The 124,995-nt window shown below is 31.1% G+C and overlaps 4 protein-coding genes across 6 annotated transcripts; all 4 read right to left on the bottom strand.

Moving 5' to 3' along the window:
• Positions 1 to 20,131: 20,131 nt before the first annotated feature.
• On the bottom strand, positions 20,132 to 36,304 carry LOC132743633 (uncharacterized). Of its 2 annotated transcripts, none has more exons than XM_060732177.1 (14): positions 35,971 to 36,304; positions 35,584 to 35,616; positions 34,920 to 35,219; positions 33,952 to 34,176; positions 31,517 to 31,675; positions 30,902 to 30,943; positions 29,638 to 29,943; positions 28,246 to 28,401; positions 26,253 to 26,411; positions 25,655 to 25,696; positions 24,116 to 24,421; positions 23,700 to 23,876; positions 22,791 to 22,866; positions 20,132 to 22,522 (listed from the first exon to the last, which is right to left on the bottom strand). In XM_060732177.1, the coding sequence occupies exons 1-14, from the start codon at positions 36,017 to 36,019 to the stop codon at positions 22,012 to 22,014; spliced, it is 2,541 nt and encodes an 846-aa protein (XP_060588160.1). In that variant the 5' UTR covers positions 36,020 to 36,304; the 3' UTR covers positions 20,132 to 22,011. The 2 variants fall into 2 exon arrangements, with proteins under 2 accessions (XP_060588160.1, XP_060588159.1); XM_060732176.1 differs by having other exon boundaries at positions 26,253 to 26,432; positions 35,971 to 36,303.
• A 712-nt stretch (positions 36,305 to 37,016) lies between these two features.
• Positions 37,017 to 45,817, bottom strand: LOC132743634 (uncharacterized). 2 transcript variants are annotated; one of them, XM_060732178.1, is made up of 6 exons: positions 45,690 to 45,817; positions 45,237 to 45,287; positions 43,650 to 43,964; positions 42,661 to 42,732; positions 39,449 to 39,524; positions 37,017 to 38,920 (listed from the first exon to the last, which is right to left on the bottom strand). In XM_060732178.1, exons 1-6 carry the CDS (start codon positions 45,733 to 45,735, stop codon positions 38,410 to 38,412), a joined length of 1,071 nt encoding a protein of 356 aa, XP_060588161.1. In that variant the 5' UTR covers positions 45,736 to 45,817; the 3' UTR covers positions 37,017 to 38,409. The 2 variants fall into 2 exon arrangements, with proteins under 2 accessions (XP_060588161.1, XP_060588163.1); XM_060732180.1 differs by having other exon boundaries at positions 37,020 to 38,920; positions 45,246 to 45,287.
• A 7,553-nt stretch (positions 45,818 to 53,370) lies between these two features.
• On the bottom strand, positions 53,371 to 90,295 carry LOC132743632 (uncharacterized). Its single transcript, XM_060732175.1, has 7 exons — positions 90,108 to 90,295; positions 61,467 to 61,607; positions 61,088 to 61,129; positions 59,081 to 59,392; positions 57,971 to 58,051; positions 56,654 to 56,729; positions 53,371 to 55,303 (listed from the first exon to the last, which is right to left on the bottom strand). Exons 1-7 carry the CDS (start codon positions 90,154 to 90,156, stop codon positions 54,781 to 54,783), a joined length of 1,224 nt encoding a protein of 407 aa, XP_060588158.1. The 5' UTR covers positions 90,157 to 90,295; the 3' UTR covers positions 53,371 to 54,780.
• Positions 90,296 to 99,295: 9,000 nt separating this feature from the next.
• On the bottom strand, positions 99,296 to 111,736 carry LOC132743631 (uncharacterized). The gene is made up of 6 exons (XM_060732174.1): positions 111,572 to 111,736; positions 111,194 to 111,235; positions 109,502 to 109,810; positions 107,430 to 107,711; positions 105,996 to 106,071; positions 99,296 to 103,117 (listed from the first exon to the last, which is right to left on the bottom strand). The coding sequence occupies exons 3-6, from the start codon at positions 109,764 to 109,766 to the stop codon at positions 102,595 to 102,597; spliced, it is 1,146 nt and encodes a 381-aa protein (XP_060588157.1). The 5' UTR covers positions 109,767 to 109,810; positions 111,194 to 111,235; positions 111,572 to 111,736; the 3' UTR covers positions 99,296 to 102,594.
• Positions 111,737 to 124,995: the final 13,259 nt, after the last annotated feature.

Here is a 124,995-nt window from a genome sequence, read left to right as displayed (position 1 = left end):
TCATGTACATGTATGATAGACTTATTTCATGTACACGTATGATCGACTTATTTCATATACACGTATGATCGACTTATTTCATGTACATGTATGATAGACTTATTTCATGTACATGTATGATAGACTTGTTTCATGTACATGTTTATTTCTGCTTTCCAGTATTTTACTGTAATATATCAGATGATTATATTCTGATAAACCACTAGTGAAATCTATAAAATATAATGTTCACTGTAGCCGGACTATATCTGAATGCGGATGAATAGACAAATATAACTAAATGGACTAACGGGCAAAAATAAATAAACAAAATAAATAAATAACGGGCCGACATACGTAAAGTTTGCATCTTTAGTAAAAGAAAGCCGGTGTCATCATACATCATGTTAAAATGTAACAAAATTTAACATAACTATATTTCAATCATGATGATGTGAATTCATGATTTAATGACGTCATAAAGGAGAATGCACGATGTTACGCGGCAAAATCTATTAAAAAATACTTAGCATGAAATAAAAAAATTATTTCTTTTACATATAAGAATGAAATATAGTTCATTCGTGAACACCAGCTTTTCTATTTTCACTCGTGGCTACGCCTTTCGTGAAAATATTGCATCTGGTGTTCATACAGAGAAATATATTTCAATCTTTCTTGCAAAACAAACCTATATCCTCTATATAATTATGTACCCATATTTAGCTCGTCTGTTATAAAACGCTGCACTGTGTTCTGCGAGGGAGATATAATACCGGCTGTCATTATGTAATAATTCGTTATATAACGCTGTGTTTCCAACACTAACTTGAAATGTCCTCCTACCTTAACTTTTGTCAACAAACACTGTAATGGTACCATCCTTTTAACGGCTCGTCATAGAATGTATTTTATGCTTCGTTTTGTCTATAATCAGGAGTAGAGTGAACCTATTTGTAAAATTGGTAACTTATATCTTGATACGATTTAAACTTTTATTAGACTGTTGCGCAATATATCAACACTTGATACACTTTTACATTGGGCTAACTGTAACAAAAATTTTAATAAATATGTTATGCCAAAATGACCTGTAATTAAGGTTTATATAAAGTAGTTTAAGATATTTTATCAAATGAAAAATATGTACAATGTGTATAGTTATCAACTTTAATGCTGGATGGTATAGATATATTGAAATGTGTTATTACATTCTCGCAAATTCCGGCAAAAAAGTAACAAAGTGCCCCTTGGCTAAGTCAAACAAGTAATGTAATTATTGCCGAGTAGATTCAAACCCCTTGAAGTGCAGGCGTTTGTTACTTTGAGCAAAAAAATCTTAACACTAATTGATTAGTACCGATTGCTTCAATAGCGGATCAGTAAAGTGTTAAGCTTTAAGTTATGTTCACAATCGAATTAAATTAAATTTCATAAAAAATAAATAGAAAACGGAAGACCACAACAATTCCGAGGTAGGATGGCCAATATATGGTATAAAATTCTGTATAAACTTATATCAAGATTTATTGTTTAGAAATGCTTATCTATTCAATACTAAGGCATGTAGTTAGACATAATCTATATTACTATAGTTACGAGCTAAACGCAACAGAGAAAAAAACGCAGCAACAAATTTTACAATTTTTAATTAAAGAAAAACAGTTATTTACACTAACACAAAAATATGAAAATAAAGTTTAACTCACAATTATCCACGATTCAAATTTAACACATATCCTTTAAGTTTAACTCACAGTTTGAAATTCAATTATCCACAACTAAAATTTAATCAATGTCCAATGTCAACAGCAGAATACCACAATATATGTTCAAAATAATAGCCTCAATGAATTACAGAATCCAAATTTATATATTACTATGTTAGCAGTAAAATAGCACACAATCAATATATCAACATCACACAATATCACAAATGTGCACACACACCTCGATGTACAAACATTCATCATATATAAACTATCAATGAACAATCTAGAATACTAAACTACCTAGAGAAAGAATATTCCAGAATGAACATGAAAAATCATAAACATCAAACTAACAAAATTATTAAAATGATAGTGGCATGGGTGGGTATCGAACCCACAACATCGAGATTATCAGTCCTGCGCTCTACCTACAGAGCTAAGGCTTCAGGAAATAGATGCTAAACACATTTAAAATAAAGCCTATATACGTAACACTATTTTTCCATTATCGACTTTAGAAGGTAAATAGGTAACCTGTTCTAGATCTGTTATCTCCGAATAAGGAGTAAATCCCATCCCATCTGGAAGTGAAAATTGTTGTTTATGATTTATGACATGTTGTTATAGGATTCCTGAAATTTTACCTTAGTGGTAAACAAGCAATATCAATGCAAAGAGACACATATATTTTTATAATATAGAAGATTATAGAGGCTGATTTGGTAATTGCGCGTTGCGACAACGCAACCTAAATCTTTATCGCCTTTTCGTCTTGTCGCTAGTGACAACCCAACAAAGAGCCAAATGGCACATTGTCGCACTGTCATCTTGTCTCTTGCGAAGCAAGCCAAACTGCACGTTGTTGTCCAGCGCGTTGTCACGATGTCACCCTGTCGCTTTGCATATAATCCAATCCTTCGATTTGAACCGAGCGACATGTGATATCGCGACAACACGCCATACGACAAAGCGCCGTTTGGCGTACATCGTTCGTTAGCGACAGGGCGTCAAGACGAAAGTCCGACAACGCGCCGTTAGCGTTTCAAATCAGGCACCGTAGAGGAAAAATGATGAAATTAAAAAAGAAATCCACACCGTCATTATCACTGACTAGATAAAAAATATACATGTGAACTTCATCAATGTGGCAGAAAATTAGAACAACTACAATGGTTAAAGATGAAAAAAAAACTTTATTTTCCATTCTTATTATTTGTATGACTAAATATGCAAGACAAAACATATTTTGTCAAATCTTCATAACTTGGTATCAATACATAAAATGTATCAAACTTAACTTTTCTGCTCAAGATCTTTTTTTCTTAAACGTTTTTTTTTGTGCATTCTGAAAGCTTAAAAGTATGCTTAAAAGAAAAGTCCCTGATAATGTACCTTTGGATTAAGGGACATCGATAAAAACTAAACGAACTTTTGTCTATTGGAAATATGCGGATGTTTCTAAATTCAAAATTTCACCATTTTCGTGTTAAATGTTGAATTCTGCTTAAGCCGGTGCTAGGGGGCGTGGACGGTAACTTGCACTTTCCAGTACCGTCCATGAACAGGCTCAATCAAACCGTGCCTGCAACATTTTCAATTTTGTTGTGTTGTGCTTTCTTTAGGGATTCTGTTATTCTCTATTTTAATTATAGTTGTCTGAGGTGCTGTTGAAATTTCTTGTATTTATCTTTTAATTAGCACATAAATCTTTATCTCATTACTTTAAGGTAAATAAGAATTTTTAATAAACTTTATCATGTTATCTCCAGTGATGTCTTGAAAACCTGTTGTACTCACAATGATATCTCATTCTGCGCCGTATTGACTACAAAAAAATCATTTTACGGTTATTGAGAGGTGATTTGAATACATGATTGATATGAAATTTCAGATTACTGATATCATGCTTTTGCATACAAATGATATATGTTATGTTATTTATTCATATTTATTATTATATGCCGTTGCAACGTGTTGTTGTGATTGAAAATGATAATATTATATCTCCAATGATTTATTTACAATACAGCCTTATATGACGGCAGAGGGTAACAATAGAACGATGTGTTCATCCTTGATGGCCATCTCGGCTAACGTACTATCGTCACCTGACTATGAGATGTGATGTTTATATATTGTTTACTGTTTTTCAGTTATGAACAGAATGATCAATATTGACAAGAAAAGATTATTATCCATATTCCTAAAAATAAATAACCATGTTTAATGTCTAACTACGCCAGTATTTCAAGTCTGTCATATGTCAAATTCAGTCCAGTTAAACTAACAGAGCCTGCCTGCTGAGGAAAAGTTGACATTGTACTGTCATATAATGTGTCATCTTCTTCATTCATTCTTGAACATTTTGGTTTCTCTTCTTTATCAGTAAATTGGCCGTTTATTGTTTGAGCAACAATTCTTTACTTTGACTACTTTGGGACATGTTGAATAGTCGTTTGATGGTTAGATTTCAGAAGATTGGTTTCTGTCAGTTGATTCTTGAATACAATCATAAGGACCTGGGGATGCTCCGTCATAATGGTCAACATTGTTGTGTTCGTTTTCATAGATTGCTTCTCTTCTGACCCATATTATTCATTGCATTTTCATAATCACTCTCTACAGGTGCGTTTGTGGACCTTATTGTAGCAGCATTTCTTCCTTTCGAATTCATTCTCCTTCAAAAACCAGAATATGTGTTCACAAATCAATAAAATTAGCTTATTGTTGCATTATTATAAAGTACGAATACTTTCACGTTATTCATTAGTTATGTACACAAACCTGCATTCACGGCATTATGTTCTTTCATTTTTCTCAAAAAATGTAAGATTTAAATTTTAACGTTTCAACGTTAATCTTATCATAAAATATTTAAGAATTCAATACATTTTGGTTAGTGCACCAGTGTAGGTTAAAATTACCTTTTGTAGAAAATTACGCATACAACAGCAATAACAATTCCACATAGAAATCCACAAGCTACTGTCACTGAAGGAACTGAAAATTTAAACAGAAAAGGGTAATTTTAATCAAAGAACACGTGTTTTGCACAAAATTCAAATACTGTACGAACTGGAAATGTAAATGCTAATAGTTTAATCTATTTGAATTGTAAAACAGATTTTTATTTTGTCACAAAAATTAAATACTAAGTAAAGAATATCCATTTTATTTATATAAATGATTGTCTATGTTACACAGACTGTTAACTGTCGTCCGCCCTATGATATATAGAAACTGTTATCATATGAATAAGTTTTAATAATTGTACGTAAACATCCTTTTCTTTGTAGTTATGTGGCAAACAGTGCATTATGTTTCATAGATAATGTTCGGCGCTAGATACACTTAACAGTTCAATATTATATATCGCTTGTAAAGACTATATGCATACAATGTTATTATTTTTGATTTAGTACATTTAATGTGTTCATTAAAATATATTGTAATTATCTGAGTCATTGACCTACATTTATTTGTAAAAGAAATGATTGTATACCATGACATTCATGGGTTTGTAAACTTTGGTGAATAATTATACATTGCAGCAGTAGTGCATTATACAAATATTTTTATTTTAGTTCACACATCATACTGGTCATTTTGACAATAACTCAGTTATCTTATTTTTAAGTATGTGTACCATCATTGGTTAAGTTATTAACAACTAAAGGAAAAGATAGTTTTCTCTTATTTCATTATAGTGGATATACTGAAAATGTAAATACATTGTATTAGGAAAACGGTTACTTCTAGATCAACTTCAAAAGTAAATTTTTAATCAAACTTATAATAGGATTGTCTCCTTTCACGTTATCCTTTGAAGTTTGCATCGTAGAATGTGTAGGTTTTAAAGTTGTACTCTCGGTTGTTTGACTTCCACGTGATAAAGATGCTGAGCTTGATTGTCTTGTTGTTTCTTCCGTTGCTTTCGTACATAAAATGTTGAAATAAATTCTCAAAAGAGTGACTTTTAAAATATAGATTGGACAATGAATGATATTGACAAATGTTTTTTATAAAACAAAAAATGTTAATTATATCAAAGACTGACTCATTTATATGATGGCTTTCTCGAATGTGTTTTTTTGCAATTGTTTAGGTATGTACAGATGATCAAAATTGACAAGAAATTATACTATCATAACCTACTTTCCTCAGTTAGATTCATAATTTTAATGTTTGACTACACCAGCATTTCTAATTTGATCATCTGTCAGATTCAGTCCAGTTAAACCAACAGAACCCAAGAGACAATAATCATTACATCCGGTTGACTGCTAAAGAAGGGTTTGTTTTGCAGATTTTTGACTAGGAAAGAAATAACTCTTAAATTTACTTCGAATATTTTTTTTAAACAAACTTTTAATGCGGTTGTCTCCGTCCACATTATCCGTTAAAGCTTGCATTGTAGAATGAGTAGGTTTTAAAGTTGTACGCTCCGTTGTTTCAATTCCATGTGATATGGATGCTGGAGTGGATAGTCTTGTTTCTTTCGTTGCTTCCGTAAAGGAAATGTAGGTTCTGTCCCCTGCAAGAAATGTAATTTTACAATAATTAGTGTCCAGTTTCACGCTTAAAGATAGTGTCTCCATAATTATTTTTATTACATTTCTATTGTTTTATAATATAGTACTTTTTAAACTAAACAAAATTATATCAAGTCTGTTCATATGGAAAAGTGCAACATTTCTCACGACCCCTGGTACCGGTTTAAGCCGTATTCAATATTCTCCCCTTAATTTGATGAATCAAACCATCTTTATGAAGCACTTTCAAAATAATCAGTTTTTATTTTAAAATGCTATCAAATAATAAAATATTTTACTTTTTGAATATCAATGAATTGACAACTCACGAAATATGTTTATACAAATAGCGGATTAGTTATCTTGTAAAATAATCACAAACATATATAATTTTAGACCAAAAGAAATATCGATTTATTTGAAAAATACAAATAATAAAATGTGTTTCATCTGTTAATTGTACAATGATTTAAAGTATTCCAGTTGTATAAATTATGTAAAATTCTGCTGAATTAGTAAATATGTTTCAAAACTATGACTTTAATAATAGGGATTGAACAATGGTTGATATTAAAAAATGTTTAGGATAATATATAAAATGTACTTTAGCCTTTTTTTTATAATTAAACGCTACAGATATAATATTATTGTGAGCGATAATTATAGACAATTTCCGTGAGCATCGTTTATTCTTTATCATTTTTTGCCTATTAAAATATAAAATTAAACATTTAAAGTTGTTTTGAGATTTATTCGTGCACTCCCCATTTACACTTGACTTGGAGGGGCATAATGTCACTTAAAAGACTTACTTTATATGTTTGTCAAAACGAAAACATTTTAAAAACTTGATGGAAAAAAGGACGCTTTTAACCTTTCGAATGTCTTTTTGATTCGCTAAAATATCATTTAGATACTTTATTTAGAAGTTTATTACATATCCTTGGAGACAATATGTAAAATGTTAAAATAAAGACAATCACAAACAGTTTTTAACTTTTCTAATAAGACAATTATTTCAACTTACTCGGACTTGTGTTTTCATTTCCTCCGCTTTCTTTTCCTTGGTTTGAGTTAATAGCTGATCTATTACAAGCAATATTGAACTTTGTTTGATTCGCTAAAGAAACGAGAAAACAGCAATTGTATCATTATCAAAAGATAATTCCTGAAATATGGTATTTTTATGAATATGGTAATCTTCGAAAGCAAATATAAGAAGCATAACAATTTTAAAGCTGATTTCTATTGTATTTAACATTTCAAACCCTTAATTATCATCAAAGATATACAATTTACATGAACAAAGCCAACAAAACTGTAAAAGCATTATAATAAAGTAACACTGTTAACTTTTTGACTTATGTATAACGAATACTTACTTGAAAAAACACCGAGACACGCCCCGTCGCCATTTTGGTTTTCGAGCGTTGAAAATGAAATTTTTGTACCACTTTTAATCCTTGTATGTTTAATGTTGTTTATGACAGTTTCGTTAAATTCAAATTCCATGTTCAATACTTGCGTGAAATTTTCTAACATAAAAGTCATTCCAAGTTCTTGTTTATTTGTTAAAATAACACATTCACATGACGTTTGTTTGAAATTTGGAACACTTGCTGTATCAATAAGGATGTAGTCGTGTTGCTCTACTAATTGATCTGTGCAGATATCAACAACTGTAAGAAAATGAGCGAATGAATAGATTATTGTTTTATCTTACTTATTCAAGTTACAAACTCAAACAAAAACAGGGAAATTATTTTATTTTATTAGTTAAAAACATTTTAATGTTTTATTAAAGTGTGCCTTTAAGATAAGAAGCTCACGTATACAGTTTGTTTTATCAAATATAAATTTGTATTATCTGCATTATCAGGTTAATAAGAGATAATGCATATTTTTGGTATTTTTACATAGCTTATTTTTAGGTATAGATATTTTTTCAAAATAACCTAGAAGATAGACCGGAAAATCCGTTGAACATAGTATCTCCTTTTTGACGGTTGTACACGCTATAGTCAATCTGAGGCAATAGTTCCACTATAACGGCGCGAAATTTGATTAAAAGATATCGGTAAACGACAATAAGATGAAAATTAATGTAAATGCTGTAAACAATGGAATGAAACAAATATTAATTCATGAGGCTAATTATTGCGCATACATGGTTGGTTGCACGGGGCACATTGGAACGTCATCTGGCGTCGTCGATTAGATGGCGTTACGCTTATTGCAAATATTTGTCACTTTCTACTAGGATGATTTTGTAGCCCTTGCTTTCTGAGCTGATCGAGACGACTTGTGTTATGAAACCATAAACAATGACGACTTGCCTTTGCCTTAGAGGCCATTAAATTGATCACATTTCGTGATTGTTTGTGTTAGTACGTGTGTGTGTGTGTGTGTGTGTGTGTGTGTGTGTGTGTGTGTGTGTGTGTGCGTGCGTGCGTGAATGCGTGATAAGGTCCTCTACAACTATCTTGCCGACCTTCTCCTATAGTCTCATGAATTCCAGTTTTGTTCTTTTCAATAAAAGTTTTACTTGTCAACAGCAGAGAAACGTACTTGGGTATAACTATGTACATTTAAATAATATTACGAATCCGTGACTGAAACCAAGAATGTCAGCAACATTCTCTACTTGTCGTCGATCTCTTAAATCACGTCGTTTTATTGCAAACCAGTGTTCCACTTATGCCAGTTCACGATCATCTCTAACACCATCCGAAAACATTTTAAGTCATCGAAAACAAATCGTTCGTAGACACTTGATTGAAGTGTTTGCATGATTTAGAGTAACAACGTGTCTGAGTGTAGTGCTGCAAATCAGCCCATTTTACTAGCCTATTTAGAGGGGTAAGTGGTCTATGTCAGCCAACAGCAAGTTTCATATACCAAAATGTTCGTCTGGATCTGTAGTTTCTGGAATGGATATTCATTTGGCCCAACCCCGATGCGAAGCTAAGATATCCAAGATGGCGTCAAAGATGGCCGCCAAATCCCTAAATATTCTAGTATATTTACGTTGGCTTATTTCCTTTTTCAGTTTTGTAAATCAATTGAAATTTTGCATAAAATTTCTTATTTTCAACTTACTCATGCTATAAATTTTGACTTTATTGATTTTTTTCTAGTTTTCATCGCCTAATTTTAACGAAAGAAGAAAAAATATGTTGCAAACTGGGTGTCCTTTTCTGAATATGTGTAACTTATTAGTTTTATTCTTGTTTAAACTGAATAACATTCATGATTTCGTTTAATACAGCTTTAAAACTATATCTACACATATTTAGAATAAGTAAGAATAAGCGAACTATGTCATAAATGTGTTTTATTGATCTAAATTCATATACAAAGTGGGTGGGGTATTACGAACGGGGAGTCAACTTTAAATTAAATACTTTTTAGTTTTATATTTTAATAGTGATATTAAAAAGATTAACAATTTTATTTAATTGGTTAGTGATGAGACATCTTACCTTTCATAGAAAATGCCCTGCATGTGTGTCTAAATGTTGAAATATCTCTTTTATTTGTTTTATGCACACAATAAGGAACTAATTTACTGACCTGCAATTCGGTATTTGCGTTGACCTTGTGCTTGCCTTTTGTTTAGGATTTGTTTGCAAGTTTGTTCCTCCTTAGCCATAAACATTCATTGTAAGTCTTCAAATGTGATTTTGATTATACTTGTAGGTCACTGTTCAAGACCCATAAGCTAAGCATTTATTAGGAAATAATAATATCTATTTATTAACTTACAGAATTTTTCGGACAAGATTAATCTCCACAACCATCATTATTGTAGGTTACTTCCCTCGAACATGTTTTTATTTCAAAGAGTTATACTACTTTATGAATAAGAGAATTTCTTTTTAAATATTCGAGCGTGCTGTCTGACATGCAGCTCTTGTTTTAAGGCATTGGCTTAACATATGATAATCTACAATTAAACCATGTTTGGAGTTTTGTCATTATTGATGACGGATATAATATATACATTAAAATGTAAAATGCAATTTGCTAGAACATTTAAAAATGGGTAGGTTATTCAGTTTACAGTCTTTTTCTGCTAGACTGGATCTGAATTATGAATAAAATATTTTTCTTATAAATAGGCCCTTAACATACCTTCACTTACGGGGCCTATTTATAAGACCGAGTTGAGTGGCATTATTTCATGCAGTCAGTTTTTATATATGCCACTATGTAGGCATATAATGACATTTCCAAACAACAGAACTAAGGGGTACTATGTTATATATATCAACTATATATTTAATTTTACAATAGGTGAAAACATATTGACCAATAACATAAAACCCCATTAAAAATATATACATTTGTGGGACATATATCATTTACTACTAAAACCGGCCTACGTGCACTATGTTAGAAGGGTAGCCTACGCCCCCATACATCGTTTTCCAGAGTTGGTCATACCACAAGTATGGTCTCAAATAGGCCGATGCCCCGTAAATGGAGGAATGTGACTGTATATATATATATATATATATATATATATATATATATATATATATATATATAGGCCGGTTTTAGTAGTAAATGATATATGTCCCACAAATGTATATATTTTTAATGGGGTTTTATGTTATTGGTCAATATGTTTTCACCTATGGTAAAATTAAATATATAGTTGATAAATATAACTTAGTACCCCTTAGTTCTGTTGTTTGGAAATGTCATTATATGCTTACATAGTGGCATATATAAAAACTGACTGCATGAAAAAATGCCACTCAACTCGGTCTTAATGAATTGAAAATATATATTTTTTTTTTAGCTCAACTTTTCGACGATTAAGGACAACTATCCTAGTCGCTCGAGCGTCGGCGTTAAAGTTTGCGTACCATCTCAAAGTCCATTGACATATGACATTGAAACTTGCACACTTGTTTACCATCATGCCCTCCACTTGAACACTTGAGGAGGTCTATTAAGCATTTTGACAGAATTATGCCCCTTTTTTCAACTTTGAATTTACAGTACCTCCTCAGATAATTTCAAAGTTCCATCGACATATCGCTTTGAGACCTTGCACACTTGTTCACCATCATAATCTCAACCTGTGTACAGAGGAGGTCACTGTATCAAGCTTTTTTACAATACTATGTCCCATTTTTTTACTATTAAGCACTGAGAATAGTCGAGCACGCTGTCCTACTGACAGCTCCTGTGTATGATTTTGAGCTTTGTTTCAAGTCTGTTGTTAACTTCATGGGAGGAATTAAGAAGAGCTTTCACTTGGACGAAAATAGCAAATCTTTTCCCTGGCGGGTACTTGATAGTGAAGTGCTAGGGGGGCGTAGAGTAACATGCACCACCAGTACCGTCCATGAACAGGCTCAATCAAACCGAGTCTGCAACAGCAGGTTAACAGTGTTATATTAATAGGTCCTTCGGGATGGTGATGTTTGTGTCGGTAGTTTTCCATCCGGATCACGGCAGTAACCATATTGAATTTACCAGAGCACAGTTCAGCCACCGAATCGTTCCTGGACAGGCTGTCACGCAGTTTACCAGTTCTAGTTGCCCTCACTTTCGCAAGGAACGGAAACCTCTGTACATAGCAGAGCAGTGGTACAGTGCGAATAACCGTAGAAACTATTTCATGATCAATCACAACGAAAGTGACCTGCCCCGTCCTGAATCAAACACGGGTTTCCCGATTCACATCCAACGCTCTACCTATTGAGCTAACCGGACGACTTGGTCTTTCGGGATCATTGATTGCAAAACTTTTATAGTTGAGGATTGGATACTACTTAGTCGGTACTAAGAGACGTGAGATATGGTCTCTCATGAACAGACCCCATCACACTGAGTTTGAATTATCAACTTTGCCATGTTTAATTGCTCTCAAAGGATCTTCTCTTTTCCTGATTTTTACAATCATAATGCCAATGACATGTTAGTTTACTTTATATTTACTTTTATATTGTTACTAGAGGGATTTTATGTTAAGTCTCTCTACTATTTCACAACCGGAAGCTATACGTTGCATTAAATAGCACTTACCGCTACCTAGATGATATTCTTAACATGAATAATCAAATTTGATCAAGTGAAATCTTAAATATATCCAAGTGAACGTAAAATGAATAAAACAAACTCTTAATATTTTCAAATTTAAACATTTCTGTCATTAACAATTAGTAACTAAAATCTATGATAATTGTTTTTTTTTTAATTACGTTGTTAACTGTTCACATGTACTTCATGCAACATCATATTGGGTATATATATGTCTAAATTAATTAGATTTGCCTGGGCCTGCTGTCGTGTGGATGATTCTAATGAACGCAATTTATTTATTACTGGCAAACTTCTTTAAGGTATTAGGACCCTAATGGGCACTATCAGAAACTAAAAAATTGACATCATAGGTCAGATGTATACCTTAAAGTACACCTGTATGCAAAATTTAAACAAAGTTTACCGTACGGAAATCAAGTTATTGCCACTTTTCTGAACTGAAGCTAGGATGTTATGAGGGCCCTTTTTAAGAAATGCGGAACCTGTAAATAATCTGCAATAACATTCTAACGAAAAATGTTTTCCCATTAATTTTTGGTAAGAAACAAATAGTACCATTCAGCTAACAATCCACATAAGCAAAATTATGGTTTCTACTTAAAATTTATGAAATCTGTATAAAAATGTTACCCTACCCCACCCATTTTTACCACGTGTCTGACCATTTATCTACTGAGGGAGCCTAATTAAAAAAATTCTTAAAATTTACCCAAATGAGTGTCTGTTTTCAAAGTTTCCTTAAATTTTTAAAAAGGTATATTGATTGATCTTGTAAAATATGAAATACTTTTACCGTCTAGTTTTGATTATATTACACTTTGAAAATATCAGGTACCATATTTATTACTAGATTTAGCATAATTTAGCCAATGAATACCTATATAAATTAAAAAATCAAAATTTAACACTTTTTTCTTTCCAAATGGGACATGAGAGATACATAAATAATGTTAAAAGAAAAAAAGAAAGAGAAAAAAAAGTTGACCCTTCTGGGGATTGAACCCATGGCCCTCATTTTCAATGTAGTTAACAGTAGTTCTAGCCTATTTGAATACTCTTCAAAGCGGAGGTAATGCATTAGGGTGCTAATACATTAACAAGGCTATCGCTGCTATCATAAACTTCGTAAATATTTTACAAAGTCCAGTCGTCGTAATTCAGATATATTAAAAATTTAATTGTACTTTAAAAACCTTTTTACGTCTAGGTATAAGCAGGCCTGATTTATGTGGAGATGACAGCTTATCTGTGGCATGCAGGCTTCATAACCTCTGATCCCCTTTCAAAGTTCCATGTTATTTAGTTCCGCTCATTGTTTTCTTGTTTAGAGCACACATATTCTTGTTCTTGGGGACCATACGCCGCTTTTTATGGAATGACACTAACATGTTCCATGATAACCACATTATAAGTGCGTCTGCGGTTGTTTCTAAATCCAAAAGTTCACCATAACCATGATTAAATGTTGAATTCTGCTTAATTCGGTGCTAGGGTGCGTGTACTGTAGTTTGCACTTGACAGTGCAGTTCATGAACAGGCTCAATCAAACCGAGCTTGCAACATTTTCGTTTTTTTTTTTTGTGCGTTCTTAATTGTTTTAATTTCGTCTTCTGTCTTGGTAAGTGATGGTCTTGTTGCTCTACCTTCCTTTAAGGCATCGAGTACTTTGGTTATGGTAATTAGGCTGTACCTTAATTGTACATATTTACACGATCATGTATGTATTTTATTTATTTCGTCTAATGTAACCATAACAATTGTTATAATTTTACTTGGCGGGGATTTATTTTATTTACACTGTGTCGTCATATAGGAACATACCGGTAGTGGTAATTGCAAGTTACCAACCATCCTCACCCTCTAGCACCGGCTTAAGCAGAATTCTCAATTTTACGTAAACTGGTACACTTTTAAAGGAAGTGAAGACACGTCTTTAGATGTATTCATACAAAAGTGATCATGGTATCTTCAATGTAAAATGTTCGTGCAATTTCACTACATACAACATATTGTCCACAACAAAAAGAGAACAATGGGCGAAACTAAATAAAATGGATTTATATAACGGGATCAAAGGTCAAAATATAATCTTTAAAAGCAGGTAACATTCAAAGGCTTATTATTCAAAGGCTTATTATACACTATTTATCCAAAGGGTTACTATACACTATTTAAAAAGAAATACTAGAACCACACAACTCGAAAAAGGTCAAATAGAAGGAATTAAAATAGCACAAACACAATTATAATGCCAAGAACGATTTTCATATAAACATTATGTTTTATCCGACTACTATGCATGTTTCATGAAACCGAAGGTCAACAGAGTAATGATCTATGTAGATAAAATATCAAACTTTTTAAATGACTATTTTGTCAATTTAAGAAACTTTAAAAAATAAATTACATTTCATTTGACATAAAAAGGTGTGTAACATATAAATAAATGAGCAGAGGTTGTTTTGCATACATTGTACTTTTCAAATCCTTACATGTAGGTGAACTTACAACAAAATCATGCTTATTAAATTGGTAACACATTTTTGAACAGATTTTTAGATCTGACAGGATACCTGTAATAGTATCACACTTTGAAAATCACTTTATGTTTATTAACTTACCTAAATATTGTCATTCCATATAATCAGTATAATCGAGGGGTCAGAGTTTCTTTAGATTTTTATTCATAGTGGATGGGGTACGATTTGAACAATAATTCATTAAATAACCAGAAGCAAATTGTCATATTCCTGGTTTATTATGTTAACCAGTTACATGGACTGCACTAAAGAAGCTATAATTTGACAGAAACACAAAATTTGGGAAAATAACTGATAGAACAAATAAGTACCAGTTACAACCTTACTTAGAAAAACTATTTTAATGTACCGCCTCTCATTTTATATGTCTTACTGTATAATTACAAAGAATATTTCTTAAGATATGATATGAATGCATTAACAATAGTGGAATAACAAAATAACTGATAAATATTTCTCTGTTTAAGCTAAGACAAAAATTATTTCTTTGTTTAAGCTAAGACAAGAGTATCATAGCAAAAACCCATAAGTTTAGCATTATTTTGCTTAATTACGTATAAAAAAGCAACAAAAAAAGCAATCTGTTTTCTCAAATAAAATTAAATATCTTCGTAAAAAACGCTTTAAAAGATATCTTCCGTGCAAAAATTTCACTTGAAATACAAAAACGGAAACAAATATGAGCAAATATTAATTTTCTAGAATATTTAGGGATTTGGCGGTCATCTTTGACGCCATCTTAGATTTTTAAGCTACGCATCGGACTTGAAACAAATGAATATTCATTCCGGAAACTTCAGACCAAGACGAACAATTTGGTATATAAAACTTGCTGTTGGCTGACATAGACCACTTCGGTGTCATTTTACCCTATGAATTTGCACTTTTTAACAAAATCTATCAACTTAGCATTGTTCAAATTGCCCCGTGCGCGTTTTTAAGTTTAAAACGCTGTACCTTAAGAAATGTTTTATAAACCTTTAAATAAAGTTAAAAAGTTTGATTAAGAAAATGTGAAACTGAAATAGGCTATTTTTCAAAGTATCCCATATCTCAGGTTTTCGATGTTACAAATGTGAATATCTTTACAGATAGGTAACGCTCGGGTGAGCATAAATGCAGAAGACCATGTAAAGCATCATCGACCCTGTACAAGAATTTTTTGACTATGCCTACCAGCTTTTCTCATTTTTAAATATTCATTATGAATAGAAATATATGTTTTCATGATTCTTTTCAATCATATTAAAAAGATATAGCCATTCTTATTTTCTATTTTCAAACTTCTGTGTGTGCATAGTGCATAACTAAAATAGAAACCTGACTTCGTAACATTTATAATATAAACTCTCGGGAAGAACATTTTATTGAATCTTCAAATATTAAGACTTCCGAGATTTCCTTATCATAACGACAAAAGCATTTTATTAAAATAATGAACATAAATTTATTGATTTTAATCATCATAAATAAAGATTTAGCCTCACATATTGAAGACAGAATAGATAGATTAAAATCGATTTACTTATAACTGTGAAAAAATAAAGGGTCGTGAAATCAGTCACTTGGGCAGCTCCATATAACTTGAGAAGACCTTCACTAGACAAAAGACCAAAAGTCGTGCTAGATTAGGTCAACAATAATACAAATTTATTTTGAACAATTAAGATAAAAATCAATGACTAATTAAAGGAACATTTTAATTTCTTTTACATTGTATACTATTGAAATCCTAGACTAATTAAAGTAACATTTGATTTCCTTTTACAGGAAATGTAGTTTACTTCTTGCTGATTTTGTATTAAATAAAATGATAACGATTGTCTGCATTGTATGCTAGCTGAGATGGAAAATAGCTAGATTTTTAATTCTTACATTCATTTAACTATACATACTATACATACTAGGAGGTGTTCTGGGTCCACAAAATGACCTACACTGAGTGCCTGAAAAAAATTAATTGCCTTATTATATCAAACATATAGAACAGAATCAAGATTTTAGAGGACCTAATAGTGGAGTGTTTGAGAATCAACATAATCATCCTGCTATTAAACTGTATCATTACACACAGCGTCAAGCTATTGCCTTTTATGATTTTGATTGAAAATATGTATTACATATGTATATATTTGTGCATAATATCATACAATTAAAGATATACTATGCCAATATGTGAATAAATTGCTTATTACAGAAATTAATGAAATATAGAAAATTCATGGTCAAAGTCTAATTTGAACAAAAGAACGCAGGAATACAGCAGTCCTTTTAATAAGTCAAGCTAAGATGGTACTTACTGAAAAAAATATTTTGTAATGAACTACCGGTATCTATTCATATTGTGTTTACTTATAGTTTTTAGAGTTCTAAACGTGACATGTCTACTCTATGTGAATTTAACACATGTTGGTTTTACAATTACAGAATTAAAAAATATGTAGCAATTATCGATTTTGAAATATATCAAAATTGAGCAAAGTATATCTTTAAGATGACTTATTTAAAATTCAATTACGAAAGGTATATGCTTAAACTAATTTCTCTCTTAACTGGAACATTCCAAGCTATAAAACACAACCTTTTATATTTATTATGAAAATAATTTGAATTAAACATACATGGAATATAATGGGACAAACAGTCATGTTACAGATTTAAAGTATTCTGTTCAAGATACAATAGATGTGTAGATACCTCTAATAAACCAAAGAAGGCACATAAAACAGTAAATTCCCATTCCGATGTTTATCCAATTAAATGAAGTAAAATATAAAAATGATTCTTTATATATGTATAAATCCGATTGTTATAAACAGGAAGTATTGTCCTTAAACAGTTCACGATACCCTCAAATTGTTAATAATAGAAGGAAAAAACCATTAATTGTTTTAGCTGCATTGTTTCATTGTAAACTAAACCGGAGAATTTTTCGAGGATTGATTATAAAATATATATGATATTATTATTTAACCTATTTAAGGAATAATTTACTGTATACAAAGGTTAATAGAGTTAACAGAGAAGTTCGCAGAATTGCTTTATTAGTGAAGCATGTGTAGAAAAACATCAAACGATACTGACATTGAGCTCGAATATAATTTACATACATTGAATAATAATTTTACATTTAACTTTGAACAACAGTGCTTTGTAGTACTTAAAGTGCGCCGATATCAAGATTTGTTTAACGTCTAGTGTCCGATCAATTTTCTCAACATAATCACGACTTGTGATCAACTCATTTCATATACATGTATGATCGACTAATTTCATGTACTTGTATGATAGACTTATTTCATATACATGTATGATCGACTTATTTCATGTACACGTATGATCGACTTATTTCATGTACACGTATGATCGACTAATTTCATGTACATGTATGATAGACTTATTTCATGTACATGTATGATAGACTTATTTCATGTACATGTATGATCGACTAATTTCATATACATGTATGATAGACTTATTTCATGTACATGTTTATTTCTGCTTTCCAGTGTTTTACTGTAATATATCAGATGATTATATTCTGATAAACCACTAGTGAAATCTATAAAATATAATTTTCACTGTAGCCGGACTATATCTGAATGAGGATGAAAAGACAAATATAACTAAATGGACTAACGGGCAAAAATAAATAAACGAAATAAAAAATAACGGGCCGACATACGTAAAGTTTGCATCTTTAGGAAAAGAAAGCCGATGTCATCATACATCATGTTAAAAATGTAACAAAATTAGAGTTCGATTTGGGTTCGGTGTTTTAGTTTGTCTCTTTGTGGGAGTTGTTTATGTGTGTTATGATAAATTTATACCGCCTCCGTGGTCGAGGGGTTAGAGTCGATGACTTCTAATCCAGTTACCTCTCTGGCGTGGGTTCGATCCCCGGGAGATGCTTTGGTAGTTTAGCACGGAGGAAGGTAGTCTAGTACTGGTGTAACTCTCCAGGAACGATGGTAAGGAAACTACCCGCCTATATGACTGAAATACTGTTGGGAAAAGGCGTAAAATGACACAAACAAACAAACAAACAAACAGAGAAATTTAACAGAACTATATTTCAATCATGATGATGTGACGTCATGATTTAACGACGTCATAAAGGAGAATGCACGATGTAACGCGGCAAAATCAGTTAAAAAAATACTTAAAATCACTTAAAAAGCATGAAATAAAAAATATTTCTTTTACTTACAAGAATGAAATATAGTCCATTCGTGAACACCAGCTTTTCTATTTTCACTCGTGGCTACGCCTTTCGTGAAAATATTGCATCTGGTGTTCATTCAGTGAAATATATTTCAATCTTTCTTGAAAAACAAACAAATATCCTCTATATAATTATGTACCCATTTTTAGCTCGTCTGTTATAAAACGCTGCACTGTGTTATGCGAGTGAGATAGTTGTTTTATAATACCGTCTGTCATTATGTAATAATTCGTTATCTAACGCTGTGTTTCCAACACTAACTTGAAATGTCCTTCTACCTTAACTTTTGTCAACAAACACTGTAATGGTACCATCCTTTTAACGGCTCGTCATAGAATGTATATTATGCTTCGTTTTGTCTATAATCAGGAGTAGCATGAACCTATTTGTAAAATTGGTTACTTACATCTTGATACGATATAAATTTTTATTAGACTGTTGTGCAATATATCAACACTTGATACACTTTTACATTGGGCTAACTGTAACAAAAATTTGAATAAATATGATATGCCAAAATGACTTGTAATTAAGGTTTATATCAAGTAGTTTAAGATATTTTATCAAATGAAAAATATGTACAATGTGTATAGTTATCAACTTTAATGCTGGATGGTATAGATATATTGAAATGTGTTATTACATTCAAGCAAAGTCCGGCAAAAAAGTAACAAAGTGCCCCTTGGCTAAGTCAGACAAGTAATGTAATTATTGCCGAGTAGATTCAAACCCCTTGAAGTGCAGGCGGTTGTTAATTTGAGCAAAACAAATCTTAACACTAATTGATTAGTACCAACTGCTTCAATGACGGATCAGTAAGTTGATGAGCTTAACGTTTTGTTCAAACTTGAATTAAGTTAAATTAAATTTAATTTCATACAAAATAAACAGGAAACGGAAGAACACAACAATCCGAAGTAGGATGGAAATATATGTTATAAAATTCTGCATAAACTTATATCAACTTTTATCGTTCTTTTTTTTTCAAAATGCTTATCTATTCAATACTAGGACATGTAGCTAGACATAATCTATATTACTTTTGTTACGAGCTAAACGCAACAAAGATAATAATGCAGCAACAAATTTAAGAATTTTTAATTAAAGAAAAACAGTTATTTACAATAACACAAAAATGTGAAAATAAAGTTTAACTCCCAATTATCCACGATTCAGTTTTAACAAATGTCCTTAAGTTTAACTCACAGTTCGAAAAACAATTGTCCATAACTCAAATTTAATCAATGTCCAATGTCCACAGCAATATTTCACAATATATGTTCAAAATAATTACCACAAATTATTACAGAATCCAAACTTATATATTACTATGTTAGCAGTACAATAGCACACAATCAATATATCAACATCACACAATATCACAAATTTGCACACACATCTCGAAGTACAAACATTCATCATATATACACTAACAATGAACAATCTAGAATACTTAACTACTTAGAGAAAGAATATTCCAGAATGAACATGACAAAGAACTTTCTTGACAGAAGATGAATGAACATGAAAAATAATGAATATCAAATAAAGAAATTTATTAAAGATGATAGTGGCATGAGTAGGTATCGAAACCACAACATCGAGATTATCGGTCCTGCGCTCTACCTACTGAGCTATTCAGGAAAAAGATTCTAAACATATTTTAAATAAAGCCTATAAATATAACACTATTTTTCCATTATCCACTCTAAAAGGTAAATGGGTAACCTGTTCTAGATCTGTTATCTCCGAATAAGGAGTAAATATCATCCCATCTGGAAATGAAAATTGTTGTTTATGACTTATGACATCTTGTTATATGAATGTGGAAATTTTACCTCAGTGGTAAACAATCAATATCAATGCAAAAAGACACATATATTTGTATAATATAGAAGATTATGGTGGCTGAATTGGTAATTGCGCGTTGCGTTGTCGTTAGCAACAACACAACCTATATCGCTATCGCCTTTTCGTCTTGTCGGTAGCGACAATACGACAAAGCGCCAAACGACGCGTTGTCGCACTGTCATCTTGTCTCTAGCGAAGCAAGCCAAACCGTGCATTGTTGTCCGGCGCGATGTCGCCCTCTCTCTTGGCTTATAAGACAATCCTTCGATTTGAACCGAGCGACAATGTTACATCGCGACAACACGCCACACGACAAGGAGCCAATTGGCGTACATCGTTAGCGACAGGACGACAAGTAATTGGTATAATTGGTATCAATACATAAAATGAATCTAACTTAACTTTTCTGCTCAAGATCTTTTTTCCTTCAAGTTTTCTCAGGTGCATTTTTGAAAGCTTAAAAAGAAAGTCCCTGATAATGTATCTTTGGTTCAAGGGACATCGATTAAAACTAAACGAAACTTTGTCTATTGGAAATATAACTTAAATGATAGGTGTCTGAGGTGCTGTTGAAATTTCTTGTATTATCTTTTAATTAGCACATAGTTCTTTATCTCATTACTTTAAGGTAAATAAGAATTATACTTTATCATGTAATATTCAGTGATGTATTGAAAACCTATTGTCTTCATAATGATATCTAGTTTTGAGCCGTATTAACTACAATAAATCCATTTTACGGTTATTGAGAGGTGATTGATACGAAATTTCATATCGCTGACATCATGCTTTTACATACAAATGATACATGTTATGTTATTCATTCACTATATACACTATCATATGCCGTTGATACCTGTTGTTGTGACTGAATATGATAATATAATACCTTCAATGATTTATTTACAATATAACCTTATATGACGTCAGAGGGTAGCAATAAAACGATGTGTTCACCCTTGATGGCCATCTCGGCTAACATACTGGATGAGGTCACTTGACTATGATATATGATATTTATAGAATATTTATTGTTTTTTAGGTATGAACAGAATGAATGATAAATATTGACAAGAAAAGATGATTATCCATATTCCTAAAAAATACAATGTTTAATGTCTAACTACGCCAGTATTTCCAATTCTGTCATATGTCAAATTTAGTCCAGTCAAACCAACAGAGCCCAAATGATGATAATCATTATCTCCGACTGCTTGCTGAGTAAAGGTTGATATTGTACTGTCATATACTGTGTCATCTTTGCCATTCATTTTTGAGAATTGTGATTGCTCTTCTTTATCAATAATTGACCGTTTATTGTTTGAACCACCATCACTTCTTTTGCTTACTTTTACACATGTTGAATACTCGTTTGACACAGCATGGTTTGGTGAGTTTTCAGAAGACTGGTTTCTGTCAGTTGATTCTTGAATACAATCATAATGGCCTGGTGATTCTCCATCATTATGGTTAACATTGTTGTGTTCGTTTTCATTGATTGTTTCTCTCGTGCATATCTGGCCCATATTGTACATCGCATTTTCAGTCATATAATAGTCACCCTCTACAGGTGCGTTTGTGGAGCTTACTGTAGTGGCATTTCTTCTTTTTCCTTTCTTTCTCCTACAAAAAAAACAGAATATGTGTTCAAAAATCAACAAAATTAGCTTATTTTTAAAATAGTGTTACATTATTATAAAGTACGAATACTTTCACGTTATTCATAGTTATGTACACAAACATTCATTCACGCTTTTATGTCCTTTTATTTTTATAAAAAAGTTAGGATATAAATTTCAAAGTTTCAGCCATATTCCAATGTTAATCTTATTATAAAATATTTAAGAACTCAACACATTTTGATAAGTGCACCAGTGTAGGTTAAAATTACCTTTTGTAGAAAATAACGCAAACTACAGCAATAACAATTCCTAATATAAGTCCGCAAGCTGCTGTCACTGAAGGAACTGGAAGTTTCAACAGAAAAAAGTAACTTTATTCAAACTTAAATTAAGCGTTTTGCACAAAATTCAAATACTGTAGGAACTGGAAGTTTAAATGCTAATACATGTTATAATTTATTCTATTTGAATTGTAAAAAAGATTTTTGTTCTTCGGAAAATTTAAATACTAAGTAAAGAATATCAATTTTATTTATATAAATGATTGTCTATGTTACACAGACATAAACGGGTAACTGTCACCCGCCCTATGATATAGGAACTGTGTTTCTATAAATAGGTTTTCATAATGTACGTTAACATCCCTTTCCTTGTAGTTATGTGGCAAACAGTGCATACTGTTTCATAGATAATTTTCGGCGCTAGATACACTGAACAGTTCAATATTATATTGTATAAAGACTATATGCATGTGACGTAACTTTCTTTGACTTATTACATAAAATGTGTACATTAAAATAAAATACATTGTAATTATATGAGTCTGCTTTATGTCACCATTGACCTATATTTATTTGTAAAGTAATGATTGTATACCATGTCAGACACACATGGGTTTGTAACCTTTTGTGGATAAATTTATTATTAAATATCAAAGCAGTAGTGTATTTTTACAATTACGTGTATTTAAGTTAAATACGTACTTTAAGAACTTGTCATTTTTACAAAGGCACAAATATTTTATCGTTAATTATGTGTATCAGCATTGGTAAAGTTTATTAACAACTAAAGGTTAAGTATTTTTTCTGTTATTTCATCATACGAGATATACTAAAAATGTAAGTAGTAGGAAAATTGCTACTTCTTAATAAACTTCAAATGTAAATTTTTAAACAAACATATGATAGGGTTGTCTCCTTTCATGTTATCCTTTGTAGCTTGCATCGTAGAATGAATAGGTTTTAATGTTGTACTCTCTGTTGTTTGACTTCCATGTGATATAGATGATGGGCTAGATTGTCTCGTTGTTTCTCCCGTTGTTTTCGTACAAGTAATTTTGAAATCAGTTCTGTCCTCTGCAACCAATTTATAATTGATTCGTTATTAAGATTTACTACATATCTATTGTTTTACGATATAGTACTTTGCAAACAAAATTATTTCAAGTTATCAAAATACAAGATTTGTTTTATTGTTTTCTTTCTTCAATGGTAGGATCTGCTACATGCTCCCACTCGGACCATTTTTTTGGCAGAAAATCCGTCGACTCGAAGGTAAAATACAATTTTTTAAAATTGTATTAAAGTAAAAGTACCTGAATAAACAGCTAAGCAGACTCCGCCTCTGTTATGGTTTTCCTCTGTTGATAATAGAAGCTTAGTAGCATATGTAAGGTTCGTACGAGAAGTTGTGTCATATTTGCCCAAATGAATGTCATTTATTTTAAATTGTATTCTATATCTTCCTGAAGGATTGATTAAATTGAAATTGAATGGAACATTTTTTCTGGAAGGTGTTATAACACATTCACACGATGTCTGCAGAAAATCTGGAACGCTGATAGTATCAATGTAGGCAGCTATTGTATTCGGTGTTTCGTCGTCAGTGCATACTTTAACAGCTAAAGTATATATTATACAAATATGGACTTTTTAGCTGTTGAATATGATGTGATATGTACTGAAAAAATTAATATTGACCGAGGCGATAGCCGAGGTCAATATTAATTTTTCAGGACATATCACATCATATTCAACAGCTAAAAAGTACATATCTGTTTTATTATATAATTTATAAATAGCTTTTATATGGCTTATCACATCTGCCATTGCATACGACGGAAATCATTATTTTTTAGCTTGTCTACTGTTTCCATAATTTGGTCATTTCCATTGGCATGCTAATCCCTATTGTTCTTAAAAATGTAAAAAGGTAACTAAAATAGACTAATTTGACTCTTATGTACACCCCACTCAACGTTTTTTTTCCAGAATAATAACAACAAACTTGGCGTGACGTCATGTCAAAGTCTCGCGTTTTTAGGGATTTCCAGAAAATCTATTTATAGAAGAAAAACCGGTGAATATAATCTGAAAATCTATTTTTAGGAAAAAAACAGTGAATATACTCTGATATTGACCTGTTATTTTTTACAAAAAGTTGCTTGTTAGCCAATCAGGGAAAGGCATTTCAAAGCTATTTATAGATTATATAATAATATAAAATAGTATATGGCAATGTTATTTTTTGAACAATTTAAGTTGAATACAAATGCACAAATAAAGGCTTTCGATAAGGTAAGCAAACCAAATTGTTGACAATTTAAACAGAATAAAATACTCAGCGTGATGGCACCAAACTGCAATTATACATGATATGCATGCATTTGATTTTCTATAAAGACTGTGATTTGTATTTAGTTTCTGTACTTCCTAATATAGTGAACAACAAATACATCTAAGGACACGTGTACCTTGTATTTTTGCCTGCTATTTTGTAATAATCTTGTATTAAAGTTACACTTAAGGTGAATGTTTTTATAAAAATTTTCAAATTATGTCTAGCATGTATAACATATTGATATCATTTGAAATTTCATTCACATAACCTCTCTCAAGTACATAAGCAACGAAAAATACAATGTATCCTGACCAAAATAAATCAAATCAAATACAAAATTCGTAGCAATGATACAACATCATTTAGAAAACAATTTTTAAAGACTCCTGATTACGGGGAAATTAAAATAAGGAGAACGATTGCAAACTTTATTTCCGTTGTTTAAAACTGAACAAATAACATCATTTTGATTCGAACGCTGGTTTTCAATTTTGAAATATATTGTTATACATACTATGATGACTGGTGGACTTGCAAAACGGCTGACTCTGTGATTCTAGAACATTACGTGTATTCATTTGTGGGTAATTATCGCTCAATATCAACATTAACACATTTATTGTAATAACAAAATTATAAGGGAACGAATGGAATATTAGCTAGCAAAACTCATTGATAACAAGTTTCAAAAGATTATTTCAGAAAACATTCGGACAGTATGACTATGAGTGCACAGTACGCTGTAACAAATAAGCATATTATAAAATCAAACGGTCAAGGTCAAAAACAAAATAAAGCAAATATCATTTAGTTAAACATCATTTTAAGCAATAAGAAAACATTTATTTTGAATACTAAAACTTAATTACACAATATATCAACATGTCTCGAAATATCATGATATCACCTGTAAATAAATATTTAGGACAGATAAAAACTTATCAATAAAAGTATAATTACAAAAAAATATTTATATATGTATATAATAAACACATTGAAAGAAACTTTTTGATATGTTCTTAATATACTCGATAACAATGGAAACTGTGTGGTAAATAATCAATAACAATTAATATTTTCAATATCAATTTGATTAAATATTGATAGTATACCTTTGCCGTTCATTGTGTTTGGTGAAACGTAGAGTGTAGATGTGATTGGGCTTGAGGTTGTAAACGCTGTTAATTCACTCCCTTTAGGCAACAATGTTTGGTTTGAAAGAACTGTTGTCTGCAATTTTGTTCCCGTACTGTCGATGTTTGCGTCATCTCCTGCAATCATTTTCGATGACCCTTTAAAAAATAGGACTTGTGTGTAATTGCTCAGTGATAGAACATTATGGTGATAACTGTTACTAGTAAAACACAATTATCAAGATATCAAATACAACGTTATCACCTTAGCTAAGGTCGGAATTTGAGACAATGATGTACAATTATACTGCGTAAATACATCTTTAACATTCAAATCTTACATATAAAGGTAAATTGAAACTAACATGTTATATTTCACTATTTCTTTTATTTATTATTATCATTTTATTTATATATTTTTTGGCAATATATGCATAAAATCAGTCGGGAAACACTTTCTTGTTTCAAACTACTTTAAAATTAGTTAAAAAGTCAATAAGCCGAATTTGCAACAAATTAGACACATTTGTCGATTTTTTTAAACAATTGCATTTGGATTAGAATCTTAATCGTGCTGACAAAATGATAAACACGACCATCGTCACAACCAGCAGCAGCATGTTTTACTTTTTCGCCATCTTCTTTTTCATCATCATCGTCATCACCATCGTAGACTTCATCATCATAACAAACCTGATCATCATTCTATCAAGCATATGATCACAACTATTATTATAATCATCTTCACGATCATCATGATAACCATCATCACTACAACCTACACATAATTACTACAACCATCATCATCATAATCATCATCATCATTATTATTATTATTATCATCATCATCATCTTTACAACTATAGGCAACAAGAAATATCACAATTACCACCATCATAACAATTATTAAAACAATCATTATTATCACCCATTATCATCAATGAAATATCATAAATATCCCTCTTTTGCATCAAAATTAGCACATAATCACCACTATCACCGTTTCTGCGGAGCACAGAGCTTCATAATCATCAAAACAAACTACAACAAATAGGCTAAATAAAAGGGATGTGAGTTGATTTGGCGATGTTATGATTTGTTGCTATATTATTTTATATCAAATCATGACAGGAAGAAAAAGGTTTTGCACAAATTCAATTTCTTAATAATGACACTATATGAACTGGACGTGTAAACGCTAATTTTAAATATATTTTCATTGTAAAAAAGTTTTGTTTTTTTGTTTCACAACATTTAAATACAAAGTAAAGAATATCAATTTTATTAGATAAATGATTGCGTATGTTATCATTGCTAAAGTTTTAAAATAACCATAGGTTAAGTGTGTTTCTATTTTCTCATCATAATAGATATACTGAAAATGTAAGCATTAGGAAACTGGTCACTTCTAGATTAACTTCAAAAGTAATTTTTTTTAAACAAACATGTAATATTAGCGTCTTCTCCGTTCATGTTATCCTTTGAAGTTTGCATCATAGAATGAGTAGGTTTTAAAATTGTACTCTCGGTTGTTTGACTTCCATGTGATACAGATACTGGGCTGGAATGTGTTGGATAAAATAGAAAACCACCTAAGTTTTATTAAAGACTGCCACATATATGATGGCTATCTGGAGTGACGCATCGGTTGACGTCACTTGACTATGAGATATGATATTCATATAATGTCAACATGTTTGCAGTTGTTTAGGTATGCACAGAATGACCAATATTAACAAGAAAATATGTTATTATTACTTATTTTTGCGATTATAAAGTTTAACTACGCTTTTATTTCCAATTTTTTCATCTGTCAGATTCAATCCAGTTAAACCATCAGAACCCAAACGATGATAATCATTATATCCGATTGCCTGGTAAGGAAGGGTTTATTTTGCAGATTTATTGAAAACCTTAGTAATAAGAAAATAGAAACTCCTCAATTCACTTCGAAAGTATGTTTTAAACAAACTTTTAATATCGTCGTCTCCGTTTACGTAACCTTTTGAAGCTTGCACCGTAGAATGTTTGGTTGTTCGACTTCCATGTGATATAGATGCTGGGCTTGATTGTCCTGCAGTTCCTTCCGTTGCTTTCGTACAAGAAATCGTGAAATAAGTTCTATCCTCTGCAAAAAAAAATTATAATTGTATTCGTTATTAAGATTTACTGCATATCTATTGTTTTACGATATAGTACTTTTTAAACAAAATTATATTAAGTTATCAAAATAGAAATATGTTTATTATTATTTCCTTTCTTCGTGTTAATAAAATATTAAAATCTGGAAAAGGTGGTTATACAGTGGTGGCAACGACAAAAAAAAGGTTAATATAATAATTGCAGATTCGATTAGATTGAGTCTGTTCATTAGATATAATGAAAAAGTACAACATCTCTCACGCCACTTAGCGGTATATAACCTCGTGATGTTATCAAGCCGTCAAGTCTATGTTTATCACATTCAAATAATCAGTTTTTAATTTTAAATTGCTATTACATAATAAACATGTTACTTCTTAAATATCAATAAAATGACCACTTACGAAATATATTTATATGAAAAAAACAGATTAATTAAAACAAATTTTATCTAGCAAATTCACAAACATCTATCATTTTATGCCACAATATGTATTGATTGGAATTATCGAAATGTTAAAATGTATATCATTTGTATAAATAAGGTGTCATTATCCTCGTTTTCTAGTTTAGTTGAATTAGTTATATATTTAAAATTGGTGATTCAACAATGTCTGATAAATTAAACATCTTTAGGATAAAATATAAAAACTACTTAAATAAAAAAAGACTGCCTCATTCTTTTTAAAAAATGAACGCTAGCGATATTTTCCGAGCGATAATTATAGAAATTTTATTATATATAATGAACATTTGAAATATTTCAAATTATTTTGTCTGTATCTGTGCATTCCCAATTTAGACTTGACTGTGATGGGCATCATGTCCTTATAAAGACTTACTTTACATGTTTGTAAAACAAATCAAAAAGATTTTAAAAACTTAATATGGACGTTTTGTTTTTAGCTTCGCAAATGCGATAGCAAGTACTGTTCAATTTTTACAAAAGAAGCAAAATTCCAGAGATGACTGACTTCACATCAGAATATCATCAATGTGTATAAACAGTGATTCAGATATTACTAATCGTGACAAGCTTGTGCTAGTAATAGAGCATTAAGAAACATGAGAATCGTTACATTTGTTCTGCTATATGTGTAAATGCTGTAACAAAACAACATAAACATAAGTCTCAGATTTGTAATTTAAGGGTCACTGGTTCGATCCTCGGACGAGGCAACATTTCTCGGACAATTTATGCACTTGTAAAAGGTAAAAGTACCTGAAAAAACAGCCAAGCAGACACCGCCTCTTTTATGGTTTTCCTCTGTTGATAATAGAAGTTGTGCAGCATATGCAACGTTTGTACGACCAGTCTTGTTATATTTGTTTAAATGAATGTCATTTATTTGAAACTGCATCCTACGTTGTCCTGAATGATATTGTACATTGAAACGGAATGGAACATTTTTTCTAGAAGGTGTTATAACACATTCACACGATGTCTGCAGAAAATCTGGAACGCTGATAGTATCAATGTAGGCAGCTAGTATATTTCGTGCTTCGTCGTCAGTGCATACTTTAATAGCTGAAGTATTTTAATAAATAGTTCCTGAGAATGTTATTTTTTGAAAAATTACAGAAAAATACAAATGCACCTTACAAAGTGTTCGGTAAGGTAAGGAAACCAAAGTGTTTGCACTTTATACGAAATAAAATACAATGTATTGTGTATGATGGTACTAAACTGCATTTATGCGTGTATCATGCCATATATTTACTATTAAACTGTGACTTGTATTTAGTTTTTGTACTTCCTAATATACATGTATAGTGAACAACAAATACATTTACCCAAGTCTGTATAAAACACTCGTATTAAAGGTACGTTCAGGTTAATGTTGTTGTTTTTCACTGTTTAAGATTGAAGACGTCAAGTTATGTTTAATATGTATAATATGTTAAAATCTTTTTAAATTCCATTAACTCAACCTATTTTGAGTACACTTGCAACGACAAATACAATGTATCCTGAACAAAATAAATCAAATTAAATACAAAACTCACTGTAATTGAACAACGACATTTAAACGAATTTTGAAGTACTTTTACTTGTCTACCGGAAATAAACTTTTAAAAAATCACTTCTGTATTCAAAGAAAAGTTAACCAAGTTGATGTGACATTTTACGACATAAATCTCAATAATCTATTTTAAATAACAATAAGAACAACGATCCCAAACTTTAAAATAACAAATTGAAAAAATATATAAATCAAATCAAATACAAAAATTAACGTAATAGAACAACGACATTTAGACAAATTTGGAAGTACTTGCTTACCGGAAATAAACTTAAAAAACAGCAACACTTCTGTATTCAAAGATAAGTCACCAAACTGATGTGCCATTTTACGACATAAATCTCAATAATCTATTTTAAATAACATTTTAGAGAACGATTATCTCCTTTGTTTAAAACTGAAAAAAATATTTTGATTCGAAGTTGGTTTTAATTTTGAAATATAAATAATTGTTACACTTACTAGGGTATCCGCTGGGCTTGCAAAACGACTGGCCCTGTGACTCTGAAAAAAATACATTTAATCATTTGTGGGTAATTATCGCTCAATATCTACACATTAACACATTTATTGTATTTACAAAATAATAAGGGAACGAATTGAATATTAGCTAGCTAAGCACATTGATAAGAAAGTTTTTTTCAGAATACATCCGGGCAGTATGCCTATGTTGACATAGTACGTTTTAACAAGTAAGCATATTATACAGTCAAATGGTCATTGTCAAAAACTATATAAAACGTATATCATTAAATTAAATAGTATTCTTAAGTAATAAGAAAACATTAATTATGAATACTAGCACTTAATGACACAATATATAAACCCGTCTCGAAATATCATGGTGTTACTAGTTAATAGATACTTATGACATATACCATCCTATCAATAAGGGTATTCTAACATAAAACAAAACAAAATTATATGTATATAGACAAATTTCTGATAAATTATAAAGATTAGTAAGTTTAAGAGTATATCTTCTGAATATACACGATAACAATTGAAACTGTGATGTAAATAATCAGTGACAATGAATATTTTTAATATCAATTTGATTTAATATTAATAGCTTACCTATGTCGTTCATTGTGTTTGATGAAACGTAGAGTGTAGATTTGATTGTGCTTGAGGTTGTAAACGCTGTAAGTTCACTTCTTTCGGCGACAGTTGTTTGGTTTAAGAGAACTGTTGTCTGCAATTTTGTTCCCGTACTGTCCATTATTGCGTCATCTCCTGTAATTAATCATTTTCGATGACCCTTTAAACATAGGACTTGTGTGCAATTGTTGTTCAGTATTAGAACATTATTGAGATAATTGTTGCTTGTTAAACACAATTTACCCAGATATCAAAAACAACGTTATCCACCTTAGCTAGGGTTGGAATTTGAGGCAACTTAGTGTGGACAGTGGCGCACAATTATACTGCGTAAATACATCTCTAGGATATTGCTTTTTAAAATCACATCTTGCATATAAAGGTAAATTGAAACTAACATGCTATATTTCATTCATTTTTTTGCTATGTATTCATAAAATCATTCGGGAAACACTTTCTTGTTTCAAACTACTTTTAAATTAAAAAGTTAAAAAGTCAATATACCGAATTTTGGAACAATAAGTCACATTTATCGATTTATTTATCACCATCGTCATCATCATCATCGACATCATCATCATCAAACCTGATCATCATCTTAACCAGAATCTGATCATAACTATTATCATAATCAGCTTCACGATCATCATGATGACCATCATCATCACTACAACCTACACATGAATATCAAATCCATCATCATCATCATCGTCGTCGTCGTCGTCGTCGTCTTCATCATCATTATCATCATTACAACTATAAGCATCACTATCAAAAAGAAATATCACCATTACAACCATCATAACAATCATTTAAACAATTTTATTATCACCATTTTAGGCATTATAATCAATGAAATATCATTAGTACTCTCATCAGAATCACAATAAACATATATTCACCACTATCACTGTTTCTGTGAAGAGCTTTATAATCAACAAGTAACAACAAATAGGCTAAATAAAATCGATATGAGTTGAATTTCTGATGTTATGATTTGCTGCTGTTATATGATATATTTAGACTGTCAAATAGAGCAGACAAATATATCACATAAAGGTTAATGTAATGTTACTTAATTGATATCATTTTGCAAAACTTGTGCTTCAATTAAACCTTTCTGTAAAATGATTATGCTGTTCATATTAAATCAAACTTATGTCTCAAATATACAGTAAATTTTTAATATATGTTATATATGTTTGATGACCTTGATATTATGTTTCTGTATGTATGTATATTTGTTTGTATATATGGTATAATAACCACATGTATTTGGAAATAAACTATAAAACTCTGTTAAGGTCCAATATATCATACACATGTTACATATTTGATTAGTGACTATACTACTAAGCATATTTTCGCGTGATAAGCGTCTCCCAATCTCTAAATGAATGTGGATTTGTAAATTGTGGTATTTAAATATTGTTAAACACAAATTTGTCTATTCTTTAGAGAGAAAAAATCGTATTGATTTCTAAGGCTTAATGTGCCTTTAAAATAGTATAATCATTTACAACTGAAACTTATATTTAAAGATAATATTAATGAGATCAAGTAGGCTCTAGAGAATGAAAACATGAAGTAAAGACAGTTAAAGCGTGCTTAGATCAATTAGATACTTACACAATTAAATACTTGGAAGATTTTGATTTTAAGTACTTTATATGTATTTTCATAAAGATCGTTTGAAACAGGAACAATAATAAGCAATGAGGCTCTTCATTAAGTTAATATCAATAATGACGTTTTAACAGGATATAAAATAGTTTACATGTAGGCATAACTACATGTCATTAAGACAATTAATGTTACATATCCTTAACTACATGTCATTTAGACAATTAATGTTACATATCCTTAAAGCGAGTTTATATCAGCCTGCAGAATTAACATGTATACAGTATGGTTGCTATTTTATCAATATAAATTGTTGCAGAATATAGTTTAAAACATGATATTTTACAAGGACGCTTGATTGACATATGTCTCCAATTATAAGAAATTTAACAAAACATAAGACAGACAATATTCAACGAGGAAGTTAAAACGATTGCTTATTGTAAAGAACTTCTTCTTCTTCTTTCTCATGTAATAGTTCCATCTTACGAACGTTTATATAACTACCGCATTTTACAGAGTAAAATATTGAAAAGTAAATTCATGTATTTATTTCCATTTTAAATTTATTCAAGCATTTGGAATACATTATTGAAGTTATGAGCGTGTAATGCATATTTAGAATTTAAAAAATATATACATGTATGATAATTTTTAGATATTGTTTATTATCTTTTTTACAAAACGTTTTTATTTTCCTTAATTTTAGAGACACTTAAAGTGTAAAATGACTTTTGGCAAGATATACTCTTTGCTCTAATTGTAAAAATTCTATCTTTTAAGCATACCTTTTGCGTCATTGTTACCGTTCACATTGTCAGTTGTAATACTGTTCTCACTTGTTACCCTCCCTGTAGATACATTCGTTGTGATGTTCTGAATTGTTTTTGGACTAACTGTTCTCGTCCTTGAAATGTTTACTGCCTCGCTCGATTGAGGGATATTCAGAGTTCTTGTCTGACCTGTCTCTTTTGTTGATGCCGTACAAGAAATATTAAATTTATCACCATTATCTGAAATGAATAAGAACGGCGAGTGCATTGTTGTGAAATATATTACGCTTACGGCCTTCTTTGTGTTTTTATATAGTGTTAGAATATTATTTAATCTAGAGGTTTTATCATAATAAGTGATAATAAAGTGAATAACTGAAATACTGTCAGGAATGGAGCTGAATAAAGCTAATTCCATTAAAATTAATATGAGTTTTGACTCCACCCACTTTGATATACATGTATATATTTCTTATTTATTTTTTAACAAATATGAAATATATTTGACTGATACGTATAGCAACATATTTCATGCGTTAAATTAAATTATAAATTTATATCCCTTTATCTAGAAAAGATATTTCTTTTATCAAAAACATGTCAATTTAATAGTGTTACTGTAGTAAAAAGACATTTAACTTTAAACCTAAACTTAAACATAGTGATTGATATTGGCGATTTCGTTAGTCCAAGTGAGCTTATTTTAGTAAGAAAACATATATAACTATGAAAATAGTATCATATCATACGGAATTTATGTATACAAACGTCTTGCGCCGATTAAATACCGTATCCTTGTTGTATTTCGTTATTAAATCGGATCATAAAGGCCTACATTATTAGTTATACGATTGTGAGATAATTTCAATTTTGAACGAAGTAAAATCATTAGATATGTTATAAGTTGAATTTACAGAAAAGTTGTTATGATTTGAAACATATAAGTGAAAAGCATGAGCATTCTTAATTAGTAAAAAACTTACCTGAATAAACAGCTAAGCAGGCGCCACCACTTTTATAATTTTCATTTGTTGTTAATAAAAATTTCATTGCACCTGTTATGTTTGTTTTTTTGTACACATGATTTTTGTCTACGCTAATGTCATTTATTTCAAACTGTACACTTTCACTTAAAGAAACCAGATGAAAATGTAAAAGAATAGTATGTGTGATAGGGGTAATAAGACATTCACATGATGTCTGCTGGAAATATGGAGCTCTGACAGTATCAATATGGACTCCTGTTGTATTTGTTACATCCTGGTAAGTACAGATTTTGACTCCTGCAACAAAACAAAATTTCATGTACATAGCACTGGCTTCAATCGGCGGGTTCTGTCATTTGACGAAAAATTAATCAAAGAAAAATATTCTTTCAGATATGCAACACGGATGTTAAGAGACTAAACAAAATTCAAACTCGTGTATAAATATTGTACAGATATTCGCTGAGAGTAAGTATATCTTGCAACAATATCAATGTCAAAGAAGGACCAGTATGACATAATTAAGGTAATATAAATACGATTATTTAAAAGTGTTTGTATTTTGTAAATAGCTTTAGGATATTACATCCCACTTATGCGACTTAGAAATACAGTGCGCTCGTCTTGGAAATAAATATAATGTTACAAGCTTTATACGTACTAGTTCGATTTGGATCACAAAAAGTTCCGCCCCCTGAAACAATAGTTTAACGAAAAAATTACAGTATACAATAAAGTCATGGTTAGATTAAAAGATATACAAACCCCTGTTTCAAAAGGGATTTGAACAGTATTACAATTACAGAATAAGATATACTCATAATATGAATTTATTAATCAGTTTCGATCTATTCCTGTTTTATTGTACGCTAAAAATAAAGGAAAGGTAGAAACGTTTCACGCTATGTTGTTTATATCAAATTTATATTTAAAATCTCAATCAATATTTGTCAACAATATTTGTCAACTTAAATGTTGAATTGATCCTTTAAAGTTTAAACAAGTATTAAGTTATTTCATAACAAGTACAAAACATACTAAGACTTACCCAAAGGAAACCATACAAGGCAACAGAGTAATTTGTAGATAAAATCCATTTCTGTTATAGTCTACTGGTGACGCTTAAAATCAAATGCATCGACATTCATTCTTTTTTAAAACGCAATTTTTATTTTACAATATTCAAATAATGACAACAGGATATAGTTCTAACGGTACATTTCCGGTTTATAAGAATATGAAACTACTTGTGCTAATAATTTCTTCCTTAACTAGAAGGAAGTAAATATAAGTAATAAAATGATTAGAAATAAACGTTTTCCTCTTAAAGATGGAATGCAAAGATAAAGAATGTAACTTAATAACATGTTGGAGATAGAACGTTCACATATACTCTCTGTACTTTATAATTTTCCTCATTTGTAAACAAAAACGTTTCATTACAGCATAAACACCGGCGGCAAGTACATGTATAAAGCATATTAATTTAATATTTAAACTATCAATGTATTAATTTACTTTTCGCAACTCCTTTTAATCATTTAATATGTAAATTGTTATATAAAAATCTCTTCTACATGTCCAATATGTTTTAAACTGCTACATTTGAAGTAGCTGTAACTTAAGATAGATATCATTTTTAATTAGGGTGTTAGTTTTGAGAAATATTCAAAACCATAAAAACAATGACAAATATCATCACCATTGTGTAAAAGCACCTTATTCTTATTCCGGAAAAAATGTTTAACGATTAAAGTGTTTGGCTCTAAAATTGGCCAGTACTACATGGTGTGTTCGAATATGAATGCAACTAGGCCAATACTAGTATCTCGCTTTTAACCATGTTTTGCACGAACTATGTACATGTATCGCACAGATAGTTGTCCGAGCACTCAATTGGTACAATACATGTGTAAATCAGTTCAGTCTTGCTTTGACAATAGCTCGATTAATGCTATCTTCAAAAGTTAAAGTGGTTGGGAAAAGGTCTTCTTGACCTATAATCGGTACTATAACAAGAAACCGCTGTATTATTGGTATACACATACTGAAATATGTTGTGTTCAAGGGAAAATTAACTTTTTTTTTCATCTGCCACACGGAGGTGTATACGTAAGGAGTTGATTCAGTTCAAGTCGTCCGAAAACTGCAACTTCGCCAAAAAACGGTAGAAAAAGTAATGGATTTGATAGCTAGTAGGTATCAGCTAAATGCGTTTGTATCTCTGTATGAGCCGCTTATACAATTCTCAGACGTGTTTTAAAAATGAGAAGGATAAGTGCTAGTTGGTTACCCAATATCCGTACTTAAGAGCAAAACTTCAAGCAAGGAATTCCCAAACATTCCTTAATAAATCAATCGATCTTTCTTTAATATTATTACTGGCGATGAGATGTTGGTTCAAAGGAAATCAAAGTCAAAACATACAAAATATATACAGAAATATCGTGTCACTTGCAATTTCTAGTTGTTGTATATTCGGGTCTTTTACGGACACTGTAACGTATGTTTACCTTATCGTTAATTGGGAGGCGAGAATGCAAGATTTGATTTGTGATTGGTCCTATCAAAGCTCTGTTATTATCCTTTTTGTATCAGGTAAGGGCATGATGATATATTCTCCTAATTAACGTAATTCTGAAATATGAGTTATCATTCCTTTCCATTTTCGAATACATTATCAATTCAAGTCAATTTATGAAAATAGATTGACTCTGGTAAATAGATACGTATTGCAATCAACTGGCAGACAATTCAGCCACCCTGCTTAGGTTATCGTAAGGTATATTTAACACACAAATTTGTTAGGATCCCATGCTTTAAATATTAGTATACATGTATAATTTTTATACTTCCTTTTTCAGAAACTAAACATTGACATTGTTATTAATGAAAATAAAATGATTATGTAAATGGAACTAACAAGCAGCATTTATTAGTTTATATGTCATATTAATGCCAAACAAATTCCCAATTTGTAACATTGTCGGAATATGATCGTTAAAAGTAAATTAAGTCAAATTTTATATACTCCATGTAAAAACTTTTTATAAAACTAAACGTACATTGTATAATGAACATATATAAAGTTTTTTAATTTGTTTACATAATTATAAGTGGTTTTATCTTTACGTGTTGGCCTTCATCGTTACTATGCCATTCAATTTCCATTTGTTGTGTGTATGTGTGTGTGTTGGTGCGTGTGTGCGTGCGTGCGTGTGTGTTGGTGCGCGCGTGTGTGTGTTGTTGTCTTTTTGTCTTTTTTACATGTAGTAGTCGTAATATAGCTGAAATAAATGATTGACATGAATGATTTCTTTTATTAAAAACCATTATAAGAGCTTTTTACATCTTTAAGTAGGTTTGCACTTTTTCAAAAACATATCCACAATACGATATGTTTGAATATTTACATAGATATGCATTTGTTCAATATAGTCGTATTCAGAAAATTGAAACATTTGTAGGCCATAACTAACTTCTAATTTTAGTATTTTTCATTGTTTGTTAAAGCAACTTGTTCAACCTTATCATAAAGGCCGAAAACACACTGCTCTGTAGGAGAAATAGTACTTAAATGATTATAATCATTTTGCCCGATTGCCTGTTGAGGCGGTGTTGCGTTTGTACAGTCATACACCGTCTTGTCTTCCTCTTTCAAATTTGAAAAGTTACGCTCACTGTCAATAGTGCCATGTATTGCTTTATTGTTTGCAGCACTCGTGTTTACGCCAGTCAAAGACAGCTCTACATAGTCATAGGATACAGGATGATTAGGTAGGTGTTCTGAGCAGTGTTTACCGTCAGCGATTTCTTGAATACTTCCAATACTTTCATATTGGCCTGAAATTATTCCGGCATCGCTATGTATGACTGAACCAGCAATGGAACTTTGACCATTATTATACGTTGGATTCTCCGTCATGTAATTGTCACCTTCTGTTTCTGTGTTTACATAATGTCTTGTCTTATCTTTTGTAACCATTGCTGATTTTCTTCTGAAATAAATAAATGAATCTTAAAATATAACTAGTACATATATTAAGTCACAAACTATACATTTGATATTTCATATTATAAATGCTTTGTTTGTTATACCTGATATTTGGTAAACATTAAATCATACCTATAAATATGATGGGATGTGATTAACTTCTAATGTAACATACAACCAAACATAGTTGATATAGATAAGATATAGATAATTGTGTTTTTTAAAACATAGAGATACTAGTATATGGCAAATTTCTGGAATTTCTAATTGAAGTAAGTATTTGTCTGAGCTAAATAATGTCCAACCTCAAGTTAATACACATTATAACAAGAACGAGTATGAAAACTAGATTGCATTTCAAGGTTCAAATTTGCAGGATATAATTAAAGAATTACAAATATTTCTGAAGATTTGCTTTGAAATTGCTGAGTTTATTAGAAATAAAGTTTGAAATCGAAACTTTATAATTTTTATATTATATTACCGATAATGTAAAATATCTTTAGTCTGTGGCATTTATACCTTAACATACCTTTTGTAGCAAACAACACTGATGACAGCAAATGCTGAACAACATACGAATGCCAATGTTGCTAATAGTGCAGGAACTGAAAATATAAGGTTATTAATATATGCTTTTAGATATATATAATTTAAGCCCCCATCCCCCAACCCAATCATTAGTATGGATGTTTGTATTGCAGAACTATCCTATGTAAACGTGTATTCATGCGTAAAAACTGCTCAAGCAGGTAGACTTTAACAGAGACGATTGCAAGATTTTTCAATATGCGGGACACATAGGCGCCATGTAAAAAAACCCTTACTGCAACGACGGCCCGTTTGTTTCAATTCAAAACATAACCGTTTAATGGCATCGCACTTTAACGTTGAATCATGACAAAATTGTTCTTTAAACAAACAGAAAACAAAACGAAATTACCGAATTAGACGTATACTTATGCACAAGAATAGCGCTTATGCACATGTTTTCGTGCATAATCATCTGCTGAAGCCTCGGACTTTAAATACGTCCACGTGCAAAGGTATAACGATAACAGGTAAATTTACCTTCATTTTTAACTATAAATACAATAAAGATATTATTTTGAGTATAAGAGTATTTTTATCTGGAACTTTTGTTTGACTAGGATGGATTTTATTAGTCTGAGGATATGGTTTGCCGATGTGTATTCTTATAAGTTCCACGCGAGCCAAGAACCAGTTAAAGATCCGGATTCACATATATCAACCCCTCTTATCATTAGCTTTAACCTACATATTCAACAATAACATGTTGTTTGTCTATGATAATGTGAAAGTCACGTTTCATTTTACATATACACAAAAAAATCAAAAGTAAACTGTAAAGGTAAACAGGTAATCAAGAATGCAATATGTAAACAGTAAATATTGTAATGTAAGCACATATACCATTCCTGTTTCTTTATTATTTGAACATAAAAAAGTGTTTAAAATACCGTTCGGTCCTTTGTGACAGTTAACACTCTCTTCGTTGAAAAATACAAGGTACGTTGACTGAATGTCAATTTATACTTCCGGGTAGCGAAAACAAATGACAATGTCAGAAAGTCATTCAAAAACATAATCCCCAGACTTAACTGTTATTGTAGTTACTTATTAGCATATGCACTTATTATAAACTAACTTGTTTGTTCGCAAATCCCATATTTATTCAAGTTGCAGACTAATCCTATTTAGAAACAATGATTCGAACTGTGACGTCATGGTGTTCATAAAATTACAGTTTTGTGAGAAACATTCAGAGACGCTAATTACTGTATGGTTTGTAGATGAAATTATAAAATGACTAAAAGTAACGTATAAGCTTGACGTATAATTACATATGAGTAACTTTTCATGCCTAAATCAATTCCACGAGAGATGTTTAAGTTGTATGGCGGATGCACACTTTTCTTCGTGGAAAACCGGGAAGCTTTTTGATTGGACGAGAATGGCAGCGTTCAACAATTGAACATTCTGATTGGCTGGTACTACCGATTTACCACTATTCGGGCTTTAACCAAAAGTATTATGGCGCGGGGCATTTAAAATAGGAACGCGCGCATAGCATAACAGCTTTTCTTTTAAAAATTCGGCCAAGAACATATAAATTAGTCACATTAATAAATTTAACGGAAATGTTTAACGGAAACTTTTGGAACATTACATTGTAAATCTTGAATACCTGTATACCACGGGGCAGGAGCAGGTTAGAAGGAACTGACCAGCAGTAATGTAAATACATTTTTGTTTATGCCTGGAATCATTTGAACACAGCAGACAAGCAATAAGACTCTACTTCAATTTTCATAACATTAATTAAATAACGTATAAATTTGTTCATATAAATTAAAGAGTTAATTTATTTATACATCGTTTCTTAAAAGTAAAATATAATACAAATAAATATCGTTGTTTAAATTCTATATTGTCGTCTGATTCGAATTTGGTCCATTCCGTCAAATCCACTCACAAGTTTTGTTTAGGAACAAACAGTTCAGATATCTTCCTAAATATATCCTGATAGCGCATACCCGTTACAATATGCACATATAAATGTCTGAATGGTGAACTTTGTAGAGTCGTCGACAGTGACTGTTAGCAAACATTAGCATGTCTTTTTTTTCACTTTACATCAGAAGAAAATGTAATTGTCATGAACAAGTAGGGTTCAATTAATTGTCTAACTATAAGACTATATAAGATGTACCCGTAATAATCACAGACACTTGTAGTGTGGAGCTTAAAACGCCTTTAAAATCCAAATAAAATGTATATTTGTCAATCGCAGCACATGTACTGATCATATATATCAAAAAAACTTAATATAAGCCGTTTTGAAAAAAAATCATATTTCAACATCTATAATAATACACACGATAAAAATATCCGCGGAACAAATCTGCACACCTACCGTCAACATCACCATGTATTTTATTCCATTTCCAATATTTTCACAGAATCCTTTGGTCCATCGACATAGAAGATATAATTCTTCACGATGATGGTCAATTCTAAACTTCAACGGTAATATAAACCACGCAACAGCCGAAATAAACATCAAGACTATCGCCGTTTAACTCCATTTACAAAATCTTTCGATAAATTCAAACGTGGCCCCAGCTTTGCCGTGCGCAAAATGCGCTGCGCTTTGAAGGTGGGAAACAGTCGGCTATGTGGTCATATGTTGGTTCCCATACTTGAAAGCGAGGCGTATTTGTACACGGCAAAGCTGGGACCACATTGTGTTGTAAAGAATGGAAATAAATATAATGCAATAAAATGATTTTTTATAAAGTAAAATGAGAAATGAGATAATTTTTAAATGTATGCGTAAAATATATATAAGAAAAATAAAGCCGTTTATCAACCTAACCGACAACAAGGAAATAACAAATTCTTAGAACAAACTTGCGAAAAATGTACAGACATCTTAACCAGCAATTACACATATAACAACATCCTTATTAACTGCATTACGCCACAATATGTGCATGTCTTTATTTTTGTTAGATATATCACTTAACTGCTCCACTATTTCTTAATTTATGTAAACAGAGTAAATTTATCAACTAATTTATTTCTTTTTAAAGTGCTGAAAAATTATTTACCTATTTAATTAAGAAGCTTAGTTATTTGATATTTCTTTGTTTAATGCACAATCTTAGAAAACAACACGTGGAGAAATGACTGTCTTGGGATCTTATTGTTTAAACTTACTTGAAATGTCTGGATTTGGTGGATGTATTGTTGACCTCTTACAAGCTATGTTGAACTTGATACTGTTGTTTGCTACAAAACAGCGATAATAGACAATTATATAACATTATAATAAGTATTTTTGAAAAGTCTCGAAAAGAAAGTCGAAAAGAATGCCTTAAAATTGGAAATCTCTCGGTTAGAAAGAAAACATGTATGAAAGCGTGAAATCGAAAACTAAGCACCTGTTTATATATATTACACTACACCCAGAGTAAGAATAAGTAAAGTAAGTCTAACACTTAAAGTAACATAAAATCAATGGCTGTATTATGTTTGGTCTTTTTGTGCATTTTGTGAGAGTAAAATTTGTATCGTAACATTTCTTAAGTGGACGAAGGATTGACGCTGACGCTGGCGAAATCCTATTTACAGTTCGGATAAGAAATGTATATTGATCGTGTTTACAGAGATGAATATGAAAACCTTTAGGTTCTAAATTGTGAAAAAGAATTGATATGATAATATTTATATCGTTAACTAATGTGTTATCTGAGTGTGGTGGCACGTTATGAGAGAAATTTAATGATAACTCATGCAGAGCCGAGTTATACATTGTTGAATTTTAAGGGTTAAAACAGAGGGATGTGATATGTGTAATATTATACCGAACCATGTTAATACAATAAAATTTAGATAAAAGTAGCATGGCTTTTCTTGTTTTAGACTTAATCTTACAATCTTACAATTTTGATTATCTTAAACCGTTTTGTCTTTAAGCGTTTGTACGATACTTAAGTTCGCTTTTCCTAAAGTTAACTAATAAACTCGGTCACGGAAACTTTGGTATATGGTAATCTTATTTCAGACTTATGTCTGGGTAATTTTGTTATTGCAGAAATATTTGAAGGTAAACATAGAACATAACGCTTTGTTAAATGATACATTTACGGTACATTTGTAATTAAAAAAGGAAATAACATTAGCTTGTATAAATGATAGATACCTACTTGAATACACACAGAGACAAGCCCCATCTCTTTGATGATTTGCACGAGTAGAAAATGAAAGCTTTTTATTATTCCTTGTAAGTGTTGTTGGTAAAGTAGCGATTGTCTTTTTGTCAATGACAATTTCGTTTAATTCAAATTTCATGCTAAATCGTTGAGTGTAATTTACTAAGTAAAGAAGTAATTTAAAAGGGTCATGTCTGCCGGTTGAAATATCACATTCACATGATGTTTGTTGGAAATCTGGAACACGTGCTGTATCAATAAGAATGTAATTTGACGGTCCAACTTTATGATCTGTGCAAATATTTACAACTGTAAATATCCAAAGAAAAAGATGTTATTATGATTCATTTAATGATTTATATTAAATTTACAAAAACTAGTTTATCTAAGTGGAGATATCAGTAATTACAATGACCTGTTTCTAGATATTTTTACAAATATGTCTATGCTTCGAGAGTATAAACATCACTCTGCGCCACCGTTGTAATAGTACATCTGTGCTCCCAAACGATCTTTGATCAGTTTCCATGAAGCCACTAGTAGTTCCAGGTTTAAAATAAATAACATTCAATCTGGTTTGACATACTTAAATAAATGTATATTCATTTCACCTAAATCAATTAAAGGAGAAAAATATTTCGCTGTAGATCCTAAACTATAACGGTATAAAAATAACGGTTTACTTCCATTTACATCCTAGACTACTCTGAACCTGACCTAATTTATATAGCGTTTTACTTCCATTTACATCCTAGACTACACTTATCCTGAACTAATTTATATAGCGTTTTACTTCCATTTACATCCTAGACTACACTTATCCTTAACTTATTTATTGGGCGTTTACATCCTAGACTACTCTGAACCTGAACTAATTTATATAGCGTTTTACTTCCATTTACATCCTAGACTATTCTTATCCAAAACTAAGTTATATAGCATTTTTTCTTCCATTTACAGCTTAGACTATTCTAATCTTGACCAAACTATATAACGTTTTACTTCCATTTAAATCCTAGACTACTCTTAACCTGAGCTATTTTATATAGCGTTTTACTTCCATTTACATCCTAGACTATTCTAATCCAAAACTAAGTTATATAGCGTTTTTCTTCCATTTACATCTTAGACTTTTCTAATCTACACGAATCAATATAGCGTTTTATTCCATTTACATCTTAGTCTATTCTAATATTGTTTAAACTATAAAGCATTTTACTTCCATTTACATCTCAGACTATTCTTATCCCAGATTAATTTATATACCTTTTAACTACCATTTACAAGTTATTGAAATCTGTGGCTACATCCTTAATCATTGAAATCTTTAGTCTAATGCAATGAAAGTTTAATCAATTTTAAACCATGGACAATACTTTTTCAAATGTAAGCCAACTCAATTTAAATCAAAGTTTGATATCCTTTACATTGTCGACGTTATTCCTTATACTTATGAAAGGAGCGTTTAAGTTTCTTTCGCATGGACTTCAATTGGCTTCTTATTCAATTCAAAACGTTTGCATTTTATGTCCATAGAAGTGAAAGATATACATATTTTGAATTCTTGAATCGTTACTTAACTATACATACTGGGTTGACGTCTGTTTCCACAAAATGACCGACAGTAAATGCCTGAAAAAAGTAATAACACGATGTCTCAGAATCTTATCAGCATAATGTATTGAATCCGATTAGCACAATTACATTCTACCACATTCAAGTACGAGAAATATGTTTGAATACAATTCGTTAATCTCTTTTACTAGAAGTATTTATCAAACATGTTTGCATTACATAAACCTGCAATATAAATAACTCACTTGTGATTAAATTAAGCAAGGTCTGGGCTGAAATAGATCGCCCTTTACAGTTTACATTTTATGGTTGAAAACAGTTGTCAAATTTTAGCTTTGTAAATGACACATAAATATTTATATAATATGCTAGTACATTTAACAAAATGGAACAATATGCATTACATGTCCTTGAAGGATTCAGTTTAAAATATAATAGATAAACGGTGTGTAAACATACCTCCGTGAAACCAAAAAAGTGTGCATATGAGATAGTAAATTCCCATTCTGTCATTTATGCAGTAATAACATGAAATTTTGAGTTTTCATATACGTATTATAATAATTTAAGAGGAAGACCATTTCCCGTTGCACTCAAATTGTTAACAGGAAATACAACTTCATACTTTTAATTGTCAATTTAACCGAAAATTTATTCGGTCATTTGGTTACGTGAATGTGATATTATCACAAATCTAACGTATTTAAAGAAGATCTATTGTTGCAATTGAAAAGAACAAAATATCGACACAATTTTCACACAGTACGATTGTAACTTTGATATTAATTAGATAATCGTGACATTTATATTATCTATACACACAGTTGACTAGATAAAATAATTTTATAATAATAATTTGGTTTTCCTGATAAAAGGAACTGTACTGTTGAATAAATTCGTTATAGAATATTTTGACATGTTAAATGACATACATGTATTTAAAAGTTATTTAATAAAAAAAGAGATAAAAATGAAATAATAATATCATTACTAATTAATGTAGTTTATAAGGAATTTTAATCAAGGCATCCAAGATAATACAAAAATATGTTATTTTCAATAAGATCATAAAAACACGACAATAAGAAAAATATTTCAAGTGATTGAAGAGATCATAATATTCGGTGTATGTAACCCATTAATGAAGACAGACATGATATTCTTTTTTAACAAAAAATGATGAAAATACCTGAAATTACCAAAAAATCGCGTTTTCCATGTTAATATGTGGTCTTACACCTAATTTTGGTGAAAAATTCTTGTTTTGTAACATTTTTTTTTTCATTTTTTTAGTTAAAGTATATTGTCTATGGATAATCTTATATGCTTTTTCTAATTTATTATAAATTAGCAGTTAATACACCATAAGTCCTGGAACGTATTTTTTATCTAAATGGAGAAGACAGCCATCTTCGATTTTGAAACATTTACAGACAATAATAACAACAACAACTTTTATTTGTACATAGAGGCCTCCGGTCCAAAATACAGCGAAACTGATATAGTATTATACATTTGAAGTTGTGTCATGTTATTATACATTTCATGTTTCATATTGGCATGTACAATGAACAATCGATTTTATTTTATCATCATCAGAACAATTCATTTAATTACAAAAATCTAAATATCCATATCTACCGTTATACCAGCTTAGTAAATATTGGCGTCGTCCATGTCTGTTTTTATTACATTTAAAGTATACATGAAATTCACCTTCAGTACTTCGTATATTAAAGTTAACATAACAATACTGACAATAACGTTCTCTTTTTTTTCTTTTTTTTTTTTTGGAATACCAATATAGACTTGTTACTTGAACAACGAAATTTAGCAAATGCTTTTCTAACATATAAAACGGTAGATTAATAGACAAATATCTCAGATTTGAATTGTTTATACGTATAACATAGCGTGGAATCAGTAATCATTTGATATCACTTTTGTGTTTTACAATCTACAAGTCTTCGTTTAAAATAACACAAAATACATTAAAACGACCGGCAAATCGTCGCTCTACTTCAGGAGTGTGATGCACGGAAAAACGAGTGTACGGCACTACCGAAATAGAGCGAAAGGCCGATTTTAACGGCTAATTGTAAAAGACGAGAACAAAGATCAACAAGGCAAGGCAACGTTCATAGCCTAAAATATCTACCTGTAATAAGAACTTCGTTCAACATAAATCACTCTTGCTGGATTTCTTTAATTTGTATATCGATATTTTCTCGAAAGGGAAAGAGGTGGAGCGAAGGGTCAAATGTTGAGAGCAAAGATTCAGTTGGCGTATAAGGAGAAGCTTAGTCTATGAATCTCTATAAATAAAAGCTTTAAAAGTTGAAATAGGCGTACTAAATTGTGAAGCCGAAGAAATACAATACTTTATGTCTACAAAAACAAGATTTATTTACGAGCGTATTATACTAGTAGATACTTTTTGTCCGTACATCGCATGCCGTTCTTTTCTTACGTTTGTTTTATAGCAACGGACCAAGTCGTGAAAAAGTCTATACGCGCGACTACGATATGTAAAGATAGATTACCTATATAATATATTTTATATTTAATCAAATTATAATATAATTGATATTGTCCTTCTATTGAGAAGGCACCATTTTGCACTTAAGGTATTAGGACCCTAATGGGCACTGTCAGGAACTAAAAAAATGACATCATAGGTCAGATGTATACCTTAAAGTACACCTGTATGCAAAATTTAAACAAAGTTTACCGTATGGAAATCAAGTTATGGCCAATTTTCTGAACTCAAGCTAGGATTTTATGAGGGCTCTTTTTTAGAAATGAGGAACCTTTAAATAATCTGCAATAACATTCTAATGAAAAATGTTTTCCAATTAATTTTTGGTAAGAAACAAATAGTACCATTCAGCTAACAATCCACATAAGCAAAATTATGGTTTCTACTAAAAATTTATGAAATCTGTATAAAAATGTTACCCTACCCCACCAATTTTTACCACGTGTCTGACCATTTTTCTACTTAGGGAGCCTAATTCAAAAAATTCTTAAATTTACCCAAATGAGTGCCTATTTTCAAAGTTTCCCTAGATTTAGCATAATTTAGCCAATAAATACCTATATAAATTAAAAAATCAAAATTAAACACTTTTTTCTTTCCAAATGGGATATGAGAGATACATAAATAATGTTTAAAGAAAAAAAGAAAGAAAAAAAAGTTGACCCTTCTGGGGATTGAACCCATGGCCATCATTTTCAATGTAGTTAACAGTAGTTCTAGCCTATTTGAATACTCTTCAAAGCGGAGGTAATGCATAAGGGTGCTTATACCTTAAATAAGTTTAGCTGAAGTTCAGATTATACCTGGCACCAATTTGGTCTAAGATTGTATATTACTCAAAATATGGTGATCATTGTGTCATGTTAAGTTGATAATATATCAGTACTGCTTCGTAGTGACTGATATATCTATATATATTGATAAGAAACAGTATAGAACCTACGATTAACCCCTGTAGTACACCTGACACCAGGCACGCTTTCAGATTTTTATATTTTTCCATTTACAATTTGCTCTGTGTTAAAAAGGTACGACTGGAAAAATTGTACAGATTTTTAAAAGATTCATAAAGATTTAGTTAATGAATCAGTTAATTGCGAACAAATTGATCATAGGTTTTGGTAATCTTAAAGCACAGCATTTATATTTTCCTAATATTCGTTAGCAAGTAATCTATTAGGTATTGACAAAAACTGTAATCCAGATTTGTGATTATAAATGACATTGGTTTTTTGAAGGTTATTACCATACGGCTTTCGAATATTCTTGGAATGTTTGGAACAGTTAATATCGGCCGATAATTATTTGCGCTTGACTACTCTCCCCCTTTGTGTTATGGTTTAACACATGCTAGTTTCAGTTTATCGGGTAATATTTCTACAGTCAGACTATTTATTGTTTTTGTCATTTCTTACATGGTTTAAACATATAAAGATCATCCATGCCAGAAGATTTATTTTAATAAGTTTACAACATGTACATGGCCTTCAAATATAACAGAATAAATGTTGAAAGTGATCAGTAAAGACGGTTGCTTCTTATACTCACTTGATGAGCGTGTGGATGGCTGAATGCCTTAGAAGAGTTAATTATGAAGCATCAAGTGATGATAATTTACTTACGTGCCAATTTCTCATAGTATTAGCCAAAGAAATGATTTTTGAGTCGAAGAGTCGAAAGAAGATTACTTTACTGCGGTCAATTAGCACCTAAACGTTCAGTAACAAGTGACAATAAGGAAGTAGATTAGCCTTGGGGGTGCTGCCGTTCAAACCATTTAAGTGAAATAGGAGCTTACGCACCCTTGTTCCCTTCCTCCAATTCGTCCGTGCCTACTATGTAGAGACACTTATCTCGGCTTCATTCAGGTAGGTAGCTAATTTGTAGATTGCGATGGTAGCTAACCCGGGCGCGCCAACAGCACCTGACAGGGAAAGTTTGGCCAATAGAACCTGTCCTGTATGTACAAAAACGGCACTCGGACCTTAACAAGTCAACACGTCTTTTTTAAAATTCAGCCAAGCCCCTAATCTTCTGTCGACCCCATGTGGCTTCTCAGCAAAGCGCAAGTATTGAGGTAAATAAATTATATGTATGTATTCTAGACATTGTGATGGTTCATCCGCCCTTTGTACCCGGACAATATTCATGTCACTAAAAGTTATAAACCCAATTCATGTTCAATGCAGTTATTCACTGGATGTCTCTAAATTAGTAAATATAGAAACCTAAGTCGATTTAGCATGTTTACTATTTTAGTGCACGGGAAGCGAATGCGACCATAATGAGTCATTGAGAAATATAAGATGCTGCCAAAATAAAAATTCATATATGTCGGACAGGCTTGACTGACTGATAAGGATTTTCAAAAGAGTAGTACCTGACACAAGTATTCGGTAAGCATAGCTGATATGAAAGAGTATTTTTCCAAATTTTCACCGACCAATTTTGAATGAAATTGTGGCCAAATAATTGTGGTTCCTTTTTATTGATGTTGTATATTTATGAAAAAACCTCAAAGATTACAATATAAGGTAAAGTAAGATTATTGAAATGATACAGAACAAATTATTTTATTTTGTTTTGCCTTTTTCAAATCATTCAATACAGATAAATTAGGTCACCTCACATGACTGTATTTGATAAGTTTGGGGCCAAGTATCGTTCTATATTTTAAACAATGTCTCATTTGGGGTTATGAAGAAAGAAGAATGTGTATTTTAATGACATTAGCTGCTCTAAATGTTTGTGAAGTTGGCTCAAATGGGACATGCAGGAATTTATTTACCTTGGTCATTAGGCATACTAAAGGGCCTTAAAGTGTCCAACCTCATATCGTCCGCAAGCTTCTTCTTTCAAAATTAAGATTAAACTTTATCATATAAAAAACATGTCATTTTGATTTAGAGATGTTTTATTCCATAGAGTATATTACTAATTCAAATGTAAAGCAAGTGATAAAATGGACCGACAGTATTACAAATGTATGCTAAACAAGATTAGTTTTTCAAAAATCTAGAAGCGACTCGTTTTGTTATTTCTATTTCCTGCAGTTTGTTTAAATGTCAAATTGACAGTTCTTTCAGTTTAGCAACAACCTGGATAATGATGGAATTAATAAAGAGTGATATTTCATTCATAACAAGGCAGCAATTGGCCCCAAAACGATCACCTGAAGACTATATAGATATATATTATCAAGATGCATCCGCATTATCGTACCTATGTGTATCGGGGATTGGTCGCAAAAAAATGTTATAAATCCTTCTTTATTTCATATAAGCTACTGCAGTTTTGCCGTCAATTCTCGATATGCCCTTTCACTTTATGGCCCGTTTTTTGTGTGTGTTTTTTCAGGTCCCGGTGACCTTGACTTTTTGACCTGAAAATGTGTATGGTAGGTAGAACTCATCAAGGTGTCTCCACATATGAAGGTTAATTGTTATATGTTAATTAGTATTGGAATGAGTGACAATAAACACAAGCCCTTTACAAGTCTTTATAAATAAAGTTCCCTCTTGGGTTGGGCGAATGTTAACTAATGGGTCATGATTTACATTTGTTTTGTTTAAGTTCACAAGGTAATGCTACATATCCAATATATAAGCTCAAGACATTGAATTTTCATACATTAAGACGTTAAGATATTTTTATGTAGATTATGACCCCATCCATTTGGAGCGTGAAATATTTAAGGGATATGATTAAGATGCATGTACATTTTGAAGTCGTCCACAAGGCAATAAACACATGCCAAATGTTTGGGAAAGTAAGGCTTATTTGTGTGTTTCATAAATGAGTCCAGTTGTCGCCTTAATCTAAATATGCAACAAACCAGAACCATTAAAACAACTTTGAAAGGGGACCACCGAAGGATCATTCGTTTGGTTAGAGGAGATGTTGTTTAACGAGAAATAAGACAACATTGTACAGATAATTGTATGAAGAGAGATCTTAAATAATCATACCAAGTTTGAAATTGGTAAATGAAAATAAACCCAAACTATCTAAACATTTAGTGGTATGTTCCTTAACTTGAACTCAACTTGTATTAAATACATAAGTGTACGTTTTGAATCCTTAAAGGTTATCATTTGGAAACCATGTCGTTGATATTTAACAGATTATAACATCTATAAAAATATTAAGTGGTTTGAATCCAAATTGAAATTCAACCTGTATTTCATTTGTTTCAGTCGTGTTCTATTTTTAATCAAGTGACTTCTTAAGAAAACTCATGTGCAAACTTTTTCTTTGCAAAGTTAAAGATGAAAAGGAGCAGAAACTATGTACATCATTTAGTGGTCTGAACTCATATTCAAACTCCGCCTGTATTTAAACATAATACATTTGTTACCAAAATAATTTCAATCCATTGACTATATGAAGAGTAATCAAGTGAAAGCAACATTTTTTTTTTTTTTTTTTGCTTAATTGAAATTGAAAATGTAGAAATTACGTGGCGTTAATGCATATTTGATATTAACCTGTATTTAATGATGTTTCAATAAAATACCGATAATAATTTCAATGATTTGACTCCTTTTAGAAATGTCATCTATAAACCTTATTTTGTGCAAAATTGAAGATGAAAAGGGGACATAACTTTGTAAAAAATTAGTGGTCTGATCCAAAATTTGAAATTGACTTGTGTTTTATATAACATCTTTTATTAAAAACAATAACAATTCAATGATTACTTTAGGAGTTATCATTTGCAATTATTTTTCTTGAAAATTTGAAGATTAAACGGTGCATAACTCTGTAAATATTTAGAAGTCAGAACCCAATTTCGAACATGACCTGTATTTTTATGTAACATATGTGTAACAAAAAATATAACAATCTGTTGACTCATTCAAAAGTTATCGTCTGGAAACCATTTTTATCAAAATGTGAAGATTAAAAGGGGCGCAACTCTGTTAAAATATAATAATTATATCTTAGCTCGTAAAGCAGTACTTACTGCTCTTTAAAGATGGCGTTTAGATTGAAGTTTTTTAGCCGCTGTGTAAGATAAAATTTTATTAGCCAAAAAAATTTTTGAGTCCAGCTTAGACAGGTGAATCAAATATAAAGCTTGAAGCCAAGCTTGGGTTAAATTTGAATGGATTTTGAGTTTTGTTTGTTTTCTATTGTTTCCTCAGTAAAATCCTAACGTAATACCGGCTCGACGTGGCGAGCAGGCACCAATAAGTTTCTCAACGAAGATCTCAGTCCTTTTGTTAAAACCTGCCAGTAAGTCTATTTGGGAATTGTTTTCACTTTTATAACTGCTAAGTATACTGATTATGCTATTATAATTGCTAAGTATATGAAGTGTGCTGCTACTATTATGATTTATTTTTGTTCTAATCCAGTTTTTACCACTTAAAAAATCTAGACAATTGCTCTGCTTGACCTTCAACGACTACCAAGAACCAGAAGCAGGGTATCGAAAGTCTTTTTTTCTGTTGAAATAGTAAACGTCCGCCCGTTTGAAAACAGTTTCCAAAGGATGTAAAATAGAAAAAATTATCAAACAATCTATTATGCAACACAAAAAAAATGTTGTTTTTTTCTATACTTGAACACAAAAGAATGAAGTTGCCGATTATGAAATCAGTTTTTGGTATTACTATATTTTCCAACGTATAGAAATCGAACGTACGAGTATAAATAAATACTTTGTCACAAAATTAAATTTCTATATTCGTTTAAGTGTTCACATATATTTTCTGTTTGTATTACATTAAAAATCCAATTTCATAACCATATAACTTCATTGTATTCACTTATAATTATACATGACATTTTATAACAGAACATCATTGACAATAACCATATTTCAAAAGCAATAACAATTTATTAGAATTCAAGAATATTTCAAAAGCAATAACAATTGGTTAGAATTCAAGAATATCTCAAAAACAATAACAATTTATTAGAATTAAAGAGAAACTTCACTAAATAAGAAATATGTACAGGTATACATGTAAATGTATTTCAGTGTGAAAGGTAAAACTCAACAAGTTGTATCCACATGTGAAGTTGTAATCTTTCAGCATTTATTAGTATTGACCTTTATGACAAAATACGAAAACTTAACCGACTGCTGACACTAACGACGACGAGTTGGTCTTGAGAATACCTCCAACCCCACTCACTGTTTTCTTCAAAAATGCAGCTAGAAATATTCATTTTTCTGTTCTGATTTATAATGATAATACATAACTTGATATACATAACATACATATCATTGAATGTATTTTTATATTAAAATTTTCTGCCCAAGATCTTTTTGGTTTCTTAAATGTTTTCCCTGATAATGTGCATCTGGTTTAAGAGACACACAAAAGAAAGCCAGCGATTTTGTCTTGCCTTTTGGAAATACGTACATTTGTGTAGTTGGTAGCATGTGGCTGATGCTCTGTTAATATTTCTTGAATAAATTATTTTGCTCAGTTTGTTCTGGATAATATTTATTTCAGAATTTAACACATTATTCTACATAGGTCTTTATCTCATTACTTAAATTTAAATCAAAAGTGTGTTTAATAATGCAATCTAAAATACTGATTGATTTCAATTCTAATCACTAATTTTGCTCCTATTAAGCAACAGCTGTTTTTATGATTATTCAGAAAGATGCGACTTGAATAAATGATAAACACGTTAATTTAAATGACTGAAAGCATTTTATTGTAAGCAAGTGATACATTAAGCCAACGCCGCGAATTGTTGCAAATGAGATATTGATAACCGTTCTATCTCCCATTATTTATTTACTTACTATATGTACCCAAATGTGACGTCAGAAGGAAATAACTAGAACAAAAATATCTCAAATTCTAGATAAGCATGTCAAAATATTTTGACTATAAAGGAATGGTAGAGTGAATCAAGTATTTTTGTTGGCTTTATGTGTTGACCACATACAATATACAATAAGGTATAATCATTTCCATATTCATTTCTGAACGGCAATTCCAAGCATTTTTGGAAATTCTAATACTTGTTATCTAAAATTGTCTAATTTTTAACCACACCAGTATTACCAATTTTATCATATGTTCGATTCAGTCCATTCAAACCAACAGAACCCAAATGATGATAATCATTATTTCCGACTGCCTGCTGAGGAAGGGATGACTTTGTACTGTCATATACTGTGTCATCTTCCCCGTTTATTCTTGAACCTTTTGGTTGGTACTTTTGATAATTATTTGAAGTGTTCTTGTTTAAGCCACCAGCTGTGACTTGGCCTGCTTTTAGACACGTTGAATACTCGTTTGTCACAGCATGGCTTGGTGCGTTTTCAGAAGATTGGTTTCTGTCAGTTGATTCTCGGATACAATCATAATGGCTTGGCGAAGTTCCAGCATATGCTTCCGCATCATGCTCAAAAGTGTTGTGTTCGTTTTCATTGACTGTTTCTCGCGTTGATATCTGACCCATATTGTACATTGCATTTTCAGTCATATAATAGTCACTCTCTACATGTGCGTTTGTGGAGCTTATTGTAGTGGCATTTCTTCTTTTTCCTTTCTTTTTTCTATAACGGCATAAATCAATATAGTCAATACAATATCGATCAGTGATCATATATGTCACCTGATGATAGCCAAGTGCATAGTGCAGCAACTGTGTAGCAAGAGACACACAAATTATTAACAGTTCAAAACGTTGTTTTTTTCCTTATTGAAGGGCCATATTACATTAAATTGGAAATCCCGTTAAATATACGCACGAACTTGAGGTAAAGTTTTACTCGATTTGCATTAGTATAAGAGAAGTAGCCCGACAAATTCATTAATCCAAAGGGTGATAACTCCATAAATTATTGAACCGGAAAATACTGACGATATGTAAAACTAGATAGGTACTGATAATTTCTCTAAAGTTTGGATCAAGTAGCACCATTAGTTTTGAGTAGTTGGCCAGAATAGTTTTGTTATGGATAGCCACACGAAGTGATCCCTATAAGTTCTGGCTACTTCGTAGCATGTATCAGCTTCTTTGTATGTGACTACACATAAATCATAAGCATGCCACATCAGATTTCCTTATTCAAGGACCATAAAATGACTAAAACTAATTCAACAGAAAACCCCAATCAATCAATCAATCGAGATCAAATCGAAATCAAATCAAGACGACATGCCTACTAAAACTTATTCTTATCACTTCTGTAAAATTCGGATGAATTGCACCAGTATTGAGAAGTATTCCGGACAAGTTTTATGACGGACGGACAGACAGAGAGGCGACAGATTGGTGATCCCTACTCTGTAGCAGGTGACACGAAAAATATGTAATAATTATACTTCTGTTAACATATACTGCTGTCTGTATAGACAACGGTGATAGTCAGTGATCTTAGAAAATGTAAATAATAGATAAAATAATGTAAATAATAGATAAAATAACTAATGATATTTTACGTCATTATTGTTCGTGGCAATTGACATCATGTGATTAATATCTCGAATCTTGATTATAATATTCAACTTATCTTAACAATAATTACACCAAATACACCATCTAACGCTCTTGAAATCTTGAAATGAGTGAAACAAGTTCTTTCTTGTGTCTGGCGGAACACTTTGTTGATCAGTGTGTATGACTTAAATAGGTCACTTTTGAACAATGTAATCACTAGTAACATGAAAATATTTCCGTGAAATTGTAGATTACGCAAAATCGTTAATGGTGAGTGACGGTGACTATATATTATTACGTAAACCTTAATGTTTTGTTCTATGTTTATTCTATAAAAAGAATGCATAAATGTTTACGTTTTGCCATCTTCATAGGAATGTTAATTCATCATAAAACATTTATTTGGCAATTTAAGTCATTTAAAAATTTATTTTGTTATCATATCTATATAGGTTAAAGTTACCTTTTGTAGAAAATAACACAGACAACAGAAATAACAATTCCACATAGAAGTCCGCAAGTTGCTGACACTGAAGAAACTGGAATTGAAAGCACAATTAGGTAATTTTATTCGCACTTGTGATAAGTGTTTAGCACAAAATTCAAATACTAAATGATGACACCTTAGGAACTAAAAGTGTTAGCACAATCAGATAATTTTATTCACACTTATGATAAGTGTTTTGCACATAATTCAAATACTAAATAATAACACTGTAGAAACTGGAAGTGAAAACCCCCCCAAAAAACGACTAGAAAAACACGATACATTCAAAATATGACAATCAATATTAACTAGAACAATAATTGTATATAATTATAAAAACATTCATTTGCAAGACAGTATGTTCAATGGTAATTGTAAATTGTGATGAGGGTGGAAAAATAGTTTTATGCTTCTTAGTGCATTGACATACATGAAGGGGTAAAGACTTATTATATATGTACAGTTGTTCTATTAACCTCTATCCAGTATGCGTATTTACTCTAAACTTAACGGGAACATATTTTGAAATTATGTGGTCTTCATATAGACATAAAATACATTTATGTTAAACTGCGACAACCGCCAAGAACTCAATTGAAGCTTGTATGAAAAAATTAGAAACTGCAATGTAACATATAATTCAAAAGCCATGTAAGTAAATGTACTGATATTTCCTGGTACAAACTTAAATTCTAAACATTTACCAGACAGATAAGTTAGCATTTTATCTATCAAAATAACTACCAGTTAGATATTATTATCATACCACTAATATGTATTTTAAGTAAATTTAATGCTAGAACTGTTAAAATTCTGGAAACAAAGTGATCCCTCGGAAGCATTAATCACAACAAAATAACATAAGAATTGCAGACTCGGTTTGATTGAGTCTGTACATGAGGGATAATGAATAAGTGCAACATCTCTTTAAGCTGTCTTTGTAGAGCAAAATAGCTTGTTTCTAGTTTTTTGAAAGTTCATATAAGCTAAAACGCGTCACAAATGTAAAAAAGGCAGGCCATTTTCAAATTATGTTTACATAAGCTATAACACATGTATATAATTTAACGAAAAAGCTCACTTCTATTATTTTCTTAATTAATACATCTTATAAATAATAATATTTTAAACATTGCAATTAAGTTTCATATGAATGTATATCATAGTAAAGTGTATAATCTAAATATGAACATATTAGAAAAGTTCAATTTTAACTTTGACAAATTTAGTGGCACATGTAACAAGGGATATAAGTTTATGTTTACTTATATAGACAATACATGTCAAACATACTTATTATAGCGTTGACTCCAATGTCTTTGTCTTTCGGAGCTGTTGATCTCTTACAAGATAAGTTGAAATGAATGCCATGTTCTGCAATTAATTAATGATATTACAGTAAAGTATTAAGTATCCAGGGGGAAATTTTTAATAAATTTCTTTATATGACTTATAAGGCATTCATTGATTTTATTTGTTCGTACATGCCTTAATTTCAAATAATCAAATTACAAAGTATGTTTGACATTTGAATAAAAAAGGATATCAAATCAATAAATATTTTATTGTTTAATATATAGCAATAGACATTTGGAGCGTCTTAAAAGTATGTTGTTTAGAATACGCTTTAATTTTGTTCATTACAGTCAATATTATCATTTGTCATTTTTTGTTTTTAATGCATACATTTGCATTCAATCATCAAATATGTAACTGTGTTCTTTCATAACAACAACTTGGCTCTGGGACATTGTAAATCAAAAGGGCTTTAACTTTTGAAATCAAAAATATACAGCTAGATAATATAAGCTCTAAGGATAAGTTTGAATTTGTGCCGCCATAAGCTATTCTTGCATGAAAATGCGCACACAGGAATATAGAAGAAGTAGACAAAAACATGCAAGCACGGGTCGCTGTTACACGCTTTTTAAAATGCGAGACTCATGACGCCATTTTAAAGCAGCTTACTGAGATAATAGCCCCAATAATTTTATTATCAAATATATCATTGTTTAATGGTATTGCATTAAACACTTATATAAAGCCTTATTGAATACTTTCCACTGCGGGCTCGGGCTTGGAATATTTCCTCGTGCTTATGCATATGTTAATACAGGAAAAAGGTATATTGGCCTTCTATTGATTACCAGCCAATATCCTTTTTTAAAAGGCCATGTTCTTGCTTAGATAACTTTTTTTATGTTTCAAATATATAAAATTATTTTCTTTTTTTAATTAAGGAGCATTTTATACAATAAATATGAACTGTATTTCAATTGTATTAGTGTGGCCTGACAAATGTCTTTATGTTTCACTATCTTAAATAAATTTGTTAAAACTCAATATTGAAAAAGTATCGATTCTTTTTATAAAAAGTAATGCACATTCAACAGGAAAACTCACCCGAATAGACAGCTAAGCAAACTCCCTTTCTTTGGTGATCTTTAAATGTTGAAAATAAAAGTTTCGTGTCACCTATAATGTTCGTACTTTCACTATCATAAAATTTTCCAACTGTGATATTATTTATTTTAAATTGCATATTCTGTCTTCCAGTTAGATTTTCCAATTTTAAAATCAAAGTGAAAGTATTATGCTGTTCTACAGGTGTTACAAAACATTCACACAACGTCTGTTGAAAATTCGGAACGCTCATAGTGTCAATATACATTGCTCTTTTATTCAGCACTTCGTCATCAGTGCATACTTTAACAACTGAAAGTGAAACGAAAGCATCATAATTTCAGTAACACTATCTTACAGTATTTTTTGTATTTTTCCTTGGCTCGAGTTAGCATATATATAAAGAGCAGTTACCTGGCTTTTTTAAACAAAGTAGGAGAAACAGCTCTGATTAAAAATATTTGTAAAAGGAAATAGAGATTTACTATGATAAGTAATGATATGAAAATATATTTTAATGACATGTAGGGCCGTATGGTAAATGTGTTTTTTAAGTGTTGCTTTGTTTATTAAGTTTTAAAGCCATGTTAAATTAAACAAATTCTTTGATTTGATATACCCTGTCGATAAAAATACAATTCACTTGATAGGAGCTTCTTAGTATTATGTTCCCAGAGAATTATTATAATGCCAAAAGGCCAAAAATAAACAGATCATCCTTTTAAAATGCAATGACATTAAAAATATAAAATAATGTTTTATAATTTAATGTCATTTGGTCATTCATTTCAAGTATATTAAAATAAGAGAAATATTGTTAGGATTCAAGTATGTTGATACATGTAGCATCTTCATGCTCAAATTATTTAATGCATTGACCCAAGTAAGACCAGGAAAAAACGCGTTTAGTTGTCCGATTTATTTGGAAATACTGACTGTAACCTATCAATACGTACAATTTCAAATAAATTTTCTTAATCCTTTTTTAATCATTATTTGCCCCCTAGATATTATGAATAAAAACTGCATTGGACAATAACTCCCAAATTGAATTATGCAAAAGAGAATTGTTGTTATTAAGCAATGCAATATATCTGTGATGTATCCGATATTTTTTAGTTCTGCATCGAATAATAATATATTATGAATAAATACAAAAGGGCGATTAAACTCAAATTAAAACTGTAAAGGTTTTAATTTTTATTCACTCACTTTTTTAATAAGACCAATCTGTGAACAAAGTTTCGAGATTATATTGCCATTTTTCTCGAGTTATGCACCGGAAAAAAGTATGAAATAAAAGCAATAACTTCAAGATTTCTAAAAAGAGAGTCAAGGTTCTTCTTGGGCAATGTTCTTCTTCTTGAGATGTAACCGCATATATCGTTTTAGGATCCTAACTTAAATAGTGGAAATTTATGTTCAATTCAATTTGTAACATGTCTTAGAAAGGAGAGTACTCCCAATTTTGAGAGATACCTTATTTAATGTATGTGTACATATTTTTAAGATGCAGAAAAAAAGAATATTTTTATATAGCCAGCTTGGTTTCTTAGAATATTTGTTGAATGTAAGAATGAGTAAAGTCTAATATTCAATACACTTAGATAAGTTTGCTAACACTATTTTTGTGATAATCATTATTAGTCTATATTAAACACGTGTTTGAGGCTCTCATTTTTTGATACACATTAGGATTTATATATATTCAAAGGCAAGTTTTCAAGGCTAACATACGTGTGAAATGATTTATGACTTAAGATTTGATGTACGCAAGCAGGACTTTATCAGTGCCAACCGATTTCAATTTTTTTAGAATTTAATGCACTTCTATTTATATTCACCCAAAGTAATTTCAGAGTTAAGTGTTTCATTATTATCTAGAACTTTTATATTGTTGATGTGTTTGACAGACAGACTGGATTATACACTTGTTAATGTTTATAAGTAATTATCAATAACCTCATCTTGGATGTTAAAAACGCCATGGATGATTATTATACTTACTAGGGTGTTGTTTGGATTCGCAAAAAGGTCGGTTATATGATTCTGAAATATAAAAGTTTCGTAAATATTTATCTTTTATAGCGAACCGGATAAAAGTATTTATTTACTAAACATGTGTTTATTTATAGTGTCCTAAATATGTATTTTCGATTTCAAAGTTCATGCTCATAACATTTCAAATCTTAAAAGAATTTCAACAACTTTGTTGTAAACTGAATTTTGTCTGCAATGTGCACGCGAAGTAGCCGCTAGTGTCCTCCACAAATTAAGGGCTTAAGAACTCAGGACACAGGAAAAAAGATTTTTGTCATGTTTTATTAACACAATGTAAAAAAATGAGAGTAAATTGTATGTGTCATTTTGACAACTGATAGCAAACCTATACTGTTTTGTGTGTCGACCGAAACGTAGGGTGTAGATTTGTTTCGGTTTAAAGATAATTGACTCCCTTGTGATGCTAACGTTTTGTTTGACTGAATGATGTTCTCCCTTGTTATACTGTAAACGTTTATGTCATCTCCTAAATAAAAGAAACTAGTCGAGACATTAAATGCGTAATTTGATCATGCAGATATACAATTAAATACTTGGAAGTTTCTTTTTTAGTACATACTGTACATTTTATTTTCCTAAAGTTTAAAAAAGGTACAAAGTCAAAGAGGCAATTCATTTATATCAATTAAACGTATCCGTTCTCATTTATATCCTTAAAGTTTATTTAAATCCAGTTTTTACATGCAAATTTAACGTGACGGAAGTATGGTTGTCTGAAACAAAAAAATCTTACAAAAAAAATTTAACTATGAATGTCTTCCATTGTAAGTTAACACTAAAAAAAATTAAACACACGCAATAACGTAGAAGTATTACATTAAAACGACGATGTCTGTCAATAAAGCTCCTTTTTAACATAACGCAATAGAAAAGCATGAAGAAGACAATTTGCAACGAATATTTAATGTATCATTCTGACAACTGATTGCATACTTATGACGTTTTGTTTCAATTTCTCTCGCTACCGATTTAATAAAGCAATCATTATTATAATCATACAATTAAACATACTTTTGGAAACCGTACATAATGTCACATCTTTATATCTAGCAGATACCTATACAATTGAATACTTGGAAATTTATACTTTTGGTACGTCATTTACATCTTTATCAACATCGCATCAAACGGTTACAATATTGACTTTTGTTCAATGTTTAAGTTTCAATTTTATATGAGAGGGTTTATTGTTAAATTGGTGTTATTAAAGTAAGAAATATAACATTTACTAAAAGCAAGTATAACAATGCAGGTTTAACATGACGACAGTCCCTCTTATAAAATTAATCATGGCAATATTGTCTTAAACATAAAATCTTACAAAAAGTTCCGCTAGAAATGTCTCCAAATATAATTTAATACAAAAAATGTAAAGAGGCAGTTTTAATACATTTAAAATGACACGTAATCATGTTTCACATGACCTTGATCATTATAAATTCAGGTTCAAAATCTGAAACAATATTTCAAATTATCTTTAAAGGCATTCGAATAATTCAATTAAAAGAACAACAGATCATTTTAAACTTACCTAGAATACACCATACAAGGAAGCAAATCAATATGTAGATCAAATCCATTTACACTATAGTCTACAGCTAACTTAGAAGATCATATGCACACAGTCGATATTTATTTTTTAAATAAAATGTATACTTGTATAAAATGTATAAATGTACATTACTTGAATCATTGCAACAGGATAACAGCTCACGCTCATTTCCTGATGCTTTGTTTCGTTTGATTAAAAATATTTTTAATAGAAAAACTTATAATTATCGTATTACTCATTTTTCTTCCTGTCTTTATATAGAAAACACGCATCTGTTTTAAATTGTTTCAATTGTCTGGTAATAAGTCACACCGACACTGTCTTATGGCGATTTCGTAATGCTGTTTGCTTTTAATATCACCACAGTAGAATGAATTCAAAGGACTTAGAATTATTTTATGTTAAGAAATGAAGAAGCTATCCAGATAACCTAAGAAACCTGTTTTGGCTAAAAGCACGGAATCATTTATGGTTGGGCAATGATTGAAAGTATTTTGTTAGAGGCTAAAATTACTAATTAGTTACTTTTGCTATAATGAAGGTATTTTATAAGCATACGTAGTTATATTCATTGTGGTTTCCCAACGGTATATATGAATAGAGAGGAAACATTCGGAGACATTCGGCCATAAGTTGTTACGATCGAACAAACGGGAAAAATGGGTAAAATTCATTAAAGAATACTATAAGATATTTCTTCTTTTTTTTCTCAGTCTTTATTTAAAAATGAACAAATTCGAAAAAAGAAAAACAACAATGGGAAAGCTGAATGTCTTAGAGGACATTTATCCATGGTTAATTTTACAACCACACTGACTTCGTTCAAACTTTGCAGTCTTGAGTATCTGTTTTTGAGATTCACACTTGTAATATTAAAAATAATATATATATAAAAATATATTTCAATCTTATTTTTAAATGATGAAAGTATCAAGTTTAATTGGAGTGCCTCATCGACAATAAATATGTCAGTTTGAAATTATCATGAATTATATAATATATATGTATGTATGTATGTATGTGCGTGCGTGCGTTCGTGCGTATATATGTATGTATGTCTGTGTCTTTCGTAGAATAAATTCAAGGACACATTTATGACCGTTATGTACCTAACACATTTTAAAAGTACATGATCTGTATTTCTTAACAAAAAATTCATGCATATCATTCAACTTAATCAACTAAAATGATGTGTTACTTGAAAATTCTTTAACAATGAAAATATTATCACTTATATAAACAAAGACACAAGCTATGAGTCTTAGCGGTATGGCATTTAAATTTCTCATATTGTTTGGTAGTTAATTAAGTAAAGTCAAACTGAACATTTAATGTTGAATAAAAGAATATTGTTGATTTTGACAAAAGTTTCCATGCATAGTGTACAATATAACATTTAATTATACAATAAATGATAATTGTTGAAATATTTTGATTAAAAGAGACAGGGTACCTGACACATGTATTCGGTAAGCATTGCCGATATGAAAGAGTATTTTTCCATTTTTTCACAGACCAGTTTTGAATGAAATTGTAGCCAAATAATTGTGGTTCCTTTTTATTGATTATGTATATTTATGAAAATACCTCAAAGATTACAATATAAGGTAAAGTAAGATTATTGAAATGATATAGAACATATTATTTTATTTTGTTTTGCCTTTTCATATCATTCTTTACAGATAAATTAAGGTCACCTTACATGACTGTATTTACTATGTTTGGGGCCAAGTATCGTTCTATATTTTAAACAATGTCTCATATGGGGTTATGAAGAAAGAAGAATGTGTATTTTAATGACATTAGCTGCTCCAAATGTTTGTGAAGTTGGCTCAAAAGGGACAGGAATTTATTTACCTTGGTCATTAGGCATACTCAAGGGCCTTAAAGTGTCCAACCTGATATTGTCCGCTAGCTTCTTCTTTCAAAATTAAGATTAAACTTTATTATATAAACAAGAACTTGTTTGTTAAACACAATTGCCCCCGGCTCCGACTCTTGTCAGTAGCAATATTTCAAAAAAAAATGTTTATATATCCTTTCACACAGTTATGGACAGAAACATTGCAAAAAAATTGTAAACACAAGTTATATAGCTTGACAGAGTCATGGCATTTTGTAATTGTGAAATATATAAGTTGCCAAGTCATTGCTATGACTTGTGAAGTGATAAATATTCAACTTTATCAAATATATATAAATGTAAGAAATCTATGCTTGGCACCCTTGACATTGACCCACTGACACCTATAGAATATCATGCAAGTTGTCTTCCTACCAAATATGAAATACACCTGTCAATAAATAAAGGCTGTATGGGCAAAAATTGTTAAAATCTATTTTGAGCATTGATGACCTTGATTAAACTGACCCCTAACTCCATCCAAAGGAAGAGTACCATGCAAGTTATCTTCCAACCAAATATGAAATAAATCTGTCAATAAATAAAGGATGAATACCATGCAAGTTATCTTCCTATCAAATATGAAATATATCTGTCACGCAATAAAGGCTGTATAAGCAAAAGTGTAAAAATCTATTTTTAGCACTGGTGACCTTGACCCAACTGACCCCTAACTCCATCAAATTTTATGTTCCTATCAATTACAAATGACATCTGTCTATAGAATATGGTTAATACACCTGTAAAAATCTATTTTAATATTGGTGACCTTGACATTGGTGACATTGACCTTGACCCAAATGACCCCTTACTATACCAAAGAAGGAGGACCTCCCTTTGCATGTTTGTATTAAACATAAAAGACATCAACCAAAAATAAAGGCTGTATGAGCAAAAATGTTTAAATTTATTTTCAAAACCAGTGACATTGACCTTGACCCTAGAGACCACTTACTCCACACAGAAATAGAGGACCATTAAAGGTATCCACCTACCAAATATGCAAGATATCATTTAATAAATTAAGCAATTAAGAGAAATTTACGATAAATCGAACTTGCCGGAATAGGTTAACCAGACAAGGCCCTATTTTCCTATTTAGTGAAAAAATGGAAATAACTGGGAAATATGGATGACACAGTTATATAACTTGGCAATATCATGTACTTTGTATTGATAAGTAAGTGTGGAAATTATGAAGCCATTAGTATAGATAGAACTTAAGATATGTCCAACTTGCCGTTTTAGGTTAGCCATTATTCATTTTCTGTGCTGAAAAGGGCAATAACTTGGTAAAGATGGAAGCCATAGTTATGTAACTTGACCAGATCATGTACTTTGTATTGATTAGTAAGTGTGTAAACTAAGAAGCTATTGGTACAGGTAGAACTTAAGAAAAATCCAACTTGCCGTTCTAAGTTAACCTCGTACCGACAGACGGACGGACGGACAGACGGACGGACGGTTCAAATATTATATGCCCGGGAGCATTAAAACATGTCATTTTAATTTAGAGATGTTTTATTCCATAGAGTATATTTCTAATTCAAATGTAAAGCAAGTGATAAAGTGGACTGACAGTATTACAAATGTATTCTAAACAAGATTAGTTTTTCAAAAATATAGAAGCGACTCGTTTTGTTATTTCTATTTCCTGCAGTTTGTTTAAATGTCAAATTGACAGTTCTTTCAGTTAAGGATGGAATTTAAAAAGAGTAATATTTCATTCATAACAAGGCAGCAATTGGTCACAAAGCGGACACCTGAGGACTAGATTATATATTATACGCATTATCGTACCTATGTTTATCGGGGATTAATCGCAAAAAATGTTATAAATCCTTCTTAATTTTATATAAGCTACTGCAGTTTTGCCGTCAATCCTCGATATGCCCTTTCACTTTATGGCCCGTTTTTTTTCAGGTCCCAGTGATCTTGACTTTTTACCTGAAAATGAGTATGGTATGAAGACTCATCAAGTTGTCTCCACATATGAAATTTAACTGTTATATGTTAATAAGTATTGAAATGAGTGACAATAAACACAAGCCCTTTACAAGTTCTTATAAATAAAGTTCCCTCTTGGGTTGGGCGAATGTTAACTAATGGGTCATGATTAACATTTGTTTTGTTTCAGTTCACAAAGCAATGCTACATATTCAATAGAAGCTCTAGGCATTAAATTTTTATACAAAATTAAGACGTTAAGATATTTTAATGTAGATCATGACCCCATCCATTTGGGGGCGTGAAATATTTTAACCCTTTATGATTAAGATACATGTACATTTTGTAGTGGTCCACAAGGCAATAAATACATGCCAAATATTTGAGAAAGTAAGGCTTATATGTGTGTTTCATATATGAGTCCAGTTGTCGCCTTAATCTTCATATGCAACAGACCGGAACCATTAAAACAACTTTGAAAAGGGACCACCGAAGGATCATTCATGTAAAGTTTGGTTAGAGGAGATATTGTTTAAAGAGAAATAAGACAACATTGTACAGATAATTGTATGAAGAGAGATCTTAAATAATCATAACAAGTTTGAAATTGGTAAATGAGAATAAACCTAAACATTTAGTGGTATGTGCTTAAACTTGAACTCAACTTGTATTAAATGATGTTACATAAAATATGATAAACACGATCATCAAGGAAAGGCGGCGTTCAATGTGCGCAGCCCCCACCCGACCCAGTAACAAGAGCCAGTGGCAAGGAGCCCAGGAGGACCCCAAACAAAAACAGAGAAGGGCATAAGGCAGAGCACGGGCAGGCAAACCACTACCAAAGACTAAATAATTAGAAACTGATAAGGAACTAAACGAGAACAATCAAATGATTGAAAAATAGGCCCATAAAAGCAAAGGGCAAAGGGGAAGGCGACATGAGACCCGGAGAGGTGGGAATAAATAAAAACTAAAAAAATGAAAAGGAGCAAAAACTATGTAAATCATTTAGTGATCTGAGCTTAAATTCAAACTCAACCTGTAATAAAACATGTTACATTTGTTAACAAAATAATTTCAATCCATTGACTATATGAAGAGTAATGAAGTGAAAGCAACATTTTTGTTTGCTTAATTGAAATTGAAAATGAGCCATAACTATGTAGAAATTTAGTGGCGTAAATCTATATTTGATATTAACCTGTATTTAATGATGTTTCAATGAAATACCAATAATAATTTCAATAATTTGACTCCTTTTAGAAATATCATCTATAAACCTTATTTTGTGAAAAATTGAAGATGAAAAGGGGACATATTTTTGTTAAACATTAGTGGTCTGATACCAAATTTGAATTTGACTTGTGTTTTTCATAACATCTTTTAATTAAAAATAATAACAATTCCATGACTGCTTTAGGAGTTATCATTTGGAATTATTTTTCTTGAAAATTTGAAGATTAAACGGAGCACTACTCTGTAAATATTTTGTAGTCTGAACCCAATTTCGAACATGACCTGTATTTTTTATGTCACATATGTGTACAATGAGTTATTACTATATGTTGACTCATTCAAAAGTTATCGTCTGGAAACCATTTTTATCAAAATCTGAAGATTAAAAGGGGCGCAACTCTGTTAAAATATAATAATTATATCTTAGCTCGTAAAGCAGTACTTGCTGTTCTTTAAAGATGGCGTTTAAATTGAAGTTTTTTAGCCGCTATGTAAGATAAAAAATTTATTGGCCAAATAAACTTAGGAGTCCAGCTTAGACAGTTGAATCATATATTAAGCTTGAAGCCAATCTTTGGTTAAATTTGGATGGATTTGGAGTTTTGTTTGTTTTCTATTGTTTTCTCAGTAAAATCCTAACATAATACCGGCTCGACGTGGCGAGCAAGCAACAGAAGAGCTCAGTTCTTTTTGTTTAGACCTGCCAGTAAGTCTATTTGGGAATTGTTTTCACTTTGATAACTGCTAAGTATACTGATTATGCTAATAAAATGCTAAATATATGAAGTATGCTGCTACTATTATGATTTTTTTTGTTCTTATTCAGTTTTTTACCACTTAAAAAATCTAGGCCATTGCTCTGCCTGTCCTTCAACGGCTACCAAGCACCAGTAGCAGGGTATCGAAAGTCTTTTTTTTTCCTGTTGAAAAGGTAAACGTCCGCCCGTTTGAAAACAGTTTCCAAACCATGTAAAATAGAAAAAAAAATAAACAATCTATTATGCAACACAAAAAATGTTTGTTTGTTTTTTTGATGAACGCAAAAGAATGAAGTTGCCGATTATGGAATCAGTTTTTGGTATTACTATATTTTCCAAAGAATAGAAATCAAACGTACGAGTATAAATAAATACTTTGTCACAAATTTATTTTTCTATATTATTTTAAGTGTTCACATATATTTTCTGTTTGTATTACATTAAAAATCCAATTTCATAACCATGTAACTTCATTGTATTTAATTATAATTATACATGACATTTTATAACAGAACATCATTGACAATAACCATATTTCAAAAGCAATAACAATTTATTAGAATTCAAGAATATTTCAAAAGCAATAACAATTTATTAGAATTCAAGAATATTTCAAAAGCAATAACAATTTATTAGAATTCAAGATTATTTCAAAAGCAATAACAATTTATTAGAATTCAAGAAAAACAAATTCCATGAAACTTCACTAAATAAGAAATATGTACAGGTATACATGTAAATGTATTTCAGTGTGACAGGTAAAACTCAACAAGTTGTATCCACATGTGAAGTTGCAATGTTTTAGTATTATAAGTATTGACCTTGATGACCAAAAACGAAAAGGTAAACCACCGCTGACGCTGACGAGTAGGTCTTGATAATACCTCAAACCCCACCCACTGTTTTCTTCAAAAAGTCGATTCTGTTCTGATTTATAATGATAATAATAATACATAACTTGATATACATAACATACATATCATTGAATGTATTTTTTATATTAAAATTTTCTGCCCGAGATATTTTTGGTTTCTTAAATGTTTTCCCTGATAATGTACATCTGGTTTAAGAGACATACAATAGAAAGCCATCGAATCTGTCTTGTTTTTGGAAATACGAAGTTTGTAGCACGTGTCTGATGCTCTGTTAATATTTCTTGAATATATTATTTTGCTCAAATTGTTCAGTTTGTTCTGGATAATATTTATTTCAGAATGTAACACATTATTCTACATAGGTCTTTATCTCATTACTTAAATGTACACCAAAAGTGTATTTAATTATGTTATCTTTACTGATTGATTTTAATTCTAATTTCTTCTTTTGCTCCTAATAAGCAACAGCTGTTTTAACGATTATTCAGAAAGATGCGACTTGAATACATGATTAACACGTTAATTTAGATGACTGAAAGCATGTTATTGTAAGCAAGTGATACATTAAGCCAACGCTGCGTATTGTTGCAAATGAGATATTAATTACCGTTCTATCTCCCATTTTTTATTTACTATGTACCCAAATGTGACGTCAGAAGGAAACAACTAGAACAAAAAATATATCAAAATCTAGCTAAGCACGTCAAAATATTTTGACTATAACGGAATAGTAGAGTGAATCAAGTATTTGTATTGGCTTTATGTTTTTACCACATACAATATACAATAAGGTATAATCATTTCTATATTCAATATATTCTATATGCAATTCCAAGCATTTCTGGAAATGCTAATACTTGTTATCCATATACCTCATTTGAAATTGTCTAATATTTTACTACACCAGTATTACCAATTTTATCATATGTTAGATTCAGTCCATTCAAACCAACAGAACCCAAATGATGATAATCACTATTTCCGACTGCCTACTGAGGAGGAGTTGACTTTGTACTGTCATATACTGTGTCATCTTCTCCATTTATTCTTGAACATTTTGGTTGGTACTTTTGATAATTATTTGAAGTGTTATTGTTTAAGCCACCAGCTGTGACTTGGCCTGCTTTTAGACACGTTGAATAGTCGTTTGACAAAGCATGGGTTGGTTAAATTTCGGAAGACTGATTTCCGTCTGTTGATTCTTGGTCATCATTGTTGTGTTCGTTTTCATTGACTGTTTCTCGCATGGATATCTGACCCATATTGTACATCGCATTTTCAGTCACATAATAGTCACTCTCAACATTTGCGTCTGCGGGGACTATCATAGTAGCATGTCTTCCTTTTCCATTCTTTTTCCTATAACGGCATAAATCAGTCAATACAAGAGCGATCAGTGATCACATGTATCGCCTTATGATAACCAATTTCATAGTGCAGGTACTGTGTAGCAGGAGACACACAAATCATTAACAGGCCAAAACGTTTTTGCTTTTTTTATTGAAGGGTCAAATATCATTTAACTGGAAAAAAACCCGTTAAATATGCAAAGGAACTTGAGGTAAAATTCCACTCGAATTGCATTGGTAGTAGAAGAAATTTAACCCGGACATAACTTTTAAAAAAATAAAATTTATTAATTTAAAGGGTGATAACGCTAACATAAATTATTGAACCGGAAAATACCGACGATATGCCAAACTAGACTTTGTACTGATCATTTCTCTAAAGTTTGGTTGAAGTTGCGCAAGTTGTTTTGGGATTGTAGTCCAGAAAAGTTCTGTAACGTACAAACAGACATACACAACAAAGTGAACCCTATTATCTGTGGTTACTTTGTAGCATGTATCAGGGTCTTTGTGTCTGACTACACAAAAAAATCATAAGCACATTTTTATTCAAGGACCATAACTTAACTTAAACATATTCAACTGGAAAACCCGATCAATCGGGCGGCATGCACAACTTAACTTTGTATTTATCATTCTTGTACAATTAGGATAAATTGCGCCAGTAGTTTTTAAGAAGTATTCTGGACATGTTTTGTGACGGATGGATAGACAGACGGAGAGGCGACGGAGAAATGATCCCTATATGTCGCCGCTACTCTGTAGCAGGTGACACAAAAATAGGTTGTTATCATTATACTTCTGTTAACGTATACTATTGTCTGTATAGACAACGGTGCTAGCCAATGATCTAAGAAAATATAAATAAAAGATAAAATAATTAATGAGATTTTACCCCATTATCGTTTATGGCAATTGACATCATGTGATTAATATCTCGATTCTTGAGTATAATATTCAACTTATCTTGACAATTGTTACACAAAATAACTTAGGGACACACCTTTTAACGCTCTAGAAATCTAGAAATGAGTAAAATGTTGTTCTATCTTGAGTCTGGCTGATCAGGGTGTATGACTTAGATAGGTCACTTTTGAACAATCTAATCTCCCAGCTACATGGAAATATACTATTATCGTGAAATTAAAGATAATACAAATTCATTGATATGACTATACATAATTTTCGCAAACCTTAATGTTTAATTGTGTCTATGAGTTTTTTTATATAAAAAGAATGTATAAATGTTTATATTTTTACTAACCTTATTCGAGTGTTAGTTTATCATAAAACATTTTTTTGACATTTAAAGAATTTTTATCACAATATTTAAGGTAAAATTTACCTTTTGTAGATAATAACGCAAACAACAGCAATAACAATTCCAAAAAGAAGTCCACACGCTGATGGCACTGTAGGAACTGGAAGTGTAAGCACAATAAGGTAATTTTATTAACACTTATGATAAGTGTTTTGCAAAAACATTAAAATGACTCTGTAAGAACTTCAGGTGTTAGCGCAATACAGTCATTATATTCACACTAAAGATACGTTTTTTGCTCAAAATTCAAATATTAAATAATGACACAGTAAAAACTGGAAGTGTAAGCAATGAGGTAATTTTATTAACACTTATGATAAGTGTTTCCGGCAAGATTCAAATTCAAATTTCATATTATTTGTAAGACATGTAAGTATATGTATTGATCATTCCTGACACAAACTTATGTTAATAAGCAATATTTACCAGACAGACAAGTTAGCAATTTATTTATCAAAATAATTCCAGTAAGATCTTTATTATCATACCACAAATAGGTATTTTAAGTATACTTAATTTTGGAACTGTTAAAGCGGTCTGTTAAGCAAACTAGCTTGTCTGTAGTGTTTTTTTTAAAGTTAATATCAGCTAATAGTGGGGCGGGAAATAAGGTCTCTGCTGTCAAAATAGTGCAAATTGTGATACAAGCATGAAACTTTCAGGAAATTATCTTTAGACCATGTAGATTTCAAAAGTGAAGTGGGCCCAAAAATATCTCTGCTCATTCAAGATGGCCGCCATTTTCAAGATGGCCGCCATATAAATTTGACGTACATAATAGCTCATTCATTCCAATTTTTTGTACAGACTTGAAACTTACACCAAAGCATGCATATAGTTTCCCCTTTTCAAATATTTAAATCTTTAAGCAATTTCGCTTGCATATTTCTTCAGAATCCAAGATGGCGTCCAATATGGCTGCCAATTTTAATGAAAACTGATATATCTCTTTTGTAGTATAATTTTTTGCACACAGTATGCTTATTTCCATATAAAATTGTTAAACATATTAGAATAAAAATCAAATTTTAGGTTAACCACATTGTTAGTCATGTTTTTAGTTTTTGTACAAAAAAAATCTTTAACAATATCAAAGAAAAAGTGCCACTTTTTGCATTTTTCTCTAACATGGTTTTCTATGTCTATGTACAAAATTCCAAAAGTTACATATTTTCTTAAAGTGTATTTGATATTGAATCAACACTATGTTTTATTGTATAACTGTAACAAAAACAAAAATGTGAAGGTTTTATACTTATTCATGGTGGGTGGGGTAAATTTTTCAGACAATTGTAGTACAAAATAACGTCTTTTACGAATTCTTATGCAAATATTCACTGTAAAAGTATTGTATTGTAGTAAGGTATTTTGGTCTTCCTTCAGGTCTAGAGGGTGTACTAAAATATCAATAAATGCAGATACAATTATATGTATACATTCAGTTATTAAATGTGTTTGCATGATATAAGTTGTTTCAATATTCTTAATATAATTTGATAATTGTACAGAAAGAAGACTGAATATTCATCAACGAACCATATGTTAGATAAAATCATGCCTGGACCTGAGTGAAATGTTGTCTATTTATGAATAAAATTATTTCCTGGACAATTTAGTCTTGCTAAATGCTTGTAACAGAATGATTCAAAGTTATATTTACTTGCACATCTTTGTAACCAAGTATAATTGAGTTAGTACTGTCCATTTCTAATAACTTATGTAGACATGATATTTTCAAAAGAAACAAAAATGAAGGCGACTGATACATCATATTATCTATGTGTGCTAAAATGGGTATCAATAAAACCGCTTGACCCACATAACATAGCTTATGATTTGGAATAGAAACTAAATGTATTCATACTTTATTTTCCCCATTAAACAAAAGAGAATAGTTGACTCTAGATCACTCGCCTAAGATCCACTGCTGGAATTTAAAGGTCTATAATTCTTTAATACTGAAGAATGCTAAAATCATATAAGGAGTATCTTTTTTCACCAAATACAGTCATGATTTATATACTATTTGAAAAGAAACATGCCCAATAACTAGGCTCTCAGAACTACAAAAAGACTCATATAACTATATTCCAATAAGAGTCCATGTAAACTAAGTGATTTTGACCCTATGCCAAAATAGTTCATAATCTTTATATAGCATCACAATGTGATGATATACGATATATTTTCTTCTCTATACACTGTAGTTTCGGAGAAGAATTTTATTATATAAGTCAATGTAAACAAAGTGACAGGTAAAGCCATTTTGGACTGCAGGAGCATGATTTAAAGGCCCTCACGAGGAACACAGTTTTTAAAGACCTGTGTAGGGAATCTTATTGAAGTTTTTTTGTTGTTGTTGTTATTTAAAAAAAATCAACAAACAAAGAAACTACAATGCCTAGAGCTTAGATAGTCACCATATAATCTTGCCAAGTAAAGAAGACCTCTTTTAAAGTTACATTAAACACTTTTGGATCATTAAGTGTACATGCAAAATTAAAAATCTTCTCAAAAATCAAAATGCACAGAGCACAGGTACTAAGCATGTAGCCCCACCTTGTGTCTTTATTAACATATTTAATGTATCATGCTCATAGAGCCACCTGGGTTCACAGTCTTGTATAGGAAAACACATTAAAACATCAAGTGTTAAACAACAATGACTTGAACTAAGATATTTGGGATGTAGCCTGATATAACATGCATACATTTGTATGATGCTACTGCAGTCTAAAATGGTTTTGCAATGAGTATCACTTAATTTACAAAGACTAATGTATTAAATCTGTTTTCTCCTAACCAACAGTATCCGACGCATAGACATTAATCATGTATCATCATAATTGTGTTATACTCTACAAATATTTGATATATCATGGTCAACATGGTCAAAATTTACTAAGTTTATATGGACTCATATATGAATATGGTTATTAAAGTCCTCTCGTGTGAAAAAAATTGAAACTAGATATTGAGCATGTTTCTTTAAACGCAACTGGATTCAATTATGACACAAATCATGTGTTTTATGACATAATTGACACTCCCAAAATGATCTTGTTACCTTTTTTCCAACAATGATCTTAGGTGAGTGATCCAGGGTCATCATTGCCCTCTTATTTAAAGAAAGAATGAGATATGATTACTTTAGGAAATACTTACTTTGTATCTTAACTTTTCAAAAAACTGCATGCAGGCCAGGCCATATCATTGATATATCTGTTTCACATCATATACATTTTGTTGGCTTTTAAGCCATGTTAATATTATAAATATAAAATTGTGAAGGAGTCAAAAAAATGCGTTTATGGACTACCTTTATACCTTACATTTTTCATGTACTTGCTTGCAATTTTAAGCACGTTTAGTTGATTCATTGTCTTCTTATATGTCTTTACAATTAACAATTAATATATGATATCAAATATATTGAAACAAAAATTATCATGCAACCAAATTTAAAAACTGAATGTATACACATGTTTGTATGTGCATTTCTTGCTTAGCCACTTGGCCCGAAGGAAGACAAAAATACTTTCATCCAATAAAAACTACTTTTTAAGTTGGAACATTTGCATTAGAATTCATAGAAAAGCAAAAAGGCAAAGAAATAGAATGAACTTAGCTATTTCTATTTTCTGTTGTTTGTTCTTTTACAATAATTACCGTATAAAATTACCCCACCCACTTTCACAAAATATAAATCCTACAGATTTAATGTTTTTCTTACATTTTTTACAATAAACACATGATATTAATGGAATGTCAAATACAGTTTAAGAAATAAAGTAACTTTTTAACTTTGTACATAAATTAAGGAAATCAAATTTGAAAAATATGAAAAAAATGGATTTTTTTCTTGATCTTTCTAAAAGATATTTCTAAGACAAAAACATTTTTAAAATGTTTACTTTTATTGAGATTAACATATAATTTGATTATCTCTGATATGTTTAAACACTTTTTATCATAATAAACATAATTTGTGTAACAAATTATACTATAAAAATGATATAACAGTTTTGCACAAAATCGACGGCCATATTGGACGCCATCTTGGATTTGGAAGAGGTATGAAAGAGATATTTTGTAAGATTTAAATTTTTATGCTCCCCGAAAAATTTCGGGGGAGCATATAGTCGGCGCCTTGTCCGTCTGTCCGTCCGTTTTCTTGTCCGGAGCATAACTTGAAAACCCTTGGAGATAATTTGTTTAAACTTCATACAGTGGTAGAGGGCATTGAGGGGGAGTGCAGTGTCAAAGAACCATAACTCTATTTTGCCAGGTTTTTGAATTATCTCCCCTTATAGAAAAATCTTGTCCGGGGCATAACTCTAAAACTATAAGAGATATCAACATGAAACTTTGTAGGTAAATAGATCTCATTGAGTAGAAGTGCAGTGCAAAAGAACATAACTCTGTTAAGCCTCATTTTTGAATTATCTCAATGGGTAGATGTGCAGTGCATAAGAACAATAACTCTTTTTGTCCTAATTTTGGAGTTATTGCCCTTTGTTAATTTCAACACTTTGAACTTTGTCCGGAACATAACTCTAAAACTATAAGAGATATCAAGATGAAACATTGTAGGTAGATAGATCTTATTGAGTAGAAGTGCAGTGCAAAAGAACCATAACTCTGTTAAGCCTCATTTTTTAATTATTTCCCCTTATAGAAAAATCTTGTCCGGGGCATAACTCTAAAACTATAAGAGATATCAACATGAAACTTTGTAGATGAATAGATCTCAATGGGTAGATGTGCAGTGTCAAAGAACCAGAACTCTATTTTGCCCGGTTTTTGAATTATCTGCCCTTATTGAAAAATTTTGTCCGGGGCATAACTCTAAAACTATAAGAGATATCAACATGAAACTTTGTAGGTGAATAGATCTCAATGGGTAGATGTGCAGTGCATAAAAACAATAACTCTTTTTGTCCTATTTTTGGAGTTATTGCCCTTAGCTAATTTTAACAGAGAACTTTGTCCGGAACATAACTCTAAAACTTTAAGAGATATCAAGATGAAACATTGTAGGTAGATAGATCTCATTGAGTAGAAGTGCAGTGCAAAAAAACATAACTCTGTTAAGCCTCATTTTTGAATTATCTCCCCTTTAAGAAAAATCTTGTACTGGACATAGCTGTAAAACTATAAGAGATATCAACATGAAACTTTGTAGGTAGATGTATCTTAATGGGTAGATGTGCAGTGCATGAGAATCATAACTCCTAATTCTGGAGTTATTGCCCTTTGTTTATTTTTATTTTTTGAAGTTGTCCGGAACATAACTCGGAAACCATAAGAGATATCAACAAGAAACTTGGTAAGTTGATAGATAACAGTGATTAGAAGTGCAGTGCAAAGAACAGTAACTCTGCCTTTCCTAATTTTGGAATTATTGCACTTTGAACTTTTTCCATGGACATAACTCTGAAACTACAAGAGGTGTACTTTCCTGTGTCCAAAACCTATTCGGGGAGCATCACCCGGCTCAAACCGGGCTCTTGTTTAAAAGGAGAAACTATATGCATGCTTTTGGTGTTAGTTAAAGGTCTCTACCAAAAATTGGAATGAATGAGCTAGTATGTACGTCAAATGTATATGGCGGCCATTTTGAAAATGGCGGCCATCTTGAATGAGCAGAGATAGTTTTGGGCCTACTTCACTTTTGAATTCTACATGGTCTAAAGATGATTTCCTGAAAGTTTCATGCTTGTATCACAATTTGCACTATTTTCTCAATTTCCCGCCCCACTATAAACGATTACGTCTGCCTAGATATCGGTTAGAATGCGTCACGAACGTTAACAAGTCAGGCCATTTTAGAATTATATATACATTGTACATAAGTTATAACAAATATATAATTTAACGAATCAGCTAGGTTCTATTATTTTCTTAATTAAAACATCTTAAAAATATTAATTTTTAAACATTTGCAATTAAGTTTCAAAAGAATTGATACCATCGTAAAGTGGATATCTAAATATGAGCGTATAGTGGAGCGGGAAATAAGGTCTCCCCTGTCAAAATAGTGCAAATTGTGATACAAGCATGAAACTTTCAGGAAATCATCTTTAGGCTATAGAGATTCCAAAAGTGAAGTGGGCCCAAAAATATCTCTGCTCATACAAGATGGCCGCCATTTTCAAAATGGCCGCCATATAAATTTGACATACATATTAGCTCATTCAGTGAAATGTTTGTACAGACCTGAAACTTACACCAAAGCATGTATTAAGTTTCTCCTTTACAAAAATTCAAATCGTGAACAAAATCAGCGTTCATACCTCTTCAGAATTCAAGATGGCGTCCAATATGGCCGCCGACTTTATGCAAAACTGATATATCTCTTTTGTCATATAAGTTTGTCATACAACGAAGTTTGTAAGTTAATTTTATTTCTTTGCTTTTTGTTAAACTTTCTATGAATTCTGAGGAAAGTATTTACTGTTAAAAATATTTGTTTTTTTTTAAGGAATTATTGTCTTCATTCAGGTCTAGAGCTAAAATGCACATACATTCATGTGTATACAGTCAGTTGTAAAATTTGTTTGCAAGATATGACTTGTTTCAATATTTTTAATTTTATGAAGTTTCTCCTTTACAAAAATTCAAATCGTGAACAAAATCAGCGTTCATACCTCTTCAGAATTCAAGATGGCGTCCAATATGGCCGCCGATTTTATGCAAAACTGATATATCTCTTTTGTCATATAATTTGTATCACAAATTATGCATATTTCGATAAAAGTGTATAAACATATCAAAAATTATCAAATTTTATGTAAACAACAATGTAAGTCAAGCTTTCTAAGTTATTCATCCAAAAAGTATCGTTAAAAATATTAAAGAAAAAGTGCCAATATTTGCATATTTCTCTAATATGGTTTTCTAATAGGTCTTTGTACAAAACATAAAAGTTACTTAGTTTCTAATAGTGTATTTGATATTTAATTAACACTATGTGTTTATTGTAAAGATATAATCTGTAGGTTTTATATTTTGTCAAAGTGGGTGGGGTAAATATATCTGATAATTGAAAAACAAATACAACGAAGTTTGTAAGTTAATTTTATTTCTTTGCTTTTTGTTAAACTTTCTATGAATTCTGAGGAAAGTATTTACTGTTAAAAATATTTGTTTTTTTAAGGAATTATTGTCTTCATTCAGGTCTAGAGCTAAAATGCACATACATTCATGTGTATACAGTCAGTTGTAAAATTTGTTTGCAAGATATGACTTGTTTCAATATTTTTAATATTATCAGTTATATATAATTCTGACGACAGTAGACTGAATATACATTAACAAAACATGCGTTAAATATTGTCTTAATTACGAATACAATTACATCCTTAACAGTTTCTTTACGAAAAGATAAAAATCGCTTTAAAGTCAACACAATGAGAAAAATGAAGTTTGCATTAGATATCAAAGTCTTACTGAAGGCTTGTTACAGTACGATTCAAAGTTATTTCTACTTTCATGTCACTGTAATTAGGTATAATTGAATTAGCCCTGTTTATATAATAACATATCTAGACATGGTATTTTTAAAAGATACAAAGTAAAATTAAGACTGATACATCATATGATCTATGTGTAGTGAAATATGTATATCAATAGTATCGCTTGACCCACATATATTTGCTGATGATTTGAAATATAAACTAAATGTCTGTCAAAGATTATTCAAATTTCATGTTACCCATTAAACAATCCTTGACCACTCACCTAAGATCCACTGCAGGAAAATTGCCATAACGCTTTAAAACAGAAGTAAGATAAGATCATGTTAGGAGTATCAATTTTTTCACCACATACAGTTATGATTTATGAACTATTTGTGAAGGTTCGCTTCAAAGGAAACATGCCCAATATCATAGGAACTGTTTCACACAAGAAGACTCATATAATTATATTTCTATACGAGTTCATATGAACTTAGTGATTTGGTCCTATGCCAATAATTCATAATTTTTATTGAGTATCACAGAGTGAATTTTCATAATATTTTTTCTGCTCTGGGAACTTAAGTTTTGGAGAAGACTTTTAAGACAGTTTTAAGTCTATGCAAACATTAGTAACATACCAGGGAGCCATTTAGCCCATTTTAGACTGCAGGAGCATGATTAAAAGGCCTGTCAATGGCTGCCATGAGGGGCACTTAGTTTTGAAAGACTTATATAGGAAATCACATGTACCGGTAAGTCCTCTTTAGGAGAACTACAATGCCTTGAACTTAGATATTCAATATTCCAGTAACATTGCCAAGAAGAGAAGACCTCTTTAAAAGTTACATAAAACTCTCTGTTTGCACTTAGTGAACATAGATTTTACATAGTAAAATGTTTAAAAAGTCTTCTCAAAAAGCAGAATGCACAGAGCATAGATACTAAGCGTATACCATCATCTTGTGTCATGAATCTTGCTCATAGAGCAACTCGGGTATATAGACTTGTGTAGGAAAACACAATAAGAGAACTTCTAGTGTTAAACTAAATGCATAAAAATTGTATGATGTCCTGCAGTTAAAATGGTTTTGAAATGGATATCACTTATTTTACAATAAATTTGTATTCTCTAAAACTACAGTAACCGAATAAATTATGTATCATCATAACCTTGTAATACTCTACAAATATTTAAAAAATCATGGACAAGATGGTCAAAATTGATCATGCACCAGGGGTCACTAAGTTTATATGGACTCATATAGGAATAGTAATACTTATTTAAGTCCTCTCATGAGAAACAATTCTGAGAAACTTGATATCAGGTTGTTTCTTTTAAAGCATCCTTACAATATTTCACAAATCATATATATGTTGTGACAAAATTGATACACCCAATAACCTACGTTTATAAAGAATTGTGACCTTTCCCCAACAATGGTGTGTGACTTAGGGTCATCATTGCCCTGTTATTGAAATAAAAAATTGATATAATTAATTTATGAATTACAATTATTTTACTTTAAATCATCAAAAACTGTATGTAGGTCAGGTGATATCATTGATATATCTGTTTCACAACACATAGAAAGAGATGATGTGATAGTAGCCTTTTTATATATGCAAAAATTATTATCTTATTGAGTTAGCTTTAAAGCTATTTTCATATTTTCAATATGAAATTGTGAAGAAATTAATAATATGCGTCAATGGACAACCTTATTCATGTGCATGTTTGCTCTTTAAAGCATGTTTGTTGGCTTATTGTCTTCTTATATATCTTTACAATTAACAATTAATAAACAATATCAAGATATTGAAACCAGTAATATCACGCAACCAAATTTAATAACTGAGTGTATACTAATTAATGTATGTGCATTTATTGATATTTTAGCTCACCTACTTGACCCAAAGAAAGACATATATTTTATAGCTTCCCTCACAATTAAACTAAAATGAATTCTGTATAAACCAAAGAAAGACAAAAATACACTCTTCCAATAAAGAATACTTTTTAATAGGGAGCATTTGCATCATAATTAAGAGAAAAAGCGAAGAAACAACTTACGGTCGGTGTAAATTTTGTTGGTTTTCTATTGTAATTATAGGATAAATTTACCCCACCCACTTTGACAAAATATAAACCTACAGTTTTTATGGTTCTCTCATATGTTAACAACATTTTGAATTGAATTACAAATAAGAAATAAAGTTTTTTTGTTTGTAATTTTGCATATAGAATAGAAAACCAAATTAAGAGAAATATGCAAAAAACGAGATTTTTTTCTTGATATCTTTAAAGATATTTTAGACATAAACTTAAAAAACTTTATTTTCATTATGATTAACATATGATTTGATTATTTTTGATATATTTAAACACTTTTTATAGAAATAAACATAATTTGTGGTACAAATTATACTATAGAAATTATATAACAGTTTTGTGAAAAATCGGCGGCCATATTGGACGCCATCTTGGATTGAGAAGAGGTACGAACGCGGAAGTTTGTAAAATTAAAATTTTTGTAAAGGAGACACTTGATACATGCTTCGGTGTAAGTTTCAGGTCTTTACAAAAAAATTGACTGAATGAGTTATTTATGTACGTTAAATTTATATGGCGGCCATTTTGAAAATGGCGGCCATCTTGAATGAGCAGAGATATTTTTGGGCCCACTTCACTTTTGAAAACTATGTAGTCTAAAGACAAAATGAAAGATGATTTCCTGAAAGTTTCATGCTTGTATCACCATTTGCACTATTTTCTCAATTTCCCGCCCCACTAGTATTAGAAAAGTTCATTTTAACTTGACACATTTATTGGCACATGTGACAAGGGACATAACTACATGTTTACTTATATTGACAATACATGCCATGGATGTATGCCTTAACATACTTATAATAGCGTGGACTCCAGTGGCTTTGTCTTTTGAAGCTTGGACTGAAGAATTATTATATTTTAAAGTTGTAATCTTTGTTGTTTCACTCTCATGTGAAATAGATGTTGGACTGGATTGTGATGTTGTTCGTCTTGTTGATCCCTTACAATACATATTGAAGTAAGCGCCATCTGCAGTCAATTAATAATTTTACACTAAAGTATTAAGTATCAAGGGTGAGGTTTTAACGAATATCTTCATGTGAATTAATAGGCATTCATTGATTTTATTAATTTGTACATAACTTAATTTCAAATAGTCAAATTAAAAAAATTGTTTGACATTTAAATAATAAAAGATATCAAATCATTATATATTGTATTGCTATTCAAAACCTTATTTCTGAAATAGAGAGAAGTAAAAATCTCTAAAGAAAGCCCAACAAGACAAAATTGAAAATGTTGCAGGCTCGGTTTGATTGAGCCTGTTCATGGACGGTAATGGAAAGTACAAATTACCGTCCACGCCCCCTAGCACCGGCTTAAGCAGAATTCAACATTTAAACATGATAATGGTGAAATTTTGAATTTAGAAACATCCGCAGATATGTTCATACGGCGGTTATCATGATACGTTCAATGTGACACTTCCGTGCCATTTAATGAAAAGCGGCGTATGGTCCCCAAGTAAAAGAAAGCGTGTGCCCTAAACGGGAAAAGAAAGATCAGAAGTTATGAAGCCTGCATATCACAGATATGACGTCAAAAGACAAATTTAAAAAGCAGGCAACATATCCTAAGGGTGATTTAACATTATTCAAGCAGGAATATTGGAACCACCCAACTAGAAAAATGCCAAAAAGTAAGAACTAAAAGTACCACAAACACAACAATAATGTCGTGCTGAACGATCTTTAAAACATCCCTGATTGAATGTACGGGGCGACTTTTTACAGCCTCCACACGGCACAAACAACGCTGATGTGGCATAACGGCACAAACCAGCGTACTATAACTAAAGTATTCTCCTTGAATGTTTTGTCCAGCATCCATAAACAATAGAAAATAATTAATTGTATTCAATTTGTTTTAAAAAACCGATGTTTTATCGAAATATGTTATTTTGTTCAGTACATTCATTTAAATGAAGTGCTTTGTTTTATTCTAAATGCATATAAAATCATTAAATGTGTACTTTTAATAACGTTCTGAAATAATAGCAAACTATCTCTGTGACATTGTAAATGAAAAAGACTACGACTTCTGAAATCAAGTATTTAAATCTAGACAACAGAAGCATAAATAACCAGTTTTATAAGAATTCAAGAACAACTCAAACAAATTAAAAACATATGTAATATTTAAACATGAATTTAAAAGAGAAAGATATCTAGACAATGTCAAAGAAAACATATCCCAAAATGAGTGCCTTTGTAAATCATGTAACATGCAATCAATCGAAATCGAATACAACTTTTTACTAGTCTGTCCAAAATATTAAAATCTTAGAAATAAATTTTTAGAAGTTAATATTGTGACTTACCCTTCTTAAAACTATTTGAAAATATCATGTGTTCATAATCAAAGAATACATTGTATAAAAATGCAAAATTCAATTTTTACTGCAAATGAAATTCGCCTTTAAGGTAACATATTTTGATAATATTTAATTGAAATTATTCTCTTTTTCTGTTTGTTAAGCTCTTGTTAATTGTTCACTTATAATTATTAACTGTTCTTATATATTTTTTTGTATTATGCTTCATGCAAAAAAATGGGATTTGAATTTCGTGTCACAATTAATTATTTTTGGATAAAACTGTGCACGCGATTAACGAAGAAGAATATGAAATCACCCGAGAATGCGCCGTTTTTATCGTTTTAATACTTAGCCATGTGGGCTTGCGTCATAGTGATTTTGCAGATGTTCATGTATGAAAATAGGTACATAAACCTTCTTTTGAAAACCGGTAAGTCATATCCTATAGTTAACGGTCATGGCCTGTATTACATAACTAGTTTTTTATTCCTTAAATATTTCAAAACCGTTTTAAAATTAACGGAGCATTTTATACAATAATTTTGAATTGTATTTCAAATGTATTAGGTAGTGATCACAGTTGTCTGTTTTTCAGTATAATGACTTAGCAAAGCTGAAAATAGAAACAGTATCGGTTCTTTTTATGAAAAGGCACGTTCATTCCTCCGGAAAACTCACCCGAGTAAACAGCTAAGCAAACTCCTTCTCTTTGGTGATCTTTAGTTGTTGAAAATAAAAGTTTCGTTGCACCAGTAACAAATGTAATTTCACTATCATAAAATGTTCCAACTGAGATATTATTTATTTCAAATTGCATTTTATATCTTCCAGATAGATGTTCCAGTTGTAAATGCAATTTGAAAGTATTATGCAATTCTAAAGGTGTTACAACACATTCACATGACGTCTGTTGAAAATCCGGAACGCTCATAGTATCAATAAACATTAATCTTTTATTCAGCACTTCGTCATCAGTACATACTTTAACAACTGAAAATGAAATAAAAATATCATAATTTCAGTAACACTATCTTACAGTATTTTTTAGTATTTTTCCTAGGCCCGAATTAGCATATATGTAAAGAACAGTTACCTGGCTTTTTTAAACATAAAAACATAGCTCTGATTAAAAATATTTGTAAAAAAATAAAGATTTACAATGATAATTTCAGTTATCATGTATATGTATTTTAATGACATGTAGGGCCGTATGGTAAATGTGTTTTTTCGTGTTGCTGCCTTCATTTAGTTTTAAAGCCATGTTAAATTAAACAAATTCTTTGAATGGATATACCCTGTCGATTAATACAATTCACTTGATTGGAGCTCCATAGAATTATGTACCCAGAGCATTATTATAATATAAATGCCAAAAATGTACAGTGACACATAAAAGATAATCCTTTAAAAATAAAATGACATTAATACACTATTTTGCCATTATTTAATGTCATTGGGTCATTCATTTTAAATATATTTAAATAACAGATACATTTTTGGGATTCAAGTATGATAATAGCATCTTTATGCTCAAATTATCCATTTCATTAAAACAAGTCAGACATTTAATTATCCTATGTTTTTGGAAATACATACAGTTTCAAGTGAATACCCGGTTTTACTTTTTTTAATTAATCCCCATTAAAATATCATGAACAAGAATTTGTTACAGAGTTATCAACGTCCCCCGCCTCGAGAAGTTTTATATGAAGCATAAAATTGTGCTATTTCAAAATATTGAGGTATGGATCCCAAGACTTTCAGTCCAAAATAATGATAAATGCTAGATCTGCAAATGCAGCAATAATTTTTTTACGAAAGAAAACGAAACACGGAATTTAAAAATCTATCATGTCAAGCTTTGACTTCTTAGTGTGACCTTGATCTTGGAGGAAGGGATGCATGTGTTGCGCATGACACATTGTCTTATTATAGTGCTTTTTGTGGCAAGTATTTTTAAAATCATTTGATCTTTGAAAAAGTTATTGACCGGACACAAAATATACCCTGTAACAAACTTTGTTTATCTTTGACCTCAAATGTGACCTTGACCTTGAAGGTAGGTGACCGGTTGTTGCACATGACACATCGTCTCATTATTGTGAACAATTGTGGCAAGTATTTAATTCCTTCAAGATAAGAAAGTTATGGACCGGACACGACATTTACCCTCAAATAGAACATGCTGACCTTGAATGAGCTAGTGCGACCTTGACCATGGATGTAGGGGTCTGGTTGTTGCGCATGACACATCGTCTTATTATAACAAATATTTGTGCCAAGTTATTTCAAATTCCTTTGATAAATGACAAAGTTATGGACCGGACACGAAAGTGTGACGGACGGACGGACGTTCTAACGGGACAGTTGCTATGTGGCTACTTTATTATTCTCTCTATTGCTCTGATTAGTCACACAAAAGAAAATAGCCACATAAAAGCCACAATAAAAATTACAGAGGACAATAACTTCAAAATTAAATTATGCAAAAGTGAATCATTGCTCTTGTGCAATGCACATTTGCACTTCCACTTCGCTATCTTTTAATAAGACCAATCCATTATCGAAGTTCCATTTTTCTTAAGTTATGCGCCGGAAAATTTAAGTATGAAAAAATAGCTATAACTTCAACCGTTTTCAAAAGAGAGTCACGATTCTTGAGCAATATACATATTTTTTAGATGTACCCGCATATTTTGTTTTAGGTCCCTAATTTAAATAGTGGAAATTTATGTTCCATTTAATGTGTGACATTTATTAGAACGGAAAGTATTCGCCATTTGAGAGACACCTTATTTAATGTACGTGTACATATTTTTAAAATGCAGAAAAAGAGGCAGACAATTTTCCTTAGCCAGCTTGGTGAAATCTAAGAATAAGTAAAGTTGGTAACACATCTGATAATAATTATTGGTCTTTATTAAACAGGTGTCTGAGGACCTCCTCTTTGTTATACATTGGGAGTTTCTGTCCATTCAAAGGCAAGTGAACAAGTTTCCACGGCTAACATATGTAGGTAATGATTCATGACTATTAGATTTGATGTATGCAAATCAGGACATTGTCAGTGCCAACCGATTTCCCATTTTTTCAGAACCTTCATGCACTTTTATATTCACCCATAGTTATTTCTGAATTAAGTCTAGAATTTCAATGTTGTTGATGTGTTCGATAGACAGACTGGATTTTACACTTGTACAATTATATATTATGTTAGAAACATCCATAATTATTATACTTACTAAGTTGTTCTGTGGCATTGCAAAAAGGTTGGTTAAATGATTCTGAAAAATAAAAGTTTCGTAAATCTTTATCTTTTATAGTGCACCGGATGAAAGTATTTATTTACTAAACTGGTGTTTATATATAGAGTCCTAAATATGTTTTTTCGATTTCAAAGTTCATGCTCATAACATTTCAAATCTTAAACGAATTTCAACAACTTTGTAAACTGCATTTTGTCTGCAATACGCAATCGTAGTAGCCGCTTATTTCCTCTACAAATTAAGGGCTTAACTACTCAAGACACAGGAAAAAAACAACTTTGTCATGTTTTATTAACACAATTGAAAAAAAACATTGAAACAATATTTTATGTGTCGTTTTGACACCTGATAGCATACCTATACTGTTCTGTGTGTCGACAGAAACGAAGTGTGTAGATTTGTTTAGGTTTAAAGTTGATTGACTCCCTAGTGATGTGAACGTCTTGTTTGACTGAATGGTGTTCTCCAGTGTAATGCTGTCAACGTTTATGTCATCTCCTACAATTCATTAACTTTAATGAACTTTTAAACATCAGTCTCGGCGCAAAAGTTATTTTTGTTTGAACATTTTAGTACATAGTAAATTCATTAGTTTATATGAGTACTATTTATAAGGATTTCTAAACAAAAAAAAATTCGTTTTTTTTTCAAACCATATTTTTCTTTTTATTCCTGATATATGTCTGTTTTCTTAAGAAATAATATATCCAAAACTGTGATTTTTTTGCTCAATAAATCAACGTTTGGAGTTCGGATGCGAGGAATTACATCACGAGGGCGTAGCCCGAGTGATATAATGATGCGCATCCGAACGACAAACAGTGATTTTATCAAGCAATAAAATCACCATTTTGGATATATTATTTCGATTCTAACACGACATCAACAGATAAATGCTGCCGTACCTGATAGTTAGCTAAATTGCGCCTGATTTGTTTCCGTACTTTTTGTCAGCGCGTCACATTTTTAGTGGTTACGTCACGTGTATAATGATTACGTCACATGTCTAAATATAGAATGTCAAACTGTGCTGTTATGGCATAATAACACACACTTTCGGTTCTTCTATGTTCAATAGGGAAAATGCGGGTCGTGTTAGAATTGTCCAGCACATTAGAAAATGACTACTTAAGCTAATGTCAATACTTGGGGTTACAAGAAGCAATTAAATTGAACAGGAAACTAGTCGTGAGAAAAATGCTCACTCTTCGAAATACAAATATATTTCAATCACACACAGAGACACATGACGTCACTTGTTTACTCTGTTTTGTATCCGTGTCATTAAGAAAAGCATGCATTTAAAGTCAGTTTCATTAATTCCGGTGTGTTTACTAATGTAATAAAAATATCAAAAATTCGTTGTCATATAAATAAAATTTAATGTTCGAAAGCTTAACAGGGGTTCGCTTAATGAAACTTCCTTGAGCTCGTGTACTCAATATTTATACGTGTATTTCATGGCATACGCATTAGATCACAGCATTAGATGCGTAATTTGTTGATGCAGATACACAATTAAATACTTGGAAGTTTCTAATTTTAGTACATACTATACAATTTATTTCCCTAAAGTTTCAAGAAGGCACAAAGTCAAAGAGGCACTTCATTTATATCAGTTTCACGTATACGTTCTCATTTATGTCCTTGAATTATACTGAAACCAGTTTTTACATGCAAATTTAAAACTACATGCCTCCAGATCGGTCAATAAAATCAAAATCAAAGAAATATTTACTGAAATTTGAGGAAAGTAAAAGGATTCAAGAGTCAAGTAATATTTTACATGTTCTGTGCGATTAATGACTGATTGATTTACAGTATTAACAACTATATTTCTACTGCATTACTAACGCAGTAAGGGTTATTTATGCACATTTTTACCACTTGTTTGGTAATAAACAGGGGTTGTAAGTGCCATTGAAAATATGTAAATAGCTTCCTTTTGGATTCTTCACATTATTAAACATTTAGATACATTTTTAAAATGTTCATGAAAATTAGAATGAATCTGGAGGCGTGCTGCTTTAACGTGACGGAAGTATGATTGTCTGAAACAATAAAATCTTACAAAAAAGTTTAGCTATGAATATCTTCTATTATAAGTAAATACTAAAAAGTAACACAGGCAATAACGTGGAAGTATTGCGTTAAAACGACAATTTCTGTCAATAAAGCTCCTTTTAAACATAACGCAATAAAAAGGCAGGGTGGAGACAATTTGCAACGAATATTTAATGTATCATTTTGACAACTGATTGCATACTTATCACGTTTTGTTTCAATTTCTCTCGCTACTGTTTTAATAATGCAAAACATATTATAATCATACAATTAAACATACTCTTTGAAACCGTACATAATGTCACATCTTTATATCTAGCAGATACGTACACAATTGAATACTTGGAAATTTATACTTTTGGTACGTCATTTACATCTTTATCAAGATCGCATCAAACGGTTACAATATTGACCTTTGTTCAATGTTTAAGTTTAAATTGGATATGACAGGGTTTATTGTTAAATTGGTGTTATTAAAGTAAGAAATATAACATTTACTAAACGCAAGTATAACAATGCAGGTTTAACATGAAGAGAGTGTGATTGCCCCTCTTATAAAATTGATCATGACAATATTGTCTTAAAAATAAAATCTTACAAAAAGTAAGGAATGTCTCTAAATATAATTTAATACAAAAATGTAAAGAGGCAATTTTAATACATTTAAAATGACACGTAAACATGTTTCACATGACCTTGATCATAATAAATTCATGTTCAAAATCTGAAACAATATTTCAAATTATCTTTAAAGGCATTCGAATAATTCAATTAAAAGAACAAAAGATCTTTTTAAACTTACCTAGAATAAACCATACAAGGAAGCAAATCAATATGTAGATCAAATCCATTTCTACTATAGACTACAGCTAACTTTGAAGATCATATGCAAACAGTCGATATTTATTTTTTAAATAAAATGTATACTTGTATAAAAAAACAATGTACAGTACTTGAAACATTGCAAGAGGATAACGATGCTCACGTTCATTTCCTGATGCTTAGTTTCGTTTGATTGAATATATTTTTATACGAAACTTATAATTATTGTATTATTTATTTTTCTTCCTGTACTTATAAAGAATACACGCGTCTGTTTTAAATTATTTAAATTGTCTGGTTATAAGTCACACCGACACTGTCATGTTGCGATTTTCTAGGTTTAAATTGGAAAATTGAATAATGAAACAGTGTTCAAACATGAATCTGGTCAATTGTAACAATAAGGTCCCCCTGGGCGGCTGGTCCATTTTTTTTATCCAAATGACATAAAATGAACAACTTGTGTACAGTGTAATGACTCTTTGGGGTGATGCCTTCGTGACCACAGTAATTTGAACAATCATAGTATTTAGCAGACATATCTCAGCTCTAGTCTTCATGGTTTCAGAGAAGAAGATTCCAATGAGTACGTTTTACATGGACGAATACTGAGGGCTTACAAGTAGTACCTGGTACGATCCTGATGCTATATTTTTGAGTTAAATATCACTTCAGCAGACGATGGAAATTGAGAAAATGATATTATAAGTATGCTACAAGTACCAAAAAGTAAAAACAAAAATAATTTTATTTTCATCGCATTGATTACTTGTAAAGTCGTTGTCCTTTAACATGCACAGTGTTCAAAATAAAGAAATTAATTGATATATCTAAGGGATTTTTGTTTTCTTTAAACGATAAACTAACCTCTTACCACAGTAGATTTGATTCAGAGGACTTCGAAATCTTTTATGTGTAGAAACGAAGAAGCTATCCATATAACTTAAGAAAGGCCGAGGAAACCTGTTTTGGCTTAAAGCACGAAATCATTCATGGTTGGGAAATGACTGAAAATATTTTATTAGAGGCTAAAATCACTGATTAGTTACTTTTAATATATTGAGGTGTTAACCTTTTCCCTTTGATAAGCGTGTTTTGACGGCTTTTTACCCCCCCCCCCATTTTTGAGGCCTCAAACAGTAAGAAAATGCCCTATTTAGGCCCCAAAACACTGTTTCTCGTTTGAGAAATGTTGTTAAAAAAGTGTTGTTTTTTTTCGGCGCGGCCCCCCCCCCCTCAAAATGATACTTCAGGGGGTTGCCAGAAGGGTGATGTGCCCCCTTCTGTTTTGGGGGTTTGAAGGGGAGCGGTAGTCCCCCTCATCGCCAAGAAAATTAAGAAAATTTTGGACACGTGACAGGCTAAAGATGGCCTCAGGTCGATCTTATGGTGACGTGAAACCGACGCTGAAAAGCCTTTTACTATATTACTATATCTCATTGCATTGAGGAGTTGCAGCACTTTGAAATCAGTTTTGATGGAAAAGAAACAATGCAAAATATTGATTTTTCGCAATTTTGATACGTGCCCCCCCCCCCCCTTGTCATGGTAACAGGAAATTTAAGATTGAGCATGTTGTTACAGAGGTTATGGTTCAGTTAACTTATGTGCCAATTTTCATCAGTATTGAAGTATTTTTCATAGCTTTATAGCAGTTTGAACTTGTAACAGGAGGCTTTTCAATGAAAACGGCCATTTTTTACAATATGCTCATGGGGTAAAAGGTTAATAATTATAAGGGCAAAATTGATTTATAAGCATACTAATTTATATACATTAATTGTGGTTTCCCAACAGTATATATGAAAAGAGAGATACGAGGTATACAAAACATTCGGCGACATTCGGCCATAAGTTGTAACTATCGTACAACGGTAATAAATGGGTAAAAATTCATTCAAGAATGTTATAAGTTATTTATATATGTTTATATATGTTTAACATTATTTAATTTATTTTCAAGTTGATTAAATATGACATTGCCGTTGTTCAAAGAAACATTTATTTCACAGGCATTATGAACCATACACATTTTAAAAGTACATGATCTGTATTTCTTTACAGACAATTCATGCGTATCATTCAACTTAAAAAATCAACTAAAATGATGTGTTACTTGAGACTTCTTTAACAAGGATAATACCGGTATTATCACTTATATAAACGAAGACACAAGCTATGAATCTTAGAAGTATGGCATTTGAATTTCTCATATTGTTTGGTAGTTAATTTAGTAAAGTCAAACTAAACATTTAATGATGAATAAAATAATATTCTTGATTTTGACAATAGTTTTCCTGTCTATGGTACAATTTAACATTCAATTATACAATAAATGATAATTGTTGAAATATTTTGTTTTAAAGAAGACAGGGTAGTCGAGTACATTATGTATATGCTAATGTGTGTTAATTGAAACTTTAACAATTAAGAGCCCCAAAGGAAGTGTCCGGTAGGGAGCCAGGGTGCACATTATTTACATCGTGTACTCTTGCTTATAATTTTACCCATGTCACGTGGTCAAAATAAGGCGAGGCTTGTTTATTAAGATCACACATGAGTACCTCATTCCAAACTCTTAATAGAATGAGTACTCGCCTTAAAAATAAATGACAGCATTAGATGACCTACTCGATTAAGAAGAGCATTGTTTAAAAATTTGATTGATTTCATTGGTCGGCAAATTATGTTGAATACTGATACATGATCTATGCACGGCTTAAAAAGATGCTTAAATGCAAAACACTGGTACCTGACACATATATTCGGTAAGCATAGCCGATATGAAAGATTATTTTTTCACAGACCAATTTTGAATGAATTTGTAGCCAAATAATTGTGGTTCCTTTTTTTTTTATTTTGAATATTCATGAAAATACCTCAAACCGGTGAGATGAAGATTACAATATAATGTATAGTAAGATTATAGATATGATATAGAACAGATTATTTGCTTTTGTTTTGCCTTTTCAATAATTCTTTACAGATAATTAAGGTCACCTCATATGATTGTATTTACTAAGTTTGTGACAAAGTATCGTTCTATATTCTAAACAATCTGTATCATATGGGATTATGCAGAAAGACGAATGACTTTAGCTGGTCCAACTGTTTGTGAAGTTGGCTCAAATAGAACAAGGATTTATTTACCTTGGTCATTAGGCATACTTTAGGGCCTTAAAGTGCCCAACCTCATTTTATCCGCTAGCTTCTTCTAACAAAATTAAGATTAATATTTATTATACAAAAACATGTCATTTTGGTTTGGAGATGGATCATTCTATAGAGTATATTACTAATTCAAATGTAAAGCAAGTGATAAACTGGACTGACAGTATTACAAATGTATGTTAAACAAGAGTAGTTTTTCAAAAAGCTAGAAACGACTCGTTTTGTCATTTCTATTTTCTGCAGAGTGTTTAAATGTCAAATTGACAGTTCTCTCAGATTAACAACAACCTGGATAATGATGACATTAATAAAGAGTAATATTCCATTTATAACAAAGCGGCAATTGGCCCAAAGCGGTCAACTGAGGACTAGATATATATATTATCAAGATGCATCCACATTATCGTACCTATGTTTATCGGGGATTGATCGAAAAATGTTGTAAGTCCTTCTTAATTTCATATAAGATACTGCAGTTTTGCCGTCAATCCTCGATATGTCCTTTCACTTTAGATACATTTACATTTTGTAGTGGTCCTCAAGGCAATAAATACATGCCAAATGTTTAAGTTTTAGCCAATTTAGTTTGAGAAAGTAGGGCTTACATGTGTGTTTCCTATATGAGTCTAGTTTCCCTCAATTTGCATATGCAACAGACCGGAGCCATTTAAACAACTTTGACAGGGGACTACCGAAGGATCATTCCTGTAAAGTTTGGTTATAGGAGATATTATTTAAAGAAAAATAAAACAACATTGTACAGATAATTGTATTAACAAAGATCTTAAATTATCAAAACAAGTTTGAAATTGGTAAATGAAAATAACCCAAAATTATCTAAACATTTAGTGGTCTGTGCCTTAACTTGAACTCAACTTGTATTAAACGATGTTACATAAGTGTAAGTTTTGACTCCTTAAAGGTTATCATTTGGTATTTAACAGATTATATCATCTATGTTAATATAAAGTGGTTTGAATCCAAATTGAAATTCAACCTGTATTTCATTTGTTTCAGTCGTGTTCTGAAAACTATTTGTAATCAGGTGACTTCTAAAGAAAACTCATGTGCAAACTTTTTCTTTGCAAAGTTAAAGATGAAAAGTAGCAAAAACTATGTAAATCATTTAGTGGTCTGAACTCAAATTCAAACACCGCCTGTACTTAAACATGATACATTAAATTTTGTGTTCCAAAATAATTTCAATCCATTGTTTATATGAAGAGTAATCAAGTGAAAGCAACATTTTTGTTTGTTTAATTGAAGTTAAAAATGGGCCATAACTATGTAGAAATTTAGAGGGCGTTAATCCATATTTGATATTGACATGTATTTAATGATGTTTTAATAAACTACCAAAAATAATTTCAATGATTTGACTCCTTTAAGAAATATCATCTAAAAACATTATTTTGTGCAAAATTGAGGATGAAAAGGGGACAAACTTTGTAAAAAAAATAGTGGTTTGATCGCAAATTTGAATTTGACTGGTATTTTTATATAACATCTTTTTATTAAAAACAATAACAATTCTATGACTACTTTAGGAGTTATCATTTCTATAGGAGTTATCATCTGGAATTAATTTTCTCGAAAACTTGAAGATTAAACAGGTCATTACTCTGTAAATATTTAGTAGTCTACACCCAATTTCGAATATGACCTCTGTATTTTATGATGTAACATATGTGTACCAAGAATTATTACTATCTTTTAACTCATTCAAGAGTTATCGTCTGGAAATCTGGAGATTAAAAGGGGCGCAACTCTGTTAAAATATAATCATCATATCTTTGCTCGTAAAGCAAACTTGCTGTTCTTTAAAGATGGCGTTTAAATTGAAGTTTTTTAGCCGCTATGTAAGATTAAATTGTATTGGCCAAATAAATTTTGGAGTCCAGCTTAGACAGGTGAATCATTTAAAAAGCTGGAAGCCAAGCTTCGGTTAAATTTGGATGGATTTGTAGTTTTGTTTGTTTTCTATTGTTTCGTAGTAAAATCCTAACGTAATGCCGGCTCGCCGTGGCAACAATAAGCTTCTCAACGAAGATGTACAAAACTGTCAGTCTTTACACCAAAATGACTATCACCTCATAATCAGATTTGCATGCTTTTATTATTTAGACTAACAGATCTCATTCTTTTTGTTAAGACCTGCCAGTAAGTCTATTTCGGTATTGTTTTCACTTTTAACTGCTTAGTATACTGATATGCTTTTATAATTGCTTGGACCCCTTCTCTTTTTAATTTATGTAAATGATATGTCAGCTGTGGTCAAAAATAAATTGCTTTTGTATGCTGATGATTCTGGTATCCTTGTATCTGGTAAAAGTTTATCTGTTGTTGAAAAGGCATTGACAGATGATATGGAATTGGTCAGCCAATGGTTAGTTGACAATAAGTTGGCATTGCACTTGGGTAAAACCGTGTCAATTTTATTTGGGTCCAGGCAAAAGCTTAGGTCACAATCTAACCTGCATATAACCTGTTCTGGTACATCCATTGAATCAACTTCATCTATCAAGTATCTTGGGATTATTATAGACCAAAATCTGTCATTTTGCTTCATGGCCGAGTCTGTTCTTAAGAAGGCCAACTCTCGGTTAAAATTTCTTTACCGCAAGAAAGAGTTTCTTACTCAGCATACCAAGAAACTTCTGGTTATGTCTCTTATTCAGTGTCACTATGATTACGTATGCTCTGTTTGGTATAATAGCTTGACACAGTCTTTTAAAAAATAAGTTACAAACTTGTCAAAATAAGATAATGAGACTTGTACTTGACTTGGATTCCAGAGCCCATATTGACCCATCCCACTTTAAGTCCCTTAACTGGTTACCGGTCCACAGACGAGTTGAACAGATAATGTTGTGTCATGTTTTTAAGATAAAAATGGCCTGTCTCCGGATTACATGTCTGAACACTTTATTTCGCAAGATTCCGTACATAATTATAGTACAAGACTTAGTCAAAAGGGTGGGTATTGTCTACCTAAGGTCAAAGGTCAGGGTTCTAAATCCTTTGCTTTCTCTGGTATTAAATTATGGAATGATTTACCTGTAGAGTTAACGGAGATCAACAGGTTACAAAGTTTTAAGGTTGCCATCAAAAGTCATCTTATGAACAGTATTTAATTTTTTACTATGTTTTTACATATTTCGGCTCAGGATTTTAAATTGTCTGCTAATTATCTTTTTACAATTTTAGTAATGTGTTTTAAATCCTAGCTCTAGGAGTATCATTAACTCAAGATTTGACTGTGATATACATTTTTATAATCTATTAGTATTTTTAAACATGATTATATTTAGGTCTGCCTCTCTATGTCATGCCGCCAATACAAAGGACCACAATGGAAATAAGAGCTTTTTTGTCCTTTTTTGTGTTATCCTTGGTTTTGGTTAGCATGTCGTAGTTTTCTCGTATGTGATATAGTATTTAATAATGCTCATTATTTTATCCTACGCTATGTTGTCAACTATGTATATGCTTCCTATGCCGAAATAAATCTATCTATCTATCTAAGTATATGAAGTATGCTGCTGTTTTTTTGAAATTCTTTGTTCTTATCCAGTTTTTAACACTTAAAAAATAAATCTAGATCATTGCTCAGCTTGACCTTCTACGGCTACCAAGCATTAGTAGCAGGATTTCAAAGTCTTTTTCTGTTGAAATTGTAAACATCATGCTGTTTAAAAACAGTTTCCAAAGCATGTAAAATAGAATGTTTTACTAAACAATCTATTATGAAACACAAAAAAATATGATTTTTTACTTGAACACAAGAGAATGAAGTTGCCTATTATGAAATCAATTTTTAAATACTTTATTAGGTTCGTAATTCCTTGTTTGATGTTATAACGGGGTAGATATAACAATAATAATATAATATTATAATATGTCCTAAATATTCCTTAACCGAACGTACGAGTGTAAAGAATTATATTGTCACAATTTTATTATTTCTATATTCTTTTAAGTGTTCACTTATATTTTCTGTTTGTATTACATTTAAAGATCTTATTTCATAACGTATTCAATTACAATTAAACATGACATTTATATACAAAAAAATATCATTGACAATAACCATATTTTAAAAGCAATAACAGTTTATTACAAGAAAAGCATTGATATAAAGCAGCAAAGGCGACGCCAAAATATATTTAATCAAGACTTGCACCTAAATACTTAACAGAAGATGTGTACTTTATATCAGTACCATAACATGGACCTGGAGGCTAGGACCCTGTTTAAGTTGAAACTTGAACCCAAAAGAATAGATTCTGTCTTGCCAAGATACAAAGACAATTTATAGTCAATTAACCAATCACTTATAAGACTCATACCATAAGAGAGAATTTCTTCAGATTTATTTTACCAGATACAAGGATACCTTAGTCATCACCATATCATAAAAGCTTATTGCTTAGGGTTGCAGACATGTCATTGACATATATATTATACATAAAAGAGGACCTAAAATGAACCCCTGGGGACACCATAGGTACTCGGAGCAGTAGTAGAATGACTACTAGCCGCATCCACCAGCTGCTATCTATCAGAGATAAGACTTGAACCATGTAAGAATGTCATTGCTTGAAGTTTCGTGTGCAGTATAGTGTGATCAACTGTATCAAATGCCTTTTGTAGATCTAAAAGTATCATAAATACAATACTGCCTTTGTCCATTTCAAATTTAATACAATCTGTTAAATGAATCAAACATGTATTAGTTGAAAAAACACATTTAAACCCTGACTGAACTTGGCTGACCATTACTTGAACCCATGACTGTCAGAAGACCAACTGAGCTATCTTTAATAACACTCTCTTTAATAATTAACAGTTCTAAACCATAACATATTTCCACACTATATATAGATTTTTGTACTCAAATTTCTTATGTTCACAAGACATAGTGAATTAAACTATGGGTTAAATGCAGTCACAGATTAAGAAAAACGCGCAGCTTGACCAAAACTCAAACCTGTGACCCACAGAATAATGTAGCCAACTGTAGCGATTGAGCTATCTGACTGCTTACACATTTTTCTCCCCTTAATAGTGAACAGTTCTAAACCGTGACATATACATTTAGATATTTTAATTATCAGGTAGATTAATTCTTAATTAATACAAATAAGAAAAAGAAATAAATAGAGGATATTTGTTTGTTTTGCATGTAAGATTGAAATATAATTTCACTGAGTGAACACCAGATGCAATATTTTCACGAGTGGCGTAGCCACGAGTGAAAATATAATAGCTGGTGTTCACGAATGAAATATATTTCAATCTTATATGTAAAACAAATAAATTTTCTTTTTATTTTATGCTTTTCAGCGATTTTAAGTAATTTTTTACTGATTTTGCCGCGTAACGTCACGCATTCTCCTTTGTGACGTCATATATATCATGACGTCACATCATCACTTTTGAAATCTAGTTCCGTTGAATTTCTCTAATTTTGTTAAATTTCTAACATGATCTATGATGACATTGACTTTCTTTTCCTAAAGAAGCAAAATTTACGTATGACGGCATTTATTTCTGCCTGTTATTCCATTTAGTTATGAGTTTCTGTTCATCCGCATTCAGATATAGTCCGGCTACAGTGAAAATTATATTTTATAAATTTCACTAGTGGTTTATCAGAATATAATCATCTGATATATTACAATAAAACACTGGAAAGCATGAAATAAAACTTACATACTCATAGTCTTAATTAAAATAACAATTTATATATTGTATAATTATTTTTACTAAAAAGGGCTTACACAGTTATTGGCTATGCCATTATTTATATCATATCAATTTAAAAGTGGACATAACTGTACTAATACTTGTACAATATTTGATTCTTTGTACAGATAAAAAACTTACTTTTTTCTAGTTAAGAACTTTTATTGAGGCTGATTTGTGCTATGTTGTATTTTTCATGGCGTAAACATTAAAAAATAATAAATGAACCACCTTGTGATAATTTCATGTTTTCTTTTGCCCCGGTTACTTTTGTTCATGTGGCACGAATCACCCACAATAAAATTTAGTGCAAAAATTTATTCAAGTGCAAGCAACAATCTACTTTATGAAAAATCTGTAGTCCGGTTGACTCAGCCCAAGACCTGGAGGTTGAGACCGGTGTCCCTCCATTACAAAAAGATAAGACAGGAGCTGTCCTTTTCAAACTATGCACATGTTAGACAAAAATAAAATAACAATTCAGAATATGATATTTTGAGACTTTATAAATTATATTGCATGATCCAAGTTAAAGGACATTTTATTCCCTTAAAGGACCAGTACTGACCTACTAGCACAGAGAGTGTGGAATATATATCTATATTGCCATGCATCGTCCGGTGAAATTGCACCATAGACCCTTTCATCACTAGTAATGGACACTAATTTAACCTCATTTCTGGATACTTTATTATGTAACCTGCCAAATCTCACAAGTTCAGAAAAATAACCACAAAATCCAGGCTACGTCACCCAATACAATATTCCTTTAACTCTATTAAAGATACTATTATCAGCGGACTAACACTGGGTATAAACCTATAACCTTTAGACTGATCAATACATGTATTATCATTTATAGATGTTAATGTAAGTCTCATCCCTTTAATAACAATGTCATAACTCTTACTCTTTAAATACAGAAATATTATAAGTCTCATCATATCCATATACTAAGGTATACATGTATGCACATAACATTAATAATCCCAATTTCTATTATTATAACAAATAAATATGAAATCCTATTAACATTGTTACTTGGATGATATGATGGAATTCAAAATCTAGTAGAAAGAAAACTATAATGTATAGTATAAAACTAAAAGAAATCTCAAATAATCTACAGTATATCTTTTAATAAAGATTGAGTTGTGTCTAAGCATGAATATCTCTTACAGTAACAAATATTGTCCCTCTTTTCACCTTCCGTTAGACTTTACTATATAACAACTAATTGCATAATTATATATTAAGAGTTTAAAATTGATAACTTCGGGATGTTATCCTTTCTCTGTTTCAATATATGGACATGAGCACGTGTATGCATTTTTTAAATTTTTTACCTTTCATTTTTACCAAAGGTTATTTTATTAACAAATAAAATATAAACAGATAGAAAATAAAAATTTGTTTCACATAGTTTCACATAGTAATTAGAAGATTCCTGTAGTAGAATACCTGTAGGTATATACTAATTGAACAGACTAGAAGAATCCAGTCTAATGTATATATATGATATAATGAATATATCAATATTCACACCTTGGGGCCTCTATGCTTCTGATGAACAAACGTTATACAACTGGTAATTTTTCTCATTATTCTATCTATCAACAAAAATATAATAAGAAAGTTAGTTTATAGCCTGTAAAGCACACTGCCAATAACCATACTGTTTATATACAACAAGAATAGTATGTCATACCTAGTAAACATGAGTTAATTTCCCTTAAAACAGAGAAAACCTGAAACCCATAAGAACACCCTAAACAGCAAAATTATAAAATGTTGCAGGCTGAGTTTAATTAAGCAATGGAAAGTAATGGTAAAAAGCATTCATAAAAAGTAAGATGGTCATGTGACAGCAGTAATTACATTGCAAAATATCGGATAGCTTTCAATATCCGGATACTGGTACACTTTGTAAAAACAATCATTCTGTGCAATTGATAAACGTAATATGGATAAAATCAATAGAATAATCGTTTTCAACTGTTCCATTACCAGTCCTAATACTCATTTTCAGGTGAACCTTCTTCTTGATCGAGTTTTAATAATATATATAATTTACAAATATAAATAAAGCTCCCTGGAACCTCTCCTGCAGGCGAAAAAAGTTTGGCATAACAGTAAATAAAACGAAACACTATACAATGCATAATTAACAAAAAAATGATTAAACGGTAAAAACTATAAAATAAAAAAAAATCTAAGATAAATAACAAAAATGGTGAAAAAATACCATTGACATCAATGTAGACCTCAACGATATTCGAAATCCGGCTTTTTGTATCGCCATTATTAAATCTAAGGGACAAGCTGTTAAACTTAGCCTGCAATTTCATGAAAATAATATCACAATGCACATGCTTTTAACATCAAGTTATTAAATACAAATATAAAAACAAAACTGCTTACTTGATTTAAACGAATCAAAATAACACTAATTAACACTTGAAATTAACTGCTAATAATAACAGCTCCTTCCATAGGTCAAAAGAGACGTTGCCGCTCACCGGCATCACCAATCATTCAAGTATTTTATTCCGGACCCAATGAAACGTCACTAAATATGAAATATGTACAAGTATACATGTAAATGTATTTTAATGTGACAGGAAAAACTCAAACAGTTGTATAAACAAATGAAATTTCAATGTTATATAGCATTATCAGTATTGATCTTAATGGCTATAATTGAAAACTTAAGATTAACGACGAGTGGGTCATGACAATACACCCACCCCCTGTTTTCTTCGAATAGTGGACTAGTAATATTCATTTTCTGTTTTTGATTTACAATGATAAATATAATGCATAACATACATATCATTGAATGTATTTATATATTTAAATTTTCTACCAAAGATATTTTTGTTTCTTAAATGTTTCCCCTGATAATGTACATCTGGTTTAAGAGACACACAACAGAAAGCAAATGAATATGTGACATGTGTCTGATGCTATGTTAAAGTTTCTTGAATATAATATTTTTGCTCCTTAATTTGATTTCAGTTTGTTCTGGATAATATTTATTTCAGAATTTAGCAAAGAGATCTTTATCTCATTACTTTAAGGTAAACCAGAATTGTGTTTAATTATGTAATTTTCATTAATTTTTCTACTTTTGCACCCAATAAACAACAGGTGATTTTAAAAAGATGCGACGTGAACACGTTTTACACGTTATTTTAGAAGACTGAAAGCAGTTTTTGTAAGCAAGTGATAGTATTGTTGCTGCGTATTGTTGCAACTGACATTGATAACTGTTAAACCTCGCATAATTCATTTACTATGTACCCAAATGTGACGTCAGAAGGTAGCAACTAAGACAAAAATATCTCAGAAACTACCTAAGCACGTCAAAATATTTTGACTATAATAGACTAGTAGAGTGAATCAAATATTAATGTTGGCTTTATGTGTTGACCACACTTAAGGTATTAGGCAAGAAATGAAATCATTTCTATATTCATTGCTGACTGGCAATCCAAGCATTTCTGGAAATGCTAATACTTGTATCCATATTCTTCATTTGAAATTGTTTAATATTTAACTACACCAGTATTACCAATTTTATCATATGTTAGATTCACTTGATTGAAACCTACAGAATCCAAATGATGATAATCATTATTTCCGACTGCCTGCTGAGGAAGGGATGACTTTGTACTGTCATATACTGTGCCATCTTCCCCGTTTATTCTTGAAACTTTTGGTTGGTACTTTTGATAATTATTTGAAGTGTTATTGTTTAAGCCACCAGCAGTGACTTGGCCTGCTTTTAGACACGTTGAATACTCGTTTGACACAGCATGACTTGGTGCAATGTCGGAAGTTTGGTTTCTGTCAGTTGATTCTTGGATACAATCATAATGGCCTGGGGATACACCGGCATATGCTCCGGCATCATGGTCAACATTGTGGTGTTCGTTTTCATTGGTTGGTTGTCTCGTGCAAATCTTACCCATATTGTACATCGCATTTTCAGTCATATAATAGTCACTTTCCACATTTGCGTCTGTGGGGATTATCATAGTGACATGTCTTCCTTTCCCTCTCTTTTTCCTATAAGGGCATAAATCAGTTAGTCAATACAAGAGCCATCAGTGACTACATGTGTCGTCTGATAATAGCATATTGCATAGTGCAGCTACTGTGTAGCAGGAAACACACACATTATTGACAGGCCAAAACGTTTTTTATTGAAGGGCCAAATATCATGTAACTGGAAAACTCGTTAAATAGGCGCACGAACTTTAGGTTAAGTTCCACTCGAATTGCATAAGTAGTATAAGAGAAGTAACCTGGACAAAAATTTTAATTTCAATGGTGATAACGCTTACATAAATTATTGACTGGGAAAATACCGATGATATGCAAAGCTAGACATAGTACTGATCATTTCTCTAAAGTTTGGATGAAATAGCACCAGTAGTTTTTAAGTAGTTGTCCAAAAACGTTTCGTAACAGACAGACAAATAGACACAACGAAGTGATCCCTATAAGTCGTGGCTACTTTTGTAGCATGTATAAGCTTCTTTATATCTGACTAAACAAAAATTCATAAGCATACCAAAGCACATTACTTTATTCAAGGACCATAACTTAACTTAAATAATTCAACCGGAAAACCCAATCAATCGGGCGGCATTCACAACTAAACTTTGTATTTATCATTCCTGTACAATTAGGATAATTTTGCCAGTAGTTTTTGAGAAGTATTCCGGACAGGTTTTGTGACGGATGGATAGACAGACGGAGAGGCGACGGAGAAATGATCCCTATATGTCGCCGCTACTCTGTAGCAGGTGACACAAAAATAGGTTATTATTATATTTCTGTTAACATATACTATTGTCTGTATAGACAACGGTGCTAGCCAATGATCTAAGAAAATATAAATAATAGATAAAATAACTAATGAGATTTTACCCCATTATCGTTTATGACAAATGGCATCATGTGATTAATATCTCGATTCTTGAGTATAATATTCAACTTATCTTGAAAATTGTTACACAAAATAACTTAGGGACACACCATTTAACGCTTAGAAATCTAGAAATAAGTAAAACGTTGTTCTATCTTGTGTCTGGCTGAACATTTTGTTGATCAGGGTGTATGACTTAGATAGGTCATTTTTTGAACAATGTAATCACCAGCCACATACATATATACTATGAGCGTGAAATTGAAGATTACGCAAATTCACTGATGGTGACTAAACATTACTTACACAAACCTTAATGTTTTGTAGTGTAAATGTTAACGACTTTACAATCCTAATTCGAGTGTGAATTAATCATAAAAACATTTTTTTTTTCTTTTTGCAGATGATACAAGTTTGTATATGATTGTTAAGTCTCCAGTAGAAACAGCAACTCAAATGCAATTGGATATTGAAAAGATATCAACCTGGGCTAACAATTGGCTTGTGCAATTCAATCCTAATAAATCTGAGTCAATGGTAATTTCTAAAAAGATGAGTAAACCACACCATCCACCATTGTCTATGTCTAATGTAAGCATCCCTGTGGTTGAATCTCACAAACATCTGGGCTGTTTTCTTTCAGACGATGCTTCCTGGCATGAACATATTTCTTACATTAAAAACAAGGCTTGGTCACGAATAAATGTTATGAGACGTCTTAAGTATTTGCTTGATCGTAGATCATTGGAGGTTATATATTTTGCTTTTATTCGACCAGTTTTAGAATATTCTGATGTAGTTTGGGACAACTGTTCAAACTATGAAAAGGAAGAACTCGAAAAGATACAGCATGATGCTGCAAGAATTGTAAGTGGATGCACTAAACTTGTTTCCATATCGGAGCTCTATCACGAAATACGCTGGGAAAGTCTTGCTGAGCGCCGTTGTAAACATAAATTAATTTTATTCTTTAAGATGGTAAAAGGGATTTCTCCTGAATATCTGTGTAATCTTGTTCCTAATACAGTAGGTGAAACAAGTCAGTATAATCTTCGTAACTCAACAAATCTCCAAATTATACCTACAAGAACTTCTCTATACGCTAATTCTTTTGTTCCTTCAACATTAAAAGAATGGAATGAGTTACCACTCAATGTAAGAAATGCAAACTCATTAAACAACTTTAAGTCTCTCCTAAATCAAGGAAGTAGCAAAAGTAATTCTTTATTCTATTACGGTGACAGGAAATATCAAATACTTCACACGCGACTCCGGAGAAATTGCAGCTCTCTCAATCAACATTTATTTTTAAAGAATATTGTTCAATCGCCCCTTTGTCAGTGTGGTGAAATTGAGTCAACCTACCACTATTTTTATGAATGTCAAAGATTTGATAACATAAGACGTATTCTGTTTAATACAGTATCAAATATTATAGCTCCTTCATTAGAGATCATCTTGTTCGGAACGGAATCCAAATCAATTGAAGCAAATGAGATTATATTTTCTGCAGTTCATAAATATATCAAACTAAGTAAGAGGTTCGAAACATGATTTATTAATACATCTTGTACTCATTATCACAGTCGTTTTTTTACCATTAAATTTGTATTCTCCAGAACCAGCCAAAGCAAGTCAGTTCTTAATGTGCTAGGATAACGTTATAATTACAACTAATTCCCCCAATTTATTATATATGTCTGAATATGTATGTATCCTTAAGGTTTTTTTTTTTCTCTAACATATGTATATCTAATATATGTATATGAATTCATACACATTGTCTCAGTAGATTGATGCCATCACTTTGTTGTTAATTCAAAATAGCGTCGGAGAAGAACTATATAAGATTTTATATCTTTCGTTCTAATCCATTTCATCATTGTATATATTGAATGATTGTATATTATGTACTGTGTATGATTATGAATAAAATATGTTTAAACTAAAAACATTTTTTGCCATTTAAATCATTTAAAGAATTTGTATCATAATAATTAAGGTTAAATTTACCTTTTGTAGACAATAACGCAGACAACAGCAATAACAATGCCACAAAGAAGTCCACAAGCGGCTGACACTGTAGGAACTGTAAGTGTAAGCACAATAAGTTATTTCATTCACACTTAGGATAAGTGATTTGCACAAGATTCAAATATTAAATAATGAACTGGAAGTGTAAGCACAAAAACGTAATTTTATTTACACTCAGGATAAGTGTTTTCCACAAAATTCAAATACTAAATAATGACACTTTAAGAACTATAAGCGTAAGCACAATAAGGTAATTTTATTCACACTTAGAATAAGTGTTTGCACAAGATTCAAATGCATAATAATGACACTTTAGGAACAGGATTTGTATGCACAATAAGATAATTTCATTTACACTCAGGATAAGTCTTTTGTACAAAATTCAAATACTTAACAATGACACTTTAAGAACTATAAGAGTAAGCACAATACGGTAATTTTATTCACACTTAGAATAGGTTTTTGCACAAGATTCAAATATTAAATAATGACACTTTAGGAACTGGATTTATATGCACAATAAGGTAATTTTATTAAACACTCAGGATAAGTGTTTTGCACAAAATTAAAATACTAAACAATGACACTGTAAGAACTTGAAGTGTAAGCGCAATAAAGTAATTATATATACACTAAATATACGGGTTTTTTTGCTAAAGTGTAAGCAAAATAAGTTATTTTATTCACACTTAGGATAAGTGATTTGCTCAGAATTCAAAAACTAAATAATGACACGGTAAGAACTGGAAGTGTAAGCACAATAAAGTTATTTTATTAACACTTATGAGAAGTGTTTTGCACAAGATTCAAATTCAAATTCCATATCATTTGTAAGACATGTAAATATATTTATTGATAATTCCTGGAACAAACTTATGTTTAGAAGCAACACTTACCAGATAGACAAGTTAGCATTTTATTTATCAAAATAGCTTCCAGTAAGATCTTTATTATCATACCACAAATAGGTATTTTAAGTATATTTAATTTTGGAACTGTTAAAGCGGTCTGTTAAGCAAAATAGCTTGTCTGTAGTTTTTTTAAAAGCTCAAATCAGCTAAACGATTACGTCTTCCCAGATATCGGTTAGAATGCGTCACGAACGTTAACAAGTCAGGCCATTTTAGAATTATGTATACTATACATAAGTTATAACAAATATATAATTTAACGAAACAGCTAACTTTTATTATTTTCTTAATTAATACATCTTATAAATATTAATATTCTAAACATTTGCAATTAATAATTTTCAGAAGAATTTAAACCATGGTAAAGTGGATAATTAAATATGAACGTATCAGAAAAGTTCAATTTTAACTTTGACACATTTATTGGTACATGTAACAATGGACATAACTACATGTTGACTTATCTTGACAATACATGTCATGGATATATGCTTTAACATACTTATAAAAGCGTTGACTCCAGTCGCTTTGTCTTTTGAAGCTTGGACTGAAGAATTATAATATTTTAAAGTTGTAATCTTTGTTGTTTCACTCTCGTGTGAAATAGACGCTGAACTAAACTGTCTTGTTGTTCCTCTTGTTGGTGCTGGACTGGGCTGTCTTGTTGTTCCTGTTGTCGATGATGGGCTGGACTGTCTTGTTGTTCCTGTTGTCGATGCTGGGCTGGACTGTCTTGTTGTTCCTCTTGTTGATCTCTTACAAGACATATTGAAAAAAGCGCCATCTGCAGTCAATTAATAATTTTACAGGAAAGTATATAGTATTAAGGGTGATGTTTTTAACGAATATCTTTATGTGAATTCATTGATTTTATTAATTTGTACAAGACTTAATTTCTAATAATCAAATTACAAAATATGTTTGACATTTGAATAAAAAAAAAGGATATCAAATCATTAGATATTATATTGCTATTCAGAACCTTATTACTGAAAACCAACGTACTATAACAAAATTAAAACCATACTCCTTGAATGTTTTGTCCAACATCCATAAACGATAGAAAATAATTAATGGTATTAAATTTGTTAAGATTACGATTTTAATGGCAATATGTTATTTCACTCAGTTTATTCATTAAAACAATGTGTTATGTTTCATTCTAAATGCATATAAAATCATCAAATGTGTACTTTTTAATAACGTTCTGAAACAATAGCAAACAATCTCTGTGACCGTGTTAATAAAAAAGACCACGACTTTTGAAATCAAGAATTTAAATCTAGACAACAGAAGCATAAATAACCAGTTTTATAAGAATTCAAGAACAACTCAATCAAATTAAAAACATATTAACAATATATGCAATATTTAAACATGAATTTAAAAGAGAAAGGTATATAGACAATATCACAGGAAACTTCTTAAAAACTGCTCCAGCTATATTAAGAGTCTCAGGCCACCAATAAAAAGCCATAGAAACGGGAAAATACACAAACATACCCCAAAATGAGCGCCTTTGTAAATCATGTAACAGGCAATCAATCGAAACCGAATACATGTACCACTTATTACTAGTTTGTCCAAAATATAGAACCCGTAGACGTAAATTTTTAGAAATTATTATTGTGACTTGCCCTTCTTAAAACTATTTAAAAATACCTTGTGTTCATCATCAAAGAATACATTATATAACAATGCAAAATTCAATTTTTGCTGCGAATAAAATTCGAATTTTTAAGATAACATATTTTGATAATAATTTATTGAAATTATTCTCTTTGTCTGTTTGTTAAGCTCTTGTTAGTTGTTCACCTTCATGTCATATATATATTTATCTTTCCTCATCTTTATATGTTTACATTATTTTTGTATTATGTTTCATGCAAAGAAATTGAATTTCGTGCCACAATTAATTATTTTTGCATAAGACTGTGCACGCGATTAAAGAAGAAGAATATGAAATCACCCGAGAATGCGCCGTTGTTACCTGTTTTTAATATGCGTGACTCAGTGTGCAATGTGTAATTTAAAAAGCAGCTACCTGCTATAACGGCCTGGTAGTTTCATAATCGAAACATTACTGACAAATGACTTTACACTAGCATATGAAGAGCATGACAAAACAGGTTGGTTTCTTTATACAGAAAGATAGAAACGCAGAATTACTAATTCAGACGTATACTTAAATGCAAGAATTGCGCTAATTTCCATCGTTTTTTTCAATCCCCTGGACGTATTTAAAACTTCGCCCCGTGGGCTTGCGTCATAGTGATTATGCTGATGTTCATGATTGTATGTAAAAGGTATATAAACCTTCTCTTGATAACCGGAAAGTCATATCCTATATTAAAGGTCACGGCCTGTATTACATAACTTTTTTATTCCTTAAATGTATCAAAATCTTTTTAGAATAACGGAGCATTTTATACAATAAATGTGAATTGTATTTCAAATTTAATAGTGAGTGATTACAGTTGTCTTTTTTCAGTATGATGATTTGGCAAAACTGAAAATAGAAACAATATCGATTCTTTTTATGAAAAGGCACGAACATTCCACAGGAAAACTCACCCGAATAAACAGCTAAGCAAAGTCCCTCTGTTCGGTGATCTTCAGTTGTTGAAAATAAAAGTTTCGTTGCACCTGTAACATATGTACTTTCACTATCATAAAATTTTCCAATTGAGATATTATTTATTTCAAATTGCATTTTATATCTTCCAGATAGATGTTCCAGTTTTAAATGCAATTTGAAAGTATTATGCCGTTCTAAAGGTGTTACAACACATTCACATTTCTGTTGAAATTCCGGAACGCTCATAGTATCAATAAACATTGATCTTTTATTCAGCACTTCGTCATCAGTACATACTTTAACAACTGAAAATGAAATAGAAATATCATAATTTTAGTTTCACTATCTTACAGTATTTTTTTGTAGGCTCGAGTTAGCATATATGTAAAGAGCAGTTACCTGGCTTTTTAAAAAAAAAAGTAAGAGAAATAGCTCTGATTAAAAATATTTGTAAAAAAATAAAGATTTACAATGATGAGTTATCATATAAATATATTTCAATGACATGTAGGGCCGTATGGTAAATGTGCTTTTTCATGTTGCTTTCTTCATTTAGTTTTAAAGCCATATTCAATTAAACAAATTCTTTGAATTAATATACCCTGTCAATTAATACAATTCACTTGATTGGAACTCCTTAGTATTATGTACCCAGAGCATTTTTATAATATAAATGCCAAAAATGAACAGTGACACATAAAAGATAATCCTTTAAAAATAAAATGACAGTAATATACTATTTGCCATTATTCAATGTCATTGGGTCATTCATTTTAAGTATATTTAAATAACAGATACATTTTTGGGGGATTCAAGTATGATGAAAGCATCTTTATGCTCAATTATCCAAATCATTAAAACAAGTCAGACATTTAATTATCCTATGTATTTGGAAATGCTAATTGTAACCTATCAAAACATACAGTTTCAAGTAAATACCCGCTTTTCCTTTTTAAAATTATTCCCCCTTAAAATCTCATGAATAAAAAATACAGAGGAAATAATGCAAAAGAGAATCATTGCTCTTGTGCAATGCATATTTGCACTTCCACTTCACAATCCATTATCGAAGTTTGGAGTTGATATCTCCATTTTTCTTGAGTTATGCACCGGAAATATTCAGTATGAAAAAATTCGAATAGCAAACACTTCAACGGTTTTCAAAAGAGAGTCATGATTCTTGAGCATTATACATCTTCTTGAGATGTAACAGAATATTTAGTTTTAGGTTCCTAACTTAAATGGCTGTATTATATGTTCCATTCAATGTGTGATATTTTTTAGAACGGAAAGTATTCGCCGTTTGAGAGACACCTTATTTAATGTATGTGTACATATTTTTAAGATGCACAAAAAGGCAGACAATTTTCCTAGAATATTAGTTAAAATATTAGAATGAGTAAAGTCTAATTTTCTATAAACTAAAATAAGTTTGCTTACAGCTGATAATAATTATTGGTCTATATTAAACAGGTGTCTGAGGATCTCCTTTTTGTTATACATCTGGATTTTCTGTCCATTCAAGGCAATTAAAAATGTTTGCAAGGCTAACATATGTATGTTATGATGTTGTTGTTGATGTGTTTGACCGACAGACTTGATTATATACTAGTCTTGTTAATTTTTATAAGTAATTATCAATAACCGCATCTTGGATGTTAGAAAACATCCATGATTATTATACTTACTAGGTTGATGTGTGGCATTGCAAAAAGGTCGGTTATATGATTCTGAAAAATTAAAAGTTTCGTAATTTTTTATCTTTTATAGCGAACTGGATGAAAGTATTTATTTACTAAAAATGTGTTTAATTATGTTGTCTTAAATATTTACATTCGATTTCAAAAGTCATGTTCATAACATTTTCTATCTTACAAGAATTTCAATAACATTGTAAACTGCGTTTTTTTCTGCAATAGTCACGCGTAGTAGACGCTTATGTCCTCTAAAAATAAAATGCTTAACAACTCAAGATACAGGAAAAATCAACTTTGTCATGTTTTATTAACACAATGGAAAACATTGAGAGAATATTTTATGTGTCGTTTTGACAACTGATAGCATACCTATACTGTTCTGTGTGTCGACAGGAACGTAGTGTGTAGATTTGTTTCGTTTTAAAGTTGATTGACTCCCTAGTGATGTGAACTTCTTGTTGGACTGAATGGTGTTCTCCAGTGTAATGCTGTCAACGTTTATATCACCTCCTACAATTCTTTAACTTGAATGAACTTTTAAACATATATAAGTCTCGGTGTATAAGTTATTTTTGTTTGAACATTTTAATACATTGTAAATTCATTAGTTTATATGAGTACTATTTATTAATATTTCTAAACAAATGAACATTCGTGTTTTTTCCAACCATATTTTTCTTCTTATTCCTGATATATGTATGTTTACTTGTCTGTAGCATATTAGAAAATGACTACTTAAGCTAATGTTAATACTTTGGGTTACAAGAAGCAATAAAATTGCACAGAAAACCAGTCGTGATAATAATGTTTGATATACGAGGGATGTTCGAAATGTATTGCTTATTTCTATCTGGAGACTTCAAATTTCAAGTTAGCTCAAAAGTGTTCATTTCATGCCCTCGAAGTACTCCCCGTGGCTAGAAATGCAAAGTTTCAGCCGATGTATCCACATCTTGAAGGCGTCACGGTACGCTAATGTGGGTATAGTAATAAGGTACTGATGAATGGCAGGTCAAAGTGCCTGTCGGGACTTGTATTTCCGCCCAGCAAGGAAAGATTTAAATTTCGGAAACAAAAAGAAATCACATTGGGCAAGGTCTGGAGAATACGGGGGGTGAGGCAAAACAGTTACTTTTTCTTTTTTTTAAAACGCCAAAACTATTGCGGAGGTATGAGCGGGGGCATTGTCCTGTAGAACACGCATATGCTTAAAACCAGTGACTAGGCGTCGTTTCTTATAATACTTATTCAGTTTCTTTAGTACAACGTCTTTGTAGTACTTCTCAGTGATACTTTTGCCCTTTTTCACCGGCACTTTTATTGCGACTCCTTCACCAGAGAAGGAAGAAAATTGCATACAAAACCTTCTTTGCACTAAAAGACCGGTTGGCAATTATTGGCCGTTTGTTGTGTTCAGTTACCCAGCTTTTGTTGCTAACTTTTCTGACGGGCTTAAAATAATGGACCCAAGTTTCATCACCTGTGACGACATTGGCAAACTGTTTTTGTCATATTTTGGAAACATTTGAAGCAGCTTTTTGGCCACCTTAACCCGTTGCCTCTTTGCTCATCGGTCAACAGATGTGGTACCAATCTAGCAGAAATCTTTCTGACTTTCAAATGCTTCTTCAAAATAAAGTGAACCGTTGATAGTGATATGCCTACCTTACGTGCAATATCACGAAGTGTAAATCTGGCATCTCCTTCAATGATATCCTTTATTTTGGAAACGATTTCGTTACGAGGTACAGATTTTGGCCTACCTGATTTTGGTGCATTTTTGATGCACTCTACACCAGACTCAAATTTCTTATCGTGCCCTACGTTGATCACGAGATAGAGGACAATTCTTTTCGAACAGCCCTCGTAAAATTATATTTCAAAAACACACACAGACATATGGCGTCCCTTGGTAACTATGTTTTGTATCCGTGTCATTAAGAAAAGCATGCATTAAAGGCAGTTTAATTAAATCCGGTGTGTTTATGAATGTGATAAAAATATCTAGCATTCGTTGTCATATAATATAAAATTTAATGTTCGAAAGCTTAACAGGGATTCGCTTACTGAAACTTTCTTGAGCTCGTGTACTAAATATACTTTTATTTCATGGCATACGCATTAGATCACAGCATTTAATGCGTAATTTGTTGATGCAGATACACTATTAAATATTTGGACGTTTCTATTTTTGTTACATAGTATTCAATTTGTTTTTCTCAAGATAGTTTCAAAAGGTACAAAAGTCAAAAAGGCACTTCATTTGTGTCAGTAAAGCGTTTCCGTTCTAATGTATGTCCTTGAAGTTTATTTAAATCCAGTTTTTACATGCAAATTTAACGTGACCGATGTATGATTGTCTGAAACAATAAAATCTTACAAAAACAATTAGCTAAAAATATCTTCCATTATAAGTAAATACTAAAAAGTAACACAGGCAATAACGTAGAAGTATAACGTTAAAACGACGATTTCTGTCAATAAAGCTCCTTTTTAACATAACGCAATAGAAAGGCATGAAGAAGACAATTTGCAACGAATATTTAATGTATCATTCTGACAACTGATTGCATACTTATGACGTTTTGTGTCAATTTCTCTCGCTACTGTTTTAATAATGCAATAATTTTTTAATCATACAATTAAACATACTCTTGGAAATAATGTCACATCTTTATATCTAGCAGTTACGTACACAATTGAATACTTGGAAATTTATACTTTTGGTACGTCATTTACATTTTTATCAAGTTCGCCTCAAACCATAACAATATTGACCTTTGTTTAATGTTTAAGTTTAAATAGGATATGAGAGGGTTTATTGTTAAATTGGTGTTATTAAAGTAAGAAATATAACATTTACTAAAAGCAAGTATAACAAGGCAGAATTAACATGAAGACAGTATGATCGCCCCTATCATAAAATTAATCATGACAATATTGTCTTAAACATAAAATCTTACAAAAAAGTCCCACCAGGAATGTCTCCAAATATAATTTAATACCAAAAAAGTAAACAGGCAATATTGATACATTTTAAAGGACAGGACACGTAAACAAGTTTCACATTACCTTGATCATCATAAATTCATGTTCAAAATCTGAAACAATATTTCAAATTATCTTTAAAGACATTCGAATAATTCAATTAAAAGAACAACAAATCATTTTAAACTTACCTTGAACAAACCATACAAGGAAGCAAATCAATATGTAGATCAAATCCATTTACATTATAGTCTACAGCTAACTTTGAAGATCATATGCACACAGTCGTTATTTATTTTTTAAATAAAATGTATACTTGTATAAAAATGTATAAATGTACATTACTTGAATCATTGCAACAGGATAACAGCTCACGCTCATTTCCTGATGCTTTGTTTTGTTTGATTAAATATATTTTTAATAGAAAAACTTATAATTATCGTATTACTCATTTTTCTTCCTGTCTTTATATAGAAAACACGCATCTGTTTTAAATTGTTTCAATTGTCTGGTAATAAGTCACACCGACACTGTCTTATGGCGATTTCGTAATACTGTTTACTTTTAATATCACCACAGTAGAATGAATTCAAAGGACTTAGAATTATTTTATGTTTAGAAATGAAGAAGCTACCCAGATAACCTAAGAAACCTGTTTTGGCTAAAAGCACGGAATCATTTATGGTTGGGCAATGATTGAAAGTATTTTGTTAGAGGCTAAAATTACTAATGAGTTACTTTTGCTATAATGAATGTATTTTTTAAGCATACGTAGTTATATTCATTGTGGTTTCCCAACGGTATATATGAATAGAGAGGAAACATTCGGAGACATTCGGCCATAAGTTGTTACTATCGAACAAACGGGAAAAATGGGTAAAATTCATTAAAGAATACTATAAGATATTTCTTCTTTTTTCTCATTCTTTATTTAAAAATGAACAAATTCGAAAAAAGAAAAACTACAATGGGAAAGCTGAATGTCTTAGAGGACATTTATATATGGTTAATTTTACAACCACACTGACTTCGTTCAAACTTTGCAGTCTTGAGTATCTGTTTTTGAGATTCACACTTGTAATATTAAAAATAATATATATATAAAAATATATTTCAATCTTATTTTTAAATGATGAAAGTATCAAGTTGAATTGGAGTGCCTCATCGACAATAAATATGTCAGTTTGAAACTATCATGAATTATATAATATGTATGTATGTATGTATGTATGTATGTATGTATGTATGTATGTATGTATGTATGTATGTATGTATGTATGTATGTATGTATGTATGTGCGTGCGTGCGTGCGTGCGTGCGTGCGTATGTATGTATGTATGTTTGTGTTTTTCGTAGAATAAATTCAAGGACACATTTATGACCGTTATGTACCTTACACATTTTAAAAGTACATGATCTGTATTTCTTAACAAAAATTCATGCCTATCATTCAACTTAATCAAATAAAATGATGTGTTACTTGAAAATTCTTTAACAATGATAATATTATCACTTATATAAACAAAGACACAAGCTATGAGTCTTAGCGGTATGGCATTTAAATTTCTCATATTGTTTGGTAGTTAATTAAGTTAAGTCAAACTGAACATTTAATGTTGAATAAAAGAATATTGTTGATTTTGACAAAAGTTTCCATGCATAGTGTACAATATAACATTTGATTATACAATAAATGATAATTGTTGAAATATTTTGTTTAAAAGAGACAGGGTAAACGAGTTCATTATGTATATTTTAGTGTGTGTTAATTTAAATTTTAACAATTAAGAGCCCCAAAGGAAGTGTCCGGTAGGGAGCCAGGGTGCACATTATTTACATCGTGTACTCTTGCTTATAATTTTACCCATGTCACGTGATCAAAATAAGGCGAGGCTTGTACATTAAGATCACACATGAGTACCTCATTCCAAACTATTTAAAGAATTAGTTATCAACTTAAAAAAAAGTGACAGCATTAGATAGCCTACTCGATTAAGAAGGGCAATGTTTGATTATTTGATTGATTTCATTGGTCGGCATTTCATTATGTTGAACACTGATACATGATCTATACACGGCTTGAAAAAAATGCTTAAATGCAAAAGACTGGTACCTGACACATATATTCGGTAAGCAGCCGATATGAAAGATTATTTTTCCATTTTTTCACAGACCAATTTTGAATGAATTTGAAGCCAAATAATTGTGGTTCCTTTTTTAATTTTGTATATTCATGAAAATACCTCAAACCGGTGAGATAAAGATTACAATATAATGTATAGTAAGATTATTGAAATGATATAGAACAGATTATTTGCTTTTGTTCTGCCTTTTCAATCATTCTTTACAGATATTTAAGGTCACCTCATATGATTGTATTTACTCCGTTTGTGACAAAGTATCGTTCTATATTCTAAACAATCTGTATCATATGGGTTTATGCAGAAAGGCGAATGACTAGCTGGTCCAACTGTTTGTGAAGTTGGCTCAAATAGAACATGGATTTATTTACCTTGGTCATTAGGCATACATTAGGGCCTTAAAGTGCCCAACCTCATTTTATCCGCTAGCTTCTTCTAACAAAATTAAGATTTAACTTTATTATACAAAAACATGTCATTTTGGTTTGGAGATGGATCATTCTATAGAGTATATTACTAATTCAAATGTAAAGCAAGTGATAAACTGGACTGACAGTATAACAAATGTATGTTAAACAAGATTAGTTTTTCAAAAAGTTAGAAACGACTTGTTTTGTCATTTCTATTTTCTGCAGAGTGTTTAAATGTCAAATTGATAGTTCTCTCAGATTAACAATATTTTGGATAATGATGACATTAATAAAGAGTAATATTCCATTCATAACAAAGCGGCAATTGGCCCAAAGCGATCACCTGAGGACTAGATATATATTATCAAGATGCATCCACATTATCGTACCTATGTTTATCGGGGATTGATCGAAAAATGTTGTAAGTCCTTCTTAATTTCATATAAGCTACTGCAGTTTTGCCGTCAATCCTCGATATGTCCTTTCACTTTATATATCAGGTCCCAGTGACCTAGACTTTTTGACCTGAAAATGTGTATGGTAGGTAGAATTCATCAAAGTGGTTTTTTTACATATGAAGTTTAATTGTTATATGTTAATTATTATTGGAATGAGTGACAATAAACACAAGCCCTTTACAAGTCTTTATTTATCAAGTTCCCTCTTGGGTTGAGCGAATGTAAACTATTGGGTCATGATTAACATTTATTTAAACTCCAGGCATTGAATTTTCATACAATAAGAATTAAACATATTGTTCCTAAGCAGGCTAATGTAGATCACGACCCCATCCATTTGGGGGCGTGGAATATTTTTACCCAAGGGATATGATTTAGATACATTTACATTTTGTAGTGGTCCACAAGGCAGTCAATACATCCCAAATGTTTAAGCTTTAGCCAATTTAGTTTGAGAAAGTAGGGCTTACATGTGTGTTTCCTATATGAGTCCAGGTGTCCCCTTAATCTGCATATGCAACAGACCGAAACCATTTAAACAACTTCGAAAGGGGACTACCGAAGGATCATTCATGTAAAGTTTTGTTGGAGGTGATGTTGTTTAAAGAGAAATAATACAACATTGTACAGATAATTGTATGAATAGAGATCTTAAAGTATCAAAACAAGTTTGAAAATAAACCAAAATTATCTAAACATTTAGTGGTCTGTGCCTAAACTTGAACTCAACTTGTATTAAATGATGTTACATAAGTGTAAGTTTTGACTCCTTAAAGGTTATCATTTTGGTATTTAACAGATTATAACATCTATGTTAATATTTATTGGTTTGAATCAAAATTGAAATTCAACCTGTATTTCATTTGTTTCAGTCGTGTTCTGAAAACTATTTTTAGTCAGGTGACTTCTAAAGAAAACTCATGTGCAAACTTTTTCTTTGTAAAGTTAAAGATGAAAAGGAGCAAAAACTATGTAAATCATTTAGTGGTCTGAACTCAAATTCATACTCCGCCTGTATTTAAATATGTTACATTTGTGTTCCAAAATAATTTCAATCCATTGACTATATGAAGAGTAATCAAGTGAATGCAACATTTTTGTTTGCTTATTTGAAGTTAAAAATGGGCCATAATTATGTAGAAATTTAGTGGGCGTTAAATCATATTTGATATTGACATGTATTTAATGATGTCTCAATTAACTACCAAAAATAATTTCAATGATTTGACTCATTTAAGAAATATCATCTAAAAACATAATCTTGTGCAAAACTGAAGATGAAAAGGGGACAAACTTTGTAAACAAAAAATAGTGGTCTGATCGCAAATTCGAATTTGACTTGTATTTTTATATAACATCTTTTTTTAAAATAACAATTCTATGACTACTTTAGGAGTTATTATCTGGAATTAATTGTCTCGAAAATTTGAAGATTAAACGGGGCATAACTCTGTAAATATTTAGTAGTCTAAACCAAATTTCGAATATGACCTTTTTTATGATTTAACATATGTGTACCAAGAATTATTACTATCTTTTTACTACCTTTTTAAAAGGGACGCAACTCTGTTAAAATATAATCATCATATCTTTGCTCGTAAAGCAAACTTGCTGCTCTTTAAAGATGACGTTAAAGTATTGAAGTTTTTTAGCCGCTATGTAAGATTAAATTTTATTGGCCAAATAAAGTTTGGAGTCCAGCTTAGACAGGTGAATCATATAAAAAGCTGTAAACTAAGCCTCAGTTAAAATTTGGATGGATTAGGAGTTTTAAGTTGTTTTCTATTGTTTCCTTAGTAAAATCCTAACGTAATACCGGTACGCCGGGGCGAGCCTGTAACAATAAGCTTCTCAACGAAGATGTACAAAACTCATGTCAGTCTTTACACCAACATGACTATCACCTCATAATCAGATTTGTATGCTTTAATTATTTAAACTAACAGATTTCAGTTCTTTTGTTAAGACCTGCCAGTAAGTCTATTTCGGTATTGTTTTCACTTTTATAACTGCTTAGTATACTGATTATGCTTTTATAATTGCTAAGTATATGAAGTATGCTGCTGTTATTTTGAAATTCTTTGTTCTTATCCAGTTTTTAACACTTAAAAAATCTAGAAAAAATCTACCAAGCACTAGCAGCAGGATTTCAAAGTCTTTTTCTGTTGAAATTCTAAACATCATGCTGTTTAAAAACAGTTTCCAAAGCATGTAAAATATAATGTTTTACTAAACAATCTATTATGCAACACAAAATATGATTTTGTACTTGAACACAAGAGAATGAAGTTGCCTATTATGAAATCAATTTTTGGTATTACTATATTTTCCTTTATATAAAATACTTTATTAGGTTTGATGTTATAACGGGGTAGATATAACATATGTCTTAAATATTCCTTTACCGAACGTACGAGTGTAAAGAATTATATTGTCACAATTTTATTATTTCTATATTCTTTTAAGTGTTTACATATATTTTCTGTTTGTATTACATTTAAAGATCTAATTTCATAACGTGTGATTTCATTGTATTCAATTATTATTATGTATGGCATTTATATAAAAAAAATATCATTGACAATAACTATATTTCAAAAGCAATAACAGTTTATTACAAGAAAAGCATTGATACAAAGCAGCAAAGGCGACGCCAAAATATATTTGATCAAGACTTGCACCTAAATACTTAACAGAAGATGTGTACTTTATATCAGTACCGTTACATGTGACCTGGAGGCTATGACCCTGTTTAAGTTGAAACTTGAACCCAAAAAAATAGATTCTGTCTTGCCAAGATGCAAAGTCGATTAACCAATTACTTATAAGACTCATACCATAAGAGAGAATTTCTTCAGATTTATTTTACCAGATACAAGGATACCTTAGTCATCAGCATATCATAAAAGCTTATTGCTTAGGGTTGCAGACATGTCATTGACATATATATTATACATAAAAGAGGGCCTAAAATGAACCACTTGGGGACACCATAGGTACTCGGAGCAGTAGTAGAATGACTACCAGCCGCATCCACCAGCTGCTGTCTATCAGATGTAAGAATGTCATTGCTTGAAGTTTCGTGCGCCGTATAGTGTGATCAACTGTATCAAATGTCTTTTGTAGATTTAAAAGTATCGTAAATACAATACTGCCTTTGTCCATTTTAAATTTAATTTAATCTGTTAAATGAATCAAACATGTATTTGTTGAAAAACCACATTTAAATCCTGACTGAACTTGACTGACCAATACTTGAACCCATGACTGTCAGAAGACCAACTGAGCTATCCGGCCGGCTACACACACTCTCTTTAATAATTAACAGTTCTAAACCATAACATATTTCCCCACTATATAGATTTTTGTCCTCAAATTTCTAATGTTCACAAGACATGGTGAATTAAACTATGGGTTAAATGCAGTCACAGATTGAGAAAACGCGCAGCTTGACCAGAACTCAAACCTGTGACCCACAGAATAATGTAGCCAACTGAAGCGATTGAGCTATCTGACTGCTTACACATTTTTCTCCCCTAAAAAGTGAACAGTTCTAAACCGTGACATATACTTTTAGATATTTTAATTATCAGGTAGATTAATTCTTAATTAATACAAATAAGAAAAAGAAAAAAACTTCCATACTCATAGTCTTAATTAAAATAACAATTTATATATTGTATAATTATTTTTACTAATGCCCCGATCACATATTCACGGATAATGCCACGGAAGAGCTACGGTCTAATCGTTCACGGATTACTACGGAAATGTGGAATTCCGTAGTTCGCTACGGTTCCAGTAAGGACACACAACGGTAGGAGTACGGAGTCCGACGGATTTACCACCTAAAGCCCCCCCGGAGAGACACGGATTGTTACGGACCGACACGGTTTGATACCGAGCGACACGAATCAGGACGGACGCACTACGGATACACTACGGTCTGCTACGGTATAAGCACGGGTTAGTACGAATAAGTACGGTCTAATACGGAGAAGAACGAATTGATACGGAGAAGAACGAATTGCCACGGATCGATACAGACCTATTTTATCCGCTTGCTCATTTTCAAAATGCCACACAAGAAAAGAACAGCTAGAAAACGAATTGCAGAGTTCATAGATTTTGGCGGAGAGGATTCGGCCTCATCGCGTCCGATCCCCGAGACATTTCAGGTCCTATTTAAGTGAATTCCTTGAAGGACGCTGGATCCTAAACAAGTTTGGCCATGAGAGCCTCATACTAAACATGAAGGGGTCTTCGTAAACCCGATCTCTAATCCACCATCTCGTCTGTTTTCTCTTACCTGATTAGATATGGACTAGAAATCATTCAGGAAAAATGTTGATCTTTTAATTTTAAAATTTGCTGTTCATTTTATAATTACATTAATTATCGTGAATGTTTATGTTTTAAAAATATGTCAAAATCTTGTGAATTAATCTTATAGCCAGCGTCCGAGGCTTATGAGACACTTTGGTTAATGTACATATTTCCTCCAATTTCACGATCCAATGTTTGTAAAATATGTAACATTAAATGTTATTCTATTTCTTATGAATTGTAGTACGATATTAATATATTTTTACCTCTATGCATGTCATCAAGCAGCTCGACCACTGCCTCCGCATTCTGAGCCATTTCAATATAAAGTTGCAGCCAGTAAATGGCAATTATCATTTATTGAATGTTCGCGCAAATATGTCTGTTTTTAACAAGAAGGTAGTATTTTATACCCTTGAAAAAGTACATGATCCGTACTAAACAGTAGTGGACCGTACCATTCCGTACCGTTTCGTGTTGCAACGCAATAAACCGTATAAGACCGTGCTAATCCTTGCCTCTCCGTAGTACAACGTATTACGACCGTGGCTTTCCGTGAGTATGCCGTATTAATCCGTATTAAAACCGTAGCTTATACGTAGGGTAACCGTAGAAATACGTAGTTCTCCGTACCAAACCGTGGAAATCCTTGACAAGTTGGTGGACTACGAATCAGTACGGACTAGAACGGTTTTCGTACGGACCAGTACGTATCAGTACGGTTTAATACGGACTAGCAGGGAGACGCTACGGGTGATTTTTCCGTAACAAATTTTTGTGCATGTTCAAAAATTGTCAAGGATCGCTACGGATATACAAGGACTACTACGATTGATTACGGTTACAATACGGAGAGCTACTGACCAGTACGGGTAGCTACGGACGATGCTGGAATTAATCCGTGGCTCTTCCGTGGACGTATTCCGTGAATATGTGACCGGGGTATAAAAAGGGCTTAGACGATTATTGGCAGTGCCATTATTTATATCATGTCAATTTAAAAGTGGACATAACTGTACTAATACTTGTACAATATTTGATTGTTTGTACAGATAAAAAAACACTTACTTTTTTTCTAGTTAAGATCTTTTATTGAGGCTGATTTGTGCTATGTTACATTTTTCATCAGGGGACACCGGGCGAAAACATTAAAAAAACAATAAATGAACCACTTTGTGATAATTTCATGTTTTCTTTTGCGCCGGTTATTTTTGTTCTTTGTCGGTTTTCTTTCCTTAAAGGACCAGTACTGACCTACTAGCACAGAAAGTGTGGAATATATATCTATATTGCAATGCATCGTCCGGTGAAATTGCACCATGGACCCTGTCATCACTAGTAATGGACACTAATTTAACCTCATTTCTGGATACCTTATTATGTAACCTGCCAAATCTCACAAGTTCAGAAAATAAACTACAAAATCCAGGCTAAGTCACCCTATACAGTATTATTTTAACTCTATTTAAGATACTATTATTAGCGAACTAACACTGGGTATAAACCTATAACATTTAGCCTGATCAATGCATGTATAATCATTTATAGATGTTAATGCAAGTCTCATCCCTTTAATAATAATGTCATAACTGTTACTCTTTAAATACAGAAATATCATAAGTCTCATCATATCCATATACTAAGATATACATGAATGCACATAGCATTAATAATCACAATTTCTATTAATATAACAAATAAATATGAAATCCTATTAACATTGTAACTTGGATGGAATGATCGAATTCAAAATCTAGTAGAAAGAAAAATATAATGTATAGTATAAAACTAAAAAAATCTCAAATAATCTACAGTATATTGATATAATCTCACTTATATACTCAGGTCGTATGTCATTATCGGCATTATTTACATTTTACATGTACCGATAAACGCTTCTTGTGTTAATTTTGGGGACTGACAACTATAAATTACGTCAGATTTATAAAGAGTAATGATTTATTTCATTAATTGTTTACATATTTTCTTATAATCAGCGTACATTTAGCTAGAAAGTAGCATTTATCGTAAATTTTACTCGATAAACTTTGACAGGTGTTGTTGTTGTTCGCTGATGCATTATGGGTTGTGTGACTTCCGTTGTCAATAGCAATTGCTGCCTAAACTCAGTAAACAAATTGTTACAAAGTTATGTTTCATCAAAAGCAACAGACTTATAGTCAATCCATGGTACTAGTCATTTTTATAAATATTATATGTATCAATTTATCGTATTTTCATGTAAAGTTTCATAGAACTTTAGCTAAGAATTGTTGATGTTCGGACGTTCGGTTGGTTGACAGCGTTCTTTGTGTATGGAATTGATCGTTTCCGAACGTCAAATGTTCAGTTTTCGAACGTCGAACATTGTCAACCGACCAAAACGTACAGTTGAACATTTTTCGAACCTTCTTATGTTCGTTTTCTCAGATTTGGTATAAATAGGCCGGAAAACGATCAACTTCAGTCAGTTTTCATTTAACTTTCGGTTGGTCTACATTATTGTCGTGTTCTTCTGAACGGCAAATTTTACTTATTTTTAAGGCAAAATAAAACGTAGTCTTTAGATTATTATTTTACATTTAATCAATATTGTCTAAGAATAATTGATAAGAACTTTATAATTTTTGTTCTACATTATTACGGTCACTGACTCGACCAAACTTTATATTTACGTTGTCATATTTTTGAATAGAAATTAAACGGCAGTCGCGGTAATAATTTATGTGAAGTCTATGTAAGACATAGCTCTCGGATATTTAGGACTGAATTATATACATGTGTTGATGTTATTTACAATACTGTTATTTGAATATTTGACAATTGAATTTATTAACAGTTTAACACTAATTAAAATTAGTAAACTGTGAACAGTCTTTCTTCTTTGTGACTCAATTTTAATCTTAAACTGGCGTACCTCCAGAAGTAAGGAAGTGTTATCAGGTACTGTGGAGTACAGTGTCCTAGCCATACAGAGTTATACAGAGTAGCCCACTATTGACAGATGTCGTAATAGCATATTTCAGCTAAATAGATCTATATAGACTTTGACAGTCATCCGAATCAAGTATCAACAGTCCCCCTAACCCTAACAATTTCTATTTTATATAGAACATTGTTATATTTGTGATCGTTTCATTGTTCGTAAATACAATATCGTTCTCTACAGTCCAGTACGATTATTGGTCACCAAGTCTTGAGCACGTTACCACATTTTTTAAGAGGATTAAAGGGGCCAGGTACCATATAGCTGGACCGTAGCGTAACATTTAATGGTGGCAGCAGTGGGATTTGATAATCAAACATCAAATCCAGTGATACGAATCCAAGCCTTAGCTTTAGCGGGACTTTAGATGCCAAGATGAATACAGTGCAAGCAGTCAATAGTGATCATACCATATTTTTCAACCCAAATGGTGAGGCAGAGCAAAGTCATGAAAGTGAAGATGATAACATGTCAGTCCTATCAC

This window comes from Ruditapes philippinarum, unplaced genomic scaffold (assembly GCF_026571515.1).
Source record: "Ruditapes philippinarum isolate M1 unplaced genomic scaffold, ASM2657151v2 ctg652_1_1_1_1, whole genome shotgun sequence".
NCBI lineage: Eukaryota > Metazoa > Mollusca > Bivalvia > Venerida > Veneridae > Ruditapes > Ruditapes philippinarum.
Note: the sequence above shows the minus strand (reverse complement) of the source record. Positions and strands in the feature narration are given on the sequence as shown.

Excerpts from the sequence above, each read along its gene's own strand:
- LOC132743633 (XM_060732176.1), bottom strand. The coding sequence starts at position 36,019 with ATGGATTTTATCTACAAATTACTCTGTTGCCTTGTATGGTTTCCTTTG. Across the intron at positions 34,177-34,919 it reads CTGCTTAGCTGTTTATTCAG|ATAATGGTGATAAATTTAAT; the intron begins GTAAGTTTTTTA and ends TATTCATTTCAG. Across the intron at positions 31,676-33,951 it reads CGGTAACAATGACGCAAAAG|GAGATGACGCAATAATGGAC; the intron begins GTATGCTTAAAA and ends GATTAATTACAG.
- LOC132743634 (XM_060732178.1), bottom strand. The coding sequence starts at position 45,735 with ATGGGAATTTACTATCTCATATGCACACTTTTTTGGTTTCACGGAG. Across the intron at positions 43,965-45,236 it reads ACGTCAACCCAGTATGTATA|TTGTAAATATTTGCACAGAT; the intron begins GTTAAGTAACGA and ends GGATATTTACAG. Across the intron at positions 42,733-43,649 it reads TTGTCTCTGTGTGTATTCAA|CAAACAACAGTATCAAGTTC; the intron begins GTAGGTATCTAT and ends GCTGTTTTGTAG.
- LOC132743632 (XM_060732175.1), bottom strand. The coding sequence starts at position 90,156 with ATGGATTTGATCTACATATTGATTTGCTTCCTTGTATGGTTTATTCTA. Across the intron at positions 56,730-57,970 it reads TGGAGTCAACGCTATAATAA|TTTCTTCAGTGTCAGCAACT; the intron begins GTATGTTTGACA and ends TTTCAATTCCAG. Across the intron at positions 55,304-56,653 it reads TGTGTTATTTTCTACAAAAG|AAAAAAGAAAGGAAAAAGAA; the intron begins GTAACTTTAACC and ends ATGCCGTTATAG.
- LOC132743631 (XM_060732174.1), bottom strand. The coding sequence starts at position 109,766 with ATGTTTATTGATACTATGAGCGTTCCGGAATTTCAACAGAAATGTGAA. Across the intron at positions 107,712-109,501 it reads TTGCTTAGCTGTTTATTCGG|ATGGCGCTTTTTTCAATATG; the intron begins GTGAGTTTTCCT and ends AATTGACTGCAG. Across the intron at positions 106,072-107,429 it reads TGGAGTCAACGCTTTTATAA|TTCCTACAGTGTCAGCCGCT; the intron begins GTATGTTAAAGC and ends TTACACTTACAG.